At 40.6% G+C, this 141,767-nt stretch overlaps 11 protein-coding genes, 1 long non-coding RNA gene and 1 other non-coding gene across 22 annotated transcripts; 8 read left to right on the forward strand and 5 right to left on the reverse strand.

Moving 5' to 3' along the window:
* The first annotated feature begins 30,183 nt into the window (after window positions 1-30,183).
* On the forward strand, window positions 30,184-32,693 carry LOC4348886 (polyubiquitin). The gene is made up of 2 exons (XM_015757760.3): window positions 30,184-30,383; window positions 31,532-32,693. Exons 1-2 carry the CDS (start codon window positions 30,321-30,323, stop codon window positions 32,453-32,455), a joined length of 987 nt encoding a protein of 328 aa, XP_015613246.1. The 5' UTR covers window positions 30,184-30,320; the 3' UTR covers window positions 32,456-32,693.
* A 1,539-nt stretch (window positions 32,694-34,232) lies between these two features.
* On the forward strand, window positions 34,233-43,947 carry LOC4348888 (uncharacterized protein At1g03900). Of its 4 annotated transcripts, XM_015758732.3 has the most exons (15): window positions 34,233-34,982; window positions 36,025-36,306; window positions 40,284-40,516; window positions 40,817-40,991; window positions 41,074-41,157; window positions 41,244-41,485; window positions 41,566-41,791; window positions 41,929-42,008; window positions 42,091-42,175; window positions 42,348-42,479; window positions 42,610-42,723; window positions 42,806-42,853; window positions 43,096-43,180; window positions 43,405-43,458; window positions 43,562-43,947. In XM_015758732.3, the coding sequence occupies exons 1-15, from the start codon at window positions 34,470-34,472 to the stop codon at window positions 43,681-43,683; spliced, it is 2,475 nt and encodes an 824-aa protein (XP_015614218.1). In that variant the 5' UTR covers window positions 34,233-34,469; the 3' UTR covers window positions 43,684-43,947. The 4 variants fall into 4 exon arrangements, with proteins under 4 accessions (XP_015614218.1, XP_015614217.1, XP_015614212.1 ...); XM_015758726.3 differs by lacking the exons at window positions 34,233-34,982; window positions 36,025-36,306 and adding an exon at window positions 38,903-39,174 and having other exon boundaries at window positions 40,324-40,516; XM_015758727.3 differs by lacking the exons at window positions 34,233-34,982; window positions 36,025-36,306 and adding an exon at window positions 39,957-40,100 and having other exon boundaries at window positions 40,207-40,516.
* LOC4348889 (uncharacterized) lies at window positions 41,629-51,906 on the reverse strand. The gene is made up of 5 exons (XR_001540662.3): window positions 51,469-51,906; window positions 50,952-51,046; window positions 50,221-50,370; window positions 43,078-43,771; window positions 41,629-41,766 (listed from the first exon to the last, which is right to left on the reverse strand). It is a non-coding gene; the product is annotated as an uncharacterized lncRNA (long non-coding RNA).
* Window positions 46,901-52,225, forward strand: LOC4348890 (uncharacterized). Of its 3 annotated transcripts, none has more exons than XM_015758733.3 (15): window positions 46,901-47,174; window positions 47,250-47,535; window positions 47,632-47,672; window positions 47,858-47,927; window positions 48,021-48,169; window positions 48,623-48,718; window positions 49,164-49,234; window positions 49,760-49,821; window positions 49,994-50,057; window positions 50,146-50,230; window positions 50,314-50,440; window positions 50,551-50,627; window positions 50,777-50,837; window positions 50,924-51,057; window positions 51,491-52,225. In XM_015758733.3, exons 2-15 carry the CDS (start codon window positions 47,460-47,462, stop codon window positions 51,803-51,805), a joined length of 1,428 nt encoding a protein of 475 aa, XP_015614219.1. In that variant the 5' UTR covers window positions 46,901-47,174; window positions 47,250-47,459; the 3' UTR covers window positions 51,806-52,225. The 3 variants fall into 3 exon arrangements, with proteins under 3 accessions (XP_015614219.1, XP_015614221.1, XP_015614220.1); XM_015758735.3 differs by having other exon boundaries at window positions 46,919-47,174; window positions 47,302-47,535; XM_015758734.3 differs by having other exon boundaries at window positions 46,952-47,178.
* Window positions 52,226-54,350: 2,125 nt separating this feature from the next.
* LOC4348891 (vacuolar protein sorting-associated protein 2 homolog 3) lies at window positions 54,351-57,731 on the reverse strand. The gene is made up of 11 exons (XM_015758736.3): window positions 57,623-57,731; window positions 57,375-57,419; window positions 56,758-56,792; window positions 56,437-56,487; window positions 56,238-56,342; window positions 56,077-56,148; window positions 55,743-55,814; window positions 55,544-55,624; window positions 55,375-55,410; window positions 55,229-55,284; window positions 54,351-54,744 (listed from the first exon to the last, which is right to left on the reverse strand). Exons 1-11 carry the CDS (start codon window positions 57,654-57,656, stop codon window positions 54,693-54,695), a joined length of 639 nt encoding a protein of 212 aa, XP_015614222.1. The 5' UTR covers window positions 57,657-57,731; the 3' UTR covers window positions 54,351-54,692.
* Window positions 57,732-59,485: 1,754 nt separating this feature from the next.
* On the reverse strand, window positions 59,486-63,549 carry LOC4348892 (uncharacterized). The gene is made up of 3 exons (XM_015758359.3): window positions 63,408-63,549; window positions 59,930-61,081; window positions 59,486-59,836 (listed from the first exon to the last, which is right to left on the reverse strand). Exons 1-3 carry the CDS (start codon window positions 63,411-63,413, stop codon window positions 59,675-59,677), a joined length of 1,320 nt encoding a protein of 439 aa, XP_015613845.2. The 5' UTR covers window positions 63,414-63,549; the 3' UTR covers window positions 59,486-59,674.
* On the forward strand, window positions 63,521-71,369 carry LOC4348893 (probable serine/threonine protein phosphatase 2A regulatory subunit B''delta). The gene is made up of 13 exons (XM_015759125.3): window positions 63,521-63,992; window positions 66,429-66,677; window positions 66,788-66,890; window positions 66,975-67,074; window positions 67,986-68,091; window positions 68,234-68,324; window positions 68,635-68,776; window positions 69,054-69,201; window positions 69,281-69,390; window positions 69,815-69,971; window positions 70,123-70,248; window positions 70,330-70,475; window positions 70,718-71,369. Exons 1-12 carry the CDS (start codon window positions 63,840-63,842, stop codon window positions 70,468-70,470), a joined length of 1,626 nt encoding a protein of 541 aa, XP_015614611.1. The 5' UTR covers window positions 63,521-63,839; the 3' UTR covers window positions 70,471-70,475; window positions 70,718-71,369.
* A 3,257-nt stretch (window positions 71,370-74,626) lies between these two features.
* LOC4348894 (GDSL esterase/lipase At5g62930) lies at window positions 74,627-79,750 on the forward strand. The gene is made up of 7 exons (XM_015759420.3): window positions 74,627-74,794; window positions 74,877-74,992; window positions 75,702-75,779; window positions 75,868-76,008; window positions 77,274-77,350; window positions 77,710-77,874; window positions 79,300-79,750. The coding sequence occupies exons 1-7, from the start codon at window positions 74,716-74,718 to the stop codon at window positions 79,454-79,456; spliced, it is 813 nt and encodes a 270-aa protein (XP_015614906.1). The 5' UTR covers window positions 74,627-74,715; the 3' UTR covers window positions 79,457-79,750.
* A 1,035-nt stretch (window positions 79,751-80,785) lies between these two features.
* On the forward strand, window positions 80,786-80,859 carry TRNAI-AAU (transfer RNA isoleucine (anticodon AAU)). Its single transcript has one exon. It is a non-coding gene; the product is annotated as a tRNA-Ile (tRNA).
* Window positions 80,860-80,968: 109 nt separating this feature from the next.
* LOC4348896 (pentatricopeptide repeat-containing protein At1g08610) lies at window positions 80,969-84,604 on the reverse strand. Its single transcript, XM_015757225.3, has 3 exons — window positions 84,525-84,604; window positions 82,386-84,448; window positions 80,969-81,458 (listed from the first exon to the last, which is right to left on the reverse strand). The coding sequence occupies exon 2, from the start codon at window positions 84,283-84,285 to the stop codon at window positions 82,486-82,488; it is 1,800 nt and encodes a 599-aa protein (XP_015612711.1). The 5' UTR covers window positions 84,286-84,448; window positions 84,525-84,604; the 3' UTR covers window positions 80,969-81,458; window positions 82,386-82,485.
* Window positions 84,605-86,138: 1,534 nt separating this feature from the next.
* LOC4348897 (uncharacterized) lies at window positions 86,139-101,046 on the forward strand. Of its 4 annotated transcripts, XM_015758626.3 has the most exons (32): window positions 86,139-86,462; window positions 87,478-87,565; window positions 88,366-88,474; window positions 88,559-88,657; window positions 89,272-89,314; window positions 89,936-90,007; window positions 90,086-90,181; window positions 90,295-90,528; window positions 90,600-90,783; window positions 90,933-91,044; window positions 91,133-91,219; window positions 91,389-91,527; window positions 92,314-92,404; window positions 92,507-92,569; window positions 92,731-92,840; window positions 92,995-93,099; window positions 93,668-93,741; window positions 94,065-94,140; window positions 94,472-94,708; window positions 95,105-95,176; window positions 95,768-95,839; window positions 95,926-95,990; window positions 96,070-96,172; window positions 96,235-96,366; window positions 96,455-96,598; window positions 97,559-97,666; window positions 97,749-97,799; window positions 98,812-98,889; window positions 98,970-99,083; window positions 99,630-99,826; window positions 99,929-99,998; window positions 100,326-101,046. In XM_015758626.3, exons 1-32 carry the CDS (start codon window positions 86,376-86,378, stop codon window positions 100,512-100,514), a joined length of 3,501 nt encoding a protein of 1,166 aa, XP_015614112.1. In that variant the 5' UTR covers window positions 86,139-86,375; the 3' UTR covers window positions 100,515-101,046. The 4 variants fall into 4 exon arrangements, with proteins under 4 accessions (XP_015614112.1, XP_015614113.1, XP_066160997.1 ...); XM_015758627.3 differs by lacking the exon at window positions 97,749-97,799; XM_026020573.2 differs by lacking the exon at window positions 86,139-86,462 and having other exon boundaries at window positions 87,466-87,565.
* A 1,042-nt stretch (window positions 101,047-102,088) lies between these two features.
* Window positions 102,089-107,552, forward strand: LOC4348898 (probable methyltransferase PMT3). Of its 2 annotated transcripts, none has more exons than XM_015758632.2 (8): window positions 102,089-102,257; window positions 103,153-103,497; window positions 103,587-103,751; window positions 103,991-104,173; window positions 104,293-104,887; window positions 105,549-105,661; window positions 105,792-106,012; window positions 106,799-107,552. In XM_015758632.2, the coding sequence occupies exons 2-8, from the start codon at window positions 103,246-103,248 to the stop codon at window positions 107,121-107,123; spliced, it is 1,854 nt and encodes a 617-aa protein (XP_015614118.1). In that variant the 5' UTR covers window positions 102,089-102,257; window positions 103,153-103,245; the 3' UTR covers window positions 107,124-107,552. The 2 variants fall into 2 exon arrangements, with proteins under 2 accessions (XP_015614118.1, XP_015614117.1); XM_015758631.3 differs by lacking the exon at window positions 102,089-102,257 and adding an exon at window positions 102,915-103,071.
* A 287-nt stretch (window positions 107,553-107,839) lies between these two features.
* LOC4348899 (pentatricopeptide repeat-containing protein At3g12770) lies at window positions 107,840-111,569 on the reverse strand. Its single transcript, XM_026020574.2, has one exon. The coding sequence runs from the start codon at window positions 111,524-111,526 to the stop codon at window positions 108,791-108,793; it is 2,736 nt and encodes a 911-aa protein (XP_025876359.1). The 5' UTR covers window positions 111,527-111,569; the 3' UTR covers window positions 107,840-108,790.
* Window positions 111,570-141,767: the final 30,198 nt, after the last annotated feature.

Genomic DNA, 141,767 nt, shown 5'->3' on the forward strand with positions numbered 1-141,767 from the left:
AATCTGGATACATATATATTTATTCGTAGCACTAGAATGTATCACATTGATATTAGCTTGATTTTTTATGATACGGAGGGAGTACTCACACAAGTCTTGTATGTCGGTTGAATGCACGCACTGACGCACTGAACTAGGGCACTAAGATCGGAACAACCTTTTGTTGGGAGCATTGTAACACATAAATCAGGCAGGGGTCTTTTACCTGTATAAAAATTAAAAGAGTAAATTTCAGAAAACTGTAATTTTAGTGACAGCAGTATATAACGTAAAAGTTACAGTTTTATGATAATTTACCACGCTATTGTTGTAGCAAACTGAAATATATCGTTAATGTTGCAGTAAACTAATAGTTTTATCACTAAATTGCAGTTTTCTGATATTTACTCAAATTAAAAAGAAGTATATATCATGTTGCTATATAGAGTGAAGCTTTACTTCTTACTAGCTATTAATATATATATATATATATATATATATATATATATATATATATATATATATATCCATAAGTTAAAACTGGTTAGATCCATACAATTGAGGGTACGTTACAAGGATTATTGAGAATAAAACATTGGACCTAGTAATTACTCATGCAAAGCGTATGGAATACATTGCAACACTGGGATGTGAGGAGATCTGCAGTAGTAGAGGTATAAGGGTGAACAAGGGTAAGACATGCATGCCACCATCTAAAATAGATGGCATGTTGAAATTTCAATATGTAGACGAAAGGAAAAGAGAGAAAAGAATGTTGTTGTGTTAGTTAGTTAATTAATTAACACGGTTCTAATAGACTGCGTACTACCATCTATATTATAATTTTACATTATCTATATATTGTACTTATTTAAATCTATTTGAAATAAGGTACATGGGTAATGGGTTGTCTATATGTTATATATATGGATGTGATGTACAAATAGTTTATAGATACAAGTCATCTATGTTCCTGTACTAACTAGTGAAAAATGAACAATATCATTTTCCATTGATAACAAGTCAAAATATAGATTTAGTTAGTATTTAAAACTTACTTGACTGTTTGTGTCACTTAGATCCCTATACTTTCGAACTTGACCTTTGAAGGCAAAATTAAGTTCAATTTTTAGAATTACTATTTTTTGTCAAAAGAAATTCAGGTGGATAACTTGTGATTCGTAGACCGTGCGATGTGCTTTAAGATCCATGCCAGTAGAAAGTAAAAATGTTTTCCTCACAAGCGGAGCGGAGGATCGAACCCGTGCTAGAGAGTTTTATCTCATATGTGCGTAAGTTACATACATCATAATTATATTATAGTTATATTTGAAAGTTTTTTTTACCAAAAATATAGAGTTATATAGGTTCTCCTTTTAATGTTTTAAAAAAGGAAAAGTAATTTTACGATAATAATTTATAATAATCAATACGATATTGTTATTCTTTATATGAAGCTGGCTAGCTTGCTGCGGTTAGTTGGATGCAGATCGATGAGTCGCTGCACTATTAATTTCGTCTACTGTAGCTTGATGGAGAGCCTTTGTTGAGAATATAGGCATATAATGATTTAATATATTCCATAAATAAATCATGACATTACAGATGTATACTAGCATTAACGTATCATTAGATCTACACATGTAAACTAAGCAATAAAACATGAACAGATCAAATATGCACAACATGTCGAACACGTACCGAGGTGTCGGAAAGACCTGCTCTCCCGATCGCCGGTGCACGCTGGCGAGTGGGATGGAGTAGTCCACGAGCGACGGCGCAACACAGAGGAGGAGGCAAACCCTAGATTGATTTCGTGTATTTTGCGTGAAGACAGCGGCTCGGTTTATATAGAGATAGGTCGTTTGATCAGGGCGCCCACACAATCTCCACTCCGCGTAACGAATTTTCCTGCAGCACAACAAAACTGCAAAAAGAGGCTGCATTGCACACGCGCCGCCTGCCCTGCCCTGCCAGGCCAGGCGAGCGCGCGCATGTTCCCCCTCTTCTCTCCACCACACATGCTTCAAGTGGCTAGGAAGGCATCCTCCCTTTTAAGGAGGTCCCCCTCTCCTAGAATAAGCAAGGTGGTACTAAACTCCACATGCATGCTATCCCATGAGGTGGGCTTTTGTGATTTTCCAAAGAATTAATCTTCGAATGGGCCTTAGCCCATCTATTAATTCCAACAATCCCCCACCAAATCTCAAAATCCCACTAAGATTTGCCTTTTCCAATGTACTGTTTATATACCAGCGGTTCGATGGAGACCGATCAAGGTTGAACATCTACCTAGAACTCCAAGCTACACTTACTCACAACTTGAACAATGGACTACGCCTTGAATTGTAGGTCTTGTGCAAGCAAGTTTCACTCAGAGTCTTATCTGGTACTAGACCGTCTGTAGACTACCCCTCGGGTGGAGCGTATAAGTTATACTCCTAGGTCTTTAGTAAGCTTCCTAGAAGATTCACACAAAATCTTCATAGACTGCGACCAACAGTCAAGCTTACAAAGTTGAGTTCTTTCAAGAATGCTCTGCAGGTCAGCATCTTCGCTAATTAAAGCCAACAGAACTTATTAAAGCATAGCCAACCTGCTTTGCAGCTCACGAGAGTACATGCATCTCCACTTAGAGAGGGTATAGATTGGTACTCTTCTCTAGTTTACTAATGGTTTGTTCTTCCCAGGTTCTAATTCACGGGATCTCCGATCACATAGACTGGGTTACCATCATAGTATAACTCACATGGGTCTCAAACCCATCTCCTTCGATGCATTATCTATCACATTTCGTGATAGTCCCTTCATGAAAGGATCTGTCAGGTTTCTAGCTGTTTGGATGTAATCCAACGTTATAACTCCGGAGTTTCTCAATTTCCTGACAGACTTTAATCGTTTTTTCACATGTCTAGACGATTTCATATTATCCTTAGAACTATTCACTTTGACAATTACCGTTTGATTTTCACAGTTCATAAGGATACCGGCACCGGTTTTTTAACAATAGGCAGATCCATTAATAGATCACGCAGCCATTCTGCCTCAACAGTAGCAGTATCCAGTGCCGTTAGTTCTGCTTCCATGGTTGACCTCGTCAAAATAGTCTGTTTGCAAGACCTCCACGAAACAGCACCACCACCCAGTGTGAAGACATATCCACTAGTGGCTTTGATCTCATCCACATCAGTGATCCAATTAGAATCACTATATCCCTCCAGTACCGCAGGATACCCAGAATAGTGAAGCCCCAATTCCATAGTACCTTTCAGATAGCGCATTACTCGCTCAAGCGCACACCAGTGATCATCTCCCGGATTAGAGGTAAACCAGCTCAACTTGCTCACAGCAAAGGAGATATCAGACCTAGTTGCACTAGCCAGGTACATCAGCGAGCCAATGATTTGGGAGTATTCCAGTTGATTCCTAGCAATTCTCTTGTTCTTGCGAAGCAACAAGCTAGGATCATAAGGTGTTGGAGAAGGCTTACTATCAATGTAGCCAAAGCGATTCAAGATCTTTTCCACATAATGGGACTGCAAGAGTGTAATCCCATTCTCACCTCTAATTAGCTTAATGTTTAAGATAACATCAGCTACTCCCAAATCCTTCATATCAAAATTTTGAGACAAGAATGATTTAACCTCATTTATCACCTCAAGGTTTGTCTCAAATATCAGTATGTCATCAACATACAAGCACAGAATAACTCCCTCACCCCCACCATGGCGATAGTACACACATTTATCTGCCTCATTGACTGCAAAGCCTGCAGATGTCAATGTTTTGTCAAATTACTCATGCCATTGCTTAGGAGCTTGTTTCAGACCATACAAAGACTTCAACAATTTGCACACTTTACCTTCTTGACCTTCAACTACAAACCCATCAGGTTGATCCGTATAGATCTCCTCATCCAGCTCTCCATTAAGAAAAGTTGTCTTAACGTCCATTTGATGAACGAGAAGACCATGTGAGGCTGCTAGGGAAAGTAGCACACGAATTGTAGTCAATCTAGCAATAGGTGAGTAAGTGTCAAAGAAATCTTCGCCTTCTTTCTGAGTATAGCCCTAAGCAACAAGACGAGCCTTGTACTTTTCAGTAGTACCGTCAGGCCTGAGCTTCTTCTTGAACACCCACTTGCACCCCACACATTTACACCTATAGGGTCGCTCTGTCACCTCCCAAGTCCCGTTAGCGACAATGGAATCCATTTCACTACGGACAGCCTCCTTCCAGTAGTCTGCATCAGGAGATGCGTATGCTTCTGAAATTGACTTAGGAGTGTCATCCACGAGGTACACAATGAAATCGTCACCAAAAGACTTAGCCGTCATTTGACTTTTGCTCCTTCGAGGAACTTCACTGTCATCCTCCTCAGTAACATGTTCATGTGCATGTTCAGTTTGTTTTGGTGGTGTGATTGAACTGAGAATTATTTCAGAGGGTTGGCTAGAACTACTATGTGTATCCTTCATTAGGAAAAAGCTCTCAAAGAAGGTAGCATCACGAGACTCCAAAATTGTACCAACATGCATGTCAGGTACCTTAGATTTAACTATTAAAAATCTATAGGCAATGCTATGGTTAGCATATCCCAGAAAAATACAATCCACAGTCTTAGGTCCATGTTTGCGCTTCTTCGTTATTGGTACATTGACTTTCGCCAAGCACCCCCATGTGCGCAAGTAAGAAAGTGATGGTTTTCTCCCAATCCATATCTCATATGGTGTTTTGTCCTTATTTCTGTTAGGAACTCTGTTTAACACATGATTCGAGGTCAACAATGCCTCCCCCACCATGCCTTAGGTAATCCCGTGGTGTCCAACATGACATTCACCAAGTCGGTCAGTGTGCGGTTCTTCCTTTCAGCAATCCCATTAGACTCGGGAGAATAGGGAGGCGTCCTCTCATGTATAATGCCATGTTCCTCACAGAATAAGTCAAACTCGTTTGAGAAAAACTCTCCACCACGATCAGACCTAAGTCTTTTTATCTTTCTGTCAAGTTGATTTTCAACTTCTGCTTTATAAATTTTAAAATAGTCTAGAGCCTCGTCTTTCGTTTTCAACAAGTACACATAGTAAAATCTAGTAGCATCATCAATCAACGTCATGAAATATCGTTTTCCACCCTTCATCAACACCCATTCATTTCACAGAGATCTGAGTGTAGGAGTTCTAGAGGTGCTAAGTTTCTCTCCTCAGCAGCCTTGTGAGGCTTGCGAGGTTGCTTTGATTGCACACAACTATGGCACTTAGAACCTTTGACAATGGAAAACTTAGGAATTAAACATATGCTGGAAAGTCGAGACATCAAGCCAAAATTAATATGACATAAACGTGAGTGCCATACATTAGCCTCATCATCCACACTGCCATATGGTTCACAGACTTATTGCAGAAATCAGAAAGGGAAAAGCGGAACAGGCCTCCGCACTCATAACCTTTACCAATAAAATATCCATGTTTAGAAACGACTACTTTATTAGACTCAAAAACCAACTTAAATCCGTCTCTAGTAAGACGGGAGCCACTAACAAGATTCCTGTCGATAGAAGGGACATGCTGCACGTTCTTCAGCTGCACGATCTTTCCCGAAGTAAACTTCAGATCTACCATGCCAACACCATGAACAGAAGCATGTGACCCATTCCCCATTAGGACGGTGGAACCCCGTGAGACCTGATAAGAAGAAAACAATGAGATGTTAGTACAAACATGTACATTGGCCCCTGTATCAACCCACCAATTAGTAGACTGATTAACTGAAAAAACAGTAGGTAAATTACCATACCCGCTTCCATCTCCAGTGTTGCCAATGGTCACATTAGCAGACTTAGAGGTCTGTCCTGCAGGTGGACACTTCCTGGCCAGATGGCCAGGTTGACACACAAAGCAAGTCCTCTCATCCTGATTAGGATTGTTGTTGTTGTTCTTCTTCTTGAAGTTGGTGGTCTGCTGAGCTTTGTATTTCCCCTTGCTCTTGTTCTGGGCCGTGTGCACAACATTGGCAGTGGACTGCCCACCATCGCCCTTAAACGCGACATCTTTTTCCCGAGCTTTCTCCTCAACATCAAGAGACGCTATCAACCCCTCAACGGAGTATTCCTGTCTCTTGTGTTTGAGTGCAGTACCGAAACCTCTCCAAGATGGAGGTAGTTTTGCAATAATGCACCCGTCCACAAATTTGTCGGGTAAGACACACTTAAGGAGTTCGAATTCCTTAGCCATGGTTTGTATCTCATGAGCCTGTTCAACTACAGAACGGTTGTCAGCCATCTTGTAGTCATGAAACTGCTCCATGATATACAGATCATTGCTAGCATCAGTAGCACCGAATTTAGTATTCAGTGCATCCCACAACTCCTTAGCGTCGGTCATATGCATATACACCTCGACCAGACGATCGCCAAGCACGCTAAGAATGCATCCCACAAAGAGAGTAGTGGCCTCATCGAATTCTTTTTGCTGGTCAGCATTAAGAACGCCCATAGGCTTGCCAGTACTCACCCAGAAGAATTTCATAGCTGTCAGCCATAGAGTGACCTTGATCTGCCATCTCTTAAAGTGCACACCGGTAAATTTATCCGGCTCAGTGCATCAGCAAAACCAGCCATAGTAAAATCACAGTGCCTATAATAAGGTTTTTGGATTGTTGAGAATGTAGGCATATAATGATTTAATATATTCCATAAATAAATCATGACATTACAGATGTATACTAGCATTAACGCATCATTAGATCTACACATGTAAACTAAGCAGTAAAACATGAATAGATCAAATATGCGCAACATGTCGATCACGTACCGAGGTGGCAGAAAGACCGGTTGCTCGGCACGAACTACTCGCGGTTGCGAGCGTCGACGAAGGTGAGCCGTCACGGACGAACAGGGAGAGAGGTGGCGGAAAGACCGGTTGCTCGGCAGGAACTACTCGCGGTTGCGAGCATCGATGAAGGTGAGCCGTCGCGGACGAACAGGGAGCGAGGTGGCAGAAAGACCGGTTGCTCGGCAGGAACTACTCGCGGTTGCGAGTTGCGAGCGTCGACGAAGGCGAGCCGTCGTGGACGAACAGGGAGCAGTCGCGCGAAGCGCTTCCCAAAAACCTTATTGCCGCCTTCGACGTGCCAGGCGAGGCGAGCGAGCGCGCGTGTTCCCCCTCTTCTCTCCACCACACATGCTTCAAGTGGCTAGAAGGGCATCCTCCCTTTTAAGGAGGTCCCCTCTCCTAGAATAAGCAAGGTGGTACTAAACTCCACATGCATGCCATCCCATGAGGTGGGCTTTTGTGATTTTTCAAAGAATTAATCTTCAAATGGGCCTTAGCCCATCTATTAATTCCAACAGCCTTGAGAGGGTCTTAAGTTGCTTGGTTACGGGCCTTACGGCCAAAGAACTGTCACCGATCGAGTCTAGCTGCCTACTCCATCGACTTTAAAATAAATCAATCTAATTAAGATTAGATAAGGGTGTGTTTAGTTCACGAAAGGAAAATTTTGGGATGCCACATCGGATGTTTAACCGGATGTCGGAAGAGGTTTTCGAACACGAATGAAAAAACTAATTTCATAACTCGCCTGAAAACCGCGAGACGAATCTTTTGAGGCTAATTAAGCCGTCAATAGCATATGTTGGTTACTGTAGCACTTATATCTAATTATGGACTAATTAGACTCAAAAGATTCATCTCACGATTTTCATGTAAATTGTGCAATTAGTTTTTATTTTTATCTATATTTAATACTTCATACATGTGTCTAAAGATTCGATACGATATTTTTGGGGAAAAAAATTTAAAACTAAATCAGGTCTAAGTTATTTTCTAATACAACAAATTTAAGCCATTGTCCTTCTCCTCGGCCTTGTTACATCATCATCATGTGGTGATATGATGTATATGGTTCACGTTTTCAACGAAAAACGGTCGATTGAAAGCTTTGAAAATTTCAAGTTTTTCACTTGGATAATATTTCGAACGCAAACTCCGAGTAAAACTTCGAAATGTTTTCAAGAACAAAAACTTGAAAAAGGTATATCTGGCCAAAACTTGATCATCAAAATCATATATACCACGCGAATCGGAGTCAAGATAGCGCTCAATCAAAAAGGTAAACCTATGATCCCGCCGGCCGTCGGTGTCGAGATCAGCTACCGTGCCGTGCTATCTCCTCTCGGCCGATGGATCGATCGATCGAAGCCGATGCTGCCTGCAGGCTACAAGAGCAAGTTTAATAGTATAGTCAACTACTAGCTCTAATTTATCTATAGCCAATCTAATAGCTCATTCATACAATAGTTAGATACTACACTATTAATACTTGGTCCCACCTATCATACACACACTACGTCTTAGAGTCCGTGCTACAGCTGGCTACTATTAGAATAATTGGGCAAGGCCCAAGATTATCCTATTAAATCTCAAAGGCCCATAATAAGTGTTAAGGATAATAATACCACCTCAAGATTTAAGCGAGGAATATCTCAACCTAAATAGGGAGTTATTGGAGGCTCCCTGTTGACTGGTTGAGGTGGGGGTCGGAAAGCCACGCGCGCGCGCGCTGGGCCGGGCCGGGCCGAGGGCGTGGGCGAGGCGTGGCTTGGCTGGCTGGCGGGCATGCGTGCGTCATGTCGCTATTCTTTTGCAACCACGAACCCACGTTCCTATGACTGCCTCTCTCCTGATAGATAAGGAGGCCGCGAGTCCGATCAGAATGATCGGCTTGCTTCTTTCCCGGTGTTAGTTCCTCCTCTTCCGCGCCTGTGCTGCTCTCGCTTCTGATCGCTTGTGCGCACGAGAGATTGGAAGGAGCAGGGCCTCCGGAACCACACCTTCGCCTGAGATCTGCACCGGGTAGGCGGGTGATCAGGTTTTTGGGGAGTGCTTCCCGCACGACTGCTCGTCCTCGTCCACCATGTCTGCGCCTGGAGCTGCCGCCGGCGCCGCTGCTGCTGCTGGAGGAGATGGCGCACCTGGAGCTGGAGCCGGAGCCGGTGCCGGGAACGTCAACACCAATGGAGGCAATTCTGCCTCACAATCCAGTAGAGGGCCATTCTCGGGGTATATCCTTCCTCCTGCTCCTGTTGTTAGCGCTATTAATCTTGTTAGTCGCAACTTGCTATGTTCCTGTTCCTGATGTTCATGATGCCTATAGCATACTAGTTATGTTACATGTTCCTGTTCCTGATGTTCATGCCTTTAGCATACTACTGGTTATGTTATATGTTGTCACTAGATCATCCTACACTGTTCATGCCATGATTATTGTCTTAACGTTTTGGATTAAAATATGCCAATATATGACCATATTTCCAACAATCCAAAAACCTGATAAGTCATTTTCGGTAGTTGGCTTTGATGCTGCACTGAAACCACATGCTTTTGATGGTTCTAACTATAAGAGATGTAAAGCACGTGCACTATTGTGGTTGACAGCGATGCAATGCTTCTATGTTTCACGGGGCAAACGAAGTGAACCACCTCTTTCTCCTGAGGAAGAGGCTAAGTTCGAGGCTTCGGATTGCCTGTTCTGTGGAGCATTGATCAGTGTACTCGCTGACAACATAGTGGACGTGTACATGCACATGCCTTCCGAGAAGGACATGTGGGATGCACTTGAGGCCAAGTTCGGAGTTTCTGACGCCGGCAGTGAGCTGTATGTCATGGAGCAGTTCTATGACTACAAGATAGTCGATGACCGTTCTGTAGTAGAACAAGCTCATGAGATTCAGATGCTGGCTAAGGAACTTGAGAACAACAACTGTGAGTTGCCGGACAAGTTTGTGGCGGGTGGCATTATTGCCAAACTGCCACCTTCTTGATCGGACTTTGCCACTTCTCTAAAGCACAAGAGACAAGAGTTCAGTGTTTCTGATCTCATTGGCTCTTTGGGTGTTGAGGAGAAGGCGAGGGCAAAGGACGTCCGGGGCAAAAAGGTTGAGGGAGGTTCTAGTGCTAATATGGTACAGAGGAAGAACCCTCATGCATCCCACAACAACAAGAAAGTCAAGCCTGATGTCAAACCCAAGGCTGCAACCAACTGTAAGAAGAAAGGCAAGGGAAAGGCAAAGGGAGACTGCTTTGTGTGTGGCAAGTCTGGGCATTGGGCCAAGGACTGTCCTGAGTGCAAAGACAGGAAGTCTGCCAACATGGTCATTAGCGAGGGCGGAGGAACATCGGGGTACGGTAAAATATTACCTACAGTTCTCTCTGTTTTTCACCCACCTGATTGGTGGGTGGATACTGGTGCTAATATTCATGTATGTGCTGACATTTCTCTGTTTTCTTCTTATCAGGTCGAGAGAGGTTCCTCCTTGTTGATGGGAAACGGGTCGCTTGCGGCTGTTCATGGTGTTGGTACGGTCAATCTGAAGTTTACTTCGGGAAAGACCGTGCAGCTGAAGAACGTGCAGCATGTCCCTTCAATAAAGAAGAATCTTGTTAGCGGCTCTCTATTGTGTAGAGAAGGTTTTAGACTTATGTTTGAGTCCAATAAATGTGTCGTATCTAAATATGAGACTTTTGTTGGAAAAGGTTATGACAGCGGAGGCTTGTTCCGCTTTTTTTTGAATGACATGTGTAATAATCATAATGTTGTGAACCATATTAGCGAGAATGATGAGTCTAATGTGTGGCATTCGCGACTCTGTCATGTGAATTTCGGTTGTATGACGCGCTTAGCTAACATTAGTTTAATTCCAAAATTCACTTTGGTCAAAGGTTCCAAGTGCCATACTTGTGTTCAATCGAAACAACCTCGCAAGACTCACAAGGCATCTGAGGCGAGGAATTTGGCACCTCTAGAATTTGTTCATTCCGATTTGTGCGAAATGAACGGCGTGTTGACTAAAGGTGGAAAGAAATATTTCATGACACTGATAGATGATTGCACTAGATTTTGTTATGTGTATGTATTGAAAACAAAGGATGAAACATTGCATTACTTTAAGATCTATAAAGCTGAGGTAGAAAACCAACTTGAAAGGAAAATCAAACGGTTGAGGTTTGATAGAGGTGGGGAGTATTTTTCCAATAAGTTTGCATCCTTTTGCGAAGAGTTTGGAATTATTCATGAGAGGACGCCTCCCTATTCACCCCAATCAAATGGGGTGGCCGAAAGAAAGAACCGTACTCTAACTAAGATGGTGAATGCCATGTTAGGCACTGCGGGGCTTTCCAAGGAATGGTGGGGTGAGGCAGTTTTGACTGTGTGTCATGTCCTGAACAAAATTCCAATGAAGCATAAGGAAGTAACACCATTCGAGGAATGGGAAAGGAAGAAATCAAATCTCTCATACCTACGAACATGGGGCTGTTTGGCTAAGGTAAATGTACCTATAGCCAAAAAGCGAAAACTTGGACCAAATACTGTTGATTGTGTGTTCCTTGGTTATGCTATTCACAGTGTGGGTTATAGATTCTTAATAGTAAACTCTGGAGTACCTGACATGCATGTTGGTACAATTATTGAGTCCAGAGATGCTACATTCTTCGAGAATGAATTTCCCATGAAACATACACCTAGCACCTCTAGTCAAGAAACTGTCATGTCCCATGAGTACTTTGCACCGATAGAACACGATGATCAAACGCCTGAGGAAAATCCTAATGAGGACAACATTATAGATACTCGCAAGAGTAAGAGACAAAGGGTTGCAAAATCCTTTGGAGATGACTACATTGTATACCTCGTGGATGACACCCTAAGAACCATAGAAGAGGCATATTCATCTCCTGACGCTGACTACTGGAAGGAAGCAGTACACAGTGAAATGGACTCGATTATGTCTAATGGTACTTGGGAAGTCGTTGAGCGTCCATATGGGTGCAAGCCCGTAGGATGCAAATGGGTTTTCAAGAAAAAGCTTAGGCCTATGGTACAATTGAAAAGTACAAGGTAAGGCTTGTGGCCAAGGGTTATACCCAAAAGGAAGGCGATGACTTTTTTGACACATACTCACCAGTTGCTCGCTTGACCACGATTCGAGTACTACTTGCTCTGGCAGCCTCTCATGATCTTCTCATCCATCAGATGGACGTTAAGACAGCTTTCCTAAACGAAGAGCTGGAGGAGGAGATCTATATGGATCAACCAGACGGGTATGTACTAGAAGGTCAGGAGGGAATGGTGTGTAAACTGTTGAAATCCTTGTATGGCCTCAAGCAAGCACCTAAGCAATGGCATGAGAAGTTTGACACTACGCTTACATCTGCAGGCTTTGTTGTGAATGAAGCTGACAAATGTGTGTACTATCGCTATGGTGGGGGAGAAGGAGTAATCTTGTGCTTATATGTCGATGACATATTGATCTTTGGAACCAGCTTCAATGTGATTGAGGAGGTCAAGGACTATCTGTTCAAGAGTTTTGAAATGAAGGATTTGGGAGAGGCTGATGTTATTCTTAACATCAAACTACAAAGAGGAGATGAGGGTGGGATTACACTTGTGCAATCCCACTATGTGGACAAGGTTTTGAGTCGCTTTGGATATAGTGACTGCAAGCCAGCTCCTACTCCTTATGATCCCAACGTGCTATTGAGAAAAAGCCGAAGAATAGCAAGGGATCAACTGAGATACTCTCAAATCATTGGTTCATTGATGTACTTGGCTAGTGCAACGAGGCCTGACATCTCATTTGCTGTAAGCAAGCTGAGCCGGTTTGTCTCAAATCCGGGAGATGATCATTGGCAGGCTCTGGAAAGAGTAATGCGCTATCTAAAGGGCACTATGAGCTATGGAATTCACTATACCGGGTATCTAAAAGTACTAGAAGGGTATAGTGACTCAAACTGGATATCTGATGCTGATGAGATAAAAGCCACAAGTGGATATGTGTTCACACTTGGAGGTGGCGTTGTTTCCTGGAAGTCTTGCAAGCAGACCATCTTAACGAGGTCAACAATAGAAGCAGAACTTATAGCACTAGATACTGCGATAGTTGAGGCCGAGTGGCTTCGTGAACTCCTGATAGATTTGCCGGTGGTTGAAAAACCAGTGCCAGCTATCCTAATGAACTGTGATAATCAAACAGTGATTATTAAAGTGAACAATTCAAAGGACAATATGAAGTCATCTAGGCATATCAAGAGAAGACTGAAATCTGTCAGAAAGCAAAAAAAACTCCGGAGTGATAGCATTGGACTATGTCCAAACGGCTAAAAATCTGGCAGATCAGTTTACCAAGGGGCTACTACGTAATGTGATAGACAATGCATCGAGGGAAATGGGCTTGATACCCACCTAAGGTTGCACAATAGTAGAAACCTGTCCATTGTGATCGGAGATCCCGTGAATTTGGATGGCGAAACAAACTATTGTGTGACTGAGAGAAGAGACCCTTGAAAAGGGCTCATTTTCATGATGTACTTCTCTTCTTTCCTGCATGGTAGGATGGCTCATGCCTTAATGTGATCCGAGTGGCTTTTCCAAGCAGAGATGTTGACCTGCAGAACATCTCAGAAGGAACACACCTATATGAGTTTGACTGCTAGTCACAGTATATGAGGTTTGGGCGATCTCTAGATACTCATAAAAGGCCTGGAGTTTGACTTATATGCTCCAAACAGAGGGGATGCGAACGGCAGCCCAGTACCAGTCAAGGGTCTGAGTGAAACCTGATCACACAAAACTGACAATTTAAGGCATAGTCCATTGTTCAGTTGTGGTCTGATGTAGCTCATTTCCTAGGTGGAAGTTCAACTTAACAGTCTCCACCAAAACCCTGGTATATCAAACAGGCACAACCTTGAGAACATTTCTTATGAGCCTTGAAATTTGGTGGGGATTGTTAGAATAATTGGGCAAGGCCCAAGATTATCCTATTAAATCTCAAAGGCCCATAATAAGTGTTAAGGATAATAATACCACCTCAGGATTTAAGCGAGGAATATCTCAACCTAAATAGGGAGTTATTGGAGGCTCCCTGTTGACTGGTTGAGGTGGGGGTCGGAAAGCCGCGCGCGCGCGCGCCGGGCCGGGCGAGGCGTGGCTTGGCTGGCGGGCGTGCGTGCGTCACGTCGCTATTCTTTTGCAACCACGAACCCACGTTCCCACGACTGCCTCTCTCCTGATAGATAAGGAGGCCGCGAGTCCGATCAGAATGATCGGCTTGCTTCTTTCCCGGTGTTAGTTCCTTCTCTTCCGCGCCTGTGCTGCTCTCGCCTCCTCGCTTCTGATCGCTTGCGTGCACGAGAGATTGGAAGGAGCAGGGCCTCCGGAACCACACCTTCACCTGAGATCTGCACCGGGTAGGCGGGTGATCAGGTTTTTAGGGAGTGCTTCCCGCATGACTGCTTGTCCTCGTCCACCATGTTTGCGCCTAGAGCTGCCGCCGGCGCCGCTGCTGCTGGAGGAGATGGCGCACCTGGAGCTGGAGCCGGAGATGGCGCGCCTGGAGCTGGACCCGGTGCTGGGAACGTCAACTCCAACGGAGACAATTCTGCCTCACAATCCAGCGGAGGGCCATTCACGGGGTATATCCTTCTCCTGCTTCTGTTGTTAGCGCTATTAATCCTGTTAGTCGCAACTTGCTATGTTCCTGTTCCTGATGTTCATTATGCCTATAACATACTGGTTATGTTACATGTTCCTGTTCCTGATGTTCATGCCTTTAGCATACTACTGATTATGTTATATGTTGTCACTAGATCATCCTACATCTGTATCTGTATAGCCCGCTGCCCTTCTCTCTTCTTATCTATTTTCTTAAAATATATTTGCAGCTGGTTTATAGACTGCTATTGTACCTGCTCCAAGGCTACGATACGCGGCACGCTGCACGCACGAGCACGGCACGCGCGCGTGCGGCCGGAGGGATCGCCGCGAATCCGCGGAGATTTTGGGGGCTAATCATTAAGCTGCACGCACGCACGCATATTGCGCGCTCGGCTCATGCGCACGCGCGTGCGTGCGTGCGCCGTGTGCGTGCTTGCGTTGCGTCGATCGGTTCAGGAAACGACGGTTACCTGTACCTTTCTCCCGGAGCTAGCTAACTAATGGAGTGATGCATATGGTTGATTCAACGTGTACCTAAGCTTTTCTTTCACTGCTCCCGTTCTTTTCCTCGACAAGTGTTATATAAAAATTAAGATTTCCATGACACGTTTTTTAAAATATTAAACGGTGTGTTTTATGTGAAAACTTTCTATATGAAAGTTGCTCTAAAATACCATATCAATCTATTTTTTAAGTTTGTAATAATTAAAACTCAATCAATCATACGTTAACACCACCTCGTTTTGTGTAAAAAAAATTAATCTTCGTCTTCATCTTCAAAAGAAAAGAACACCATCTAGGTTTTTTTTTGTGAGCTTTTACTCTCTGGGATGATGCTTTTGGTTTCCTGGCAAAGAGGCAAGATATTTTTTTCTTTTTCTTTCCGTGACTTCTTCTTTCGAACAAAGGCACTAATTCTTAAAGATTTTTATAGAAAAAAGGAGTAATTTACATATATTTTTGGTAAAAAATATGCATTCTAAGAAAGCTGCGAGTGTAGTCCAAGAGAGATTTTATAATGCCTACTGAAGACAAGGTTTAGAGGGTGGGTCTTTCTTTCACTATTATTCTTAGCACCAATATACAACGAGTAGCCTCCCTCTTATATAATTATATTTTATACTACGACTGTCCCAGTATAAATACGACATAATACATATGTGACATATCCTATAACGAATCTAGACAAGTAGTTGTCCAGATTAGTAGTCCTATAATAGGTTACATATATACTATGTGTATTTATGTTGGGACATAGTAAGAATTATATGAAAGGTTAGGTGATAACCCATTAAGTGTACTTGGGTCTGAGAGGAGAGGAAAAGAGAAATACGTAAAACGTGGTGAGTCATTGGCGTATGATTAATTGAGTATAAACTATTAAAAATGGATTAATATGATTTTTTAAAACAACTTTCGTATAAATATTTTTTACAAAAATACACCGTTTAGTAGTTCGGAAAGCTTACGTGTGAAAAACGAAACAAACTTTCTCACAATCTTCTGTTGCCGAACGCAGCCGGCTAGAGTACTTATGGGTAAGCCCAAAGATTTCTCAACACTCCTTGATACTTATCACGAAAGAGCAGCTGAAAAATTATGAAGAAAAATTACATAGCATACACATAGTATGTCGCATTGATTGTCTCATTAATAATCTTAACAACGAACTGTATGAAAAACTTGTTAAGGAAAAAAATAGTACAATCCATCTAATTCTCACTTGCTTTTGCAGAATCGGTTTGGGTACTGGATCTTTCGGACCTTCACACAGCGTTTTGCAGATGCAAAACAGTGGTAGTAGAAAGGACAAATTCCATTTTCCATGCCCATGATCTTGATTATGCATCAAGGACTTCTGCCGTATTCTCGACGTGAACACATATGTAGTATGTGTCCGGACAACTATGGCGGCATACATATATACTCACAAAATATACTACTCTCTCCCATTAAAAAGTCAATCCTAACTATAAATTTGGATACACATGTATTCAGGTTCGTTAGAAGAATTGTATTTTTTATGAGATATAGGGAGTACGAGTCTACGCAGTACACTGTACACCGTAAATGTACGGACTGACGTGCATGCGTGTACGTACCGATGTACGAAAGAAGTACGTTCGCATCGAGTGGTCAGAGTCATGTGTGGCTGGCTGGCTTCAAGGTTGTGTAAAGTTTGGTTGAAATTAGAATGATTTGATAAAAAAATTAAAAGTTGGAAGAAAAAAATTTGAACCTAAACTCGGCCTTGGCCATTCGCTACGTTACCGTAGGACACCGGCCTATGAACAGGTACATCTGATCATGACACCTGAGCGGACCGTCTGTTTTATTTTTCTTGTTCTTGCTAGATATCAAGAACCACGTACTCCTTCCATTCTATAATATAAAAAATTTTAGTGAGATATAACACATCCTAATACTATGAATCTGCACAGGCTTTATATCATAGGATAGAGAAAGTACTTCCTCCGTCCCAAAAAAGACAAACTCTGGTTTCCATGTCCAACGTTTGACCGTCCGTCTTATTTGAAAAAATTATGAAAAAAATTTAAAAGACAAGTCACGCATAAAATATTAATCATATTTTATCATCTAACAACAATGAAAATACGAATTATAAAAAAAAATTCATATAAGACGGATAGTCAAAGTTGGACACGGAAACCCAGGATTTGCCTTTTTATAGACTGAGGGAGTATAGTAGAGAGAAGTGAGATGGGATAGCACAAATTGCTTCCTCTATTTCTTAATATATGATATTTTTGGCTTTTTCAGATACGTTTAATCATTCGTATTATTTAAAAAATATATATAATTATTATTTATTTTATTGTGACTTAATATATCGTCACATATCCTTTAAGTATGACTTAAAATGTTTTATATGTGAAAAAAATAAATAAGAAAAAATATTAAATATTTGTAAAAAAAACAATGGCGTCACACATATTAAGAAACGGAGGTAGCATATCCGAACAGTGCGTTATTTATTATTTTGCAATGCGCATTGTTGACCTTTACTTCCAGACAACCAAAATTTTTATAAGACCGATTTTTTGGCTGAATGAATGGCCACCCACTACTACCAGAAAGATTTTCGCATGCGGCAAAACCTGTTTCCGCGTACGGGTGGACGGCCCGCACGTACCCAGGGGTCTACAAAAATCGCGATTTTTGCGTGTAGGTGACACACCCGCACGTAAAAAATCTGATTTTCACGTGCGGGTTGGTTATGTCGTCCGCACGTAAAAATTAAAAATAAATAAAATAAAATCCAAAAATACGAAACCCTAACCCTAGCCGTCGTCGCCATTGCCGCCTTCCTCGTGGTCGCCGTCGCCGTCACCACTCGCTCGCGTATCTGCCGCCCCCATGCCTCCCCACCACCGCCGACGCCACCCTCCCCTCTGGCCGCACCACCCACCGTCGTCGCCGCTCTACGGAGGCCCACCGTCGTCGTCCCCGCAGTCGCCGGCTGAAGACGCCCCTCCCCTCTGCCGGATCTGCAAGGGGGGGAGGGGAGCCGAAGGGAGAGGGAGGGGAGGGGCCGCGCGCGGAGAGGGCGGCTGGCCGCCAGATCCGTGCGGGGACAGCCGCCGCCCGCCGTATCTCGTGTCTCCACCACCGGAGGGGGCCGTCGTGCCCTCGAGAGGAGAGGCCGAGAGAGAGAGGAGAGAGGAGTGGGAGGGGAGTAAAAAAGAGGAGTATTTTCACGTCAGGGTGAGTTAAGAGGCCCGCATGCGAAAATATCCTTATTTTCGCGTGTGGACGTTTTAAAGTGTCCGTTTGGAAAACTTGAATTTTGCGTATGGGTTTTTTAAGGAGTCGTATGTGAAAATTATGGTCGATTTTTTAAGACGCGGAGACTTATGACCTGTCTACAATCTATTAGGGTGCTTGTCCAATTCTGTACTAGTGACCCCTGCTGTCCGTTTTGTTTTCTTGCTAGGAGCAATTAACGAAGAATCACGTATAACAGAGAGAAGCGAGAGTTTGAGAAGCCCAAATTAACCCAAACAGCTCGGTGTTCAATTTTTAGATGACAAAATATTTCAAGAGACCAAAAGGCCGAACCGAATTTCTCGCTCTTGCGGCGAATGTCCACCCCTACCGTGTCAGTTTTGTTTTCTTGCTAGGAGTGACTAAGAATCACATACAGTATGTACGGCAGTGAGGTGAGAGTTTGTGAATCACAAACTAACCTGTGTGGTAGCTTGGAAGAGTTTATACCAATTTTGAATTTTTTAGATTTTAGATTTCTTTTTTTACTTTTGCTTTTAGCAATCATGAAACAATGAAAGCGATGACAACCCAACACCTAAAATTAATCCTAATTCCTAAGCTAAATTCTAAAATCCTAAAGCTCCTTTTGATGTAGATTATTGAACAGATTATCTATTTTGATTATAGAGATAAATTCAATATTTTGAGAAGTCTTAAAATCAACGGTCTAAGTAATACAATAAAAAATGTTTTTTGAAAACTACTTTTTTCAAAGCGTGGAAAACATATATAATCCGGTAAATAAGGTGAAAAAGAACTTGGCCTTAAGATTATTTTCCCCATTTAATTTCCGTGGTCCTTCACTACCATGCATGTAGGGACAAGCATGTAGCAATGGACAATGGCCAAAGGGCACAGTGGTCGTCAACAATGTGTAGTCATTCAACGACGTGATGAACTCGTTTAATCGCCGCAAAGCTATCTTTAGATATGTACTACTCCAGTACCCTTCTCAACTCCTACCGAAGAACAGTACCCTATCTCTAAATATGCCTCTGCCGTTCAATTAGGGTGTATTTAGTTCACGTCAAAATTAAAATTAAAAGTTTGGTTGAAATTAAAATGATGTGATGAAAAAGTTAAAAGTTTGTGTGTAGAAAAGTTTTGATGTGATGGGAAAGTTGGAAGTTTCGAGAAAAAATTTGGAAACTCGGCCTTACTTGAGCATATGCTGCATCTGGCTCACAGTGAAAAAACGATTCCAAAACCGTGTCCCAAATTAAACATAGGAGAGAATGATTCCATATGCACATGTAAAATGAGCTGTAATGTCTTACTATTGGACTTCAATGGTCGAGAGAATTTTTACCGGGATTGTCTACTTGGCTATAGAATAAATTAAAATATTTGAAAAACTGAACTTAATAAACAGATTACATAAATGATCTAAGCAATACACCGTTCGAAGCGTAGAGTAAATAATTAATTAGTTTCAAGAAAATACGGTGAACAATGAAAAGGAATGACGATGCTTACAGCAGCATACAGTATGAATTTTTATAAAATTTTATCTATTTATTTGGTCGCGGTACAATTGAAAAAGGAGGGCAGGGGCAGCACACAGTATGCCAAGAGCGGAACCACGGCGAAGTGAGCAGTACAATGGTGCTCCCATATTGAAGAGAGGAATCAATTGCATGCATTCTCGAATTGAAAGCTCCTTTCATTGATATTGGCTAGCTGCTCGCTGCACCTGCCCCTGCACGGCTCACCCAGGGCTGCTCCTGATTCACGGTCCGTTTGATATAGATTATTGATCGGATTATGGTGTATTATTTACTTTATTATACTCCTAGGGATAAATTAAATAATTTGAAAAATAAACTTAATGAATAGTTTAAAGCAAGTCATGATGTTGTTTTCAGCTACTTTACTAGGCACTAAACTCCCAAATTACTTTGGTGGATTATTTGTTCCATATCTTAAGGGAAAAAAATCTCAAAAAGGCTTTCTTCAACTGCGTTACTTACAGATCCCTCCAAACTACTCTCTCCATATATTATATTTTAATATATGGCACCGTTGACTTTTTGACCAATGTTTGACCATTCGTTTTATTTGAATTTTTTGTGCAAATATAAAAATATTTATGTCATGCTTAAAGAACATTTGATGATGAATCCAATCACAATAAAATAAATGATAATTACATAAATTTTTGAATAAAATGAATGGTCAAACATTGAATAAAAATCATCGGCGTCATATATTAAAACATGGAGGTAGTAATTATTAAGTTTATTCGCTAAAATATTTAGTTATATTTAGAATCGAGTACGTAGATAATCTAGAATAATAATTTGGTCCATAATCTATTTCAAACTAGGCTTAAGTGGTCTAAACAATTTAGCACACGAGGTAATTTTTTCAGTTTTTGAAATCACACTGGTTTTCATGGTTAATTACCACACGGTAAACTCGCGGTTAGCTGTAACAGTGATAGAGCCGGATAGTGGTAATAGTTCCGAAAACGGTAAGAAAAACCCAGTAAGGCAGTAGAAAAAAAAATTTGAAAAAAAAAGAAGAAAAAACGCATTTTTACCACGGCCTTTTATGCTTCGAATCCGGCACATGCTCTGCCGGCTGCTTAGCTGCCGCTCTGCAGCCGGCCGATCGGCCGAGTTTAATGCGCCGATCGATCCACGGCGAGTCAGCGATCGACGACGACGACTGTCATCACCAACTGTGTACTGGATGCATGCATATGCACTGGACAGGGTCAGGGAAGACGGACGTACGGCGTCCGGCGTCCGGCGGCGGGGCGGTGCAGTGGTGGCCGGTTTCGGACAGGAGGACGGTTCAGAGATTCAGAAACTGTGTGCGCTGCCGCCGCTGATATCTGTGGGGAGCAAATGCATCGCGTGCGCAAATGCATACTGCATGTATGCAGGGGTAAGAGAGAGAGATCATGAGACGCTGTGGCCGCGGACGCGAGGTGGATTCAGCGCGGTGGACCATGTAGGGGATCGGAGGAATCGATTGGGCGAGGTGAACTTGATGTGTAATATTCGAACTACGAACACATGTTGTGCTAAGTGTATTTATTTTGAGATGGATGGTGTACAATGATATTCCAGTACGCTGTTATGAGATATATATTTTAATATGGGTGAAAGATTTGGCTGGAAAAATACGTTGAGATTGTGCATGTAAAGTTGCAGGATGTAGTTTTTTTTTTCTTTTCTTTTTTTTTTTGCTTTGTCTTCCATTAGCTTTGAAAAAATTACTCTTTAAGACTAAAGATTTTACAATATGAAAAACACATAATCGAGATAGTACCTGATAGTGTAGTAATAATGGGTGTGTGATTTTTAATCTTAAAATCATGTGTTTAATTCTCCACACACACTGGTTTTACGTATTATAAAAAGAGAAAATTCAAGAAATACCATCAACAAATATCCGATTTTAAGAAATGTCATCGACAAATATGAGTTCCATCGTTGTTTGGGTTCCGTTAGCAATCTTCGTTAAGTCTTATAGGATGAACATTGCATTTAACAACGAGGGATGGATGGAACCCTAATTGTGACGATATTTCTAAGACAAAGTCACTTGTACGATGACATTTCTTGGAATTGGGTGCTTGTCAATGCCATTTGTTAAATTTTCTCTTGTAAAAACCATAGTTGAACGCCGAGTTAACTAGTCTAGTTTTTAATAAATTGTTGATGCATTTTTCTTACAGTCACCATCCTTTCTTCCTGTTGGAGGCATGCCATGAGTACCTTCGACCAAGTTTGCCGAAATCTAGTTGGGCTCGGGCGAAGCGCCAGCCAAAGACCAAGGCCTTCGACGTGGGTGAATCCATCAGGCGAAGCATGGGGGATTCGCCAGCGGCCTAGGCGCCTTCGCCACCAAGCCAAAGGAGCTAAGGGGCCTAAGTGAGCCGTTCGCCACCTAAGGGCCCGTAATAGAGTCCAGCAAGGGGCCCAGGGTACAATAGACTCTGGTTATCCTCCTAAATGTCTCTAACATAAGGGTATATAAATTGCCCCCTAAGGGCATGTAATGGGGGATCCCAAAACAATTCCACAAACTAATACACATTGCTTTACATTCTACTGTGTGAACCACATTCTTCGATGTAGCGGTTGTCAATCGACAACACTTCCTTAAAAAAACCCCTCTCTCCTCGGAAAAAAGGCTAAAAAAACCCCAACAACCTAAACCTGCTTAAAAGATCAGCAAAAAAGATCCATGTCATTGGAAATATGCCATGTACAAAAGAGATCCACAAGCACCTACAGAGTGGAGGAGGTGGTGGAGAAAGATAGAGATGAGAGAATAGAGCCGAGGGGGGAGGAAGAAGATATAGCTGACATGTGGGACCCACGTGAGGGTTGAAGGCAAGGGCATTTTGGTCCATACGAAAATACAGTAAAAAAGGATTCAAAACAAGTTTGAGGCGTACAAAATGGCATGGATCCAATTTCACATGTATTGTAGTGGCATGGTTCTACATAGGTGAACAGTAGTGATATTTTTATGATATGACATATTTCCAATAACATATGGATCAGATTTAACCAAAAAGAAATTTGATCATATAGATTCCGTTGGATACACGGGCATATAAAGAGTTTTAGAGAAAATACCAATGTAGTCTTATTTTTCCCTGTTGCACACTTAGATTTGAACTATATTTATTTTCATTAACCATTCCAATTAATTGACCTCATGTCCCTTCTGCACCATGAGGCTAATATTTTGTTCTGGGCTTCTGTACTGTAGGCCAAGTCATGACCTATTAGGCTTTAAGAATATGTTCATTTTAGGTCCCTTAACTTGACAGCGAGTTTGATTTTCGTTCTTGAAAAGAATACTAGATACAACTGGACACTCAACTGTCAAAATCGGTGCAATATAGATCATATGATAGTATGATAGTATAGTAGGTGATTTGTCTAACGTGGTAATTTGATCCGAGTCAATAGTACTGAGTCAACATGGGTCCCAAATGTCAGGGTCTCTTCACCCCTCTCTCTCCCTCCTATTCCCATCTCACCTCCCACATTCCTGTTGTTGGAGGACTTGGAGCCAGAGGAGGCTGATTGTGCAGTCGAGGGCGGTGGCGGCGAAGCGGTTGGGACAACGGGCAGCGGAGGGCGACAGTAGAAAAGTTATTTTTGAAAAAAAAATATAGAAAAACCGCATTTTTACTACAGCCTTTTATACTTGGTAAATTTTGCTACAGGACATCGCAATTGTGTGGTTTTAGCTCAGGGACACCGCGAAAGTGAAGTTTTGGGGGAAGACATCCCATAATTGTAAATATTTGCCGATGGACACCGCGCCTTTTAAAGTAATCTTGCCGTGCTGACGTGGCGGACGGGAGGCCATTTTTTGATGCAGTTGGACCTAAATGCCCCGGCGCCTTATCTCCTTAATGTCGGGCGGTCTGGCCCCACATGTCATCCTCAATGTCCTCTCTCATCTACAAGGAGAAGGCCTAGAACAAGGCAGGCGGCGGCCGGAGCTGGGCAGCCAGCTGACGGCGGCTGAAGCTGGCCACAAAGTTGAACAGAGCAGTAGCTCAGCGGGGAGCAGCAGTAGAGCAACAGCGCGCGCGCCCTGGATCCCACGGAGTAGGAGGCGGTCAAGCTGTCGCCGCCGGCCTGCATCCGCAACCGCATGCCCTCCTCCCCCGACCTCCTCGTCTCGGGCGCCGACGTCGATGCCAAGAACATGCGCCGCTACTCCGCACTACCGAGTGCCCACCCCGACACGCTCGCTGACCGCCTCCACCGCTACCGCGGCGTGCTACTCGTCATCCTCACCCCGCTTGCCCTCATCTCCCTCGTGTTCCTCCTCATGCCGCGTTCGCCCGCCTCGTCCACCGCCGGCGCCGGCAGGAGGTGGGGCCCCGTGGACGCCAACAAGTGCGCCGTCATATTTGACGCCGAGATCTCCAGGAGCCACGTCCACGTCTTCCGCTTCGATGCCAACCTGGATCTGCTCGCCTTGATGAGGAAGGGGAAGGTGACCGCCCCCCATCTTTCCCTCTCTTTCCAATCCTGTCCGACGTCTCCCACGTGCATGCGTGCCCGAGCGGGATGCGGCAGGCGCGCGACGGCGCGGGCCGAGGCGACGGCGGCGGCCTGAAGGTGGCCTAGCAGCGTTGAGTGGATGGGGAGAAAAGCCCGCGCAGCGAGAAGGTTCCGGGGCAGCGGCGGGCAGAGGAGGCGGAGGTGGAGGCACTGGGTGGTCGTGGAGGCAGCGCCCGTGCGGGCCGGCTTGGCCGCGCGCGGGGGCGGCGCTCGCAACGTGGTGGTGGCCCTAAGCAAGACAAAGACAGCGGGTGGTGGCGAAGCGGCAGTGGCGCGCGACGGCAGTGGCCGAGCGTGGCGACGGCTTGGCTCGACGGTGAAGAGGGGAGAGAGGTAGCTGGCGGCGGTGGGGGAGTGGCCTGACGGGAGGGCCTTTTTTTGCTAACGTGGTGCAGGGGTATTTACGTCCGACCGCATCAAAAAAGGCCTCCCGTCCACCACGTCAGCACAACAAGTATCCTTTAGACGGCGCAGTGTCCATCGGCAAATATCCACGATTATGGGATGTATTCCCCTAAAACTTCACTTTCGCGGTGTCTCTGAGCAAAAATCACCCAATTGCGATGCCCTGTAGCAGAAGTTTGCCTTTATACTTTGAATCCGGCACATGCTCTGCCGGTTGCCTAGCTGCTGCTCTGCAGCCGGGCGATCGGCCGAGTTTAATGGATCGATCCACGGCGAGTCAGCGACGACGACGACGACGACTGTCACCACCAACTGTGTACTGGATGCATGCATATGGGTCAGGGAAGACGTACGTACGGCCTCCGGCGTCCGGCGGCGAGGCGGTGCGGTGGTGGCCGGTTTCGGACAGGAGGACGGTTCAGAGATTCAGAAACTGTGTGCGCTGCCGCCGCTGATATCTGTGGGGTGCAAATGCATCGCGTGCGCAAATGCATACCGCTGTGGCCGCGGATGCGAGGTGGATTCAGGCGCAGTGGACCACGTACGTAGGGGATCCGAGGAATCAATTGGTGGGATAGGGAAGGATGCGTCCATGAGATTGGGCGAGATGAACTTTGATTGTGTGACCAAACCAATCATGCCACTAGGATTGTACTGGCTCTACTGTTTAGTTTTGGAGGTTTCTTTTTTTCGAAGTGTTCGTACCGCTTTACTTTAAAGTTAACAATACTCTTTCCGTTTCAAAATAAATATACCCAGTATTATACTAAATGGTCAAATAGGCCGTTTGACCCGGCACGATCCGGGCACAATTGGGTCCAGGCCCAAGATCAGTCAGCCCGGTACGGTTCAACCTACACACTAGGTCGGGCTGTGCCCACTCACTTGATGCACCAACGGCCCAATAAGATTTGCGTCATGCCGGACCAGCCTGAAGGTACGAAAGCCCACCGTGCTCCTTATTGGGAGAGTCTATTTTTTTCTCCCTCATCTCTTTGGGCCATCTCTAGTATGGTTGAATAAGTTTATTTTGTATCCCTCATCTTTTTGGGCCGAGCCATCAGGCCCCGGACATTTTGGCCTAGGTATAGTATATGATATATTCTACTACGAATCTAGGCATCATGCTGTGCTAGGTAAGGGGTACATGATTTTCCAGTACGTTGTTGCGGGGTATTAGTTTGATATGGGTGAACGATTTGGCTGGAAAGATACATTGTGATTGTGCATATAAAGTTGTAGGATGTAGTTTTTTTAAAAAATCTTCCATCAACTTTGAAAAAAAGCATTCTTTAATATTAGAGATTTTACAGTGTGAAAACCATATTGTTGAGGTGCACTTAATAGTGTAGTGGTAATGGATGTGTGGTTTCAACCTTAAGATAATGTGTTCAATTCTTCACACGCTGGTTTTACGTATTGTAAAAAGAGAAAATTCAAGAAATGCCATTAACAAATATCCAATTATAAGAAATGTCATCAACAAGTGTGAGTTCTATCGTCGTTAGGGTTCTGTTAGCAGCTCTCCATTAAGTGCTATAGGATGAACAATTCAATTAACGGCGAGTGATGTACGGAACCGTAACAGCGATGGTATTTATAAAACAAAGTCACTTGTGCAAAGACATTTCATAAAACTCACACTTATCAATAACATTTCTTATAATTGGACGCTTGTCAATGTCATTTTTTTGATTTTTCTCTTGTAAAAACCATAGTTGAACGCCAAGTTAACTAGTCTACTTTTTAATAAATTATTGATGTATTTTTCTTACAGTCATCATCCTTTTTACCATAAAAAACGGTTCTCTCTCCTTGGAAACAAATGCTCAAAAAAACCTAACAACCTAACCCTGCTTAAAAGATCGACAAAAAAAGATCCATGTCATTAGAAATAAGCCATGTACAGAAAAGATCCACGAACACCTGCAAAGTCTAGGAGGTAGTTTGTCAGTGTCAAGAATAAAACATACCTCCTACACAGATTCATGGAATATGCCAATACCGTATACCCGATTATATACAAGAACGTATCCTTTAATTAAGGAAATATGGCGGATGAAGAAGTAAATTATCTTCTCGGGACATAAGTGTTAGAGCCCTCTTTAGGTAAGATAAGATCTCCTTGGACCCGTATCTTGTTTTTATCTCTCTGAGTTCTAGGGTGTGTTTAGTTCCACGTTAAAATTGGAAGTTTGACTAAAATTGAAAATTTAAAAGAAAAAAGTTGAAAATTTATATGTGTAGAAAAGTTTTGATGTGATGGAAAAGTTGAAAATTTATATGTGTAGAAAAGTTTTGATGTGATGGAAAAGTTGAAAGTTTGAAGAAAAAGTTAAAAACTAAACCATGCCCTACTTTAAGAGGAAGATGATCTACATTATAACTACAAGGCTCCCTATATATATACTTATATATACTTATCACGGCAGCCATGCATCATTAGCAAACTGATAATGGTTTCTTAGATACACATACACATATACATCTAACACCATCTCACAACTAGCTATCGAGGGTGACGTAGATGATGCAGAACTAATTCAGGGGATCAGGCGATCAGCACAAGTGTGATGTTGTATGTTGTATGATATTTTTTTCCTTATCAATGTAGGAGTATTTGCGTACAAATGATGTATCAATTTTCTTTGTTTTAGAGGGTGGGGGTGGGGGGAATAGAGAGAATAGAGAGGATGGTGGAGAAAGAAGATAAACTGACATGTGAGACTCATGTGAGGGTTGAGGGTAATGGTATTTTGGTTCATACAGAAATACGGTAGAAAAACGATTCAAATAAAAACATGTTTGAGGCATACAAAATGACATTCATCCAATTTCATATGTATTGTAGTGGCATGGTTCTACTTAGGTGAATAGTAGTGGTATTTTTATGATATGGCACATTTCCAATGACATGGATTAAATTTAACCGAAAAGAAATTCCGTTGCATGCACGGGCATGTAAAGAATTTTAGAGAAAATACCGATGCAGTCTTATTTTTCCCTGTTGCACACTTAGATTTTTGACTATATTTATTTTCATTAACCTTTCTAATTAGGCAAAATTTGCTACAGGACACTCAAAAATTGTATAATTGGCTGAGGGACACCGCAAAAACGTGACACTGCTGATAGACAGTACAAAAGTTGTGTAATTGGCTGTAAGACACCGGAGGCATTATTTTATAATTTTTAGGCTGAAAGAGGGGATAGAAATTTCGAAATGACGAGAATGCCCCCTCTACTCATTTCCTTCTTCGCGATGCAGCTGCGGGAGAGGATGGCGAGGACAAGCTGGGAGAGCTTGACTTTGACGGCCGCGGGAGTTGCAGCCACGGGAGAGGATCTCGGCGATGCGGCGACAGTTCTCCTCCCCGGCGCCAACGATATTCCCGACCAGCGAAGGGACGTCGACATCGTCCGTGGCGGCGAAGCTGCAGAGGAAGAGAGGCAGCGGGTGGGTGCGCATGGGGAGGCAGCCAAGGAGCGGCATGGGCGGAGCTGGTCAGAGGATGGCTAGCTTAATGTCCCCACTGCGGAATCCAGCCTCGGCGAAGACGCGGCTAATGACGAGGTCATTGAGGATGGAGATGGGGGCCTTGTCAGTGGAGGTAGAGACAGAGGGAAGCCTGTTGAGGGAGACGGCGGCGCTACGGGCACAAGCCGAGGGCGTCGTGGAGGAAGGGAGGCATGGGCGGGGCGAGGAGGGAGGAGATGAGATGGTCTGTGTGTGGACGCGACTGCAGCGTCGAGGGTGGGGACGGAGGCCAGCGAGAGGCGCTGCCTCGCGGCGGCCACCGGAGCAGGCATCGCTAACTGTCTCGCTGGATTGATCGGATTTTGGAATGGATGCAGCGGCGTCGGTTGGCGTCAAGCGCTGGTGACAGGTGGACGACGACACTGTGCACGGGCCCACATGTCGGCTGCATTAAGAAGAAAGGAGTAGAGGCCCAGATGGGGGCATTCTCGCCATTTCGAAATTTCTCTCCCCTCATTCAGTCCGGAAATTATAAAATAATGCCTCCAGTGTCCTATAGCCAATTACACAATTTTTGTAGTGTCCATTAGCAGTGTCACATTTTTACAGTGTCTCTCAGCCAATTACACGATTTTTGAGTGTCCTGTAGCAAATTTTGCCTTATAATTAATTGCACCGGGTGCACCATGAGGCTAATATTTTGTTCTGGGCTTCTGTACTGTAGGCCGAGTCATCCTCATCACCTATTAGGCTTTATGCTTGTAAAGCCCAGGTGTGTATGTATTCATTCTAGGAAGGAATAAGATCATCTAAGGTCCCTTAACTTGCCAACGAATCCGATTTTCGTCATTCAATCGGAAAATTAGATACAACGGGTCCCTCAACTATTAAAATCGGTGCAGATGAGGTCCTTCAGCGGTTTAGATGGCGGTTTTGGCTGACGTGGCACATATGTGGCTAATTTGACTCGGTTTTCATCAGACGTAGCGCTTATGTGGCAATTTGATTCGGAAAAATGATAAAACCTGTGGGACCCACATGGGCCCCACATGTCATCCTCACTCCCCTCCTCTTCTTCCTCCTCTCTCCCCGTCTCCCCTCTCTTTATCTTGTAGGCGGCCGTTGGGAAAGAAGCTGCGCGTGGGCGCCGGCCGGAGGGAGGAGAGGAGCTGTGCGCGTGCTACGCCTGCCACTGCCTTCGCAACTCGCGGATCTTCCTCCACAAGCCTCGTCGCGCTTGAGCTCCGCCCGCCACGGCCACGCGCCAGTAGCTGCAGCGTTGTCTCCTCTGCTACCGCCGCCGCTGGTTTCCCCTCGGCGAAGGCAGGCCTCACGGGCGGAGGAGCGTGGCCACCACCACCACGGCCCCCCTCCATCCGTGGAGTTTAGATCGTCATCATGGCCGCTCCCCTCATGCCGCAGCCGCGAAGGGACCTCGTCCCTTCCGCCGCCGACGCCAATGGACACCACCGCCCCACGCGGCGGCACCGGGCGGTAGTGTTAGGATGGTGTTTTCAACTGAAGCATTGACCCAAGAAAAAATTCACGTTGAAAACACCATCCTAGCTCCTTTTATTTCAACTGAAGCCTACTGTGAAAACTACCAAATCATCCTATCCTATCCACTCAATTTTGGCACCAATATCAAATCACAAAAAATCACAATCGACTTTGATATAAATAATTCAATAAAATATAAAAGGTAAGGTGATATATATAAAACTAAAGCACAAATCATAAAATTTTCCTCATTGAAATCCGGATAGGGTACAAAATTGTGATTGATTTCATGTAAATAAGATGTTCAGATTATAGCTAAAATAAATCTTAGGTGGCAATGCCAAAATTTTGGTAACAAGATTTCTTATCTATTTATAAAAAATTGGTAAGAAACTAAATAGATGCATATCAATCCCAATTTCTTAAAAAAAAAGAAAGGCTAAAAGTAATAATAAATTTACCGATCTGCCCTTGCTTGCGGCTTTTACCCTTCCGCGAACCGCGGCGGTGAGAGAGGAAGACGTGGTGGAGTGAGAACTGAGAAGGCGGGGGAGAAGAGCAGCGCCGCCGCCGCCGCCGAGCTCTCCGGCGACGCCAAGTCGAATCGGAGCCCGACGCGGCGGATGAAGCGCCGGCCCGCCATGGACTCCCACAACGAGCAGCCGCCGCCGCCGAAGAGCTTAAAGGTTCGCGATCCTCCAAACCCCCTCCCTCCCTCCCGGCTTCGCATCGCTCGCTGGCCTTCGTTAGGTTGTACGCGCGCGCGCGCGCGTGGTTGGTTTGGTTGGTTCTTCGTCGGAATGCGAGTGGAGGAGTGGGTTAGCGAGGTCGGCTCCGATGGGCGCGCGGGAGGGCCCGTCCGTAGTTTCTGGCTACTGGCTAGGGCTCCGATGAGGCGAGGAGTGAAAGGCGCGGGTGTGTGTACGGTGAATTTTGGATGATCCGTGCGAACCTGGTGGTGTGGTTTCTGTGCTGAAGTATTGATGATTCTTACTACTACTATCTCACATTTGGGTTAAATTTGGGGGTTTCTTTAGTCATTTAGTGCCGGTAGTAATCCAAATCCGCTAGGGTAGTTGGAAATGGAGGTTATTGGAAAGCGTTTGAACAAATATTCGTGTAGTATGAACAAATCATCTTGTGGTCCATTGCCTTGGACCATGGGGATCAGGGCAAATGTGATTCGGTTGTTCAGGAACTTCAGATGCTACAAGTGGGTGGCGGGCTGGATGTTTCGCGGCGCAGAATAGTTATGTGTGAGTTTTAGGACTCCTATATTCAATATCTAATGTTGGAGGTTTGGTTCTTGGTATCCTTAAGTTAATAGCCAATGTGGTCCTTGTCCCTTTGCACACTTGTCCACTTTGGTCACTTTATAATACTATACTAGGGCCTTGTTTAGTTCCAAACTTTTTCTTCAAACTTCCAACTTTTCCATCACATCAAAACTTTCCTACACACATAAACTTCCAACTTTTCCATCACATCGTTTCAATTTCAACCAAACTTCCAATTTTAGCGTAAACTAAACACACCCTAGTACTTCCTATGTGCCATCAGCTGATTAGCATTACTGTAACATTGCAATACTTCCTGGGGCACACCTGGGATCATAATTACATTGATTGCTGGGATATCAAGAAGTAAAGTAGCGAATCAAAGTCCCTTTCTTGGTAAATCTGTATATACTAATGCCCCCTTTGATTCAAATCCATTTGATTGCTGCCTGGTATGATGTTCTCTTCCATTGTAAACTATGTGCAATTCCAACGAGAGAATAGCTGGGTTATATTTCTAGCAGCTTAATGAGTCAGTAAATCCAATATTTGTGCAGATCTATGTGAAGATGATGAAGACGTTCACCCTCAATGTGAATAGTACTGATACAGTCGATCAGATCAAATCCAAACTCAGTGCTATTGAGGGGATTGACAAGAGCAAGCAAGAGATGTTCTTTGCTGGGATGCACTTGAAGAATGAGGATAAGCTTGCTGATTATAACATCATGACCAACTCTTCTGTTGACCTCTATGTCACTGATGCTATTCAAATATCTGTAAGGATTCCCTCTGTTGGAAAGACCACCAAGCTCAATATGAGGAAATCGAATAGTATTGCTGACATCAAGGCGGAGATTGAACAGGAGGAAGGAATTCTTATGAACGAACAAATCCTGATGTATGCCGGTCAACAGCTTGAGGACAACCAGTTGTTAAGTCAGTGCGATTTGAGGAATGATCAGACATTTCATGTTTTGGTTTGCCCAAATGACAAGCTTCATGTCTTTATCAATGTTAGAGGAGAGAAAACTATAGGCCTTGAAACTAAACGCTGGTACACCGTTGCTGATGTCAAGTTGATGATTGAGAATTTGGAGGGCTTGCCTGCATGCAGCCAGATACTCACACGGATGCAATCTGGTGTTGGTGTGGCGCTCACAGATGGTCGGATGCTACAGGATCAGCATGTCAAAAACAATGATACTCTCTTGCTGCAGCAGAATGTTCAGTTCTTCGTCAAGTCATGGGAGGGTAAGACCTTAACTATGGTTTTGAAAACGTCCGACACGGGTAAGCAAATCAAGGATAGAATTGCAGAGAAGTTGCGGATCAAAGAAAGTCTGTACTATCTCTGTCACAAGGGACGTGTTCTGTTAACTGAGGATACTCTTCTGGATCATGAGGTCGAGAGTAACTCCACAGTTTACATCCGCCTTCGGAATTCAGCGGTGGTGAAACCAAATGCAAAGAAGCGCTAGGTAGCTACTTCTATGAACTATCAACTTCCTTAAGGCAAGAGACAAAACATAGTTGCTTAGACGTTAGACCCTCGTATGGTTAGTTTTTGGTGTTACTAATCCTAGTTCTCTAGCAGTGAACTGGAGGTTTCAGGTTCCTGACTTGTGATGCCTATCTATTAGTAATACTTTTGCTGTAAAAACTTTTGCTTGAACTGAAGGGGAGACACAGAAAGAACTGTGCATATTTCCATCTTGATCTACTGTTTTGTGAAACAGGTCCTAAGCTGGAGTGATGAACTATGATGCTAGGTTAACATGTGTCAAACTTGTGATTATTTCACATGGCATAGGGACAGTACTGTCCATGACTGAAAATGTGTATTGTCAGCCTCCATAGCTATTTACCAAACCTGTCCACTGCAAATTAAGCTAATCTTGATGACCAATGATGAACATCAAAAGGGCCATATCCCTTAATTATTCAGGTGATCCAATGGCTCAACATGTCTTCACCAGCACACCGAACCTCAATTTTGTATTTTGTCCTTTTTGTTGAAACTGCACAATTCCTGATGTGATTTGGTCAAAAGTTGCATACTTAATTGGTAAGCCAAACATGTGTGGCCATCGTGCAGAAACTCGGTGCTGGTCTAAAGGGAGGATCCAAGTACGCTCCATGATGGAGAGAGGCAAGGGTAGGACCGGTTAAGAAGATAGAAATGGAGTTTTGGCTTGATGTCCTTGAACTTCTTAATTTTTTCATGATTCATCCTGAACTTGTTTTTTTCATGCCCTTGTACTTCTAATATTTGTTAGGATATTTTATAGCATTCCTCTTTGAAGTTTGAACCCATAAATCTTGTCTTTATTGGTTTTCTAAGCTTGTTTTGCATGATATTGTTACGGTACTCGGGTTAAATTTAGGTTTCCCCCTAAAATTTTCATGAACTTCTTTATTTCTCAAGGAAAGTTGCAAGAAAGCATAATAATTTGTTGTGAAGTATTAACGATTCAAAAGCCAAGACTAGAAAATAGAGTACAGTTTAAAAACTAAAATTAACTTTCAAATTAAGGTTTAAAATTCAAGTTTTGGTTATGACAGATAAGCCACCAAATGATAAGATCATGAGAGATGTAAATCAAAGTGGTACCTAAAATTGAAGGGAAAAAAAGTAAGAGCATAGCCATCATTAGACAACAAACTACCAGCGAAATTTCAACCAATTGACAGACCGCATTTGGTACAGCGTCAATTTCATCCCACTCACTTTGTTTCATATTATAAATCATTTGACTTTTTTCATATTCAAAATTTTTTCAAGTTTGATCAAGTTTATAGAAAAAATATAATATTATTTTCAACCAAAACAAACATATTATCAAAAATATATGTAAATTTAGATCTAATGAAACTAATTTGCTATTTTAGATGTTGTTTTTAGATAGATGCTATTTTAGATGTTGCTAAATTTTTCTATAAATTTAATCAAACTTAACAAATTTTAACTAAAAAATAAAATCAAAAATAAAATCAAACGACCTATAATATAAAACGGATAGAGTACCTTCCATTCTTTTATAACAAGCTAAGAACAGAACCAAAATATCCCCAAGGTGAAAAGAGCAAACGTCGCCTTCAATAAACCAAACCAACTAAAAATCGTCACTAAAACTGCCCCAAGCCCCAACCACAGGGGCAAAACCGTAAATTTATCACATCCTGGTTTGCGCTGTGCGCCCATCCATCCTCCCTCGTCTCTTACTACCTTCCACGCTTCCATCCCACGTCTTCTCCACTTTTCTTCCATCCATCCATCCATCCATTTGATTCAAGAACCCCAATCCAAACCCCCCTCAACTCGCCCCAAAATCCCTAACTCCCGAAGAAATCGCCGAGAAATATCTCTCATCTTGCCGCCGGATCGAGCCCGATTCCCTGCACCGAGAGAGAGGTGAGGCGATCCGGATCTATCTGATCTCCTCGTTCGTCGCCATTGTTGCAAGTGAAGTGAAGTGGGAGCAGGGATCATCCATGGCGGGGGTGGGGGTGGAGGAGGAGGAGGCGTTCGAGCACACGCTGCTGGTGGTGCGGGAGGTGTCGGTGTACAAGATCCCGCCGCGGACGACGAGCGGCGGGTACAAGTGCGGTGAGTGGCTGCAGTCCGACAGGATCTGGTCGGGGCGGCTCCGCGTGGTGTCGTGCGGCGACCGCTGCGAGATCCGCCTCGAGGACCCGGCCTCCGGCGACCTCTTCGCCGCCTGCTTCGTCCTCCCAGGCCAGCGCGAGGCCGCCGTCGAGACCGTGCTCGACTCCTCCCGATACTTCGTGCTCCGGATCGAGGATGGCAGGGGGAAGCACGCCTTCGTCGGGCTCGGGTTCGGCGAGCGGAACGAGGCGTTCGACTTCAACGTCGCGCTGTCGGATCACGAGAAGTACGTCAAGAGGGAGCACGAGAAGGAGGCGGCCGACGGCGGCGCCGGCGGCGGCGAGGAGAACGACGACGGGCAGATTGACATCCACCCGGCGGTCAATCGCCGGCTCAAGGTGAAAATAATGGACTAGTTTTTTATTTTTTATTTTTAAGAATATAGTCTGATTGATCATGCAGCGAAGTCTAGTGCTCATTTTGTGATTGTGGTTAAGAGTTCAGAAAATGGGTTAGAAATGTTGTCCTGTTTAGGTTGGTTAAATTAAATACATTCATTTAGTAAGTGTTAGTGTGTATTTAGGTTGACCCAAAAGAAGAGAAATGCATCATGAGTGTTGTGTTTAGCATGCCGTTTGGCAAATAGGATATGTCATTTGCTATCGAGTTAGTAAGTAGAGGACTCCAATCAAAGGTTACGCATCAAGATTTCTAAGAAGTGAAAGCCGAACATAGGTTCGGAATATATTGAATTATGTAGCCCAATGTACTCTTAATATTTAGTGGATCAGATCAGATATCTAGGCAAGGATAAACCGATAAACGTCCAATCAAATAACCAAAAAAATTGGGAAGTTAATTTTTTGACTTGGCACATTGGTTACTTATATTATGTTCTGAATGCCATGATCACAGTAGTAACTTTTACTATGTTACGAATCGCACGGTCACACTAAGGAAATAAGTGAACACTCATCTGGTGGTGATTAGTAATTTGCATCTGGGACGCCTGTGTGAACAAAAGGTGACTTCATGTGATTTCACTGAACTTTTAGTTAGTCCATATTGTTGCATTTGGTGTAGTGCTCAAGATTCAACATGCAAGTGATTGACTGATTGTTGTTGTCCATTTTGTAGTTTTTGCTATGCACTAAGAAATTTTGGATGAGTACAATGTGATGTGCACCATATCTTGATATCAAGGCCCAGCACTGTTTGAGAGTTTACGTAGAAATATGATATGACTAGATGTTTATAATGGTGCTAAATTCCCCCCCCCCCCCCTTTCCCAATGTTATGTTAAAATTGTGTGAGAACTTCTTATAGTTCATCTTCAAGAGACTAAATTGTAAACAAGGGAGTATTTTTTACTTGCTTGGAGAAATTGGAATAGTTACTGCTGTTAAAATTGACCTTTTAATGGTGTTCTTGGTGTTTTAGGAAGGTGAAACCATCAGGATAAATGTAAAAAATAAGCCATCAACTGGAAGTGGTATGCTTTCATCAGCTGGTTTATCTGGAGGGGCCAGTGCAAAACCCAAGGCAAGCATGCTCCTTGCGCCGCCACCGGGTTCAGCTGGGAAGCTTCGATCTCCTCTTCCACCTCCACCAAATGACCCTGCTGCCGCAAGGATGAATTCTGGCTCTAATGCTGGAATCAGGGCTCCAAAAGAACCCGCCAAGAGAAATAGCGACGCCTTTTCAGATCTTTCTGCTATGAAGGTAACAATTATATTTTGTGCATTTTATACTAAGACAGCCTTCTCATTTTTGCATTATGATGGGGATTAGAAGAAACACCTTCCCTGCTTTCCTTTTTCCGCCCAAATATAGCTGCGCAATGCTTAATTTTTTAACCTAATTTTCATTCTTAGTGATGAAGGAACCAGTTTTCAGATTCAAGTTCCAAGTAAATATAGTTGTAAATGCATTTTCTGCATTCTCTTGTCGGGTAGTAGTTGTTATAGATCCTTTATTGTCACTTGTCAATAAGACTGATAACTAGAAAAACCTAGGAGATCTGACATTTTTATTTTACTAGATTGTTCACGTGATTTGCCCAATTTTTGTAGTCTTAAACTTTGGGGACTTTGTAATCATACTTGGTTCCTTCAATACTTGGTTTCTTCAAGTTCATGTTCTAATATTTAAATCATTTGTCGTGTGCAGCAAAACCTACCGTCATCGACAGAGTCGGCGCAAACAAAAAGCACAGGTGCTGGTTGGGCAGCATTTTGACAATGAGTCTGCCATCTGCTGTTGATAACCTTTTCTCAGGAAAAGGAAAAGAAAATTGTGTAACTGAAAAAAAAGAAATCCCTTGGAGGAAGCCTGTATCCGCTCGAATCACATGGTGATAATGACTTGCTAGCATCCACTTGGTACTCGAAAAAATAAAAGATTTACAGGATGATGTTGTTATTCATCGTGCGATGCCACATGGATTCCTGGAGCTTTGGAAGTCTGAAAAATATGAGTATGGCTTTCCTTGTTTGTCATATTTGTGTTGTCAGATTTTTCGCATATGAAACAAGAATCATACTGACCTCATTGTGTTGTACCCTTAAAGATTTGAGAACACTGTTATGAATGCGGCAGCTTATGTCACTGATGCCAAATTTTCTGTAAAACACGAGCACTGCATTCTTGTCTTTGTGCATTAATCAAAAGGTTTTGAGTTGTACTCCTATCTACTCCCTCACAAGTGTCCAGAATTGCTCTGACGAAAAGTTCAGTAACATAAGGCCTCGTCGTTTGATTTATACTTGTGCCTATAAGCTAAAATTTAGATTTTAGAACTTAATTTTGAATTTGAATTTATGGTTCTTTTTATCATAGTTTATTTATAATATTTGCTTGCGAAGGACAAATGATATTTGCTAATAAGCGATTTGGAAAAAGTATATAAATAAGCGAAACAATGAGTCCTGAAATCTGTGGGTTTTTTTACCATCATGGTAAAGTTGCAAGTTAATTTACCCACATATCACGTAAAATGAGATGGTAATAACGTGTGATTAATTGAGTTTTAATTATTACAAACTTGAAAAATGGATTAATATGATATTTTAGAGCAACTTTCATATAGAAAGTTTTCGCACGAAACGTATCGTGTAGCAGTTCGAAAAGTGTTCCACGAGAATCTAAAATTTCATCCAAACGAACGCAGTAAGGGTGTGTTTAGTTCTTGAAAAAATTAGAAGTTTAAAGAAAGTTGGGAGTTTGGAAAAAAAAAGTTGGAAGTTTACGTATATAGAAAAGTTTTTGATGTGATATAATGTGATGGAAAGTTGGGAACAGAGGAAAACTAGACATGGCCTTAAGGGGTGTGTTAGCAGTACCTATTTATTTGGCTCATAAGTGAATGCAGGGGCAGCTGAGCGAGGAAAATAATAAGAAACTGAGGGGTTCTTTTGGAATAACTCTACTCAATCTGGCTTATCCAACGGCTAGAGATCTTGGCATTTTGCAGGAAGATCCAGTTTTGGATCGCTAGATCGAAGCTGAAAAGGCTAAAAAAAAAGGGTCGTTGTTTTAGGCCTTTTTTTTAAGTTCGTGAAAAGAAAATTTTTAGTGTCACATCGGATATTTGACGGAATGTCAGAAGGGGTTTTTGGACATGAATAAAAAAACTAATTTCATAACTCGCCTGGAAACCACGGCATGAATCTTTTGAGCCTAATTAATCTGTCATTAGCACATATGGGTTACTGTAGCACTTATGACTAATCATCTATTAATTAGGCTAAAAAATTCGTCTCACGATTTCCCCCTAATTATGCAATTAGTTTTTATTTTTATCTATATTTAATGCTCCTGGTTTATTTTCCAATTTTTTTTCCAAAAAGTCACATTGAATCTTTGAACACATGCATGGAGCATTAAATATAAATAAAAACAAAAATTAATTGCACAGTTTACATGGAAATCGCGAGACGAGTCTTTTGAGTTTAATTGGTCCATGATTAGCCATAAGTGCTACCGTTACCCACACGTGCTAATGACAGCTTAATTAGGCTCAAAAGATTCATCTCGTTGTTTCTAAACGAGTTATGAAATTAGTTTTTTCATTTATATCCAAAAACCATTTCCAATATTCGGTCAAACATCCGATGTGACACTCAAAAATTTACTTTTCCTTGAACTAAACACACCATTATCTCCAACCTCCCCGATCGGTATTATCTTATTTTATTGGGGATCGGAGTTAGAAATCTTGCATTTTAGCCCTTACACTTACCTCCATTGCAGCCATTCTAAGTTTGTGCATTTTAGCCCCCCTCTAAATGTGGGGTAATTTACAACTTAGCCCCTAGGCTACCGGTGCTCTCTTTTCTCTCCGCCGCGCCGGCGAACTCGCGGCGGCTCTCCCCTTCCCCTCCGGCTCGACGGCGGGGGGCTCGCCGTCGTACCTCACCTCCAATCCATCTCCTCCGCCTCCGGCATGCATCGACTCCGTGGCCGCATGGGCTCGCGGCCGGCCGGCGTCATCCGCACCAGAGAGGATGGCGGCGGCGGCTCCTCCTCCGTGCCCACCGGCGGCGATGGCGGCTTCTCCGGCGATGCCATCCGCGGCCGCGAGGGGGTCAGGTATACTCGGTTTCTCTGAAACTTGCTCGCAATCTCGCATTGCTGCAGTTTTGCTGGGCTGAAAGGCAATGCTGTTCCTGTCCAATTTCTAGCTGCAGTTTTATTTTGGTGTTATTGCTGAATTTTGATAAACTTAGGCATATCGAACATTTTTTATTTTTAATTTTAAAAATACTAGCCAAATGTCCGTGCGTAGCAACGGATTATTGAAAATAGCAAAATTAGCTATTAGGTCTTTGTTGAACAAATATATTTTTGATTGGTTGAAACACAAGCTTTCATCTTAAAAAAAATGACATGCTTCGACTCCCCCATATCCTAATATCATGGTCCACATGTCAATTATGGTGGTGGTCAACACTATTATCTTTTAATAGTAGTATAGAAACATTTTCAAAAAATAAAGTTTAGAAGGATTTGTTTTTAAAATTAAAAATTAAAAATTAAAAAGGTTCAAAAAAATAAAAAAAAACTTTTTTTGGTTCATGAGCTGCAATTCTGCACCGAGTTCCTGACCAATCTGTAGTGCAGAGGCCTAGTGCATGTTTCTGCGACACCATCCTGCAGTTAAATTGATGAGTATAAAAATACTCCATATATAGCTCATTGTAACAGGTTGAGCATAAAAAAAATGCAATGGCCTCTGCAGTGTCTGCACATGTGCTGCACCATGATTGAATAGTGGCAACAAACTTGGGTGTATGTTGGTTAACAATCAAGGTTCACTACTCCGAGAAGCCTGGTTGCGTGCCTAACAGCAGAGGCCAGAAATGCAATACATTTCCATTATCGAAAAGATGGCTCCGAGAAGCATTTCATTAGCTGAAAGATAGACCTGTCCAGATTGATTTACAAGGGGAGTGACCGCTGCAAATGCATGCGTGGAGATGGTGTTCTCCTCTTCTCAAGTAGCCACTCATTTTAGGGTACATTTTTAGCCTATGTCTATTTGTAGCATCCTCCTCTTCTCTTCCACCACCTTTTCTTGTCTACCTAAAAACACTTCAACCAAAATTCTCTTGACTGTTTCAGGAGAGAAGAAAATTTTGGATATAGTTTGTAAATAGAACTGTAGACATCATTGTATAAGGGTTATACATTTTTTGAAGCAATTGAGTTTTCTCCTCTCCTTGGTGGCAATGGATTCAGCGAGGAGTTGGTTCACCAAGCTCCAAACCAGAGAGAAATCCATTGGGAAGAAGAAAGAATTGCCTCCCAATGGCAAGGAAGGGACCGACGAGGCGCCATCGAGCGCTACCAAGCAGAGGGTTGCTGCGGCGAAGCAGTACATTGAGAAGCATTACAAGGAACAGATGAAAAATTTGCAGGACAGGAAAGAAAGGTATGGAGGATCAGCAGCATTTTCCAGCTTCCTGTTTTTATCTGTTAAAATCATGTTCCAAGCATTTGATCCGATTGTAGTGTTGCACTTTTGTTTCACACAACCTCAAGATTGCCTATGAGAAAAGCCAAATTGACCACAACTAATAATATGATCAGTTTCCTCCTGCAAGAATAAGGGATGATGTATTCTTAGGACAGTTTATTCATCTAAATTATGTAGCTTTTTCTAACTAATGCTTACGATCTTTCTCATGCTATTGTTGATCCTGTTTTAACCATGTAAATTTGGTTTTTACAGAAGGTGTAGTCTAGAAAAGAAACTAGCAGATGCTAACGTCTCCGAGGAGGAGCAGCACAACATAGTTAAGCAATTTGAGAAGAAAGAGACAGAGTATATGCGTATGCAGAGGCACAAAATGAGTGTTGATGATTTTGATCTTTTGACAATGATAGGGAAAGGAGCATTTGGTGAGGTAAACTAAACTATTCATGCAAACATGGAAAAATCTCTTTTGTGATCCACTTTTCTAGTTGCTGCAATATTTTTTCCTCTAGGTTAGAGTCTGCAGAGAGAAGAACACAGGAAATGTTTATGCGATGAAGAAACTTAGGAAGTCAGAAATGCTTCGTCGTGGTCAGGTATGCCTAAATCCTTTCAATAATTTTGAGTGCATATTTACATCAATTGTTTGTTCTCTGAGTTCTATGTTTTTCATTTCACAAAGGTTGAGCATGTCAAAGCTGAAAGAAATCTTCTTGCTGAAGTGGATCACCATTGCATTGTTAAGCTATACTGTTCATTCCAAGACAGTGAATATCTGTACCTCATAATGGAATACCTCCCTGGAGGCGACATGATGACATTGCTAATGAGGAAAGATACATTGACTGAGGATGAGGCCAGGTTCTATGTTGGTGAAACAGTTCTTGCAATAGAAGCAATCCACAGGCACAACTACATCCACAGGTGTGTATATTTGTAGCTTCATATCAGCTTCTTCTTACCGCTGTTGAGATGTTCTGATGAACTTAGCACATGATTTTCAGAGATATCAAGCCTGATAATCTTTTATTAGATAGACATGGTCACTTAAGACTGTCAGATTTTGGATTATGCAAACCACTAGATTATTCCAACTTCCCAGACCTGAATGAGAAGGATGTTACGTCTACAAAACCACAGTCAACAAATGGTGATGGGAGACAGCAATCTATGCCCAAACGCACGCAGCAAGAACAGCTGGAGCACTGGCAAAAGAACAGAAGAACTTTGGTTAGTAGCTAGCAAATGTGCCAACAATCATTAGAAACTTCTTCAGAATTCACCTGTTATTCCTTGTGTCATTATCTATTTCTCAATGCATTCAGAATTTTCGTTTCCATGTTTTGACTGGCAGTTAATGATTTCAGGCATACTCCACTGTCGGTACACCGGACTACATTGCTCCAGAAGTTCTTCTAAAAAAGGGTTATGGAATGGAGTGTGATTGGTAAGCATCGTTTACATAAATATCTCGTGCCATGGACCTCTTGAGTTTGCAGTAAAGAAATTGAATAATTTCAACTATCTAGGTGGTCACTTGGAGCAATCATGTATGAAATGCTAGTGGGCTATCCCCCATTCTATTCTGATGAGCCTATGACAACTTGCAGAAAGGTGATATATATTTTTCAGACTTGCAGCTATGAATATATAATTTCTTGACCCTCATTTCCACTAATTCCACATTTCAGTAGTCTGTAAACACCTTTTCCATTATTTAAGAAAAAATAAATCGTGTTTGTTCCTGACATTTTTTTTAATTTATTGTGCCCATATGGGCACACAGATAGTGAATTGGCGAACACATTTGAAATTTCCTGAAGAAGCAAGGCTAATGACAGATGCAAAAGATCTTATAAGCAAACTCTTATGCAATGTTGACCAACGTCTTGGCACAAAAGGGGCCGAGGAAATAAAGGTTGTTGTGTGTTCTTTAATATAGTGTTTTACATTCCTTAAAGCAATTTTTTGCTTCCTTGTCCAAGGAAATATTAGATATGCTAATGAATTTCGTTAATAGTATTTTGCATGTATATGTTTGGTTTTAGGAGCACTCCTGGTTTAGTGGAGTAGAATGGGACAAATTATATGAAATAGAAGCAGCATATCAACCTCAAGTCACTGATGAGTTAGATACTCAGAATTTTGAGAAGTTTGAAGAGGTTAGGGGTCGTTTCTTTTGGCCTAAAGGAATTCAGTTTCAATAAGTTGGTATAAATGTTATTCCTATGGTGTGTTTTGCAGTCTTCAGACAATATTCAATGTTCAGCAAAGGCGGGACCTTGGAGAAAGGTAACTCTGTTTTTAGATAGTACATGTTCTCAAGAATTTTTTCCCAAAAGAAAAAAAAATGCTCTATTGCTAAAGTACCAAAAGTGAAGATAATCTGGAAGCAAACTCATTTTCTAACCAGTTTTGCAAAACCATACACAATTGATCAATTATTAGTCATTAGCTTTGGAAAATACAGTATATGCAAAGAATTTCCACCTTTTAGAAGAAACATGATGACTTACCCATTGTGTCTTTTGCAGATGCTGTCTTCAAAGGATTTGAATTTTGTGGGCTACACGTACAAGAACTTCGAACTTGTGAATGATCCTGAAGTACTTGGAATGGGTACTCTACTCCCCATCTTCTCAATAAGTAACCATGTTTCTTTCTCGAGAATATCATAGTACCAGTGCAAACCTAATGACATAGAGCATGTCTCTTCCAGAACTGCATTATGTTTCTTCCATCCTATTTGGAGCTATAATTCTATACAAGGCCAACTATTTGAGGCACATGATTGAGTTGCAATATATGTTCTAGTCTTTAATACTCTTTTACTTTCTACACAGCTGAGTTGAAGAAGAAGGAGAAGGCTAAGAGACCAAGCGCCAAATCCCTCTTTGGTATTCCCTCAAGAGCCTTGGCAGTGTTGTGTTCTTCTTCAATTAGAAGGCACATTTGATTTGATATCTTCTCCTCTTTTTTTTCTTTCTGTTGATGCCATAGATTCTTCACCCGACGCAGAGGAGCAACCAGCACCAGCACCAGCACCAGCTGAAAACGACGAAGGAAGTACCAGGAGTACAGAGCCTGACATGCCAAGAAGCCTGAGCGCACCGTCGACATAGAGGCTTTGCTCTGAGCCCAAACACATATGTTACCAACACGTAGCAACTGGCATTCACTTCGTCAACATAGGGGCTTTGCTCTGAATCCCTGCAATTTTTTGACGCATCACTCCATGTATGTAGAGAAAATGAAGGCGAAGCTTAGATCCAAAGAGTAATAATGCTCTAATGGATCGATGTCAATAACTGAATTCAAATGTATGTATAGCGATGTAAGAGACTAGCAACAGTGTATAATATTGCTAAGAGTGATTATATGGTCCATGATGAGGAGGCGACAGGTGGTATTGCCAATTTTTTAGTGTTAGTGCCTCAACACTAGATAGGTATCAAAAGTTACAAAAGTATACACTAAAATTAAATTTTAGAGTAAATTACATCCATGGTACACTAATTTAATTTGGTATGTGAGTATAATTTAATAGAAGAACTTGAGAAGTAAATATTACGGTGCAACAAGTTGATAGGTTGGTGCGATTTATTACATAAACTACAAGTGAACATACAGGTGTAAGGTGAATACGATTTTAGGATAATAACTTAAAAAGTGGCCAAACAACTTAATTATTTTGAACATCTTTTGCTATACATATTCAGTTTTTAAATACTAATTTTGTCGATATACTAGCAAAGATTTGTATAAGCATACTTCAATGTATTCATTCTAGTAAATAAAAGTCACTTAAATTTTAATATCTAAAAAAATATGTATTTTGGTTGAGGCTTCAGATGGTGAAGAAAAAAAATCCAAGACGGTAGTGCAAACTGGACGAGCAACAAAATTTTTTAGATTAAATTTAATATAATAAGGTAATATTCGCAGGATTGCTATGTGATGGCATATCGATATCATAGAAAAATTCACCTATCAGTCGTTAACCAAAATAATGCATACTCATATCTTCTCAAGTTCTTGTACCGGAATGCACCCACTTGTCAAGTTGTTGCACTCAAACGTTTTTAATTCTTAAGTTCTTATACTAGATTGCACACATTGATAGTTGTATCATGAGTGCAATTTACTCATTTCTTTAAAAAAGAAGAGAGTTTCAAGCATCTGAATTTTTTTAAAATGTAATCGTATTTGTCATCCCTTAAATGATAATCCAATTATTCTCATTGTTCCTCTATTTCTTATTTAAACAAAGTCCCTTCTTTAGATAAAAGGTTGAAAAAAACAAAATTACAGAACATAAACTTTTAAAATTTACAGATTACATGCAAAAATTCAAACTTAGATAAAAAAAATAAAGTAAAATCATACATAGCAAGAAAACAGCAATTAAATTGAACTGAAATTACACATTGCGTCGCACTATAATTTTATTAGGATTAGCAAATTTTCGGGCACTTGAAATCCAGCAAATCCCATAAAAAAGATCTCATGTTGCAATCTTTCCTACCTTGACGAAGAGAGGCATCACATGAACTGGCGTGTGTATACTAATGACACTTTTAATAATTCATCTATATGGATTTAGACCCAGTGATGCTAATTAAGTATTCCAAATTGCAAATTGTACTCTGGTGCTTTTCTTGGCCACAAGATGTGCTAGCACTTGAAGAGTTATTCCAAAACCAAACAATGTATTGGAACAAAGGATAATTCGTTGGCCGATCCTACCTGCCAAGCTAATCATTAATCAACAAGTCGTTCAAAAAAAAATCATTAATCAACACATTCTATGCATAAAAACCCTTCTGCTTTTTTTTTCTCATTCAACCAACAAGCCCAGGTCCAAGTTTAGAACGTATTAATCTATCTGAATGATTGGATATGTAAATTATGTAGGCAAAGGGGAATTGCTCGTATGGATTAATTAAGTACTATTACAAAGCTATAAAGCTAACAAATACTCCCTCCGTCCCAAAATATAACAACTTTAATCACTTACAATTTGCCTCAAAATATAACTTCACCAAGATTCTCTTCCCAACCAATCACAATTATCCATCATTCACTTTTCTCATCTACTTCCACTTCTCAACCAATCACAATCTTTACATATTTAATTTTACCTACTTTCTTAATAAATGTGTCCAACACTCTAAAACTTCTTATATCGTGGGACAGAGGTAGTAGATTATTAGAGAAAGTTATTGCATGATCAACGCTGATACAAAATGTTTTCAAAGAAACCATGCTTTTTGGATGCGTGTCACGAATAAGCCATACCTCCAAACACACCTTTAAGAGCAAGGATAATAGTGAGCTATAAGCCAACCATAAACTTATTATGTGAAAAAGAAAGATAAAGAAAAAAATGAAGCGCTAACTCTTATGCAAAAGCTAGCTCTACATATGCCCTAAATATATGTATTAAGTTCATAGTGAGAGAAAGAGAGGGAAAAAATAGAACTAACCTTAACTAGTAACCTACTCCCTCTGTCCCACTCGCTAAGACGCGGTCAAATTTCGCATAGTCTTCAAAACTAATCTTTTACTTTAAATTTCTCACATACTACAATGTTCATAGCAACAAAATCGCAATCATATGAAAATAAATATAAATAATAATCCAATGACATTATCTTTATCCCAAGAAAAATAATTTATAATAAACTATTTATTGGTCAAATATTTAAATAGTTAAATTTTAAAATATGTGCGCATCTTAATGAATAGGACAGAAGGAGCATTATACATGTTAGCTCTAATACGAGCTTACCGTTATAGCCAGTACTCACTCCGTTTCTAAATATTAAGAATCTAAGATATCGGATGAGGCATTTCCTGTCCAGATTCATAGCAAGAAATTTTTTATCCTACCATATATTCTTATATTTTGGAACTGAAACAGATGGATTCTTATACTCCCTCCATCTACTTTTGATAGTCATATTTCATCTTGACACACAGACCAAGGATAAGTGATTCTACTTATCATCCATTTATATATGCTACTAGTTATTCCTCGTAAACAAACGATTCATTAATATTTACATTTCTCGATGCCCATGTAGCTAATCTTGTGTGGAAGAATGGAGAGACACGCATTAAATACAAGAAAGCTATTAAGATGATAAGTTGTTAGATTGAAATATGCCTATCAAAAATAAATTTTTCAGATTTGAAAATATGACTATCAAAAGTAGATGGAGGGAGTATTTTGGAACGGATGGAGCACTAGTTTAGCTCGATCTTATTAACCGGTTTCCTCGGGGACCTAAGACTAAAAAAAAACTTCCACCACGCCCACCAACCACCATGCCTCCCTTCCCTTCCCTTCCCCCTTGGAACCACCAACGCATGCGAACGCCCCCGCGCGCGCGCGCCCCTCCCTCCCCACCATTCCTTCTCGCCGCTCCCTCCGCAACCCACCCACCCTTCCTCCTCCCTTCCCCGGTTGCAGGCGCGGCGTCGATGCGATCCTGCCGCGGCATCGCATCCGCTGCGTAGCTCGGCGGCCGGGGGGTGGCGCGACTTCTTCCTCTTTCTCTTTTGCTTTCCTGGCTTAGCTCCGATCCTGCGCTGATTCGATCATCCTCCGGTAGGTTCTGTATCTTGTAGAGGAAGATGATGATTTGGGATTTTTTTTGTTTTTTTTTCATGTTGATTTTTGCAGATTTCGGTGGCTTTTTTTTTTGCCTGGTGTTTCTGCTCGACCATGCTGGCAGGTTCTTCATCTAAGAGGGTGATGCTGCTTCAGCAATTGGCAGCTAGCTAACTCTTTAGACCAAAAGAAGAATTCTGTGGTTATATGCAACAGAGAAGCGCATTCTTGCTTTGATATTCGCCGTTTTACCGGGTCGGCAGCGATCAGGGTGTGGTGACCATGGAGCAAGTGGTCGGAGGGAAGTATAAGCTCGGGAGGAAGATTGGGAGTGGGTCATTTGGGGAGCTATATCTCGGTATGTTTCATGCATGCATGTAGCTAGCTCATGAGGAAAGCAGTTTTCAAAATTTGTGATTTTTATGCTTTTCTCTCTGCCTTTTTGTTGTTGTAGGTGTTAATATACATAATGGGGAGGAAGTGGGAATAAAGCTGGTATGTCCTGATAAAATTTATTATAATTTATTTACGGGTTGCATTTGTTATGGCATTTCCCTTGCCTAGATATCCTTTTTTTCTTTTCTTTTCTTTTTTTGAAGTTATGTATAGGTTAGAGTTGAAATGTTTGCTAAAAATATCGGTTTCTTTTTTATTCCCCCTCTATCTCTGATTTGTGCCAGGAATCTGTGAGATCAAAACATCCACAGCTGCATTACGAATCCAAAGTTTATATGCAAATGCAAGGCGGAAGTAAGACGATTGTTTTTATTATGTGTTCTGTTTACAAATGAAATTATACCAGTTAGTCCCTAAGTTTGCTGAATTCCTTGTCAACAACTACAGATGGTATCCCACATATGAAGTGGTACGGTGTCGCTGGGGAGCACAATGTTATGGTGATTGATCTTCTTGGCCCAAGTTTGGAGGACTTGTTCAACAGCTGCAACAGGAAATTCTCTCTCAAAACCGTCCTTATGCTTGCTGATCAAATAGTAAGTTCACCAGGCTCTAACTATGAATGAATACAAGATGCTGCAGTGCTGGGTGCTCCTAGAGTTAGTTAGGAAGAAAATCCACCTATGGAGTTTGATCACAACTTTCTTTTTTTTCTCTCCAAATCCTGTCTGGAACTTGTTCGCATATTCTTACCCATAACCCATGCAACAAAAATGTTCGAGATAATGATCATGCAAAATACACAAACTCCACCAAAGGCTAACGTGAGGAGATCGTGATCCTGAACATGATTAGGATGATTATCTAATTCTCTTCAGAAAAATGCAAAGTTAAGTCAGGCCTTTAAGAACAAGGGAGGACATTTAAATATGTGAAGCGAGAAAATTATTGATAAGCTTATCAGGCATCCATTTGTCAGGTTTAGATACTTTTCAAATATCTGACTTTTATGTTTGCCAGGTTTGCGTTGTTGACCCTTTTCTTTTTAGATAAACCGAGTGGAATACATGCATTCCAAGGGATTTATTCACCGTGATATCAAGCCAGACAATTTCCTTATCGGCTTAGGCCGGAAAGCGAACCAGGTTTGCATTATAGAGAAGTTTTTTCCAGTTACCATCTGAATATTGGCAGTGTATTTTCATACCAGGTTTTCCTTATTATTACCTCCATCTACTTTTGATAGTCATATTTTATCTTAGCACACAGACCAAGGATAAGTGATTCTACTTATCATCCATTTAAATATGCTACTAGTCATTCCTCGTAAATAAGCAATTTATTAATATTTACATTTCTCGATGCCCATGTAGCCAATCTTGTGTGGAAGAATGGAGAATCGCGCATTAAATTCAAGAAAGCCATTAAGATGATAAATTGTTGGATTGAAATATGAGTATCAAAAATAAATTTTTCAGATTTGGAAATATGACTATCAAAAGTAGATGGAGGGAGTATTACGAATAATTACCCAAAGCTTCTTATTCATAAATTAGTGTTACATTAAAAATGTACTCTTTTTATTTGTAGGTGTACATAATTGATTATGGGCTTGCTAAGAAATACAAGGATCTCCAGACCCATAAACACATTCCCTACAGGTGAACCATCATATTATTGTAGTCTAGAAATTAGAGCTGATGTTGGTTTTTTGTTGTGCTAAGTGGATGTGCTGTCAAATTTACATTGCATTTCCAGAATTAAGTAGTGCAAATTTCTGTGTATTGTCTTACATTAAAGTGCATCTGAATATTGTCTTTTTTATATAAATAGTTCCTAGTGGTATACTATGCCATGGGATGAGCAGTTGAGCACAGAGAGGGTCTGCAACTCTGCATGAATATTAATATATTATACAGGATTATATTTCACAAATATATAAACAATATTTTCTTTATATTTTCACATTCAAACTTCAGACACTATCCGTAATGGTTATTTTGTATGGTTGCATCCATTTTTCTTCTAGAATAACTGTGGTACCAAAGCTTACAAGTTTTCTAGTGGTATATTGTGCAGCACTGCATTCAAATCTGAATATTATGTCCAGGATATGTCTTCTTGTGTCAATGGATTTAAGTTGGGCCCTGATGTTTGATTTTTTTTTTTTTGGTTACTCTATACAGGGAGAACAAGAATCTGACAGGAACGGCACGTTATGCTAGTGTGAATACTCATCTTGGAATAGGTGAGCACAATAAGCAAGGCCAATATAGTTATGTTTATTCCCAAATTATGATAAAATAAAAAAAATACATTCTTATAATCCTTATTGTAAAATGAATGCACCTAATCTATTTTTAAAGTAAGCAAAAACACATTGTCTACATATACATGTACGATGTATTAATGTCTTGCAGAGCAAAGCAGGAGAGATGATCTGGAGTCTGTTGGCTATCTTCTCCTATATTTTTTAAGAGGAAGGTTAGGCTTGATATGATTCTTTGTACTTTACTATCTTGCCTATAATCTTTGAATAGTGCAACTGCTTATGCTTTTTTATTGTTCTCAGTCTTCCATGGCAGGGTCTTAAAGCTGGTACAAAGAAACAAAAATATGACAGAATCAGTGAAAAGAAAATGCTCACCCCAGCAGAGGTACTGATGCTTGCCATCACGAAGTTCGTCATTCTATTATTGGCAACTCCTAGATGCATATGCACTAAAATTGTTTTCACCAGGTTCTGTGCAAATCTTATCCATCAGAGTTCACCTCATATTTCCACTACTGTCGTTCCCTGCGATTCGAAGATAAACCAGATTACTCTTATTTGAAGAAACTCTTTCGGGATGTATTTACTCGTGAAGGTGCGCAAGTTTTTTCTTCTTTAAGCTCTGTTTTTCTTTTACTGTTTTTACCAACTGGACATCTTTTATGACTTGATGGAGGTCTAACTATAAACTATAAGTAACTGTAGGATACCAACTTGATTACATATTTGACTGGACTACAAGCAAAAATCCTCAGATGGGTTCTACCAATAAGCTTATTCAAGTAGGTGACATTTAACTTTCACTGTTATGCTTTTTTAGTAAAAGCTGGGCGTAAATTACCTCTGATCTAAAAAAAACATTTAACTTTCACCCTTTTGTGTTGTTCTGTCTAATTTTCGCTGAATTACAACTATCTTTTCTGACATCCAGCAACAAAGTGGAAGAATGATTGGAATTGGACCCTCTGTTGACCGACCAGACAAAACTTCAGGTCTATTTTCTTCTACTGAATTGCATCTGTTCCCTATCATATGAAATTACTGATTCATTTCCATACTGACTAACTTCTATTGCCAGTGGGACAAGAGATCCGGGATAGATTTACCGGTGCTGTTGAGGCCTTCGCCAGAAGAAACCCGGGTTCCGGTCGCCTCGGAGACAATTCCAGGCACAAAAGCCTCGCGGATTCCTTTGGTTCATCTACAGAAGCTGTATGTGTTAGCATTTCATCATGATAGACACTGCACATGATTTCAATCTACTATGGACATTCTCACTCTCACATTTCATGGTATCAGCCAAGAAATTGCTTTCACCGGACAAATCTCTTGTCAATTTTATTCTGATTGCATTCCATCTAACAGCCTCATCCTTTTGCTTATACTTATGATTATCCGCCAAAATTTAAATTTTCAACCTTAAATTTGGAGTTGTTTTGGGGGGTAAAAATACGTATATAAAAGTTTTTTACACAAATTATTTTTCGTTTACAAATATGTCGTTTGGCTTATTCCCCCAATAAGATTCCAAACTAGTATTGTTTGGCTTTAACCAAATTCAGTCATCCAGACATGAAACTGTAAATGCAAATGCTGAATTAGATTTCTGGAATGGGAACTTACCACTTTGTTTCGTGTGAATCAGGTTGTTGATTCGGAGAGAACACGAACCATATCCAGGAACAGGAGCTCGGCGAAGATGCCCACCGCCGCCGCCGCCGCCACCCCGTCTAGCCGGGGGACATCCTCGAAAGGCGACGGCGGCGAGCAGAACCGGGCCGGCCGGTGGGTGTCGAGCGGCAGCGGCAGCAACCGCCCGTCCCCCGCCGCCGCCCAGCGGCACCACCACCACCACCACCACTCGGCCGCCGCGGACGACAGGTCGCCGCCGGCAGCGAAGGGGGGCACCGCTATCCGGTGCTTCGAGCGCCTCTCGATCGGCGGCGAGAGGAGGAAGTGAAGTGAGCCTCCGCCGCCCACCGCCGCCTCGCGGGATTGTTCGATGTTACTCGCATGAAAACGCCGCGCGTCTCACTCACCGCTGAACCTTTCGTCTTCCCTGAGATTTTTTCCATTTCCATGTGTGTGCTATGAACACCGTGTGCATGTGCATCGCCGCCGGCGGCCGGCGGGGAGGGGATGGGCGGCGCCGCCGCCGCCGCCGCCGCCGCTCCGGGGTTTGGGGCGGCGCTCGTGAGCCGTTGGATCGGCGGTGTGCGGCCCGGATCAAGTGTTGGTCACTTTTACGGGTGGGCCCTCGTAGTATATCGTATTATCGTTTGAGCCCGTTGGGAGATGGATTTTTAGGTGAGTACTGTATATAGTCGAACTCAACCATGCCAAATACTAAAAATGAAAGATTTTGGGAATGTCAACAAAATTAGCACCAATTTGGTTAATTGGTTTGGAACAGAAATTTAGCACTACCAAAATTCATCTCTTCTATGCATATTTGAACTTTTGCAATCGTTGAAAAAAAAAAGCAACAAGCTAAATTTCAACTTTGGCCTTGTGTAGTTTCCAAAACTTTTTCCAAAAACGTCACATCGAATCTTTGGACACATGCATAGAGTATTAAATATAGTTAAATTAAAAAAACTAATTGCACAGTTTGTATGGAAATCGCGAGACGAATCTTTTGAGCCTAATTTGTCCATGATTAGCTATAAAGTGCTACAGTAACCATGCTAATGACGGATTAATCAGGCTTAATAAATTTGTCTCGCGGTTTCAAGGTGAGTTATGAAATTAGTTTTTTCATTAGTGTCCAAAAACCCCTTCCGACATCCGATCAAACATCCGATATGACACCCAAAAGTTTTCTTTTCGCGAACTAAACACGCCCTTTGCCAAAACTTTTGGCATGGCCAAATCTTATAAAAAAAAGAATTGGCAAGGCTACAATTAGTAACACCCTGCTATCGATTGAGCCTGTTTTAGAAGCTAGACGCAGTTGACAATTCACTATGGTTGGATGGTTTAAGATTAGAGTGACTATGGGATAAAACTACATTTTGATTAATATGAATTGGTTGGCGGAAACCTTGTATAATATTACTATTTGAACATGTCTCAGGAAATTGTTCTTTGCAATTAGGGATAAAAGAACAGTGATAGAAACTCCCAATTGAGCCAGCATTGTTCTATAAAAGTGATACCATTTACAATCGTTTTCTTTTCAAGCAATATATAAAGTTTGGTTTTTCTAATTTTTTCGAGAACACTCCCATCAAGCAACCGATGGGGAGATAAAATATCGGGTGTTTTCTCCACCATTTCTTATCCATTCTCTCGTCCCTTACTCTTTCTCTCTCTCCTTTCTCTCTCTGCACCTTTCCTCTTCTCTGTGAGTAGGCAATGAACTGGCATTCACAAGCAGCTCATCACTCATGGGTTGGCAGAAGAGCAAAGCCATGGTGGTGGCAGTGGCAAGGGCGTGGCCAAGCTCTGTGAGGCGATGGCCATGCAAACATGGCCGAGCTCAGCGCAGCGTGGTGTCGGCGACAATGTTGTAGAGCAGCCACAGAAGCAGGTGGTAGCGATTGTAGCGTATTTTTTTAGCCATGGTGTCATCTTTGTAGCTACACGCATGGCGTCATCCCGATGTCGATGTGGTGGTAACCACCGAAGAGGAGTTAGAGGTAGATCTGGATTTTTTTTCTCAAATATTTGATGTTTTAGCTCATGTATCTTGATGTTTCATTAGTTAGATTGGAATGTTGTCGTGGGATTTGCGATGGTGTTTCTTTTTCCCAATATATTCGGATATGTTTGATGTTTCAATATATTTTCATACACTGTAGCAATAATATTTTATTACGTGATTTGATTGTGTTTCATCATTTTCAGTATTGAAACATTTTTTATTATATACTTAAAAATATGTAATGGTGAAACAATTCTTAATTTTTAGAAAAAAAAAATCAAATGTAATCGCCCCGTATTTTTTTCTAGCACCATATTATAGTCAACACTAAATACTAAGTTGGTTAATATAAAAACTCGCGGCCAACCAAGAATCATTACTGAAAACAGTTTTCCTCCCTATTTGCAAATTGCAATCGCACCTTTGCCATCTCTTTGGTTGTGTTTAGATCTAAAGTTTAGATCCAAACTTCAGTCCTTTTCCATCACATCAACATGTCATACACACATAACTTTTTCAGTCACATCATCTCCAGTTTCAACTAAAATCTAAACTTTACGCTGAACTAACCACGGTCTAAACCCAAACATTGCTTACGCCATGCGAGCACGCACACGCTGACGCGTTTATTGTTGTTTTTGCACGAGGACAGGTCAAACGTCACAGGTAGTAAAGCGAAAAAGGTGCTGTTTCTCACGCACGCTCCTATTCTTTCAGTTTAGACAGTTGGGCCCTCATAGCTTTCCAAGTCTCACAGATTGGTCCCTGAGTAGTGAGTAGGATGAATGTACCCAAATGGTGCTGAATTTGCGAATCATGTCTGCATCGACGCATTGTTCCAATGTACAGAAGCTTGCACTGAATCAAAAACACGAGCTGATATATCAGACGTCCACCAAAAACAAAATTACAACCACACAAGCACGTATGTCCTACTCTCTAAGCCGACAAATGAAGCTCTCCATGCAGAACTGAGCTAACACTAACAGTGCCACAAGTTTATAGAGAAGCCGTTTTTTTTTTACTCACTGAATTTTCGGGCTTGTCAGGTTGATACACATCCATCTTCACATAGTTGAAGTATCAACCATCCGATATTTACAGGTGCAAATGTACTATTTTGTTTCGTATCACGAATTTGAAATGTAGGTACAGAGCAGGTCTTTGTGTAAAATGTTGGGTTACAGAGAAGTTCCCTCTTCTATGGATTTTTCAGAGCAGCCAGCCTCTTCTCGAGTTCGTCCAATTCTGAACTGTACACGAGGAAATCATAGAGTCAACAAAGTGGAAAATCATGAATAAATAGGCGAATAGATATGCAGGTGTCTGGGAAGCAATGATTCTACACTCGGTTCAGATATATCTGAAAGCTACTAATACATAATGGTTGGTGATGACTTCGTTGTATCAGCTTATAACGAATCACATTAGAATACCATGAATACAATCAAGAGACACATGTTCTAAAATTCGAAAACTAGCACACACGCTGATTTGATGATAACTAGAGTTTTCTAAGTCTGTCGCGACACATAGCTATTGATTTTTATACGATCTATTAATTCTTTTTACCAATGGCAAACAAAAAATCAGTAGGGATCTAACTAGTCATAGCAGTATAGAGTGGGAAAATACAGTAACTCTAAGTCCTTATAAAGGGGAAAAGGAAAGACAAAGTTAAGCAAACAAACAAGATGGCAAACAAACAAGATGGTCAAAATCCTGGATCCAGCGTACCTTTCATCAGCTTGAACCTTCTTTCCAGTAATCCTTCCTTTAGGAGCTGAGGATAACTGTGAAGAGGAAAAGGATAAGAAAAAACTAAAACTACCTAAAAAAGAAAAGAAAACAGACTAAAGAACTGAGATAGTAACTTCAACTACCTGTGAGGCAATATCAACACCAATCTCATCCAGGACCTAAAAAACATAGACAAGAAATGATGAAAAATCAAATTCAAGGCATAGGGCTTATGGAAGGGGAAAAAGACGGAAGGGTAGCATTTCAAAAAGATTCTAGCAATTTGGTCTGGAAATAGGAATTGAAAATGACCTGATTTGCAAGGTCTTCAGTTTCTTCCTCAGCTTGATCATCGTCTAAGATATTGTCAATGGAGTCAGACATCATCTCATTCTGCTCAAAGAATAAAGAAAGTCAATGCATAACTTTCTACATACAGGTGCTATCACCGTTTAATTTTGTCTTACAACAAACAACCAAAGCTGTTAAGAACATAGAAAGTTAAGAGTACCGTCATATCCATTTGTGCTGACTGTTTTTGGAATTCTTGCATCACCTTCATCTGTTTGGCTGGATCCATTTGCTGCAAATAAAAACAAAATGAGATGAAAAAGTCATACTCATTAGAAGACATGTATTAAAGTCATATCAGGCAACCCAGGTTAAATTCAGAAGTATCGAGCAGCACAGGTCAAAATTCAATTGCACTGAAAAGAAGTTAATAACATATGGAGGACACAAGAGAAAGATTAATATTAAGTTGGTTCTTGTATAAACTCCATACTTGAATATTCAAGTTTGTGCTATAATGATGTCCGATGCACATAATCTTGGTGTGTTATTACCTTGTTCAAAGCTCCCATTGCTTTGCTTGCACTTTGCATGCCAGCAGCCACTGAAGTGTTGGCATGCATTGCCTATGGACAAAATTCAACATAAAAGATAAAAAATGTTAACCCCGTTATGTTGGAACGAAAGAAGCAAAAAGGGGAAACAAACATTTCACCTGTGTATGTGTTGCAATGCCCCTAATCTGAGCTCTGCTACCTTGTAAATTAGAAATTTGCTGTCTTAGCCTGATCAGCTGGCGGGCCAGAATTCTGGTTGCTGCCTATAAAAGAGATGGAAATCACAAAAAGATATGAGCCACCGTATGATCTGAGACCAAAATTATTGTGCTGAAACTGAAACATAAGAACAAAGACCTCATTGCCAGTTTTTGCAGTCCTTTTGATTTCAGCAACTAGCCTCTTTTCCTGTTGATTGAAAAAAAAATAAACTAGTGATGCTACTGATTCAATTTTCATCCTAAAAATTCCATGTTAAGATTGACAATGATAAGACATATTATTGACAGTGAATTGATTAAGCATACATCTCAGCTTATAAAAACTTGGTTTCGTTTCAATGCAAAACAAATTCTCAGATGAATCTGAACACACAAGACTATTTACAAACTAGCAAATATTCTAGGCATTTTTTCTCATTAGTTAGACAACTTAAGGGGTGTGGCTACAGATGCATACCTCTAGCTGCAACGTTCCAATATCTCTCTCAATACCTTCAGATGAAATGCCAACAAATTAGATTCTCCAGAAACGAGAATATGCAGGAGGAACTGTCCATATTTAATTTCAAGGAGAGCAAGTAGTTCAAGGCAGCCTCCTCAACCATCAAATCCTCGTGGTTGATAACTAGCCCTAGATTAGATTTCCCTATACCAACTTATTCACGTTTCATGCATGTTTCAGTTTAAGTTTGGTAACAATAACATCAACTCCTCAAAATCTCAAAACATTTTCCAGCAAACATCCCAAATCAACAACACAGCTTACTTAAAGCAATATGCTATCCCCACAGAAAAGCTGCATTTAACCCTTATAGCGACGATCAGAAATAAATGGATGCAGCGAGCCAGCTTTTGATTCAACACGCACTAGAAGCAAAACTGCAGCTAGCCTAGCATATGTAGATCGATATGTTCCAAAACACCAATTGAATCAAAAGCAAAACTGCAGCTAGCCTAGCATATGTAGATCGATATGTGCCAGAGAAGTAATCGATATGTAAAGCAAAAACACGATTACTTCTCTGGCACAACAACGAGTGTGCTGGAAAAAAAGGAATCGATCAAACCAATCACCTCTGGTAGCATTCGTCAGCTCACGTTTGCTGCTCCGGATCGCCTCTGCACAGTCAAAAAAAAACCGCCCAAAATTAGAGCTCGGAGCACATCGACCACACCGATCGGAATAGAAACAACCCCCTAGGGATCCCCCCGAAGCGAGGCGGATCAATCCGAATTCGAGCTAAGCGCCGCGAATTCGATCGAATTTTTTGGTCGTCGGGGATCGAGTTGGGGGGTGGGGAGGAACGAGACGATCGTCGCACCTCGCGGCGTGGGCTTCTTCGCGAAGGGGTTCATCTCCGCCGCGGCGCCGGCGGTGTGCTTGCTCGTCGCCGGGGAGGGAGCGGAGGAGATGGCGGTGGGGGAAGCCGCGTTGGGGGGGGGGGGGGGGGTGGAGTTTAGTTTATTGGATTTTCTCCCCAACTTTTTTTTCCTGGTAGTTGCGCGGAAGGGCTAAAGCTAACCGCCGCGGGGGCAAAAGCCTTTCGTTCTTTTGCTTAACCGCGGACCGCGCGAGGGATCAGGGATGCACTAAAAGAGAGGTTGAATGGTCAACTGGGTCATAACTAAAGTCAGTCAATTATAATATTTTTGGGATTTTAGGATTGGAAAAGTCTATACGTACTAATTTTTTCTTACTAAATTTTTACTAACACTGACATGTCATGCTACGAGTCCATCTAGATTTTTTATTTTATAACTTCTATCTGGTTAAATCAAACGGTTGAGATGATTGTTAGTACAAATTTAGTAAGAAAAAATTAGTACGTGTAACAGTGCTCTTTAGGATTTATGCTATGCGTATCTGACGTTTTTTCTAATGTCATGTCATATCAGACGGTGACGAGACTTAATATAGATATTGAGGTGGCGTTCGTTTGTTGATAAAGATGAAGATTTTTACACAAAATAAGGTGGTATTAACGTATGATTGATTGAGTTTTAATTATTATAAACTTGAAAAATAGATTAATATGATATTTTAGAGCAACTTTCATATAGAAAGTTTTCGCACAAAACACATCATTTAGCAGTTTGAAAAGCGTGCCACGGAAATCTTAATCTTCATCCAACTCTTGTTGGAGAAAAGAACGGGACCTGAGAGATATAGGGGGTGTTTAGATCCAGGGTGTAAAGTTTTGGCGTGTCACATCAGGTATTATACAAAATGTCGCATAGGGTGTCCGGGCACTAATAAAAAACTAATTACACAATCCGTCAGTAAACCATGAGACGAATTTATTAAGCCTAATTAATCCGCCATTAGCAAACGTTTACTGTAGCACCACATTGTCAAATCATTGAGCAATTAGGCTTAAAAGATTCGTCTCGCAAATTAGTCGCAATATGTACAATCAATTTTTTTCCTATATTTAATACTTCATGCATGTGATCAAACGTTCGATGTGACAGGGTGAAAAATTTTAGAGTGGGATCTAAACTGGACCATATGAGAACAATATATATAGGCGTGGTTTAGATTCCACCCTAAAATTTTTCACCCTGTCACATTAAACGTTTGAACACCTATATGAAGTATCGAATACAAACTAAAAAAATAATTAATTGTACATATTGAGACTAATTTGCGGGACGAATCTTTTAAGCCTAATTGCTCCATGATTTGACAACATTGTCATTTTAACAAAATTCTGGCATTGCTAAAACTTAGTAAGGTTTATTTTGGCTACAATCTGAACAGTCCCTTACTAATATGCAGATATATCGTTTACTACGTAATGACATGTACTCGAGACCTATTTGGATATGTGAGTATAGCTACAATATCTTTGATAATAGTAGAGAAACTAAATTAAAATGGCCATCAATTGGTCTGATTGACGCACACCGATTTCCTTTTGTTTATCAAAAAGCCATGCAGGTAGTATTTGAAACAGATTATTTACCAGCTCATTGCGATAGAAATTATTGGAAAACGAAGCGCTGCTGGAGATGGTGTGATCTGTCTCTAAAACGCAACCATTCTTTTTTTTACTTCGGTTTGAACCACCAGGATTCACTAAATCAGGCATCCAAAAACATTCCTTATTTTTTTTTCTTAAAATCACCACAAACCACCAAGATTTGAAGTTCGAACTAAACAAACCCTATGAAACATGAGAAACTTTCATCTCAGAAATAAGAAACACTGATGAAACTGTTCAGTTCAACCGAATCTGAAGTTTTCACAGAACAGAGACACTAGCAGAGAACTAGACGAGAGAACCAAAGAAGAGCATATCACATCAGAAATGGAGCGATGAGATCACGCCATCTGTCGGCCAAGTGCAATCGACGGCGAGGATGTGGCAGTGTCAATGGCAGTGGTCGAAGCAGAACTCCTCCCGGGCGCCGCACGAGCAGGTCACGCTCACCACCACCTCGCCGCCGGCGCAGGCCACCGCCGCCGCCGCCGCCGCCGCGGTGGTGGCGCCCTCTCCGCCGCCCATCCTGGAGGACGCTCGCGCCTCCCGCTCCTGGAGATGGGCAAGAGAACGGCGACGTGTGGAGCAATCAAGATTCAAGAACAGGGGGGATAGAAAGAGGAGATCGGTGCAGACGATTCGAACCTGGTTGGTCGCCTTCGCCGGCGAGGTGAGGAACGTGCAGCACGTGGTGGCCGCCGACGAGGACAGGGTGGCGCCACGGGAGGGCTCGCCGGTGGCCGGGGCTAGTACCGTCTTGGTGACCTTCTGCGGCGGCGGCGGCAGGGTGATCTGCAGCTGCTCGTCGCGCGGCGGCTGCGGGCTCGTACGGCCCTCGGCTGCGGCGTGGGCGAGGCGGCGTGACCAGAGGGTGCTGCTCCGGGACTTCCGCGCCGGCGACGACGAGATGGTGTACGGCGGCGCGACGAGACCACCATCGCCGATAATCTGAGATGGCTCCTTAGCCGCCGCAGACGCTGGGGAACCAGCCGGCCCGGACACCAGATTCGGAGGAGCCGAGAACGGGGCACCGCTGCGGGTGGTGTCGCCGGCGGTGCGCTCTGGCTCCGGCGAACGGAAGAACGCGAATCCGCCCCCATCGTTGGCGCTCCTGGTCGCCGGCCTCGGGGAAGCCAAGAACGCGGAGGCGCCAATGCCGTTGGACTTGGAGCCCATGGGGGTGAGCGACGACGACGGATCAGGGGGCAAGAACCCGGATCCCGCGCCGCCGCAGCTGGCGGTGGATCCCATGGGCGTCAACGGCTGCTGCTGCTTCGGCGACGCGGCCAAGAACGCGAACGCGAACGCGGCGCCGCTCCCGCTGGACACCGATGGCGGCGCCAACACCCTCTCCGCCATAGCGGAGAACGACGAACCCCCACCGCCTCCGCCTCCGCCTCCGCTCCCGCCGGTCCTCGTCGACCGATCACCCCCCGACGAGAGAGCCCCCGGGGAGGCGCTCCCCGGCGCGGGCGCGGTCGGCGTGGAGGCGAAGGGCGGGAGCTCCAGCAGCATCCTCTTGCGCGGGGAGAAGGGCGGGAAGAGGCAGCGGCGCTTGCGGCCGACGGCGCAGGGGTCGGAGAAGGCGACCGGCGACTGGTCGGCGCCGTCGACGCGGAGCTCGGCGAGGTGGTGCGCCTGCGGCGTGCGGAAGAGGGAGAGGGAGGCGGCGGCCACCTCCATGGCTAGCTGGGTGCTCTCTTGGCTCGCGCTCGCGGCTGCCTCCTCCTCAGGTTGTTGGGTTAGTTGTTGTTGCGGCTCTCTTGGCTCGCTTTTTGTAGCTTTGAGGTGACGATTCTGGATCACGGGCAGCCGTCGGATCAGTAAAGATCGGCTCCGATTCGATGCTAGAACAATTCGTTTCTTTTGAACAATGTTATCGGGTGTAGCATTTCTGGCTTGTTTCTTTTCCTTTCAACTTTACTCTTGGAAGTAAAAGAAGTTGTGAAATGTGAATATCTCATTGAAGGCATGTTTTCTCAAATAGTCGGGAATAGGAAACATGTTGATTCATGAATGAAAGTAGAAATATAAAGTTTTAGCGTAAAAAGTTGCGAGAAGTATTTTAGAGTATGTTTAAGCTCAATTGTCTTGTTCAGTCGTTAAATCATACATGTGTGTACGATGTAGTTTGTTTGATAAGTATTTTAATGCTTGTTTAGTTCCAGTTGTATTGATTTAATTGCTTGTTTGTCAAAGAACGCGAAATGTACTTTTGCTCTATGCTACTACCCAATCTTCTCGTCATAAGATTCGGATACACCGTGCAACTCGACGAACTAGATGAATAACACATTATCTGTGCAACATGGCTTTCACCTTGAATTCGCACAACCACACGTTATATTGATCATCTCATCTAAAAAATATTCGTAGCAAATAGTGTTGTTGTTCTTCTCGAAGGATTTGTGCCGCCATCACCATACTAGAGTTAGGGATTGTGAGTTGTTATCATAGATAATTCTTACTTTACTTTTCAGGAAATTGAGAGAGCAATAGATTCATTTTATTTTTCCGTGTTCGAGAAGATCAACCTATATATAGTGTGTTTTTTTGCGAATTCATATCGAATGTTGTGTGTTGCATGTGAAAAATGTTGTTCATTCAATTTGCCAGGATTTCATAGTGTATTCGGATCCTACATTAAAAAAACCGGATGCCCTGTATTGTAAATGAATGGTCGGGTTCACTTGTTGAGCAACAAACCACACAATGAAATGTGATACATTTGCGCTTGGTTACTCTAGTTTATCACTCCAACATGAAAACTACGACTAATTTTATGGCATTAGCTTTTTTTTAACAGTAAGTATATTTTATATGTTACATTTGGTCGGTTATCTATATCTATACTATTATAAAAATTGAAGATATTTCCGTGGTCCGTCATTCGTGTTTGAGTCGGTTATAAAAATTGAAGATGTTTCCGTGGTTCGTCATCCGTATTTAAGTCGGTTTCAATTTTATGTTTTGGTTTTAATCTATATCTATTCTCTATCTCTATCTCTATCTCTACTATTATAAAAACTGAAGATGTGTTTGCCGGTATTTTGGTACGTCATCCGTGTATGAGTCGGTTTTTAAGCTCATTTGCTTTTGGAAATATACATCCGCATTTGAGTCAGTTTTTAAGGTTGTTCACTTTTGGTAATACAGAAGGAATCATATAAAAATTTTGGTTTAAAAAACTCGCATGCTAACTTGAGACGATCGGACTCCTAACTACAGCTCATGATTTTCTAAAAATATATATATCCAAGTGAACTCCCACAGTGAATTTCATCTTAACTAAACTATATAACAATAATAAGATTAAAATAGATTTCACTCGTTGCAACGCACGGGCATTTTTCCTAGTAAAGTTTAATTTGTAAACGTGCAATACCACGTGTTGTATTGGTCCACTAACTTAGATCAGACATAATCATTCCCCTTTTTACTCTTCATACCATCCATACTTATCTCATGACTCCAACGGCATAATTTTAAAAACTGTACAGAGCAAGAAAAATACGGACAACACACGTGAGCATCTCATAAAACAACTTCCAAATTAGGCTAGCAAATCTGTTGGTGCCATCCATCCGTTGCAACGCACGGGCATTTTTTCTAGTAAAGTTTAATTTGTAAACGTGCAATACCACATGTTGTATTGGTCTACTAACTTAGATCAAACATAATCATTCCTTTTTTTACTCTTCATACCATCCATATTTATCTCAGAACTCCAACGGCATAATTTTAAAAACTGAACAGAGCAAGAAAAATACGGCCAACACACGTGACCATCTCATAAAAACTTCCAAATTAGGCCAGCAAATCCGTTGGCGCCATCCATCGCCAAACCCACCCGAATAATTCATATCTATTTCATTTAAACCCTCAAACCTCAATGTAATAGCAGCAAACATAAACAAAACAATACTACTTATAACTTATAATGTTTATATTCTTTGACGACGAGATCTATAATAGTTTTCGTTTCGAATCGAACGAAACTTAGGATTTGAAACTTAAACCAAGAACTTATAACTTAATGTTTAGATTCTTTGATGACGAGATCTATAATAGTTTTAGTTTCAAATCGAATTTGAAACTTAAACCAAGAGATCCAGGGGGTTACCTGCATTTTGAGAGCCTCTCTCCTCTCATGGGTTGCATTAGCAAAAGCCTAAACCAAACCGAAAGTGCCATCCAAAAGACGATTTTATTTTGCCCTCCGCTTGCTATATCGACGCCCACCATCTCCACCACCATCGCTCCGCTTCTCCTCTCCCATCTCTCGCTTCGCTCCGCTTGCCTAGGGTTTCGCCTCCCGCCGGCAGCCGCGCCCCCGCCGCCCTCGCCTCAGATCCCGCCGCCGGCGACCCCCCCACGATCCTCCTCCCCCGCCGCCCGCCGATCCCGTCGAGCTCCGGTTCGGTGTTTGCTCCCCTACTCCGCCGCCGCGACGCCTCGGGCTTGCAGAGTCTGGGCGGGCGCCGCGGGGGGAGTGCAGATCTAGGGTTTGGGGGCTCTGGCTGGTGCATGAGAAGGGCACTGGAGTACGGACGGCATGGAGGTGGAGGCGGCGAGGAGGGACGCGGCCACGCTGGACCCGGAGCTGCTGCAGCTGCCGGAGCTCTCGCCTGGCGCGCTCCGGGAGAACCCCGCCCTTGCTGAGGCGCTCTACTCGCAGTGGCTCGCGCTCCCCGAGACATCCAAGCTGGTAGCGGCCTCATGCCCCCTCACTCCTCCCCCCATCTCGTTGCTGGTCTGTTGCTTTGGATTTCGTTCGTAGATTGGCGTGGCTCGTGCGTGGATTTTTGCGTGGCCTGTGTGATCTCGTGCTGGAACTCGTGAGAGGTGTCGTTTGGAGTGCTTCGCTTGGTGCCTCTTCTCTTTTTCTTTTTCGTCTGTAGTGGTTTAGACTGTCGTGATCGTATTATGCTTGCGAGCATGAGTTGGGGATGCAGTATACCGGGGGTTTTGGTAGATCAAACGGCTTGGTTCGGTGAATTTTATCTAGTAATTATATAAGTTGCTTGCCCTGTAGGCTGTAGCTCGTTTAGATGGTCCGGATTATCCTTGTTTCCATATAACCTTGCATGTTTGTGATCTCCTGTTTGGAACCTGCCAAGATGCAGTTAGGTGGCATGAATACTGAAAGTTTTACTTTGCTTGTTTCTTAATTGCTGTAGCGTGAGGTCTTGACCAGTACGGAATATGTAGTTTAGTGACTTCGCAAGTCGAAAACTCGAAATGGCAGTTGCTAGCTAATTATTTGGTCTATCTATTGATTTAAGCCAAAAGAATCTTGGCACAAATCAAGATGATGTGTTAGTCCAGGAGTCGTACTATCTAGTTTTGGGTTGTTTGAACTTCGAACCAGCTCACTGTGGCCTTATGAGCTATCTTTGCTGTTGATAAATACGTGATAATCAAGGAGATGGTATGTTTCTGCGATAAGTGAGTGTTGTGTTGGTCTGCAGTTTAGCAGAATGTTGAATTCTAAGAAGCGTATGTACAGAGTTTCTTCATTGAGTTCGATTTTGCAGCTGTATGATCTGCTAAAAATACTAGCTTACACTATCTGTTTTTTCTTTCTTGGCGTACTTTGGATGGTACCTGTGATTGTAAGTTAGTATATTGTTTTCACCAATCAGTTTGCTTTTGCAGTAGTATGCTGTGTTAAAAAAAACTAGCTTAAACGATCAGTATATTCTTTCTATAAGTTGTATATTGTTCCAAAAAAAAAACTAGCTTACACTACCAGTTTCTTCTTTCTTGGTTTACTTTTAATGGTACCTATAAGCTGTAACTGTTATATCTTTGTTCGTTGCAATCTGTGTGTGCCTTGGTTGATGACTGATATGAATGCCCTGGATTTTTGAGTGAGAGGAGCTGTCATATCTATTGATTGGCTATCTTTTAGTGTCCCGTCGGTTGCTAAATTTATCTGCACTTGTATAGATATTTTGCCTTAATGATTTTTCAAGGGAACATATGCAACAACAGATTGTACAGGTCAAACCGTGTGATAATGACAATACATATATTTTACCTAACAGCATTTCCAGAAGTAAATGTTGTTGGCACATTGATTACCAGCAACTTACTCTGTTTTGAATTCTTAAATTCTATTTGCCCGCAAGATAAGTCCATGATAAAAAATGTGGATGTTCATTTGCAGATAGAACAGTGGTAGTAACATTGTTAAGAAGATGCATGGTAATGTGGCACCTTAGGAAAAATAACTCGTGTTGACAGTATCATGCATGATTGCAATCTGAGTAGGATTATCATTTATCAATGGCTCAATGTGTAGCCAGTTTATACCACTGTGGTATTACTGGCCTTTCCTAACTATGCTAATGTTTCTTCTTGTTTTGCTTCACTTTGTTATGTGGAATGGCTTCTTTCAAGTACTTTTTTTATGTTATCTTATATATGAGTCTCTTCCTTTTTGCACAGCTGTGCTTGGTATGTTTTCAATGTTCATGCTGTACTATTCATAGTGTTACTGGGACAAGCGAGCTGGTTTTCTTTTTAACTGTATCTGACTAGGTACGGTACATATCTATGGGAGTCCAAGTTGCAGCTGATCCGTGCTACCATATATATATATTTCTACTGCTTTACCAACTATTTTGTGTTATTTGATAAAAATATATATAATAATTAAATTTAAAATTATATACATTAGACGAATCCTTGAATCCTTTTTCTTAAAGCTTGCTGAATGGGCAGTAGAATTTAAGTCGGATTTTGGCACCTATGTCACTGGTAACACAGAGTCATACACATTCTTAAGCAACGGACATCCATTTTTGAAGTACAATGTTTGGATTTCTTTGTGATTATTCATTATTAGCATTGTGCATAGCATAAAAATGGGTGGACATACTGAATTATTGATGAAGCTATGCATGAGGATGTCACAGGGACATGGAATTCTGAAATGTTGGATTCCAGGTTATACAAAACATAGTTTCATATGTTCATAGCAATATATTTCCATATTTTGGAAAGTAAAATTGTATCTGATTCTTTTGGTGAAGAATCATGATAATTTGTTTATTTAGAACACATGATTAATTTGTACAATGTGATTATGGGCAATGCATCATCCTTACAAAATTTATTGTTCATGCCTGGCTGCCAGGTGAACTCTTTGATTGAAGATGCAAAAGCTGGTGCTACATTGAATGTTACTGGGAGCTCTGCTAGCACAAATGCTGCTTCAAGTGGTTCTTTGCCATCAATGTTTCCGGCTGGTAGTGCTCCTCCCCTTTCTCCTAGAAGCACTTCTGGCTCCCCCCGTGTTATGAGGCGAGGATCTGGAGCTGGACCATCATCCTTGGGATCTCCACTAAAAGTAGTTAGTGAACCAGTGAGGGAGGTTATACCCCAGGTACTTCTTATCTATTTTTGCAGTTAGTATTATTGTTGCGTTATTTCTGTTTGTCATCATTCGACCATATATTTATTTCTAATACTTCTTTGCATGCTATATGTTTTCAGTTTTACTTCAAATATGGGCGCCCTGCTCCAAAAGATTTGAAGGAGCAATGCTTATCTAGAATAGATCACCTCTTTTTTGCAGGGGAGGGACTCCAGATTCAAGGTGATTGCTTTGAGGATTTCATTTCTTGATTTTACGCATTAAAAATACATTTCTAAGTTTGAATATTATATTTCTCCATATCAGAATTTAGATCAGTCACAAAAGATATATGCAAACTTCCATCGTTCTTCTCCAGTGTTCTTTTCAAGAAGATCGATGCTGCAGGCTCTGGAACTGTCACAAGGTATATTGTTCATTTCAATATCTGTGTCGATGCAATATAATGGCATCATTGGCATGTGCTAGAAGTTTATGGACCTTAGCTGTTAATCTGTTATCATGTTTGGAAGACACGATCAATATTTTGTAGATGGACTGTTATGTTATAGCATAATTGTTCATTCCACAGGCTGTTCAAATTCTATACACTGCTTCATGGTGAAGCAATATCTGTGTTGATTTTGTTCTATTTACGTGGTTCTTTGTACTTGGAACTCAATCTGTTATACCTAGAAGTAAGGTATTCTTGGTTGGATCCTTCATTGCACAATTGGCTTTCTGAATCTGTTAGCTCGTGCTACTTTTCACTTGTCCTGGCTTTTGCCAGGAAATACAACATTCCAGACTATTTTAAGATATTATAAATACCAGTTTTGATAACCATCCTTATGTGTTATTCTATGGGCATGATATTTGATCCTTCATTAGTAACTCTTAATTTTTATGCCACTAGAATGTGCTTTGGCACCATGTGTTTCTTATGTACCTCATTATATTTGCTTTGTAATTGTTTTTGTAACTGGACTAGATTATCATATACCCTTAGCTTTAACGGTTGAATTTATTGATAACTACACATGAAGTGTTTCATATGTATTATTAAACAAATTTTGAACAATTTCATTTGTTTTTCTGGCTCATGCAGTCTAGCGGTGTTATGATAACTAGAGTTCTGATGTAAAATATCCCAGTTCACAAGTTTATCTCAGCCCCACTGCGCTGTTGAAGTCCTGAAACTTGAATTTAAGTGTACTTCCCATACATGTAGATGATTCCCCTTTGATGCATGTAGATGATTCCCCTTTGATCTTCATACTAAAATCTAATGTTTTCAGATTTGACATGGGTAAAGTATGAATTTATTTATATATTCAGGGATGCGTTTGTTGATTACTGGATCAATGATAACAAGATTACAATGGACACAGCTAGCCAAATCTTTGAAATATTAAGAAAGCCGGATTACAATTATCTCACTCAGGTATGTAATTCTTGTGCTGGTTCTTTGTACCCTCACACCAGTATATTCGACTACAATTGGCAAAGATGTTCTTATATGTTGCTCATTTTCTTTGATGGGATCACTAGTTTGTAATTTCATTGATTTTGTGTAATTCCCACAGGAGGACTTTAAGCCTGTCTTAAAAGAACTTCTGGCAACTCACCCTGGATTAGAGTTCTTGCAAGGCACCCCTGAGTTTCAGGAGAGATATGGTACTTTCTGCCATCCAGTAGCAATGTTGTTGTGTATCTCTCGTTCATTTTGGTGACAATCAAAATACTGATTTTCTTCTCATATAGTGATGTATGACACTGAATTTTTTTAGTAGTGTATGGTGAATGTTGATATGTAAAAATATAGGCATGTGTGTGTTCTAACTAGAGATTGCCATAGTAAAAAACAACTAGCTATTGATTATTTTATGAGGATTCTACGATTGGACCTGGTCAATGACTATTGGTAGTGATTTGCTGGATGCCTGCATCTCATTCATCTGCTAATCGTTTATTATGTAATTTTCAGCTGAGACTGTAATATACAGAATCTTTTATTCCATAAATAGAGCTGGAAATGGCCATCTTACCCTCAGAGAGCTAAAACGTGGGAATTTAATTGCTGCGATGCAGCAGCTGGATGAGGAAGAGGATATCAATAAAGTGTTGAGGTAATTAACATATTTGATTGTTAATGTATCTGCGATATCCATTCTTGCATGCATTTGCAATATATCTTAGCAGAATGGTGGCACTGATTATAATAATATTAATAATTGTGATTTAATTCCTTACATGTATTTTTGTTGTTACCTGTAATAATCTATTACTGGGTCCTGGGGATCCTCACGAATTACTTGGATTCAAGTTATATTATTTATGTGCGAATCAAACAAGATTTTTTACATTTTTTTTCCAAATGTGTTAATTTTCTGATGCCTAATGCAGATACTTCTCATACGAGCACTTTTATGTGATATACTGCAAATTTTGGGAGTTGGACACAGATCATGATTTTTTGATTGATAAAGAGAACCTTATCAGATATGGAAATCATTCATTAACCTACCGAATCGTTGATAGAATCTTCTCACAGGTTAGTATGTTCTATTCTGCATACAGAACTGAGATGCTGCCTTAGTTGGCCTAAATGTTGTTTCCTATATGTTACTTAGGTCCCAAGAAAATTCACAAGCATGACAGAAGGAAAGATGGGTTATGAAGATTTTGTTTACTTTATTTTGTCTGAGGAAGACAAATCATCCGAGCCTAGCCTTGAATACTGGTAAGTATGTTCTATTAGCGTAGATAATTGTCCTTGGTAGGCACTCGTAGTTTTTATCTTCTATATGCATTTGTATATTCTGTCTCACTTAGCTTGATTAAGCTATCACTATCACTGTTTAATTTCGAGTGCAAATGTGTGGTGGAACCAGCTATTGTCCTGTTTTATGTCCAGGCATTGAAGACTACAGTGAACTCAAAGATTTTTATTTTTACAGCACACTTTGTTTTGCAGAATTTTAAGTAACAAACAAATTTCCAAATAAGATATTTTTGGATACAACTTATGCATCTACTTTTAACTGGTATGGGGCTAGCAAGGAGCTTGCCTATTGAGTTTTGCCTTACAGTGGCTTTAATATTGTAGTATATTTTACAACTAATTATGTTACTGTATTCATTGAACATATGAACCAATTTTACAGGTTTAAGTGTATTGACCTTGATGGAAATGGCATTTTAACCACCACTGAAATGCAATTTTTCTATGAGGAGCAATTGCACCGGATGGAGTGCATGGCACAAGAACCTGTGCTTTTTGAGGACATATTATGCCAGATGATTGATATGATTGGACCAGAGGTAGCATCTTGGACAGAATTATTGATGCATTTTAGGCCTGTTTGGAACAGTGGAATGTCAGCATGTTGAGGAATTGCACCATTTAATGCAAAATTCCTGTGTTCCAAACAAGTCCTTAAACTGAATTTGATAAATCTTTTCTTTTCCACAGAACGAGTGCTACTTTACACTACGGGACTTAAAACGGTGTAAACTCTCAGGGAATATATTCAACATCCTATTCAATCTCAACAAATTTATGGCATTTGAAACTCGTGATCCATTCCTCATTCGCCAGGTGATCACAACTTCTTGCCATAAAGCAGTGAATTCACTGTTAATCATCTAAATAACAAGTTGGATCATCTTTTTATTTCAGGAACGTGAAAATCCAACTTTAACCGAGTGGGATCGGTTCGCACATAGAGAGTATATTAGATTGTCCATGGAAGAAGATGGTGAAGATGCTTCAAATGGAAGTGGTGATGTGTGGGATGAATCGCTTGAAGCTCCATTTTGAAATATGTGAGTGTTCCTCTCTGCTGTTGTTTGTAAATGGAACCATTTATCTATATAATAACTTAATACCAAAATTTGTCAGAATTTAGATTTTTGATTCTGATCTTTAAAGAAAAGAAAGTTTAAACCTTACTGTATGTGGTTAATATGCCAAATCAGAGATTTGATTTTTTTTTAAATAAACGTAGCAATATTTTTGTTGGCCTTTTGAAACCGTTGTTTCATGTTTGCATCTTATCTTTTAACAGCTCTTGCTGGCTGAATCTTGTGGGACATGGATGGAATTGGTTTGGAGGTCAAAGAAATGTAAAGTTGTTCGCTAGCCTGTGGAGACCATTGCAGGCTTGAGGAAGTTTCAGTAACACCAAAGACTTCTTACAGGATTTACTGTGCAGGTCTGATTCGATAGTATCGGTTGTCCAGTTGTGCAAAACATTTTTGCTTGGCAGGAGAAACGAGGAAGTTGATGTGGGCGTCCTGCCTTGTCAAGGCAACAACCTCAACAGTCTCAAGTGATGCTATAGTGGGGGACCTTTCATGGTCAACATGTTTCTGTGTTCTTATTGGTGCTTTAGGGGGGGATGTCGGTTTATTCAATTGCTGTGCTCAAATTTTGGAGCTGAACTGTTATTGTTTGGCTGCCATTTTCTTTGTTATTTTGTGGAAGTGCGAGCAAGCAATTCCATCATTAACTTTGATCATGGTATGTAGCTTTCTGGTTCTGCTTTCTGTTCAGTATGGTGTTTTGTAGCTGTTGCCGTCACTGGGTACATTTTGGGAGGTAAGGTAAAAAGACCTCAGGATATGGATATCTGTTGTCATTACCCATTTGTAACATTAACAAGAAACGGTGGATGGGTGCATAAGAAATTTAAATGAGGATGTAGGTTCCATCATCAACCCAGTTTCTGCCTTGAGTTGAGACTTCAGGGGATGCTTTAGTTTTCCCACACTGGCGTTTTAAGTTTGTGCCATTATTTGCAATGCCTTCTTGCTGAAATTTGATTTCCCTCATGTCCAATGCATCTAAATCAGTAGGGACTGATCATCCCCCTTATCCGGTATGCTGAAACCTTTAGCATATTGCCTAATTCACCCGTGTCATTTTTGTTTGTCATGCTTGGTAGATATGCCGATTTGTGGGACTGTAATTCAACTTTGCATATGTTAAGGTACTCTGATTGTTCAATCTGGGGGTACACATTCTTCAGCGCTGTGATGTTGCCACTACTGTACATAGACTGGATCACAGGGCACCAGTGAACGGTTGTCCTACCACATAGAGATACTCGGTAATGTGCAAGTAGGAAGTATATGATAAAGTTATTTGCGTAGAAATTATGTAATACTACCTCAATTGTGATAAAGACGTCATGGAGGTACTCATGTGTGGTACTCCAGAATTGCCTAAAGTAATAAAACTACAGTATACAGGCTTCCTCTGTGATGCCGGTGGGTCTTCATGGGAATGTTTTGAAACATACTCCCTCCGTCCCAGAATATAACAACCTAGGATGGGATGTGATCCAGATATATTGTCTTAGGATAGGTCTTATTCCATCCTAGGTTGCTATATTATGGGACAAAGGGAGTAGCTTATAGTGGCATTCGCCGGAACAAGGATTCCTTAACCCAAATTAACATGAACATGTAAAACATTCCAACATGGTAACTTGACATTTCAGAAAGCTAAATTAGTTACAGACCCTCGACATCCTGTTTGCATGATGTAGGGCGGCCTTGGTAATCCAATTCTGCGCCTAAGCTTTACTGTGATAGCCCTGAATTTCAGTCTTATCTTATCCATTATATCTTGGACTTGTTCATCTTCTGATTGGATAACGGATAGCATCTTACTATTTCCTTTGAAATTTCTATGGAATGAATAATTTTAAAGTGATTTTGAAGTAAAGTTAGTAAGAGCTCTAATATTTTAGAAAGTTTGTTTTTAGTTTCTCATCATATTCTTGTGTGTTTTTTTCATGGTCTATTCAAACTATTGTTCCTTTTTTTTTGTTTTGTAATCCTTTGTTTTGCAATTTTATTTCAATTAAATTCCGTGTTTTTATATTTTTTTACTGATTTTTCAATGTTTTAAGGAGCACTAAGATTATCGATAGGTTCAAGAAAATCAATAACATCATTAGGTTTCTGATCTATAGTACGAAAAAGAACTACTACATCCGTCCCATAAAAATTGTATTTATAGCTAATTTAGGATAAAATAGTAGGATTGGAAAATGACCACAATAACCTTATTTAATGAATCCACTGCATGCACACGTTCCATATATACAAATGATTAAAAGGAAGTTTGAGAGAATTAACCCATATAATTAGCATACTTAATAAAATTACAAGCATTAGCAGCCTAAATTATGTGGGATGGAAGGAAACTTATACAGATGAATCAATTGGTTGGGCCCCACATGGCTAGAAATACAATTTTTGTGGAACAAAGCCTTGGAGCTAGAAATGTAATTTTTATGGAACGGAGGGAGTAAAAGAGGTTGTGGTAAGCGGCTCCAAATATGGATTCCAAGAAAAATGCTTCATAGGTTAAGAAAAAGGTTAATTGGACTCATGCCATAAATATGTCACTACTGTTCGCGTAATTGGAACCATACCATTGCTACTTGTTTGTAATCTGGTGCCACTAACATACCCCTCCATTTCAGGTTATAAGACTTTCTAGCATTGTCCACATTCATATAGATGTTAATAAATCTAGGCGCACATATATGTCTAGATTCATTAACATATATATGAATGTGGGTAATGTTCGAAAGTCTTATAATATGAAACGGAGGTAGTACGCATTTTGCATGTATTGGACAAAATTGCTCTCATCTTCTGTCCACTCTATCTCTTATCTCATCTTTCCCTTTCTCTATCCCGTCAATGCCGGTGACACATCCTTGCTGCTCTTCGACTGGGTCGACCCGTCCGCCTCCACGCACCACCGCAGGAGCTCGAGACGGCGGAGAGCACCGAGCAAGTCCACCCACACTTCTTCACCCACGGCCTCTCTCCCCTCGGTCCTCACTGCTTCGGCATTGTCATCGTCGTCATCGTCGCCCAGGACTCCTCACGACGAGGAGAGGCCACCGGATATGGGCCAAAGAGGAAAGGTGACTGGATCTAGGCTGAAGAGGAGAGTCAACCAGATATGGGACTCGTTGTTGCCGTCTCCATCATGCGCCACCGCCCAAGCCTCCTTCCCCGACTCCGCCTTCTCGGGCAAAGAATGCCAAGGAGGGAGGAGGCGGCGACGGTGGCGGTCATGTCCATCATCAGCCACGCTTGCGGTCGCCACCATCTCGCCATCACCGCTCTCTCAGGTTGTGGAAGAGAGAAAAAGGAAAAAGGGGGAGAAGAAGAGAGAAAAAGAATAATTTGGTCCATTTTTTTTAAAAAAAAATGCATCCAAGAGGTAAACAGTGGCATATCTCAAATATGTGTAAAATTATAATGGCGCGGTTCTAAATACTTTAATAGTAGTAGTGTATTTCAAAATCAACATATTTTGTGACATGAATCCAATTAACCAAAAAAGAATTTGAGTAAGAAAATGCATACCTACCTAAATGCAACCATGCAAAAGTATTAATTTTAAAAAAAGAGTGGAAACTGCAAACATAATTTCTGATGTGTTATGACTTATGAGGCCTTTCTTTAATGGTAGAATGGCCGAATTGCTGAATAACTTTGTTAAAAGAATACATTAAATATTAGTATATAAAGTTAATAATGAATTTAAAATAATCTTTTTTTAAAGTTCATAACAAGTTTCAGCAATGCACTGTTTTACATTTTGAGATATGTACAGTACATTTTTGTATAATAACAATTTTTTTTAAAAGTAGTTCTTCTGTTTCATATTATAATAAGTAATTTGACTTTTTCCTTAATCAAACTTCTTTAAGTTTGACCAAATTTTATAAAAAATAGTAGTATTGTCAATACAAAACAAATATATTATCAAAATATATACATTATTAAATTTAATAAAACTAATTTAATATGTTGTTAATTTTTTTTATAAATTTGGTCAAATATAAAAAAAAATTGATTAAGAAAATGGTAAAACGAGAAACGGAGGGAGGGAGTACTGTTCGATGGTTTCTTCCATTCTTGCTACAGAAAAATAAGTTCTTGCCGGCCCAACTCAACACCCGCTGCTCGATCCCGATCAGCCACGCTTCCTCTTCCGCCGCCGCCGCCGAAGAGGGGGACTCGATAGACCATGACGACACCCGGATCCTGCCCCTCGTCCACATCCGCCGCCCACTCTCCCGTCTGCCTCGCCCCCTCCGCCGCCGCAGGCACGTAGCTAAGCTGCTATACAAAGCCCGCCTCTCTGTCACCCACTCACTGATCTCCTCCTCCTTTTTTTTTTTGGCGCAGGGGAATCCCAAGAGATGGTGCGGCCGCGCATGGTGCTGTTCGGCGACTCCATCACGGAGCAGTCCTTCCGCCCCGGCGGCTGGGGCGCCGCCCTCGCCGACACCTACTCCCGCAAGGTGGAGTAGTACATGATATGTTTCCTCTCTTTAGTTTTTTTTTTTGGGGTGCATTTGCAAATTTGCAATCGGTTTTTTCAATTTTGCAAGGATACCACTCGAATGACAGTTCTAGTAGTATTTTTGCAATTTTCTAGTGGCAGTTTTGCAATAATAATTTAAAGCAGTGGTAAATTTGCAATTGTCTTTTTTTTTTTTTTGATTTGATCTTCTTTGTATGGAACGATAATATGCGCAGAGAACTGGGAATGTTTCGATCCCATTGTTTGATTTCTAAGGAATTGGGCCACTGACCAGTTTGAGATAGCTGAAAAATTGATCGATTGATGGATAATCTTATTTTTGTGATAGGTGTTTGAGGGTAGAAAGGAATGAATTATGAACTATGAAGTTGGAAAGTTGCTTTAGAAAAGTATTCCGAGAAAAATGCATATAGAACATTTTTTTTGCACGAAACGCAATGTTTAGGACCTTGGAAGCGTGCGAATGGAAATCTGAAATCCAGAATCAGAAAAGTTGCTTTAGGAAAGTATTCCAATAAATTATCCAGATTTTCGGATGCTTGGGAACATTTCTGCTTTGCTTAATCCTTCCAATCTCACATTTCTTTGTCAGTTCTATGACATTGTAGAAATGACTGACTTCTTTCTCCTCCTTGTATCATATGACATTGTAGAAATGACTAACTTCTTTCTCCTCCTTGTATCAGGCTGATGTAGTTGTTAGAGGCTACGGAGGGTACAACACAAGATGGGCTCTATTCTTGCTACATCAAATCTTTCCCCTGGTAAGGCAGTTAGTCATCTAGCTCCGGTGCTACCAATGGTATGTCCAAATACTCAGAGATTATTGCACCCATGCCCTGCTCTGCTCAGGTTGGAATAGTGCCTCCTCTTGCGACAACTGTATTCTTCGGTGCAAATGATGCAGCCCTTTTGGGACGAACAGGCGAGCGACAGCATGTTCCCGTTGCAGAGTATAAAGAAAATCTCAAAAAGATTGTTAATCATTTGAAGGCAAGTTCTTTTCATTGGTGCTCCTGCTCTTGATTACTTCAGTTTCCTGTGGTGTTTGTTTTCATCTGCTGGCAATGTTTTTCAATGTACAGAATGTAAATGTTAAATTCTGATGATCTGGAACTTACAATGCTGTAAGAAATTGGTATGCAAGTAAAAGTTTTGCTATCTTGATGATAGCCATGATGCCTTGTTCATGAGAAGTGAGATCACTAGTTTTATGTTGTCGAACAAATACATGTGTCTGGGTAGATTAGATAGCTTACTTCTGTTTGCAAAACAATGAGGATGAATTGGATTCTCAAGGTTCTTCTCCTCATGATGAGCTCTGAGAAAACAATTATGCTTTATCCCTGATGTGTCTTTTCCATAGATACATTGGCACTTCTATATTACCGTAGTGCTATAGCAAATTTGCCTTTCATTTGAAAGACCTGTTTTTTATTCATGAGTAATAACATTTATTTGTCAAGGACAAAGAAGGAAGAAAAGAGGATAAAGTGCTTACAAGTTCTAAGATGACTTACATTTAGGTCACAATTGAGAAGCCTCAAGCGACTTATCTTTTGAATTGGAGGTAGTAGTACATATTTTGTAAATGGCTAGCAAAGCTGAAGACATGGAACTTTTTGAATTTGGGTAGTAGTTTAAAAATGTAGCAAGGGGCTTACAAGCCAGAATTAACATTTATTCCTAAATAAGAATGTTTATGCTAGAAACATCAAGTGTAAGACTTACAACTTGTGATGTCCATTTGTTAAATTAGAATGTTTGGTTACAGTTTTCCATGTAGAAACAGGGCGAACTTTATATTTTGAAGCTTGAATTCAGGCAGTAAATAGTTTCACGTTAGTTAGAATCCTTTTCTGCTTATCAGATACTGCCTTTGCATATGAATCTCAGGATTGCCTACTTATGGTCATACATGGTTTGATCCCCAATTGTGAACGCTAGACAGGAAAAATATAATCAGCAATTACACATATCTCACTATTCATATAAAAAAGTTCCACCTAATAGTTTACCGTTTTAACTTGCTGACTTTTTGATAGTAGCCGCTAACACTATAGCTGTGTGAGCTTGGTTTCCAAGTCGTTATATAGTATATGTAAGGCCACTGTGAAGAACATTATCTAAATTAGGTTTGAATTCTGAGAGTAAAGTACTCTTAATGGTCAAATGAAAATTTACAATCATGGTTATATGTCTGAACTACCACATTTAAAAATGATTTTCTCAAAACTTTTATGCTAACCTCCTTGCAGGATTGTTCCAAGTCCATGTTAATTGTACTAATCACTCCGCCTCCTATTGATGAAGATGGAAGGGAAAGATTTGCACGGTTGACTTCATGCTCTTGGGGGCCTGTTTTTTCAAATGAATGATATTTTTTCCTTGACCCAAAAAAGAGATGCTTGTGTCTAAGATCCAGAAATATATCCCTGTTTTTACTCTATTGCTAATAATGTGACCGCAAGATCCATATTTTGCTTGACATTGTCCTGTACCTTCTTATTCAGAACTTTTTAGCAGTTCCTTAGCTGACAGTTACGTTTCAATCTGTTGGGAGTCTGGTCTGGAGTTACAACAACAACAAAACTTTTAATTATAACTTATGCGTCCATAAGTCCATTCTAGCTCTATGTATTTTATATATGTGTTACATTGGCTCTCTATTAATTGTTGCTATTTCCACCCAAGATCACTCTATGGAGAAGAAGCTAGGAAGCTCCCTGAAAGGACAAACGAAATGGCTGGTGTGTATGCAAGTCAGTGCATAGAGCTAGCCAGAGAAATGAATATACACTGCATTGATATTTGGTCAAAGATGCAAGAGACCGCAGGATGGCAGAAACTTTACTTGAGGTATTGTTTCATGTTCAGCTTTTTTTTTTCCTTTTTGTCATGCATAGCATCGATTGAGGTGAGTTGCCTATATTTGGACAGTAGGATTTGCTTTTACTAGCATATTTGACCATAGGTTGCTCACTTCTCGAATAAACATGACATACGTTCTGGCCTTAAATATATACAGAAAATAATTAACCGCAAATTCAATAAAAATGCATGCCTTATTTGCATTAGAAGTAATGTAAGAGTTACTCCATCTTTGAGTTGTGCTTTTGCGTTGGTTTTGCCCCCACTCTTTTTAGTTATTCCTGCTGTTGTGTTCGCTTCTTTTTGAGGTACTCTTGTTTGAGTGTGGTGTTTTGTTTGCTTCTTTTTGAGATATTTTTGTGTCTGAGTGTGATGCAATGAAGTTCATAGGAATTTCAGCACTCTTGTTCAGATAGAATCACCAGCTCCTAGCAGCAAAGTCCATCTCATTGGAAAATAGTCTTTTTATTCTCATTGCAAAGGAACATTTTCGTTTATGTGCTTCTAGTTCTTGGTTTTTGGTTTGTCTCTTATGCATGACTAAGATGCTATAAGGTGGATGGCGTCATGTTGAGCCTAGTTGCCCGGTTGATCCACTAGCTCACAAAATCAGTTTTTTTTTGCTATATATAGTAGTTAAGAACAAGTATAAGATCCTAGCCCATGATATGGATGAATGATTCTTGAGCCGGTCTTACTTGGGTCAAGCCATTATCTATTTGATGGTTATGATATTCTTCACTGGCTCAGTTGTTGGTTTGTTTTCTGCTAACAGTATTAGAGACATATGTTTTCTAAAATAATCACAATGCTCTTTCTTGGCCTTCCTAATGTAGAACCCTACCAAATGACCCGTGTACCACTGTGCTCCAGCTACATCGGTTAATCACTGTGGTGTTTTTTACCAAGGATAACTTGAGACCCTCTTTTTTTTGCACATCTAGCTTAATTTAAAGAGTCATTTGTGATGTCTCTGTTACTCTGAGTAAGCCATTATAACATGACTTCATAGCATAGTATATTAATGTGCATTTTCAATAGGATTTAGTATAATCTGGTTTCCTTAGACTGTAAATCTGAGGCTGTGGGCTTCCCCCTTCATTTATTGTCAGATTTGATCATTCAGTCATTGTTATGCACATAGTTTAATAGTCTGATGGCTTAAGTGTCTTCATATATTTCGAGTTTGGATAAGCATAGAAACTAACCCTGCAAGCTATTCTTTTATTGTATTTGGGAATATGCATTAAGGCAATTTTATTTTATCTTTACAATGAAAATACTTCTAAGAAACAATTTGGAAACCCTATTTATAAAAACAGAAGCTTCTATAAACCAAGCCATTATTTTACTAGTTATGTTTTAGGAAGTGGATAACCTGCTAATTATTGGAACTATTTGTTCTTCTCCTAGCGATGGACTGCACCTGACGCCAGAAGGAAATGCTGTTGTCCACAAGGAAGTTGTCCAAACGTTGAGAAGTGTGGGTCTGAAAGCAGAAGAAATGCCATATGATTTCCCTCACCATTCCAGAATTGATGGTAGTTGCCCAGAAAAAGCCTTCCAGTGAAGTGTGATGCCTTGAATAGCTTGTGGTGCGGTTCATCTGGAGATCTCTTTTCCTCTTTGAATTAGGAGAAAGATCAAATTAAAGACAATGTTTTACTGCTTCTATCATGAGCTTTTGGAGTGAGGAATTTAGCACCCATTTTTACTCTGGAAGAAATAAAGTTCTCTTCTTGAAACTGAGAAATTGATAGTGGTAGGAGATAGTAGTCCGTGGCCTGTAACCGTTCAGATTTCTACATGGGCACACGACCATACTGGGAATCAGAAAATTAGACCCCGTGGATTATCTGGATTCTGGATGGTTTCCAAGTTGTTTTGCCTGCTCCTGTGTGAAAATCCAGGCGTTTAGTGCTAATATGTTAGGCTTAAAGTATTTTTGATGATAAAAGCAAGTCATAATGTTTATTTTACACGAACAGTTAAATGCTATTTTTAAAAGTAAACATGACCATATATTTAAAAACGGATGTACTCCCTCCGTTACTACTAGATGTGTCACATCCGGTCACATCCGGTAGTAGATTTGTACTAGATTCGTTTTCGTTTTGTTTTTTATATGATGGAAGGAGTATTCATTAATAAGAAACCTATTCAGCCTTTTACCAAAGTTGCAGCTTACACGGGCCGGAAAATAAATTGATAGTGTGTCCTAGTGTCCTACCTCGTTTGAGTCCATTGTTGTGACTTGTAAATGTACGTGCCTATGCGGCATTTTCTTTTTCTTTTTTTTAAGATAGTGGAAATTTTACTGAACACAGCTGCTAATTACATTTAAGTGATTTTCTATTTTTTTAAGATAGTGGAAATTTTACTGAACACAGCTGCTAATTACATTTGAAGTGATGCAAACGTACTAAGACACTCCGGGCTTAGATTTTCTATACAATTATTATTGTTGTATTCCAGGATTAATATTGGAAAAAAATATTAGTCTTGGAATAGCCTATATAGGCTATACCTAATAAAGATGAACTTACTCCTACTTTAGAGAATGTTCGAGAGAAGATGATCATATAAGATTAAGAAGATAAATAAAATGAGATGAACTATAAAATAATTTTTGTATATATATATATTTTAAAAAGATATCGTTTAGTAGTTCAGGAAATATACGTGCCGAGAAAAAGGATTTTCCCTCTCAATCCACCGGTTACGAACAAAGGATTTTTTTTTTCTTTTTTAACCTAGCTCTATTGAATTGGAGCTTTTAAATCCAGCAGATTGGTGCCATAGTTGACGCCATTTTTCTGTAAGTGTAATGGATACCGAGGATGATTAACTGATATTATAGTATGAGATAACATTTCGATTATAAAACATTTCGCACGACGGCCTATTAGCTCAGCTGGTTAGAGCGTCGTGCTAATAACGCGAAGGTCGCAGGTTCGAGACCTGCATGGGCCATTTTTTTTTTAAAAAAAGAAATATTTTCAAGTGTCTTTTTTTTTCTTTTTTGCCTTTCAACCGTGCCACATAAACATTTAATCATCATCATTCAATTCAAACACACATATGCAACCAACAGCTTCACTTATATATATAAATAAATAAATAGAGAGATTACGAATTCAAGAATCAAGCTGCACCTAAACACATTAGGGGAACTCTACCGCTAATCCAGAATATGCTAATCTATCCTGCTTAACGACGATGTCGTAATGTGGTTACAAGGGCCATAATGCCATGCGAAGTGACATCCACAATGCCTCTTCCATTGAGATTTAATTTGTTTGTCGCAGTAGCGTAAGTAGTACTTCCTCCGTTTCATATTATAAGACTTTTTAGCATTGCCCATATTTATATATATGTTAATGAATATATATATATATATATATGTGTGCGCGCGCGCGCGCCTAGATTCATTAACATCTATATGAATGTGGGCAATGCTAGAAAGTTTTATAAACTGAAACGGAGGTAGTAGATTATAAGATAGGGTCACATTTCATTAGCAACAATGGGGTACAGTCTTGGTTAACCGGCTCACCCACTCGTCAGGATGCCTGCACAGCAAGAGACACATGGTTAGGCATCACGTGAACTTTGCACAAAGCATGCACCTCTTTTTCGAAGGAAGACAGTGAGAAGAAGGAAAAAAAAACACACACATTATCAGCAGTTTACATAGTAGAAATTTTTTAACTTGAAGTTCCACCAGCCTTTTTAATGTTTCGAGAATGCATCTCATATGCACTCTAGCTAAACTTTGAGATGATAATACTTTTATGACTATGGGGTGACGTTCACAGATAACTCAAATCATAATTACAAATGGAGCCATATATGGAAATAATCACATCCGTGGATGTATACAGGTACAGTGATAATTGTAATTTGCATGGTGATGAATTGAAACTTGGAAAAGGAGGTACACAAAGCAGGTACCTCCTTTTCCAAGGAAGACAGTGAGAAGAAAAAACACTATACACGTTATCAACAATTTACATAGTAGCATAATTTTTTAACTTGAAGTTTTACCAGCCCTTTTAATGTTTCGAGAACGTATCTCATCTACTCTAGCTAAGCTTTAAGACTATGGGGTGACGTTCAGAGGTAACTCAAACACAATCACATCCTTGGATGTATACAGGTGATAATTGCAATTTGCAGACTTAATAACAGTTGCAGTTTAGTAACATGCTGAACTCAAGATAGTTCAAAAGCATGTATCCTATATTTGAAGTAAACACTGCTTTGTCCCTGTGACTGTGAAAACACATACAGGTATAGTTCCCAATGCCCCAACAGTGAAAACAAAAGGAAGACGTGCACACTGAGTACATAAAATTGATGAAAATTTTGATTAAAGAAAGATTTGAAATTTAGACAATGTTTTAACAGGCGAACTGAACACATAAAAAGCAGTAACAATCTTATTTTAGGACTGCAAAACAGTCAATAGAATAGAAAAAGGTAGGGTCATATTGTACCTCTTCCAGGACACTATCTACAACTTCCAGAATTTATCTGCTGATTAGCTGAGAAGCTGCATGTTTCATGCTACTAAATAACAATCTTATACTCCAGCTACTAGCTGCTTAAAATAACTTCAGCATCTTCTTTAAGGATCTCACACTCAACTAACTTCTGGTGGAGCATCTGTGCCTCTTTATTCCAGCCTGATTTGGCAACTTTTGTGACTATGGATGAACACAATGAATTCCCGGGGATACTATTTTTTGATAACATTACTTTAGTTATTTCAGCAGCAGCTTCCACTTTACCATCTCTACATAATGCCTGGATCACCATGACAAAGGTAGTTGTTTTAACTTCAAAGCCTAGAGTGAGCATCTGATTTAAAAGGTCCAGGGCCTCATCAGCCATGTCTTTCTTACAAAAACCCATGACAAGTGAACCATATGTGATGTCATCGGGGCTGATCCCGTCACTAAGCATCTCATCAAACAGAACCATAGCTTTCTTAACTTCAGCCTTCTTTGCTAAAGCATCTATGAGGGTATTGTATGTGATGAGAACCAACTTGTATCCGTTTTCTCTGATGCAGCGAGCAATCCCAAGAGCTTCCTCAACCATACCCTTTTTGGAGATGGCATTCAGGAGTGTGTTGCAGGTCACAATATCAGGAGAACAATTGTTGATAACCATCCTCTCCAACACATCAATTGCCTGATCCAGATGCCCATACTTACAAAAGTAATTGATAAAAATATTGTAGGTTGTAACATCAGGATCACGATTCACCTGGTTCATGTCTTCAAGCAAATCGCATACTTCATCCCACCTTCTCATGTTGCAGAGGGCATGGAGTAAGATGCAGTAGGTTGTACCATTTGGTTCAAGCCCTTCAGCAGCAAGACGAGTTAAGATGAACTTTGCATCATTCAGCCTGCCAGCCTTGCATGATGCACTGATGAGAGCATTATAGGTGACGACATCTGGTTGACATCCTTCCAAAGAAAGTTCATCCAAGACTTCCAAGGCCTTCTGAGGGCCACAATTCTTGCAAACAAGATCAACAAGCAAGGTGCTTGTCATCTCATATGGTGGCCAACCTAACCTCAACTGTTCTTTCCAAAAGGAGATCGCCCTGTCATACATACGCTGATTGAACATGCACCTAATCAAAGTGTTAAAAGTGATGCCGCTCGGAGAGCAACCACTGAATCTCATGTCTTCCAGAACCTGCAGTGCTGAGCTCAGCTGCCCACCACGGCAAAGCTGCGCGATCAACATGTTGCAGCTGATGGTGTCCGGAACCCCACCCGAAAGCACCATAACCTCAAGAACATGCCTAGCTTTGTTTGCCTTGCCGGTTTTAACGAGCCCGCGGATTATCCTAACGCAGCACTTAGTCTCCGGAATCTGGCCATGGAGCACCATCTCATCAATCACACAGCAGGCCTGGATGAGCTTCCCGCTGTTACAGTACCTGCGAAGGTTGTCAGCATAGCACTTTCCTCCATGTTTTGAGAAACCTGCCACATCCATTCCCTCGGGGTTCTGGTCCAATGGCTTCCTCGGCTTAGCATGGATGGGTGATACATCCTTCTCAGAATCTGCGGCCGCCCTCCCAAAATCATCCTGCGGCCGTCGGTCTCGGTCTGGCTGCACAACTACAAGACTACCACCACCACCCTCACCCTTGAAGAAATCATCCCTAGGCCGTCGTCGGTCAGGCCGCATCACCACCAAATTACCCCCATTCTTCTGCTCGGTTCTGGTAGGATAATCCAGATACACGGCGTGCGCTGTAACCCGCGAAGACCGCATCGTAATCGAGGCGCTTACGGTGATCGGCGCAGAGCCATTCGACCACAGGCCACACCGGTGGCAGCGGCTGACGTCACCCGAACGCGCCATGTTCATCGAACCACCACCACCACCACCATTGACAGCACAATCTAACCACCCCCACTGCAGAAATTCCCCGCAGATAAAAAAAATCGCCTCACCTTCCTCCAAATTGCAGAGCCCTAAATTCCCAAATTCCCAACAACCCCGGTTCTTGACAGGATTCCACCACCACCCCCTGCACAGATCAGAGGGTGCAGCATCAGCAAGAAGACGAAGCTAGCCGCTAGCAGAGATGGAGAGAGAGGGTGTACCTGCGGAATGGAGGAGGACGCGGCCCTCTCCGCCACCGCTTCTCCCCCTAGCGGCGGCGAGGCGCGGCGAGGCGGAGGCTAGAGAGAGAGAGAGAGAGGGAGAGGGAGAGAGAGTGGAAGGGAGAGCGGCCACCCGCTCGCCAATAATATCGCCGGCGCCGCCGCTGGGCCGCCACCCCTCGCCGGAGATGGGCCTTTCTGGGCCGGGCTTAAGTGGGCCGTCATGAGTAGGCGGGCCGCATTTTAGGTGGGCCTCGTGGGGGCCGTGCGGCAGACGGGGAGGAGTTCTCTTTCCCGGCTTTTGAGTTGAGACGCACTCCAGCCTTTTCTTTTCTTTTGTTTTTCTTTTGTTTTTTTGTTGGGTTTTCTTCTGGCTCGACTTTTGTCCCTGGTAACATGGAAAGGTTGGGGCTTTGCTTTTCGCTTTTTTCATCTTTTTCCTGCCGTGTGTGTGCAAGTGCAACGACAGTTTTGAGAGAGTTTTTCTTCTTTTTTTTTGTGAGGAATTTTGGAGTATGGACTAATGGACATGCAATTCAATGCACGATGTTTCTTTTTTCACTTTTGAGGGAGTGAACAGGAGGCGAGTCAGATTTCGATGGAAAGTTCAAAATGACAGTTTGTTTTTCTTTTTACTGTGAAAGGAGAACAAAGCACAGTAACAATGGCACTACAAGCCAAACGACTAGGGTTTGTTTTAGCAGGTTGTTATTTGAGAGCCAAACTTTTTTTTTCATTGAGTTTGGTATAATTTGTATGGTATTTGTTTTCTCTCTCTTCTTGGTGTAGCCGCGACTGTGTTATCAATTGAAATCAAAGACATTATTATGGTAAGTGGTGAAATCGCCCGATTCACCTCTCCCTATTTTTCTTTCTTTTTTGCCATAAGACCATATATCAACTTCTAGCTTCCTACACAACCAGACAAACAATACAACTATTTTTCGCAAGTATGAGGGTGTTCTAGCCATTTTAAAAAATAATAACAACGTTACAAAATGACAATAATGAAATATCGTAAAATATACTATAAAATTGTTGTATAAAAAGGAAGATCACATCTTTTTATTTGTTAAATGTTTCTCAAAATTTTACATGTGGATGTAAATATCCAACAGTTTAGTATTTTCTTCGTCCATTAACATTTGCCATTATCGTACTGACTTTCGTACGAAGAGAGTATTTCACGATTAATAACTCCAATCCATATGAGATTCATGTAACTTATTTCCACCTTAAATAACAGATATTTTAATCCAAACAGTTATGATATAGTTATAATGTAAATGCACGCCGTAAATATAGCCTAAAGTTCTATATACAACAGACTACACTATTTCACGCCAATCATTAATATATACCGTTGGGAGCACTAAGTTTAAAATCCAAATGAATACCTGAGGAGCACTCCATCGGTCCCAAAATAAATTAACATATATTTCAAATATGACATAATATAATAGATCTGGATAGATCTATTATAATCATTGGTTTATTTTTAGGATGGATGGAGTATAAAAACAAAACTCATTTTATCTAAAATTCAATCGTTTAATCATTGTGGAAAAAAAAAAAGGAAAATAAATAAATCAGAAGGCAGAGAGCCAGCGAGGCAGCAACGTCGGCTCTCCATCGCCTCACCATTTTCACCTCCGCCCCCCAAAAAAACGGACGCAAACCCATCCATCGCCGCCGCCGCCGCCACCTCGCTCCCATCGCTGCCTCCTCCTCTGCTTCGTCGCCGCGGCGGCATCTCGCCGGCGGCGATCGGCGTGACCCCGAGCGCCCGCAACACGCCAGGCGCGATCGGAAGCGGAAGCGCCCCCCTCCGCCGCCGCCGCCGCAGCCACCATGCAGGGGTTCCCCGGCGGCGCCCCCGATCCGCAGCAGCTGCAGTCCACCATGCTGGCCATCGAGCAGGCCTGCTCCCTCATCCAGGTCGACCCCCCCCTCCACCCCATCCCCACGCTCTCCTCCCCCGCGCCCCGCTCTCGGCGTCGTCTCGCTCAATTCCCTTCCGCGGCGGCTAGTGCTTGTGCTTGTGCTTCTCGGGGGGGGGGGGGGGGGGGGGGGCGGCGCGGCGGAGTAGATTTGGTTGGTGCGCGCGTGGGCTTCTGCTCGTCCTGGTCTCGCTGTTACGGCTTTTTGGTGGCGCCATTCTATCCCCCCACCTTAATCATCGCACGTGGGCATGGTTTACTGTTCGTCTCGTGCGGCTACTGATCGGTGTGCATCTGTGTGGATTTGGTGAACGGGGATTCTGGTTGAGGTTTTAGCGAGGGATTTGGTGTTTATCGGGCTTTGTAACTTTGGATTGGTTGCTTAGGGTGATTTGGGTCAGTGAACTGGATGCTTAGCAGTGAGATTATGGCACTCCATTGAGCTTTACAGGGGCAAATCTCAACTTGCTGTTCATATTAAACTGTTTCAGGTTCTCATTTAGATTCATCTCAGTCTATCATTGATGTGTTGGGTTGAGAACTTTAGAATTTGCGTATATTGATTCAGCTGGTTTCACTTGCAATGATCTGTTATCTAATTCATATCTGATCAGTTCAATTGGTTGACGAGTTAGATTATTTTTTTGTATTCTAATAGAAATGCACTCTCTCTAGACTCTACTGACCCGAACTGTTGGTTCGGTTAGTATTTACTATTCTATAGAATTGTGTGCACCTTGGCCATGCTTTCTATTGCCGCTGGTCTCGGATCTACTTATTTTCCTTTTTCTTTAAGAGGTATTGTTTCCGTAGGCGCAAGAATGTGTTGTTTATTCCATGTTACTGACTAAATTATCTGAATCATGTCAAAATTGGTGGAAAGGGGGTGTTCTTGGTCCATTCCATATTTAGCTTAGTGTTGCACATGGACATACTTTAGTTATTGTTTCTTCATCCATTGACTGTAAAAACCACTTAGCAGCTAAGCATTGGATATTTGGATGATTTTGCAGATGCACATGAGTCCAGCTGATGCGGAAAAAGTTATAAGTTCACTGCATTCATCTCCAATGCCTTATCAAGCATGCAGATTTATTCTTGGTATGCTGTTACATAGCTGAAATGGATTCTCAATGGGGCCTTAACATATTCTCAATTTTGATGTAGAGTGCTGAGTATCGAGTAGGATTTAGGATGGCTGATTACGTAACCTTTTTATGGTGTAGTAATCTACCTTTTCTTTTTTTCCTCATCTTTTATGTATATATGTTCCTTTCAGACTGCAAATATTTGTTACCTCACACACACCTTTTTTTGGGGGGGTGGGGGGAGGGTGGGTAAGTTCCGAAACACTTATTTGTTTGTTCAGTCAAGAACTTAACCTTCTGCATTATTTTCATTACTCCAAGTGCAAATTCCACAACCACATCCCCTTTTGTTTCTGAAGTTGTCAGCACCTACTTTGAGAAAATACCTTCTTTTTTTTTATAAACCGCTACAGTTCAGCGTTATGGATAATTTCTGATGGTTGTACCCTGTGATACCTTAGTAATGTATTTTTGATTCCACAACTATAAAGCCCAAACAAGTCACCAACCATGTAAGTTGTGTCTCACCATGTTGGTTATGAAAGATATTAGATGGTTCCTAGTGTCCTATCAATGTGGAAACCGGCTGGAATATAACTTTATTTACATGCAAACGCACATCCTTAGATGGATGTCGTCAGTAATCTATATTTCAATTCTCTATGTGAACTAACCAATCTGTTCATTTCTCATCCAAATCTTAAAGCCTTGCCTAGTTAGATTCATAGAGGCATAAAGATGCGCACACACTGTTCTGCTATGTCAGGTTTAATTTGAGAAGAGGTGATTTTTTAACATTTTGTTGTCTCCCAGAGACATCCCACATGCCAAATGCGAGATTCCAAGCTGCTGGAGCAATTGGTGATGCAGCAATAAGGGAGTGGGGAATCCTTTCAGATGACAACAAAAAAAGCCTAATAGTGTGAGTTTTTGCGGGAATTTCATACTTGTTTAATATGAATCGTAGCATTTCAACGCCCTTGGTATAATTATTCTAACATTGTAGATATTGCTTGAACTATGTTATGGAGCATGCAAGTTCCCCGGAAGGTTATGTGCAAGCAAAAGTTTCTGCCGTGGCAGCTAGACTACTCAAAAGAGGCTGGTTAGTTTATAATTTCTGCTTTCTTTGCCCATGTATCTTTTGCCTGTCACTCTATTTCTCCTCATAGCTTCTATTTACGTAACATGCATATTTTTTATTGGTGTTTCTTCAAGTTAATTTTGGTCATAGAGGTATAAGAACCACCAGTGCGTGGTTGAATATTCATCTGCATTTTTTCATTCATCGAATTATAGGGGTAAGGTGTTATTTTGTGCATGTTTTGGTATGCACACTAATGTACACAATCTTTCCTATAAATGTCTTGATGCATTAGGTAGCTGATGAGTTATGTACTTAACTTACCCAGCACTAGCTCATACAGGACAGATATTTAGTATGGACTCATTCCTTTTGGGTGGCTAGTTGCACAGAATCATCAAGTGTAATTATTGCACAGATGAAGGTGGAGGAATCTTTCTCCAATCCAACATCCCTAGTTTATAGTGGCATATATTCAAAATTATGAATAGCTATTTCTTAACGGTACAACCGTTTGCTTTTAAATGAATTATCTGCTTCTTAGTGTGCTTCAAGGCAACCAGTTGGTCTAATATTTTGGCTTCTGAAGGTTTGGTATTCAGAAATAAGCTTTGATATGGAATACATATTTACAGGGTTGAGTTTTCAGACCAAGAAAAAGCTGCCATCTTCTTTGAGGTACAGACTGCTCTGAAAGTTAGACGACTCCAGACTGATAAGTGATGCTTTCCTTCAGTTATTTAGTCCTTAAAATCTCTATCGGCCTATTTGGCAGAGATCAACTCCTGGATTCTTGCGAAATATGGAGTTTGTAGACTAAAATAAAATGGTTCAAAATGTGAACAAGATAGCTCACCCAAACAATCTCAGTTTACCCCCAACTCCAGCTCCAAGAATTTTTGGACTAGATATACCCAGAGCTCTGCTAAACATGCCCTTTTAACAGAGCTATAGCTTTCACCCTCTTATATCAGCAATGCTGGACAATATTTTGTCCTATATGAAACAATAATATATCCAAGCTCTTATAATAGTAGCTTTTATAACTTTTAGTGGGTCAGCTAGATGGATGTGTCTGATTGTTTTTTCCCTTTTGTTATTTTGTGTAACATTTTCACCTTATGAGAAAGCATGGTGCCTTGAATATACCGCCACTAATCTTATGCTAGATAGAATATTTATTTGGTATTTCTACCTCATGTTTTTTTTAATCTTCCTTATCTGAGTTCAATTACAGTGCCAATCAATTTGTTTTTTGTGAAATACCTTGCTAAGTGTGCTGTTTGATATTCTTTTCAGATTGAGCAATGCGTACGAGGCATCCATGGACCTAATCGACAATTTGCTACCATCAATTTCTTAGAAGCCTTGGTATGCTAGTTCATGCAGTCTAACATCACCATTTCACTTCTCCAACTGATTGTGAACTAAACTTCATGTCTGAACTAGGTTTCGGAGTTTTCCCCTGGGACTGCTTCTGCTATGTGCCTGCCTAAGGAATTCCATGAGCAATGCCAATGGTCACTTGAAGTGAAGTTTCTGAAGGTGGTTAACTGGTTTCCCAAATAATTTGAAGTCCCATAAGAATCGCTCTTTCACATGATCATTGTAGTTTTGCTCTTCGATTGTCATCCTGATATGCCATTTCCTGTTTCAAGGACTTCTATTGCTGGGCACAAGCTGCTGTGTTCAATTCTGCAGACAGGATATTGAATGTAAATGCAAGTGTAGCAGAGGAGAAAGCATGCTCAGCAGCATTTCGCCTTATGTTCCAGATATTAAGCTGGAGTTTCAAGCACAATGTGGAGCATGCAAATTCAGAAGCTAAGATAAATTCTGGTTTGAGGAGTGATGCCATAAATCTGAAGAAATTTGAGCGTTCGCTGGTGAAGGTACAGTTATTTTAGCTATTAACATCTTTTACTGTGTTCATATGATAAATGGTTTACATTTTCTATTGTAGCCAGGGTCTGTGTGGAGTGATGTTCTAATATCAAGTGGGCATGTTCAGTGGGTTTTGAACTTTTATACTGCTGCCCGCCAGAAGTTCTCATATGATACGCTATGGGTTGATTCTCCTATTGCTACCTCCTGCAGACAGCTCATAGTGCAGCTATGCTCGTTGACAGGCTCTGTGTTTCCTAATGGTATATTCTCATTTTGAGTAGGCATTGTTTGCTTAGCCATAATTTACATATTTAGTGGTCATGAAAAGCTGCGTAATACTATATCAACCAGCAAATATATTGCCAAATGCACATTTGATCTTACCTAGCTGATTCCCCTCTATTGTCAGATAACGCAGATGGACAGATTCAATACCTTGTGCGCATATTATCTGCTGTTGTACATTGGATTGAACCTCCTGATGTCATTGCTGCATCAATTCGAAGTGGAGCAAGTGAAAGGTCCTTCAGGAACCGTGATTACAATCTTTCTTGAATCTGAGAAACGTTGGGAAATACTAATGAATACTATGATTTACTCATTTTGCAGTGAGTTTGTAGATGGATGCCATGCCCTTCTTTCAATGGCGTCTTTGACTACTTGTTCGCTTTTTGACAACCTCCTGAAGTCAACGAGGTTAGCTGACTGCCTTTTGTAATTTCTACTAGTAAAAACACAACGACAAAAAATAATGACTACTCACTACCGTGAGTACCTCCTGAATTCCGTGATCATTTATTCTTGCAATACCAGCTTGGACTTGGCATGCTGTTTCCTTGTTGCTCTAACATGAGCGCGCTTGCAGGAACTATGGCACAATCAACCTACTTTCTGCTTTGACATCCGAAGCTGTCAAGTCTTTTCTGGATAACCAGAATGAAGAAGAAACCTGGGGCTCGGAGTCTCTTGATATATTGTTAGAAACATGGAATGTTATTCTGGGGGTACTGTATCTCAGCTTTGTATCAAGTTTAATCTACAAATGTGTTTTCCTTTCTACATAGCTCTTTTTAACCCAGTTCTTATTTATTACTCCAGTTTAAGATATATGTTGGACGTATTTGTTGGATTTTTTTCTCTAAAATTTAAATAGTAATTATCCCATAGTAGTTATTTTCACATTTCCCCACTCCAGTGCTTGTTAGTTGGGATTATTGTGCAAATGAAGTACCGCTGCTCATTGTGCTCTCTTTTTCTTGGATTAGACGGGAATTTCGACTCTGCACGGGAATATCATTTTACCCTAAATCTCCCGTGCACTAAATTTTAACTACCTTTTTTTTATGAATTAGTGTCTTGACCTGAGCATCTGAGCTCTGATTTTCTGTCATGCGATGACTTAATATTGTCAGAACCAGTTGATTAACTGTTATATCCTTAACCATCACTTTCACATTGTTTTATGCATCCTTTATCTCCACAATTGCATTTCCTTCCTTTAAAAGAACATTATGTAGTGCCATGCACTATACAATTGCATGTTTTGGTTACATATATCATTATCATCAACAATGTGGGAACTCAGAACTCCCTTTCAAAAAGAAATGGAAGTATCATGATTATTGATGGCAATTTCCTGAGCAGTATTGAGTGATGAAGTGCTTTATTTTAGTTTTGCTTGCTCATAAAATGGTAGATAGAAAAACCAATTAATTATCAGTTGATTTGGATTGCATTGTGTTACCATTAATTACTGTAAAAAAATATTCATTTATGGTCCTTTTACACAGGATGTTGATTCCGAGAAAAGTCCTATGTCAGTTGATGGAGCAATTGCTGCTTCAAGTTTGTTTAAGATCATCGTGGAGTCACATTTGAAGGGTACAATCTGTTGTATTTCCATTTAGACTTACTCATGAAGATAGTTGTATTTGTTAACATCCGCACATAAAGTACATACTGACTAAGCTTTTCTTGAAATAGCTGCTGCTGATTCTGCATTCGAGGATACTGATGATGCCGAATACTTTCATGTTTCTGTTTCAAGTATGTTTAAATTCCTTGGAGACATTTAGGAACAAGTCTGGTACTCTGGTTGGATGAGGGGATTTGGATCCTAATGAGCAATCCCCTTCATCCAAACAACCCTCACTATTCTCTTTGGGTGGGTTCCTTCATTGGACTAAAAGAATACTTTCTTGTTCCAGAGCGTGATGAGCAGCTGGCCTTGTATGCTCAGATTGCACGTTCAGCTGCTGACACAACTATACCCTTTCTTGCACAATTGTTTTCAGAGCGATTTGCACGGCTGAGTCAGGTGTTGCTTTCATCTTCATCTTGTGATTTACTTCAGTTTTGAACTTATTTACAGCTTCCTGCTACACTATCTTTTCTACCATGTTATGAGTTATATTATTGTAGGATTTTTTTTTTAATATTTGTATGTAATCTTTAATATCTCTTCTTTGCAGAGAAATGGTGAAAATGATCCTACTCAGACTTTAGAAGAGTTGTACTGGCTGTTGCTGATAACCAGTCATGTCCTAACAGATTCAGGCGAAGGAGAAACACTGCTTGTAAATATTCCAAGCATATCTCTTTTACTAGTTCTCCTAAAATCTTACCATGACTTTTGAATATTTTTTTTATTTACAAGTAATAAAAATATAGCACACTACTTTAGCATATATTGCACTTCACATCAGCTTTTTCATATTTTATTATCATCAAATCCAATGTCAGAAGTTTAAAAATATATAATAACACACTACTTTAGCATATTTATGATTCAGTCACAAAAGAGTGTTGTTTTGGACATTTTACATGATCCCAAAAAATCCATCACTTATTTATGCTGTATTATGTTCATAAAGCATGCAAAAATTATAATATTATCATGAAAGTACCTTCTGAGACAAACTTGTGCATTATGTTATGTCCAGTCTAAATATTCATAATGATACCAACACACAAAGTTTTCAAGAACCCGCATACATTCCAAAACAACACTATATTGGCTGAAGAGAGTACTAAAATGTAAAATGCTGCACCGGAACCACGGAGGCACTGTGTTGTGAATTATTTGTGCTGAACTCACAACTCAAGTCATATGAGAATTTTCACTGTCAATTAAATGTTGAACAGATACCAGAAGCATTGCAGGTTGGATTCCCCTATGTAGTTGAAGTAGCACAGCATCCTGTAGTTGCACTCTCATGGTAAGTTTCTTGTCTAGTTGTCAAATTGCTTGGGAGAGTGACCGTTCTATAGAGCAATCACTATTGCTGATTTTGTGTCTACTTAATAGTGTGATCTTGCTACACTGTGCAGTTAGCAATTTTGACACCTGAAAATGCTTACTGTTATGAATAGTTACTGTAGCATATCTCTGAAAGCTTTTATTTGTTCTGGATGGTGAATGTAATACCAAAATTTTCAGCCGATTATTGACTTCTAGACATATAGTGTAGCACACTGCAAACCGTAGCTGGAATACTATATGGCAATACAAGTTGATCAGTTGATTCTCTTTGTTATGCAGGTCCATAATAAATTTTTCTCGACAGTGTCTAGATCCAGGAATCAGGGCAAGGTACTTCAGTCCGCGACTCATGGAGGTACAGTTTTTGCTGTTATGATTTATCTGTCAACTTTGTTGTCTTTACTTTGGAAATTTCTTTCTTTTCTTGTTTGATTGTTGAGCAGAATCCTACCAGTATTCTGACATGCAGGGATCTTTGGATTGGGTAGTTCCCTCCGCTAAGGTCTCAAGGCCTTGAGGATTTATTTTTTCTTTTCATATTGACTTCATTGTCACTTTAGGGGATATTTTCTTGATTATTATACCATGGACACTGAATTATTCCCCTTACTCTTTTATCATTGTATTCTTTGGAGTCTTCTTTTATACTTTTCTGGCTTCCATAATTTCTTTGTATCTCCTGGCAGGCTGTGATTTGGTTCTTGGCCAGATGGGTCGCAACCTATTTAGTACCACTTGATGTGAGTAGGGGGCAAGTAAACAGAGCAGAAATTGACAGTGTGGATAAACACATGCTCCAACATTCTAGAAAAATGCTAAACAGTTTTGCTTGGGAGAATAACCAAGGAGAGCGTGTTCTTGATTTTGTTGTTCTTATTTCAATGGTAGCACTTACTACATATCAGGGAGAAATTGAGCTGCAGGTAACTTTTGCTTGCACTGGTCATTCTGTAATTCTGCAAAAAATATGTTGTGCACACTGCGTATGTGTTTTGCAGTGACTAGTGTTTAGCAATAGCCATTCTGTGCAAAAATAAGTTACTTTCTCTAGTAAAAATTTTAGAGTTCTTTTTATTATTATCACCTTTGACCTTTAGTTGTTATCACCAAGATGCCCTTAAAGAAAATGAAAACTTTGATACATAAGTACATGACGAATACTTTCTTGGTAAAATATCTGAGATTTGACCACACTCTTCCTGCAGTAACAATATTTTTTTATTGAAGGGAGTTTATTGGTGTACGCATGCCAGAAGTATCTCTCTGCCTGTCCATTCAGGAGTCTATGTCTTATCTTTTGCTTTGATTTCTGTTGCCAGACACTTACATGCCAGAAGCTACTTGCTACAGTTGTTCGACGGAAGCACACATGTACTTATGTTGTTCAGTTGGTAAGTTTCACTAATTAACCTATCCATTTTACTTTATGCATACTAAAATAATTAATAGCATTTCTATCATGTATGGTATATAATCACTTTTTTCACTTTAAAACTCATTTGTGCTGTGCATATCATAGATTCTTATCCTGGTCTGCAGCGCAGCATATTTTTCCTGTTCATAGTACTAGAAGTTAAGATACTAATGAAATAGTTACTGGTCATGATCCGGTACCTTGAATTTCATCCAATGTAACTTTCTTCTTGCTCTTCTTTATTCACTTGGTCATTGTGTACTTGCCTGACAATGTTTGATGTTTCTGAATTCTTAACAAATAACACTACAGTAGCACACTGAACCAAATTGCTTTGTTTGCTTGGTCCATCACACATCCAGCCAGAACAAACAAAAGTTCCTGCAAAAAATAAAATAAAATCTGTAATGGAGATTGATACTGTTGACAAATCTAACAAGTTCTAGGGAAATATTCATGTTATGAAACAAATTGTGATTTTCCTGTCATCATCAATATCTCTTGTTCTGTTCTACTTTTATTTCATTGTGTTCTATAATCTTTCTGTTACTGTATGTAACCTTTTTAGGACTCGTGGCGTGATCTTACAAGAGCTTTTGCAAGTGGACGTTCTTTATTTTCATTAACTGGACGCTTACAGGTAAGTGATTTGAAATGTATATGTCATGCTGGACTACCTCAATTTTTCATATCATGAACTTATGCTTTTGCTGTCCCTTTTCCCAGAGATCTCTAGCAGAAACACTTGCCTGTGCAGCTTCCTGCATCAAAGATCCTGAAGCATCTGTGCAGTAAGCCTAGTCAACTGTTGGCTGTTATTCTAAGAAAAACTACAGAGTGTTTAACTGGCCTTTATTGGTTTCAACAAAGGTATTTGAGGGACCTCATGGGACCGGTTGCTGGATGCCTAGTAGAGAATGCTAACAGGAGTGATCTCAAATCTGTGGCACAGCAAGCAGATGTTGTTTATATGGTAAGTCCTCATGTCCTTTGCTTTTTGCTCTCTGAGACAAGTATAACTGGAAAAAGCTATAGGTCTGTTGTCTATTGGAACGACTAAGAGGAGCTGCTAGAGCTACCCAGCCTCGCACTCAAAAGGTTCTATTTGAGATGGGTCACACTGTGATGAACTCGCTCTTGACTCTTCTGGAGGTGTACAAAAATCAGGCAAGTGACCCATTTTTTTGTCAACTATTCTATGATGCGTGTACAAGTGAACTTTGAAAGATCATGCAATAATGTTCATTTTCTTCAGTCTGCAGTCATATACATGATACTCAAGTTCGTCGTTGATTTTGTTGATGGTCAAGCTGTGTTTTTGGATGCTAAGGAAACATCAGTTTTGGTGAGCTTTTGCCTGAAACTACTCCAAATATACTCCTCTCATAATATTGGAAAGGTATGGACAGGAATTCTTATTATCACACTATTTTTTTTCAGTACACTTTTCCTCCACAACTATGGCACTGAATGACTTCTTCTCTCAGACATTCTGAGTGCAAATTTTTGTTCACACGCCTGTGTGCATTTGCTTGTCTCATCTGCATGGTGCATGAGTACAATATGTTGTTGGCTTTATGTGAATAGGAGCTTTTGGTTGTATTTGTGAAAGCAGTAGTTAGAGCACCATTATTACAGGGAATCATATAAGATTGAAATTTGAGGATCTACCCATCCTGTGACACTGACATGTCGGCCCATCTAAGGTCACTGGCATGTGGGCCAGGACCCAGGAGGGCTCAATTTCAATCTAAAGGGAGGGTATATGGTCAAATTTCATACAATATAATGTTGCAAGTTCAAAGTTCTAGTAGTATGGCAGAGGAGTTTGTATCTACATTATCATCACAGTACGTACTTTATGAATTCAGAGCATTTTGTAGCTAAAAGTAATCATGCAGAAGACCAACTGAGCATGCTGGTAAAACAAGTTTTGGTGGTCCTGTTCAACGTTAATTGTAATTTTCCTTTCTTTTTGTTGATGCTTTCCGTACCTCAGTTACAACCTCTTTCTATGCCAAAACACTTCCGTCTGGTGCTTCTGTTTCTTTACAGAGATGGCTATCTACTTATGATTTTTCTGTTCATTAAAATCATCTAATTTGACACAAGCAGTTTCTGGGAACAAACTACCTTGATAGTTGTGCTGTGGGTATAAATAGTGACCATAATGAAGGTTTAGATATTCAACAAATGTGGGAACTTTGGTTGATGTGATATAGGCAAAAGTATATATCGCTTCTGTTTTTCACTTTGCAGTTTATGTTTCAGAGTAATTTACCCAACTATACAATTATGATTTGCAATTATTGCATACAATGTTCTATTTCACCTGACCCTTTTGTACCTATTTTGCTAGGTAATGCTCTCACTTTCTTCAAGTTTGCGCAGTGAGTCACAAGCTGAAAAATATAAGGATCTACGTGCTTTGCTTCGTCTTCTGACTAATATATGCTCAAAGGATTTGGTAAGAATCTTACGTTTACACCTTGTGGTGTGTTCTGTCCAAAGGTTCCCACTTAACTAAGAGGCACCTGCGACGAATGCAGGTTGGTTTCCTATCTGATAGTAGCATTGAAGGTTCACAAGATATTGCTGAGGTATTCTGCTGATGTACACCCCCCACCCCCCACCCACCCACCCACCCACACACAGACAAGGATTTCCAGTTTCTGCGATCCTGGCTGTTGCTATTTCTTGAGTAGGCATCAGACAGCAAGCTCCAGAAACATAAATCTGCCATCGTAGCCAACTCTTCTGTGATGATCTGACATAAACATAAAACATCAAGGACAACAAACCAATTAAGACCAATTGGGTCCTTAAGTTCTTACATTTTCACATATCAAAATAATTAAGATGACCAATATAGTTATAAGTTCTTACATTAGCACATACAGAAACACAAAAGTTGATTTAGATTTAATTAGCGTAGAGTTTTGGAGTGTGTGTATATATATATACATATATATATATACATATATATATATACATATATATATATATACATATATATATATATACATATATATATAGGTAAATAGGTAAATTAACTGGTGCTACATGGAGTATGGGCTCCAAGATTCAAATTGAGTATATACCCAATTTGAATGAGTATGAAATTTTTTTAAATGTTTAGATATGAACATTAACTTCTTTACTAACAAGTTCAAACAAGTTTGAACTGAGTTTGAACTTTTTTTTTGTTAGATTTTGGTTCTAGGTATATAACATCCAAACATATAATTCGTTAGGTATGTAATAATGAATTGTGAAATAAAGTTGAGTTTGAGTTGTTTTGTTGTTAGGTATTTGTATGAATCAAATTCATATACCTAGGTATATACTCACAATTTGAAAATTTTTAAAAATTTGAGAGAATTTGTGTGTTTTATACCTTGGAGCCCGGGCACCATGGAGTCCCATATAGACACACACACACACACATACATACATGCAAAATGAACAACAACAAAAAAAATCTACAAGAGCTTTCCCCATCAAAGGAGAAATGACATTTTGTCATCCATTTCTTTAACTAGTACATTCTCAAGAACTAACCATGGTTACTAATTGGTTTGAAACTTGATAACTGAACTGTTACTTTCACAGGTCATCTATGTTGGAGTTGATATTGTGACTCCCTTGATATCTTTGGACCTTCTGAAGTACCCTAAACTCAGTCGTGATGTAAGTTGTTTTCAGCATTTTTTTTTGGTAATAGAATACAATGGCAATCAATGCTAACAGGTGTTCTGGTCTCTTTACAGTATTTTGCTCTTATCTCTCATTTGCTGGAAGTGTACCCGGAGAAGGTTGCTAACTTAAATAAGGTTGCCTTTGCAAGAATTATTGGAAGTCTTGAGTTTGGCCTGCGTAATCAGGCAAGAGCATTTTCTGTAGACCATTTATTGCTCTTTTTTGCGTTGTCATTTGATTGCATCATATTAGTTTTAGGCTAGTCAAGTTTCAGCCCTACTTTGGTTAAAGTTTCAGCAGTATGGCTTGTAGTACTTGTGGCGTAGTTTCTGTAGATTGAATTGGGGCTATTAAAGAGTCGAGTCTGAAGCTTTAGTTGACAAATGACTGTTGGATTATACTCCTTACTACTTTGCTATGAGTTGCTTTGCTTGAGTTTCTGTGTGTTTGCTATGAATGATCGATTCTATGATCAATAACACAAGGTGGCTTGACAAAGTACTTTTGCCTCATAAATTAAATGTAATTGTGTGTTCGAGAAAAAAAAATGTAGTTGGTATTTTGCTACCCTGATGTTTTTGCATTTCAATATTGAGCTTCTCTTGTATTTTATAAATCCGATGTGTTATATATACTCAACATTGCAGCTGTTGTCTATTTCGTATTATATTGTACTCCAGTACGTATTATGTTCGACTGATATTGCTTTTTTTTTTCTGTCTATCTTGCAGGATTGCGACATTGTCGACAGGTGCCTTACAGCAATAAATGCTCTCGCTTCTTACCATTTCAAAGAGAGACTTGGAGGTAGGGGAGGACTTAGCTCACAGCTTATGGAATCAGAAGGATCAAATGGCAAACTTCAGGAAAGCATATCAAGTCACTTTTTGAGGCTGCTTCTGCAATTGCTTCTGTTCGAAGATTTCAGGTGAGCTCTGACATTCAGTAGATCAATTGTGCTAAATAATTTCTTTGATTGCTCCAGTTCTATGTAAAGTATACGTCTGAGACATCACGACACTCTTTGCAGAATGGAACTAGCAGGTTCTGCTGCAGATGCTTTGCTTCCTTTGATTTTATGTGAACAACCGTTATATCAGGTTCTCTCCGTCTCTTTCTGTTTGTCTGTATCTGAAAATAGGAACACATGATGCATAGTATGGAGTATTTTTAATGTCATCAACAATAACATATGGTTTTTGCAAGCTGCAGTACATTTGAGTGTTTTCAAATGAGAAGGTCCCCCCAGGAAAAGGATAGATTGATCGATAATAAAATCAGATTATAAATGAATAATTGAATACCCATAACATTTTTCCACTTTGTAATAGAATCATATAGTTGTAGGATCAACTGATGAAGTGTAAAACCAAGGCCTAATCGTGTGATTTTGCTATGCTTTCTCATCCTGCCATTCTTCTGTGCAGAGGCTGCTGCAGGAGTTAGTTGAGAAACAACAGAATCCAACAGTGAAATCAAGGCTGGGAATGGCATTTCATAACCTCACAAGCTCCAACAATCTCTCCAACTCGCTCGACCGCCCAAATAGGCAGAGATTCAGGAAAAACCTCCGCACTTTCTTGGGCGATGTCTCGGGCTTCATGCAGATAAAATAGACGTGACAACATGATACCAGTGTTCACTGATCGGTCACTGAAACCACAGAAGATCTACCCCCCGTTGTGCCAGGAGCGCATGTGTGAATGATGCGATGCGAGTCGTGAGCAAGAATGTTTGACATCACAAGGAACACTCTCTCCAGTCGATGACAAAAGGGTTGCTTCTCCAGGAAGGACAGGGATATCTTTTGTGTGTGTCACAGGAATATCTCCACATTTGTCACGCTGGTGACAACCGGATGCCATGTCCACACACAATGAGACGTCATGTAAATGGTTTTCGTTTCGGTTAAACATGCTAGGGCACCATACACATCAAGGTAGTAGTAGGGATTTTGTTGCGACATGTCACCCACATTTTTGCTCAGCCTATGATCAGTGTAGGAATTAAAGATAGGAGTCGCTTTAGCCTTTAGCATCCACTTGCTGGTGTCAACTGTACCCATCATACTGTACTTAAACCATTATCCTCTCTCTGCATTGGTGAGAGAGAGAGAGAGCACACAAAGCTTCAGGTTTCTTGCTGTAATGATGTGAGATCATCTAGGATTCCGAAGTAGCCTTTGGCTAAACACGGCGCAGCTGAAATGATGAGCCCTATCACTGCTGAAAGATCTGCATCCTTGTGAACCAAAATTGGTTTGTCTTTATGAATGCGCCTTAACTCCTTGGATCTAATCGTGCCAAAGAAAACTGGGCGGGCCCACGTGTCCCTGTCTCTGGGCGGCATTGGCATATGGGGGACTTTTACGTCTCCGTGGGAATCTATGGACTTCACCGTCGACCATCACACTGCTGCGTGTCGGTGGCTGCAAGCATGACATACAATTTATCAGATCCAATTTTAGGATTATTCTAAAATTAGAATTTTAAAACTTAATTTTAAGTTGGTTTTGATTGTAGTTTATTTTCCAGTAAGTCGTTAAAAACACTTATAAAAGCATTATTCATAAATTATTTTGCCAATAATAAAACAGTACGGTTTATAATCATCTGTAACTGTGATGCTCATGTAGTACTTTCAATAGCATCTAAAACCAAATGCACAAATTTCAAAAAGATTTCATGTAGTACTTTCAATAGCATCTAATCTAAAACCAAAAGTACAAAAAGAAAAGAAAGAGGAGAGAAGAATTTGATTAGATGGAATACTATCATGGAAAAAAAAAACAGAGAAACGAAGGGAAGAGAAGGGCCGATCACGTGAAAGAGCAGATTTGGGTACACATATGCAACAGCCAACAGGAACGCGGTGTTGCACAGTGCAAACCATTAACCAGCGGCATTATTATTATTCATTTATTTATTAATCAATCGATTAATTAATTTATGTCCCCCCGAATGCGCCGACGCCGACAGAGATCTCCGGCAAATACCCCCCAACAAAGCTCCCTCCCTAATCTAGGATTCCACATTCCGTGACAGCGCCGCCGTGCCCGCGTCGGCTTTAAGCGCTTAACTTAATCAAGAAAAAACCGAGTTAACTTAATTACCACGCGTATCTTAATTACACTGCGCGTATATCTCCCTTGCCTCCTCTCTCTCTCTCTCTCTCTCTCTCTCTCTTCTTCGCTGGCTCGCGCAAATCGAGGCCTTCCGCTCGAGCTCGCGTCGCGCGGCCTCGGCCTCGCCTCACTCCCCCTCCCCCTCTCCCACGCGCCGCCCGCCGCCGTGACCGGAGGCGAGCGAGCGCGCGCCCGCCGCCGCCGCTCCCCGCCGCCACTGGATCCGCCACCCACGGTGCGTCCCCCCCCTCTCTCTCTCTCTGTGTTCAACTCGCGGAAGCTGGAAGCATTCTGCGGCCTCTCTCTCTCTTCCCGCCGCCGGCCGGGAACGCGCTCGCCGCGGCGGCGGGGTCGATCTGGGGGGCGGTGGGGGTCGGAGGGCGCGTTTGTGGGTTATTGGTTCGTTTTTTGTTTGTTTGTTTGTTTGTTAGGATTTGGTTTGGTTTAGTGCAAGTTCATCAGGTTTTTTTTTTTTTGGAGATTCTAATCTGCTATATACTGGCCTCGCGCCGGACGCACTCACTCACTCTGCACTCCACTCGCACTCGCGGGCAAGGTGCCAGTCGCTATCGCGCATTTGAATTGCGTCAACTGAAATCCAACCTTTAATTTTTTCTTCATCTCCTCGCTTATGTTTGGCCGCCTAATCCAATTTGGTAAGCTTATTATACTACTACTAGTAGTAGGAGACTAGGAGTATGTGCTACTGAACCAAATTCCCAAGTCCGCTTCGTTGAATGGAGGAGCAGCAGATCGGAATCTGCGAGTAAAATAGCCCGGAAAAGAAGAGTCCGCTTTATTTTAAAGTTGGTCTCTCCTCTTTGTGATCTGTCCCCCACTTCACTCCTCCTCCTGCCGCTATTTCTTTACTTCCTCTGGGCACAGAAACTTCGCATACTTGGACTGGAAGTTTTGATCCGGGAGTGGTCCGGTTCATTTCCATCTTACACAAGTCTTTTGAGGGGCGTTTATATTTCGCCTGCAATTTTTTCCATTCTCGGGGGAGACTGCAATCTTGGTTTCCTGTCTCACTTGCTTGTCTAATTCTGGTCTGGTTTTCTACTTCTTGGATTGTGTTAAGCCTTTCTGCTATGCTTTGGTGTGACATCCGATTTTCTTGAATTCTGCAGATCCTTTCAGCCGAGGAAGCAAGAATTTCGGCTGGTCCTATATGAATCCTCGGTCCCTTGTATACTAGAGGGCAGTAGGAGTTTGGATCCAAGATGAGGGGCAGAAGCGATGGGGGGCAGAGCAAGAGGCCCATCTTGCTGCTCTGCGTGATGGTCGTGTGCCTCTGCCTCCTCTTCTTGTATTTCTCTGGCTCCAATGGGCAGGCTGGGAGTGCCGCATTAGAGTACGGGACCAAGTTCTCGCGCTCACTCGGGTGGGGAAGTGATGGGGACGGTGACGACGGCTCGGAGGAGTCCATATTTGGCACCGGTGATGCAGATGATGTTGAGCTCAAGAGCTTTCCTGTAAGTTATCAATGAGTGGGTAGTATTTGTTTGTTTATTTTCTGTATTTCTTATGTTAATCCTGGAGTTCTTATTTTGTTGGTGTGAAGGTGTGTGATGACCGGCATTCTGAGCTGATCCCCTGCTTGGATAGGAACTTGATATATCAGATGAGGATGAAACTGGATTTAAACCTGATGGAACACTACGAGAGGCATTGCCCTCCTCCTGAAAGGCGCTTGAACTGCCTGATTCCCCCACCACATGGCTATAAGGTCCCAAGATGATCCTATCTATTTTCTCAAAATTTTGTCTTATTTAGATCCTACTTTGATTGACTTATGTGCACAGACCGATCATTTATACCTATACTTTTGAGATGAGCTGTTTAAGTTTGTGCTTTGCTTTACGTGATCTGTTCCGTCCAATCTATGCCTTTCAAAAAAAATGTTTTCAAGTGCTAATGTCCTATCCTTACTACACCTCATTGGACTCATAAAAATTGACTTTGCAGGTTCCCATAAAATGGCCAAAAAGTCGTGATATTGTGTGGAAAGCAAATATTCCGCACACTCACCTTGCACATGAGAAGTCAGACCAGAATTGGATGATTGATGCAGGTGAGAAAATCAAATTTCCAGGTGGTGGAACACATTTCCATCATGGAGCTGACAAATATATAGCAAACATAGCAAATGTAAGTTTGTTCTTTAGAATCTTTCACCAATAATTTCTTATCACAAACATGATACATATTTAAATGTTGGGCTTTTTCAAACTTCATTATTGTGATTCATCTTTTCTACTATCTGGCAGATGCTAAAGTTCAAAGATAACAATATTAACAATGAGGGAATGCTTCGTACAGTTCTTGATGTTGGTTGTGGAGTTGCTAGTTTTGGAGGATATCTTCTTTCATCTAATGTGATAGCTATGTCTTTGGCACCCAATGATGTACATCAGAACCAGATTCAGTTTGCTCTTGAAAGAGGGATCCCTGCATATCTTGGTGTTTTGGGAACAAAAAGACTTCCATACCCAAGTAGATCATTCGAATTAGCCCATTGTTCTCGTTGTAGGATTGACTGGCTTCAAAGAGATGGGATTCTTCTGCTTGAACTGGACAGATTACTCAGACCTGGAGGTTATTTTGCTTATTCATCTCCTGAGGCATATGCACAGGACGAGGAAGATCGCAGAATCTGGAAAAAAATGAGTTCCCTTGTAGAGAGGATGTGCTGGAAAATTGCAGAGAAGAGAAACCAGACAGTCATCTGGGTCAAGCCTCTAAACAATGACTGCTACAGGAGCCGAGCACCTGGTACAAATCCACCTCTATGCAAAAGGGGTGATGATCCAGACTCAGTATGGGGAGTGCAAATGGAAGCTTGCATTACGCCATATCCAGAACGTAAGTTATTATGCCGGGCCATCACAATTTTGACCTTTTATTGCTTACATACTGGCTGGATATCCAATAGAGTCAACTTGCATCCAATTATTTCTTCATTTCCTCATACTTGGGTAATACGGCTTGTGAATTGTTCTTTGGTTTGTATTCCACTGCATTCTTGACTGAGCATGTAGTGGTACAGGTTTACTCTTACCATTAGAATCTGAGTGAAGCAGATTGTATTCCTGGTATTGGATACTGTCAAGGTTCTTATGCACTTGGATAGGACTCAATATAATGTGGTTCCCAGTAATTCTATGTGATATAAATTCACATCCTGTTGCCCTGATGATTTGGTTAACATCATGGGAGTAGAGAATGGTTATAGCCATTTAATATTTAAATAATGTTTCCTTCTGTTTCTTTTTTATTGTTGAATTGTAAAATACTGTTTTCCTCATCTATCTTTCTGGTTAATTTAGGATAAAAATATAAGCATAGCCAAGTAGTTTGCATTAATACTTAGCCTCATGAGATTTTGCTTACATTGGATTCTAGGGTGTAAAATTGTTTTGCTTCTGTTCTTTCTTTATCATGGTTAATAAACAGGGCTAACAGCAAGCCACAAAATATTTTAGGTCAAAGCAAAATAACCAAGATTTTTTTTTTTGGTTCTCAGAAATGCACAAAGATGGGGGAACTGGACTGGCTCCTTGGCCTGCTCGATTAACAACTCCACCTCCCCGTCTTGCTGATTTGTATGTCACTGCTGACACATTTGAAAAAGATACAGTAAGTTGATCATACTATCTTTATACATATGCTACTATTTATTGTGTGGATAATTTCAGAGTTAACCATGCTTGAATGTTATGTGTTTAGTAACTGAGTGCATATCGCTAATCAAAAACTTGCTGTGCAGGAAATGTGGCAACAAAGAGTAGATAACTACTGGAGATTGTTAAAACCAAAGATAAAACCAGACACTATTAGAAACATCATGGATATGAAAGCAAACTTTGGGTCATTTGCAGCTGCTCTCAAGGAAAAGGATGTATGGGTCATGAATGTTGTTCCACATGATGGACCAAGCACTCTCAAGATAATCTATGACAGAGGGCTTATAGGTTCTACTCATGACTGGTATGTGTCATTTTATATAAAGAAAATTGTGCTTGGCATATCAGTAGTTGAGCATTATGCTAGTTTGTTAGGTTAAGGCAACTCAGTAGCTCTCTGCCACTTTTCATGCTTATACTATCATTGTCGTTGTAGCTACGAAAGCAGTATGCCAGTATGCTATACTGTCTTGTCAGATTCAGTTTTTCCATGTTGCAATCAGCTTCTGACCCTCTTACCATTCTGCTATAAAGAGAATTTGACAAAACTATTGGTATTATGAAAACTTTTTTAAGTTCCACGATTGGAAAGTTTACTAGAACTATTCTGCCTCCTGCCCTGTTAATCCATCTCAGAAGTGATAAGTTTCTTTATTAAAAAGAATTCAGTTTGGTTGTTAGCTGTTGTATTTTTTAGTTTTGATCAGTACGGCTAAATATTTTACTACTGTTAATGGTCATCCAACAATGGTGGTTAATGCTAGTCTTTTTCCTTTAGAATCTAGAAAAGGTTAGACTGATCCTTTAATGTTGCGGTTGCATTTGTTGTGTTGGTGTACATTCTTAAGTTTACTCATTCGACCCTAATCCTCTAGCCTGGAGTCCTTACGGTTTCAAGAAATGTAGTATAATGGAGAATATTTTGTTGAATTACACTTGTGATCCATCTTTCTGGACAGAGTGAAATTTTTGTGCGACTCTTTGTAAATGTTACTACTGATTGTTTGTGTTTGGATAGTTATCAACTTGTCATGATTATACTAAGGATATGTCCTCTGTAATTTTACTCAAATCTAATTTGTATATGCAGGTGTGAAGCATTCTCAACCTATCCTCGAACATATGATCTTCTCCATGCATGGACAGTCTTCTCTGACCTTGACAAGAGAGGTTGCAGCGCAGAAGATCTCCTGCTTGAAATGGACCGCATCGTTAGGCCTAGTGGATTTATCATCGTGAGAGACAAGGACACTGTCATCGAATTCATCAAGAAATACCTCAACGCACTTCACTGGGAAGCAGTAACAACTGTAGATGCCGAGTCAAGTCCAGAATCTGAGGAGAATGAAATGATCTTCATAATCCGGAAGAAATTGTGGCAACCAGGAGGCTCACAGGACCCCAACCCCAAGTAGTCTCTTCTTTTGAGTCCCTTTCGCACTGTGAGCATCTGCAGCTCAGAAGCCAAGAAGCGAGGCTCGGCTGCTCCCTCAGATACGATTCAATGTCGAAACCGCTCCTGAAATAGATTCCAGTTCGTGATTCCTAGTCTACCCACGTGAAGATAGATAATTTATCAGCATATGGCAAATGTCTAGCAGGCTAAGCGAAGGCCTATTTTTTGTTTCTACAGATACTGCAATTGTTAATTGATGTTTGTTCTCTAGTCTTGTTAGGAAATAAAGATAATTCTTTTTGTCGTGAGCTTCATCTAGGTATTTCATGTCCATCTGAAGTCTTCTGTAGCGAGTGATCAGATTTGGTTACGGTAAGAAACTTAAATTGTAAACAGATTTTGGTTATGAGCATAGCCAGGGGCCTCAAGGCTGCAACGTTCCACTGCATCTGGATTCTTGGATTGTGGAAGATACCACTAGCAGTCTAGCACTGTCCTGCCATGTCTGTGTGGGCATGCACAGATTTGTGTCCGAAGGAGAATTGGTTTCAACATTACATTTTCTTTTTCTCTCATCTGCTCTGCTTACTGCCTATTAGCAAACAATTGTACAGTACCAGGTAGAAAGCAAAACATAGGAGCTGAGACATGATAAGAATTTCATTTGTTCATTGCTACTTTGGTAGAGGATGGTTTTTTAACCCCCCCCCCCCCCCCCCCAAAAAAAAAAACATGTTAATGATGAAGTATACTTTAGAATGTTGAAGTTGAAGTACAACCGTATATCAGACACAGATGCATACATGACAATCACGAGGTTAGGTTACCTGTAATCATACCCGGGGTTACCAGCTGCCTGAAAATCATTAGCTGAAGAGCATTACTGATCTCACCATATCCACGTATAATCCATGCGCATGTTTTATAGGATATGTGCATAATTCATATCACTTTTCTTGAAATGGCGTCAGCACAAGCTGCCACATCCAGACCAACCTTTTCTTCCGATTAATTCTGACCAGAGGTGCACCTTCTCCATCTGATCTTTGCAAGAACTCAGAGCTCCCAGTTTCCCATGAAGCACATCGATCATGGTATATATAAGAGATCATGGAGTGCTTCAAGAAGGTTATGGGAAAGAACTTAACTTGGTTGCTGTACAGTCTCTTGTAACCATCATAAGATATTTGGGGTTGGCTTCCTGCTGCCATCTGAGTCAGGCTTGGACTCATAAGATAGTATATATTGGTTGGCGAATGGTGGTTAGCGATGCGGCAAAATTTTCGGAACAACTACAAGGACGCCATTGACAGCCTTGTGCTGCTTGTTTGTTGGATGGTTTGGAAGAAAAGAAATGCGCGTGTGTTTCAGAACCAGCGGCGCTCAGCCGGTTTCCTGTTTGGTTCAATCAAAGAGGAAGTGACGATTTGGAAGGAAGCTGGGGTTTTCAGAAATATAGGAGAGTAGTCTCTTAGTGTAATCTTTTGCTTTTGGTAAGTTGCTCCGGTGACAACTTCCATTACTTCGACAGCTTCTTGTTGAAGTTATAACTTTGTATATTTGTATATATTCTTCAATCTTAAGTAAATTTGGTTGGCATTTCTTGGCCGGCCCGGCAATATTTGGGTAGATAAATGCAGTTTTGACCATACAAGAAGAGTACTTTTGTGTCAAACTGACTTCAATTTACCACATATCTCCACAGCTGCATGCTCCATTCTGAAAATGGTGATAGGTGCAACCATCTGAAACAAATATTTCCCGGTTCATATCCCTCGAGATGAACTTGATTGATGAATGGCATTCCATGCACATCCTAAAATTCTTTGAGATACGGATCAGATCATGAACACGCACGGAAATTAGCCCGTAACATAATGCAATCCTCTCGGTGTGTTGGCATGACAATGGATCAGCTTCGGCATTAGAATAGGGCTCAATATCCTGAGGAGGATACCCTGACTGTTCCATCCTATCAGATAAGTCATTCCATGTACTCAAAATCTTTTCGAATGCAGGATGCGAGGAATCTCCAGCCTCAAATGTGTGTACATCTGTACCAAGATACAAGCGGCTACATTGTCTCTCTACATTTAACCCCTGTTCTGTCATGGCAACCCTCAAAGCCTCAGTGGACTCCCACAAGCCATTGTCGGCATATATATTGGACAGCGACATGTAATTTGAAGTATTGTTTGGCTCAAGCTCAAAAAGCGCTTTCGCAGCCTTCTCACCGATCTCCAGATTTGAGTGCAGCTTACAAGCTTTCAGAAGGATAGACCATAGGCATCCATCTGGTTCAAGTTGCATCTTCTGGATAAGTTCTAGTGACTCCTCCAGTAAGCCAGCCATTCCCATGATGTCAACCATGCAGGTATAGTGTTTTAAGGTTGGTTGTATGCCGTATACATCTTCCATACTGTAGAAATATCTGCGAGCTTCCTCCATGGAACCTTCTTGCTTACAAGCTGAAAGAAGTATAATGAAAGTCACAGGATCTGGTTGAATTCCAGATTGTTCAATATACTTGAACAATTTTTTAACCTCTCCAGGTATCCTATGTAGCAAGTATGCACTCATTATTGCATTCCATGTTGCTATGTCCTTTTCATCAGTGCATTCGAAAACCAATCTAGCATCCTCAATCTTACCACATTTCCCGTACATATCAATCAAAGCACTTGCAAGAGCAGTTGGATAACCATCTGGCCAGTTCTTCCTAATGTAACCATGCAATTCTCTCCCATGCTGCAATGCCATAGTCATACCAGAAGACAAAAGAGCAATCTGTAATGTAACTAAGTTGGGAAGTAAATTGGATTTGATCATTTCATGGAACAGTTTCAAAGCAATTTCTGGCTTCCTATTTTGCCTGTAGGATGCTAGTATACTGTTCCATGTGACAACATTCTTGTTACTGATTCTCCGGAAGACTTTATCAGCGGTGCCCACATCACCAGTCTTACCATAAAGGTCAACCAGTTTGCTAGAAACAAATATGTTTGATATCAAACCACTCCGAAAAGCATAACAGTGTACTTCCTTCCCAAGACGATCTAACCTGAGATCTGTCAAAAGGGAGAGGACACTAGTAATGGTTGTACCATTTGGTTGAATTGAATTGCCAGGTAATGCCCAGCCTTTTGCTTCTCCATCACTCGAGACCTGCATGTATCGGAAAGCTTCCAATGCATCTGCATGACGGCCATGGTGATGCAAACCGGATATTAACGCATTCATCGATACCACATTAGGTTTCAAGCCAATTTCAACCATGTTTGACAGCAGGGTATATGCTTGTTCTTTCTGACCTGCTCTAGCATATGCAGCAATGAAGCTATTATATGTGATAGTATCAGGCTGCAATCCATTCTCCTTCATCAAGCGAAAAGCCTCCCAAGCCTCATTCATCCTCTCCTCATTGATATATGACCGAATCAATTCATTCCACACAGTGGCATTCTTCTCCTCAATGGCTGCAAACACGCTTCTCGCATAACCAAATTCTCCACACTCGGAGTACATTCCAATCAACGAAGAGCCAATGTAAACATTTAACTTGATTCCGCATCGTATAACATAAGAATGCAGCTGCTTTCCAATGCCCAGTGCCATCAAGCCAGTGCAAGCAGGGAGTATGCTAGCCACAGTCACTGCATCAGGACTCTCGCTCTCGCACATCTCGCAAAAAATGTTCAAAGCCTCGTCATACCTCGCATTCTGCACACAGCCTGAGATGATGCAGTTCCAAGAATTGACCCCTGGCTTGACGCCTCTAAGCCTCATTTCGTCAAACAGGTGCAGCGCAGCTCGAAGGTCACCATTCCTTGCGAACCCGGACACCAGCGTGTTCCACGAAATCACATCCGGCCGAACGCCGCTCTCTTGCATCGTCTCGAACAGCTCGAAGGCCTCTCCCAGCTCCCCGGCGTCGGCGTACGCGCCGACGAGGGCGGTCCACGCCACCACGTCGCGCTCGGGGAGGCCCGCGAACGCCGCGCGCGCGGCGGCGACGTCCCCGAGCGCGGCGTACATGGCGACGAGCGCGTTCCCGACGACGGCGTCGCCCGCGAACGCGGGGCCGCCCTTGGCGGCGAGCGCGTGCGCCGCGGCGGCCAGGCGCCCCTCCCGCGCCCCCGCGCAGGCGCGGAGCACCTGCGGGAGGAGGAACCTGTCGGGCGCGGCCCCCGCGGCGCGCATCGCCGCGAACGCCTCGCACGCCGCGCCCCACCGCCGCGCGCGCACGCAGGCGCCGATCTCCCGCGCGTAGGCCGCCGCGTTCGCGCCGACCGCCGGGGCGCCACGCCTCGGGCTGGCCTCCCCGTCGAGCAGGTGGTGGCGCGCGCGGGGCTGGAGCGAGCACCGCGGCGACAAGGCGCGCGGCGGCGACGGCGGCAGTAGCAGCGGCAGCATGGTCGCCATTTTTCTATGGCTGCTTAGCTCATTTACAATTTTCTTTTCTTTTATTTTCTTTCTTTTTTTTTGAGATAATTTTCCTTACCAAATCTGTCCGTGTGAACAGTTGAACCGTGGCAAACAGGCCTCGTGGGCCGAAAAATAATTTTACGGGCCCAGTTAAAATGGGCCTGCAAGTTAACCGTTAGAACTTTACGACCCAACTAAGTGGACCATCACTTTAGTGCAGTCCCATCCCGGCCCAACTATAACCGGGCCGGGCATGTGAGCGGCTTATCTTTGCGGCCTACGTAAGTCTGAATTCTGTTCCGGCCCAACTAAAGTCGGTCCGGCACGTAAGTGATCGAGCTAGATCACTTTAGTCTCTGGCTGGTTAGTCGGTCCAAATCAGATTCCGGCCCAGTAGTAACTGGGCCGGAGTTTGGGTCCATTTTAAATGGGCCAGATGATTGGTCGAGTTAGAACAGCCCGTAGCCCACGCCTCTCTTCTCCGCCGTCGTCGGCGAGAGCTCAGCTCGGACGAGGAGACCGCTCGCCGCCGGCCGCCGGCCGCCGCGCAATCGAAGCTGATTTCTCTACTCATCGCTAATTACGTGCTTAACCCGACAGGAGGAATGCATATACTCCTAATCAAGGATAGAATTAAGAAAATTGCAAAGAAAAACAAAATTAAAGGAGAGAACTATAAGATGAGGCTACAATGGAGTACTCCCTTTGTCAAATTTTTTTTCTAATTCTAAAGATGAATCTACATAATTTCTTAAACGATCTAATTCTAAAGATAAATTTGAATATATTGGCAACCTCATCGTTTCGTTTATTCATATACTTGTCCTAATTGTTTATAAGAAAAAAATATAGATACATGTGTCGTTAATTAACGATTTAGAAGTAAATATTGTAAAATAAACCACTCCCTCTGTCCAAAAATATAACAATTTTTAGCCATCAGGATTTGTCAAAAAATATAACAACTTCTCCACCAACATTCTCTTCCTAACCAATCACAACCCTGCACCTTTCACTTTTATCACCTACCTGCACTACTCATCCAATCACAACCCTTCACAACTCATAACTACCTACTTTCTTAATAACCGTGTCCAACTCTAAAACTTCTTATATTTTAGGACGGAGGGAGTATGATTTAGTAAATAAAAAAATCAACTTTAAAATTACATTTAAAAATATTTTATAAGCATAAGCAAAATAATGAAAACTTGAACTTTTTTAAGCTACGAATCAAAACAATAATTTATGTTAAGCTTTATAGCTAAAAGTTGGTTTTTCTATAACAGAAGAGGATAGGCCGTCAGGGCAAACACAGCACACATGTGGTAGTACAGTGTAAGCCTAATTAAGGAAGCACAGTAGTATTTGTACATATTGTGGTGCGTATTATTTAGAACTAATTTTTTGTACGTACTGGATCCCTGTCGAGTACTCGAGTAGTACACAGCTTGTATGATGAGTGCATGCCCTACCACAGTATAGATTTTCCCGTGTGGTCGAATCGGATTTTCGCGGGCGGAGCTTCGGCCCGTCTGGAACAAATCATCTGTAAAAATTGCTATTTTTACGTACGGGTGGCGCACCCACATGTGAAAATTGGATTTTCGCGTGCGGGTGCTTATGTCATCCAAAAATAAAAAATCGAAAAAAAAACAAAATTGAAAATTACAAAACCCTAGCCGTCGCTGTCACCGTGGCTGGATCCGTCGCCTGTGTCGTCACCCGCTCCCGTCCTCGTTGCCAAATCTGTGCCGCCGCTGGATCTGCGCGGGGGGTGGCCGCCACCGCCGTCGCGCGCCACCTCATCGTCATCGCCATCGCCGTGGCCGGATCCACCGCCCGCTCCCGTCGCCGTTTCCAGATCCGTGCGGCGGAGGTCTGCCGCCGTTGGATCCGTGCGGGGGGGAGGGGGGTGGCCGCCGCTGCCGTCGCGCGCCACCTCGTCATCGTCGCTGTTGTCGCCGTAGAGGAGGAAGGCCAGGGAGGGCGGCGGCCGCCAGATCGGGACGGGGGAGGGTGGCGGCGGCCAGATCGGCCCGGCGCCTCCTCATCGGCCCGCGCCCCCGCTCGCAGTGAGAGAGAGGAAGAGAAAGAAAAAGAGGGGGAGAGGAAGAGAGAAATGAGAGAGAGAGGGGGGATGTGAGAAAGAGAAGAGGAGAGGATAGGTTGAAATATGGATAAGGATGAAAATTTTGAAGTGGTGGGAGGGAAAAAATTAGAGAGGGGGGAGAGTTTTCGCGTAAGGTCCACTTAAGAGGCCCGCACGCGAAAATCAATTTTTTCGTGCGGTCTTCTTAAGTTGACCGCACGGGATAAATGAGGATTATCCCGTGTAGTCGGATTAAGATGCTCGCACGGGAATCAACCTAGTGCCGGACCCCCTATTTTCCCGTGCGGTTCCACTTACGGACCGCATGGAAACAAAAGGGGTGTCGAGAAAAATCTATCCTGTAGTAGTGATGCGATCCAACGCGTAAATTAATTAAGGACTGTTCATATTATAGCCAAATAAACCTTATCAAATTTTTGCAATTTGGCAATATTGTCAAGTTTTGGCCGAATTTCTTATATATCTTCCAAACTTGAGTAAAAAAAACTAAATGGATGTATATCTTTGACAATTTTACCAAAAATTGGTATGATTTGAAATGACATCAATCTGAACAACCCTTAAGCTTCGTACGTACTTCCCCCGCACCAAAAATAAATTTATCTTTTATCCATCGCACACAAACTAATAAAAACATAAAAAAAACTATATAATACGTATACTTTATTAAATCCCAATACAATTTTATTTCGTTTTTTATCAACTCACAATACACTTATACTACTCTACTTTCTCAAACTCCAATTCAATAATTATATAAAAATGAATTTATTATAGAGTATTACTCGAGGCCTCCGTGTCATCTCGATCGATAGATCATCGTCTTTGATGATCGATCAGTTCCTGTGTACTGAATGTATCTCTCAATGGACAGTGTGATCACTATTGCATTACTGGAAATTAAACCTGACCAGATTAATTGCCGCTTGATTATTTGCTTTCTGTTAGTAGTATATGTAGCACGGGGCAACAATACAAGCCCTGTGCTACCTTCGGACCTATCTCGATTCATTTTTCACTCAGCTCATACTATATTTGATTATTTGCTTTCTGTTAGTAGTATATGTAGCATGTTTGGAGTGACGTGTCTATCTCCAAATCTTGTTTTTTTTAATAAAAAACAAAAAGATAATACTTTTCACTTTACCAAATCCTAATAAAATTGTTCTTTACTTTATTTTTTAGTGTATTTGTTTCTTACTTTCACGAATTCTAACAAAAAATTATTTAAAATAGAAATATGATAGATTAATTTTTTGTACGAATATTGGAGTACTCGGCTAACTGCATATGCAGACGGCTGTCTCTGGCGTGGGATGATACATACACCTGAGTTGTCGCTGGTAGAATCATTCTCCATCCCATAAATCTAGGGGTTGTTCGGTTGTTTAGATTTTTGGGTGTCACATCGGGTATTATATATATATAGGGTGTTGTATGGAGTTCGGGCACTAATAAAAAATAATAATTACATACGACAAATTTATTAAGCCTAATTAATCTGTCATTAGCAAATGTTTACTGTAGCACCATATTCTCAAATCATATAGCAATTAGGTTTAAAAGATTCGTCTCGCAAATTAGTCGCAATCTGTGCAATTAGTTATTTTTTTAGCCTATATTTAATACTTCATGAAGGTGTTCAAACGTTCGATGTGATAAGGTGTAAAATTTTTGTATGGGAACTAAACAGGACCCTAATGTATGCATTGTACTTCCTAATGTCTCAAAATGTTGGGACCTACTCCCTCCGTCTTATTTTAAGTGCAATTTTCGGTTTCTATATTCAATTTTTGACAGTCCATTTTATTTGAAAAATTTTATAAAAGATGTTAATAAAAAAGTCCGACATAAGGTAATATTCATGTTTTATCATCTAATAACAATAAAAATACTAATCATAATTTTTTTTTAAATAAGACAGACAGGTAAATATTATGTACTGAAACCCACAACTGCACTTAAATTAGGACATAGGGAGTACTCCTCTATCTCATAAAAAGCTAATCTACAAATGTGATGAGATGTTTTCTAGAACAATGAATCTGGGACAAAGGCTTATCCAGATTCATTGGAATAGAAAATATTCCACCTCATTCTAGGTTAGCTTTTTATGGGACGGAGAGAATAGGCATGTCTAGATTCGTCGTTCTAAAATAAATTATATCTCATCTTAAATAATAATATTCTAAATCGGAGGTACTACTACCAGTATATGCTCCATCTGTCAAAAAAAAAAAAGGCCAACCTTGATATAGATGGGACATTACCTAGGACAACGACGGCGCCAGCCACTCTGGCGAAAAAAAATCATTTCTAGGATAAGTTTTTTTAAAGGTCTATTTGTAAATAAGTTTTTCAAAAGAACCAAAATGTGAAAAATGCTCGCTCTGCCACTGCCTTTGCCTGCCAAGATTTATCAGAGCTAGCAGCTAGCTGTACATGTGTGTATTCGTCAGAGTGTACGAGTATATATATATATTTTCATCTGATAAAATCATGTATGCCAGCCGGCTATTTATCAACCATTTATAATTCTACGTATACTTAATTACATATTCCCTCTTCTTTTTTTTACCTCTTTTGAGTAGCCGAATGACTAAGTATATATAATTTGTAGTAACAATTAGAGGGCACAAACAAATGAATTTACTCCTCCGTTATAGTAATAGCTTTAGTCTTTAAAATTTATTCGAAACAATTTATCCACCTATATTCTCATCTTCTTAATCAATCGCAACATTCCTTAAAAAAGAACACAACAACTACAAACTTTTGATTCCATATATATATATGATGATCGAACTGGTCGATCGACATCGTACGTCATGCATGCATATACTCTTGTACTACAACTTTTCATCACGCCGGTCTCTGCATGCCCGTGAGTGAGCATACCAATTGTACGTACATCGATCTCCAAGCCAGTTGGCCACTGGCCAAACAGATCCAAATTAACATAGAATCTGCATGAATATATGCAAACACACGACAACTCATAGAATCTGCATGAATATATGCAAACACACGACAACTTGAATATATATAAACATGTACTTGTGATTTGCTGTTAATTTACTGATCACGCGGATCGATCCAGTTCATTCTTCTTTTGAACGAGAAAGCTGTCTCTCTACTCAAGACAAAATGCGAAGTCTAATTGAGATTATACAATTGATATGAACCTGTACATTGCCAATTAACATGTACTACTTCCTCCCAAAATATAAGAAACATACTCCCTCTGTTTCAGAATAAGTTCATTTTTCACATTCCACACATATCAATGTAAAACTAAAAGACTATAATACTCCTATTTTGTGAAATCCCAATGCAATTATTTCTCACTTTATCTACTCCCAATACAATTATTTCTCACTTTTATAAATTTGGATGCAATGATTACTCAAAATTAAATGAATTTATTATAAGACAGAAAGAATAGTACTGGATGAGATATACATTCTAGCTATAATACTATAAATCTGGATAGACATACATGTCTCATTTTATATATAGAATTTCTAGTCGACAAGCTGAATTAGCTACTAGTACCGCAAGTTGAACCAGCAGCCAGCATGAAACAGCTAGCAGCTGGCTAGGTAGAGATCGTTATCGGATGATCGACATACATAGATCCTGCTCCCTGATGTCCGTTGTCTTTTTCTGCAATACGCGTGCCCAGATGCAATGGAGATTTGTACCAATTGTACTTATGACTGTTCTCCCAGATGGTGATGAATGTACAGGTTAATGCACCTAGCTGCTAGCAGGTATAGACATGCTCTTTGTCTTGGCCAGCTTGGATACCTTCCTGAAAATCTAGCTAGCTAGCAATAAGCCCCTTGTATGTATCTACTTAATTTCAACTGTTCAAGGCAGCGTCCTTGTATGTATCTACTCTCACCTGTTACGTCAGTGTGGCGCCTACTAAAAGTACCACGTACAGTTCAGTACCATATACTGATGAGAGATGAGCTAGTCTCACCAGCTTGCTGTACTATATATTATTATTAATTGCTTACACCTCGTTTTCAATATTGGTATGGTATTTTAAATGTGACTTTAATTTGACCACCAATTATATGACTAAGGCTGTGTTTAGTTCGTGTGTCAATTTTTTTTAAGTATACGGACATATATTTGAATTATTAAACGTAGACTAATAACAAAACAAATTACAGATTCCGCCTATAAACTGCGAGACAAATCTATTATGCCTAATTAATCCATCATTAGCAAATGTGTACTGTAGCACAACATTGTCAAATCATGGCGTAATCAGGCTCAAAAGATTCGTCTCATGATTTACATGCAAATTGTGCAATTGGTTTTTTTTCATCCACATTTAATGCTCCATATATGTGTCCAAACATTTGATGTGACAAAAAAGTTGAAAATTTAAAGAAAAATTTTGAATCTAAACACAGCCTAATATTTTCTATGGGAGTCCCTTTGATTTGGAGGAAAAATATAGGAATTTTGGATGATTTCAATCTTGTAGGAAAATTTTTTTATGAAGTCTTTTGAAACAAATGATTGAATACTATATTATCATTTGAAATTCCTATGTTATAGACAATCCTATAGAGATTTTGAAGGAAAATTAGCGAGAACTCCAACCTCTTGGAAATCTCTCATTGAGTCTATTTCTCTCATCCGAGTCCTGTGTTTTTCCCGCAATCCAATCAAACAATCATTCCTGTATTTTTCCTATATCTTGTAATACTCTGTTTTGCACTTACATTCTTATTAGAATCCCACATTTTCCCTATTCCTCTATTTTTTTTATTCCTGCAATTCAAAGGGGCCTTGAAACTGAATCAAATTATCAACGCTACTTAATTTGAAACGGAGGATTTTAAAAACACAAGAATAGGAAAACCATATGATTGAAATGTCATGTATGTAGATGAATCCTACAGGAATTCAAAACAAAGGAATTTAAAAGATGATATGTTTGGATGTCTCATGAAAATATCAAAGGAATTTGAAGTAGATGAGAGATGAAGCGAGAAGATGCGTTGAGCTTCTCAAAGGAAAAATAAAATGAGGTTTAAGCTCATATGTAAATTTTCTGTACAATGGAATTGGTCTATGGGAAAGCAATCCAAAGGAATATATCAACTTCAGAATTCTATGTTCCAAACAACCAACACTACTACAGAAACCCTAATAGGAGACGGCTCATGTGCGCCAGTTCATTTAAATTGGCACCTATTAACCGTTTTCCACCTCCACGGGGTGAAAAAAAACCCAACACCTTTAAGCACCTATATATAGGTGCCGGTTCTAGATAAAAATTGATACATATACCTATTTTTTCTAAATAACCGGTACCTACAATATATTATATGTGTTAGTTTATAAAAGACTGACACCCATAATTATAGTTATCGGTCTGTTTAAAAAACCGACACCTATAATAATAATAAAGAATTGGCAGAGCCGACCGAGCAAATGACATCCTTATCTACTAGTGCCCCCTCGTCTCTCCCATCCATGCCCCCCTCCTTCTTCGCCCCTCTCCCTTCTTCCTCCCCTCTCCATCTGCTCTTCTCCTCCTCCACCCCAATCACCGTGGGCAAGACCGATGCCTCCTCCATCTTCGGCTTCTCATCCACCTCTCATCTGTCATTCATCTGTCGCTTCCGCTTGGAATCACCGAAATCCATGAGTTCGGTAGGCGCCAGATCTGGGGTGGACATGCGATGACCATGTAGGCGTGCGCTCCGCACTCGGGGATGGCCAGATCCATCGCCGCGAGCAGATCCACCGCCGTGAGCTCAAGGGTGGGTTGATCCGCTGATGCACGCTCAGGGGTGGCCCGGATCCGCCACCGTGACCACTGGGGCAACCTGCTTGACGATGGCAACAACGGTGACAATGGCGCTCACTGTGTGTTCTGTTATGTGTGATTTTGTTGATTTTGATCATCTCTCTCTGCGTGTGTACTCTGCGGAAAGTGTTGGATGTTGATTTTGTTTTTCAATGTTGATTATGTGATTGTGTTCTTGGGTGATGGGGATGATGGTGATCTTAGCTGCTCTATTCGAGCCGATGCATCAAGTTGTTGCTTTTTTTTTTGGCATTCTTGCAACCTTAAAGATGTCGGTTCCTAAACCAACAACTTTAATTATTCCTCAAAGGTGCTACCTACGGGGTGTCTGTTGGGATTTCCAACCAGAACCAATCGCCTTTTCTATAGTAGTGCAAGTTAGGAAAATTTCTATGAGAATCCTTCAATCCAAAGGAGCCCTAGCTTAAAAGTTTATCTAAATAAATCTACATAACATGGATATATGTGTAAAAGAAAACAATATATGATCCTTCAGAAGAGGCAATGCTAGGGTAATTTCTTGTGTAAATTTTAGTACTCCCTGGTACCTTCTCCGAGGTAAAATATTAATTAGGAGCTAGGTGGCATCTCACGACACATGCCCAAAAACCATAAAATTACTCAAAAGATCGAAAATATCCAATCTCATTGGATGCGTTAGCTGCTTCCTAGCTACGAAAATTCCATGGGAATCCATCGTACAAAATGGGACCTTGTTGGATGTGTAAAGATCGAAAGCTAGGTTTTTTTTGTAACCTTCTGTCAATCAATTAATGGAATTAATTCGATCGGTCATCCGTTTGCTCCAAAACTTACGCGTACACAGAAACAAACAAGCGAGCATTCAAGCTCGATCTAGAAGATTTTGCAGTCTAGCTTGCAGATCAATGCAATGCCAATGCAGTAATCCACGACATGATGAATATACCTGAATTATTGCTGGCTATATTTATTTGTCCTAGCTAGAAAAAAATTCCAGATTTTAATCCGAATTAGAGGCACGGGAAGATTGGTAGGCTACGTAACTGCCATTCTCCTAGTATATTGCAGCAGGTTTTGTCGGCCAAAAAGGATAACATCTCTCTTACCTACCAATCTATCTATCTATCTATCTATATATCTATACCTATCTATCTATCTATCTATTTACCTATACCTATACTAATTGAACACTTTCTACGAGTTCCCACGTTAGCTAGAAAAATCTGACCATTGATTAAGTAATTGATATTATAGTCACCGTAGATTGTAAATCCAATCCACGTATAACTTTGTGGGCCACCTTTAAATAAATCTATTTTACACACCACTTCGTGAAGGAGGAGATGAGAGAAATATTACGCGACAGATATTACGCGATAGTAAAATACTTTCAGTTAACTTTATTGATTATTGATTAATCCTCATATATGTTCAATCCGTATCCATGAGTCATGCTGATTGCCTAGCTAGCTTTTGATATGTATGAAGGATTAACTTGAGGACGGCTTGATTCAACCCAATATTAAACAAGGAGGTTAGTCTGTGCCTTTTGGGGTAAATCCATACTATTAAATAAACTATGCGCTAACTTCACCAAGATAGATCGATGCATGCGAATCCAAATTAAATCGGAATGTGGAGATCAGGTTAGCTATATTGAATGTTATTATAGTGCACCGACTGTTCTTTTTTAAAGTTTTGATTTTAGTATAGTGACGTCCCCTCGGAGCTAAAATCTACTATGCTTTCCAAGGCTATGTTTGCATTCGCTCAAAGGACTAGGCACAGGTATGCTAATGATATTTTTGTTTCTAACAACGAGTACTTGAGCATAGACAGGTAAAATTTTTTTCTGGTGTCTCTTTGGCTACAGGTGAGTTACCCGAGACTAAACTATCTATTTGTTATTAACTAGGCTCTAAAAGTTTAGAGCTAAAATAAAGTCGATACCATGTACAATATAAAAACAACTGAAATCCAGCCAAAAAAAAAATAATGAACTACAATTGAATAGGTTAAAATAACAGTAATAAATGTTGGGTACGGTACAACTCATCTATTGCAATTTATAAATTCATAATGTAATTATTATAAGTTTAAATACCCATAATTAATGAATTTAAAAACAGTAAAGTTGGACTCAATTATGAGTACAACTCTATACTTATCAATTCTAATTCTGAATGCCATAATTCTTAAAACATGGTATAATTGAGACAACATATTTTCAAGTATTAATTTTGAAATTAGAGCTATTAATCTAACCAATTGTTTAGTTCTTAAAAACTTATAAAGTACCATAAACCAACCACGAACTCTTTAGTTTTTTTTGTTCTTTTTCTAGAATTTAATTTTATAATTTCATAATTAAGAAATATGTTCCTATCTAATAACCTAAACTAAGTAATTTTTAGAGATTAATAACAGCAAGTAACAATCGATGTGAAGTGTCTTTTGAACCAAATAATTCTAATTTATAAGATATCCGTTCAAATTAATATTTATGACATGTTATAATAAATAGACCGTGCAACGCACGGGTTGACGGCTAGTTTTATTTAATTTTATATGAAAGCAAGAATATATAAAAGTCCAAAATAATATATAATAGTACTTAATTGCTACTAAGTAGCTTTTTAGATAATGTGCTACTTGGTAGCTAGCTTAACAATGAGTTATTTAGGGATATAGACAAAAGTAGCGATGTCTAAAACGTAATAACCCTACATATACACTACTACAAAAATCATCTTTTATGGCGGCCATTTTGGGTTTTCGCTGGCGGAAATCGCAGCCGCCACAAACCAAAGGCCAGTGAAGATCACGATCTTCGCTAGCGGTTTTCGACCGCCAGCGATAATTCATTTTTGCTGGCGGTCGTCTTAAACCAGCCGCCAGCAAAGATCCATTTTCGCTGGTGGTTGGCTTAATTCGACCTCCAGCGAAAATGAATTATGGCTGGTGGGTTACAGTGTGCCAGCCGCTAGTGTTAATCCTGGCCAAATTTAAAAAAAAAATGACGAACAGAGCGAGACCGCTCAGTCCGCCCTCCGTCAACACTCCAACATTCAAAATTTTCACAGAAATTTATCTAAGCATTCAAAAATCCATAAAAATTTACATGAACAATTTACAATCAACAATTTCCATTCACTCAAGCATTCAAGCATCACAAAAATCAACACATTAACAAAAATTTGAAGTCCGCTGCCGAGCCCTGCCGGCCTCCACCGCCTCCGCCGCTGTAGAGCGCCGCTGCAACCTCCACCGCGGCCCGCGCGCCAGATCTGAGAGAGGGAGAGGGGGTGGTGGCAGCGGGGGAAGGGGAGGAGGGAGGAAGACCTAGATCCGCCAAAATTAATATTTTGTAGTAGTGATATATGTAGCCGGTGAGGACAAAATTAAAGCAAAAGAAAATACCATACATATAGCTGGGCATTGGGAGCTGGAGTAGGATTCCACTCCCCCCTCCGTTTCAGAATGTAATTACAAAGTCAAACATATTTACTTATAACTTTATAAGTAAGATTGTTTGTTTTTTTACAAAGTCAAACACTTTTAAGTTTGATCAAATTTATAGATAAATATAATAACATCTCTACAATACCAAATTAATATCATTAAATCCATTATTGAATATATTTTTACAATATATCGATCTGTTTGGTATTGAAAATGTATTTTTTTGATAAACTTGATTGACTATTTTGAAACGCGCTAATTTAATTAAGTTGACGATGAACACTTCAGATATTTTATTACTTCCTTATAGTATTAATTAATTAATTAATTAATTGGCTAAGCATGTGAACTTTTGTGACGCCGCCCTGTCTAATTCTCATCAGCTCGATCACCACTTGCGTTATGCGACAATATAATGCAAGCTGCAACTGGGTTTTCAGACAAATTCCGTGATCGATCGTCGATCTATCGATATGTCCCGTGAGTGGTGACAGGGAGATGCAAATGTGTTTAGTGATCGCTAGTACATGTTTTGGATCACTAGCTAGCTTACTTGCAGCTGCCTCATGCTGTCATGCGTGTCTGGTTGTCTCATATTGTGATTAATTACAAAATAATATGTGTAGGGGAAGCTACGTTAATCTCAGGCTTGCATTAATTAATTAACTAATTAATTAAACCGGCCGCTTATCACCATCAGCACAGACAGTTTTTTTTTCCTTTTCTAATGGAAGATGATTATATTAACCATCAGCCTCTGCATCAGCCGACAGTTACTTGTCTGGTTCAATTGGCAAAGAAAAATATGCCTTTCTGTTCTTCTTTTCATTTCAAATTAGGACACTGTCAATCAATTTCGGTTTACTGCCGCAGAGATAGAGAGATTTCGTTCACATTTCTAGGACAGGATGAGACGACCGATGAAACCTTCTAGCAGATTCAAATGGAAAGGTGGGGATATACCATGCATTCAGTAACAAGATCTCTCTGTTTTACTCCCTCCGTCCCATTTTAAATGCAGCCATATTTTTCCGTGCTTAACTTTAATCATCCGTCTTATTTAAAAAAATTTAAAACATAAGTCACGCATAAAGTATTATTCATGTTTTATCATCTCATAACTACAAAAATACTAATTATAAAAAAATTAAATAAGACGGACAATCAAAGATGGACACGAAAACTCATGGTTGCACTTAAAATAGGACGGATGGAGTAGTATTAAAGTAGATTAAATCATGTTAATATAGCTTAACTAGATCTGACAAAAACTTTTCAGCTTCTTTATAGTATTTGTGTTCTTACATACTCTGCTTGCTAGTATGATTTAACATTGATAATACATGAGGAATATACTGTATAACACTCTTGCTCCTTTTTTTTCAATAATGAAATTGAATTCAGCCTACATCAATGAACACAATCTTGGTCCTTTATGAATGAACGATGAAGAGAAAATATCGGTATATGTACCATGAATACAAGCTTTGCGTTGGATCATGAAACCTGCCAAACGATGTTACATTATACTCTGTGAAAGGAAGCAATGCAAAACGTGAACGCGTTATTAAAAAGACAAATTAGTTAATTCTGCAAATCTGTAAATATTTATTGGCAAAAGGCCATGTTAAACTGCATGTTAAGCTCTATCGGTTTGCTACATTTCTGCCACCCTAAAAACACAAGAAATTTTAGTCGAATTCAATTCACTCGCATCTTGAATTTCGCATTGAGATTCAAGCTAGCGACTCTGGCAATGTAGATTTGTTTTATTTATCATGTGACAACCTAGTGACGGAGGTGACTTTATTAGAAGATAGAATTCATTATATGTCATTGATTTTGTCTCGTTCTACAATATGTCATCGACTTTTGTTTAACTTATACAATTTACCATCGTCGTCCAGTTAGCCTCTGTTAGTGTTGTACAATTTTATCCAATGACCAAAATACCCCTAGGATAAAAACTTCTAAAATTTGGATAAAAATTCTGAAACATCATATTATAAACATAGTAAACATCCAAAACTTAGCCAAAAACTTAAAATCTAATATTTCATAATTTTTATCCAAATTCTTAAAATATGCTCAGGTCAATCATAAGCATTGTGAAGATAAATAAACAGGGGTTTTTATTCACGGCCTAAGTCTAAAAATATTAAACCAGTTAACCCTTTGATGATAATCTCTCTGTCTTAAAATATAAAGGGTTTTGGATGGATGTGACACATTCTAAGACTGTGAATCTGAACCGATTGTCTCAATTTATAGATGGGTTGAATGGATGGAACATATTTTAGCACTATAAATCTGGACAGAGAATGGATGAAGTACTTCTAGAGAAAACATTAAAAAATAAAGTTTAGAAAAATCAAACATTTTGCGATGCTCTCTCGCGACAATCATGCAACTTCAAGAGTTCCAGTTCCCGAGACAGGAGAAGAAGAACAAGACTTTTCTTTTAATAAAAAAACACATAAACGGGCTTAAAAGAAGCAAAATAAAATTTAAAACAATCATATATCGGCGTAAAAGATTAAAAAGAGGAGATGCTAAATTCTATATGCCTGAGAATTTACAATTTTTTTAGTCACCTAAATTTGTACACTATACTAAGCTTAAAACTATATTAATACTATGTAGTGTGTAAGTTTCATTCACTGTAGCAGCTATATTGTCACTGTCTATAGCTTTATGTTATTTTTATCCGAGCTTTACTACTTTTATATGTCATTTATAAATTTTTGTATATACAATTTTTTTTTATGTTTAGATTAGAGTAATTCATTTTTTTAGAGAAGGATCTTTTTACCCAGTCTTTACATCCAACCAGATATATACAGTCTTTTTAATTAGGAATTTAGCCCATCAAATAGAGAACTTAGCCTTAAGTAAATCAATCTGAAATTCGCTCCTATAGAATATTTGATATCAGGGTCTTGGGGTGTTCATGTTAGTATAGTTCATTGTTTAACCTTTAAATAAGAACTAACCTTGGTTTTTGAATAATCAATAGTGGGAGTGACGTGAACCATTGAATAATCAATAGGGTGAGAAAGTGACTAAAATTTCAGTCACAGGAAACCTAGATAATCATGGATGGATCCAGGTTTGTGTCAGGCCCAGACCAGCCCACTGTATATTAAGCCGAAGAGATAATTATCAGCCCTGGGCTTTGATACTCAGCCTCAGGCTCTGAGTCCGCCCCTTTATAATATATTAAAAGAAAAATGACATATATTTAACAATTAAAACATACATAACTTTTAATCAACAAGAAAAGAACTACAGTTCAAATTCAAAAAGAAAAAAGAACTACTACAAGTTACATCAAAATAAAATCTCAACAAAACGGTATTTTGAAAATGTATTTTTTTAGTTGTAGAATTCAGAAAATAAACTAGAAGCTAAACTTAATCTCTCTATATCTCAAAAGCTGATTATCAACCAACTGTTTCTCAGAATTTTAAATTTCTCAAACATGCCCTTAATTTGGTGCAGTCTTCTTGGTTGGATTTCGCGTTAAAGTTGGGTCTTTTTAATGAAAGTCTCAAATCTTTCTTCCCTCTCTCTCCATATTAATCACAATGCCATATTATTGTCGGTGAATTTAATGGGATATATTCCAATTAATTAGGATGGGGACTGAGAATACTCTTAGAAATGGAGAACATATATGTCAATAACGGTAATGATATACTCTACTGTACTTGTCACAGTAGGCTGATTTTCTACATCAATGAACGTAACGGGGGGATTTAAATCCCAATTTTCAATGCATTAATGTCAACGTAGTACTTTCGCTGATAATAAAATTACTTGAGTACTCCAATTAAAAGGTTCGCTTCCAAACTCGGAGAAATTATTGTGTGTTCATGGTCACGCTTGGAAAGGTACATGTAGGTAGTAGCCGATATATATATATATAAGAATTTAATCACTCCGCTTCTTTAGTTAGTTAGGCTGCTTTCTTATATAATTTCCTATAACCTGGAATTCAGTTTGTGTCACGCAAGCGTAAATACACATGGTTGTGTCGAAAAATAAAAATCAAACAGTATCAATCAAGTTTGCTTAGCACACTCTAACTAGGTGTCAAGCTTAATTAGTATATATTATATATGTGGCAAGTATTCTGTCCATAGCACCAAACTCATTCCTCGACATCTAAGCTAGTTTTTCTGTCTTCTTCAGCATCGTACTTGTACGTCATTTATGCACTTGCGTGACACAAACGAGTTTCAGAGCAGAAAATAAGCGGATAAGAACATGTGTGCGTCTTTCATGTAATCGAATGGAAAAATATATAAGCGGTTACACTACCAGGGAACGGAAGTCTACCGTGTGCCTAAACAACTCGGTAACAGGGCTAAAACTCACGGTAACGTCGTTCCTGTAAGCAAACTCTCGGGAAGGTGTACTCGGCAGCCTTTCACCTTTACCGTGTCACTCTACCCGTGAGAAACTGCTTGCGAACTCAGGATGTGCTGAAAGCTTACCGTGTGAAAACACCCTGCCGGTAACTTTCCAGTTAACGGCATGTCATGCACGGAACGGAGTGAAACGGGGTGGTTGGAACTCACGGGAAGAAATCCATAAAACACGGGAACATGAAACACCTTACCGAGAGTTTTTAGTGACCCGGGAATGTTGAAATTCTTCCCGTGAGATTTAGCACACGGTGACATTTGAGATGAATACACGGTAAGATTATGTAGCTCATTGTACAGGGTTTCACACATTCATGATTGTACTGCACTGATACAGTAGGCAGGCAACTAACATGTATGCATATATATATCATCCAAACATGACAGACAAGCATCACATATGGAACCACACAAATGTCAGGTGAACATTAGCTGTATATTATCCCAGTATTAATTTTTGAATACAATGATACAAAAACACAATATCAATGGTTGTCTGAAGTGGCTATAATGCAATAGTAACAAGGTGAGTCTCAGTTCTTGCAACCTCTCCCAGGGAGGCAATAGAGAAATGTTAGAGGCTAGTGAGTAACCAACTCCAAATTTGTGTATTGACAGCACCAATCAACTGCAATCCTTTGCAATGATCCAATTGTATGCTTGAAATTTTACGAAAGTAAGATGACTGCCAAATATTATTACAGCACGCAACCAGTTTATGAAAGGTTAATTCTTGTGCATAGTTGACAAAGGAAATATTCATTTGGGGAGGCACAGGATATAAAAAATTGGCATTATAGTCTCCATAAAAAAAAAGAACAATGTACCTTAGAAATATTCGTCAAATAAGATATCCCTACTAGTGGAAACTTCATCATCTTCAGCAGATGAGGAAGTGCAATAAGATTCATTATCCTCGTCATCATCATCTTCATCTTGAATAGATGATCCATTGAGAAGCTTCAAGTCCTTGTCATTGCAAATATCTTCAGTATCCCTGCTGATGGCAACTTGCTCAGGATCATTGTTGAGTTCTTGACCAAGATCGATTACAAAACTACCAGACAGACCATCTTCTTGGAAATAGTGGACAACATTGCTATTAGGAACAGAATTGTAATCTTGATCATTGGGTACTTGTAGTCTACCAATTGGCTGCACCTTATACACAACCCACCAATTAGTGAGGTCTTGCACAGATTTACATGGGTACGGCATGTAATACACCTGTGTCGCTTGATGAGACAAAACAAATGGTTCGAATTTTGGAAGGATTGACGCATGAGCAACCTCAACCAGACCATATCTTGGTGTATACCTCACTTTGCTTGGGTCAAACCAATGGCAATTGAAGAGCACAAGTGTGAGAGGTTTTCTGCCATCAAAGCTGATTTCTACTATTTCTTTGATGTAACCATAATACTCAGTTGTGTCACTATTTTCTCCCTGTCCTATAGTCACCAAACCACTATTATTGTAGTTGCATTTGGCCTCTCATGTTCATATTTGTGTGTTCGGAATCGATACCCATTCACATCATACATATTATATTGCAAGACTCGAGTGTGGCATCCTTTAGCTACTTGTCTCAAATCATCACTCATAGTTTCGTCTAACATACTCTAGCAGTGAAATGAAAGGAAATAATGTGTCAATAAATTGTGGCATAATGTTCTATTATGGCAATATTGAAGGTTATGTTATAGAAAAACATAAGTATTATTAGGTTATTGACACAAATGCAATTAACAGGTGTTAAACTGCAAACTAATGAAAACAAAAAGAAAATGGAAGAAGGCACTATTGATTATTAAGGTATCGAATTTCAAAACTGAAGTTATCAAGTTATTAATTGGCTAGGTTCTTTTTGTTAGTAGAAATTGGCAATGATTTTATTCTGTCCAGATTTCCGACCTAACAGATGATCAATTGAGAAGTGTCTCCATATTAATGACATGTACATACATGTTCAGTACTATTTTCATAATGCTTGTAAAAAAATTAACTCGGATTGTACTATGAAAAAGGCAGATGCATACTAGGAACTTGCACTAATCCAAATGTGCTTTACTATTGTAGGACCAAAGAAGTCACCAAATTTAGAGTTTTAGCAGTAATACTTTATTGGTTTGATGGGGATTACCTAGGTTGCAGGAACATTCATGAAAGAACTTAATGTTCAACAGTTTGGAAAGTATGTATACACATGCAAGATATTACATCGAACTAAGCTAGATAGATTTCCTAATCTGATCTGAAAGGATATGCATAGCTAAGCGTATAATATAAGTAAAGTCTGGGCTAAAGAAATTACTTGTTGATAGAACCAAGATACGAAATTAGGACGATCTCTCCCAGCACCATTCCGTAAGATATTCTCTTGTTGTTGCCTTGTTGGGACACCTCGCCTAGTCCATTCCTCATCTATGAATTTCCTGCAAGATAAAAATGCACACAATGATTTAAAGTAAAATTATATGCAGCTATGAACTAGAAGTAACTCATATCAATTTCATAGTTCATACCCAATGTAGTCATCCACTTCAGTAAGGTTTGTAAGCACATACAACATGGCAGCATTCCACTCTTCACGAGTTCGGTGTCGAGGGACTCCACGGCTAGTAGAATCCCCCCTAATAGAGAATAGATTTAGGGAACAATCAATAGACTGAGTAGCAACATTGTATCGAGGAACAGGATTGTGAATTGTCTGCACTTGATCAGCAAAGTATATGGATGTGAAGTTTGAGATTTCATCTAGTATGTAAGCCTCTGCTATGGATGCTTCAACACGTGCTCGGTTTCTAACCTTGCTCTTAAGATACTTTTGGCCTCTTTCAATGGGGTAATTCCATCTAAATTGCACAGGTTCACCCATGCTAGCTTCATATGGTAAGTGTATCATTAAGTGTTGCATTGGATTAAAAAATCCAGGTGGAAAGATCTTTTCTAATTTGCAAACCAAAACAATTACTTGAGACTGCATGTTTGCCATCTCTATAGGATCAAACTGTTTTGCGCAAAGTTTGCGATAAAAGAAGCTCACCTCTGCTAACACTTCCCACACATGAGTTGGCAAGTATCCACGGAACATGACTGGAAAGATACGTTCCATCATTATGTGGTAATCATGGCTTTTTAACCCATTGATCCGCATGGTTTTCAAATTCACTCCTCTCCTTAGGTTCGACCCATAGCCATCAGGGAATTTCAATGTTTGAAACCATTCTAATACTTCCTTCTTCTGAGCTCTATTCAAGCAAAAGTCAGCTCTTGGCTTTACCCACTGACTAGATGCATGTTTTTGGACGAGGTTCAATTCAGGTCTGTTACAAAGTGCTGCTTGATCAAGGCGAGCCTTGACATTGTCCTTCGTTTGGTCTGGAATGTCAAAGCAAGTATTGAAAATTGCCTCAACGACATTCTTTTCATTGTGCATGACATCGATGTTATGAGGAAGTACTAGTTTGTGAAAGTACGGGAGTCTCCACAAACTAGATATATGTGTCCAATGGTGATCCTTGCCATAGCCTACAAACTTATCTCCATTAGCAGCAAGGACAAGGTTATCTAACCGGGCACGGATCTCTTGACCTGAGAGACGAAGAGGTGGTTCATTGCTAACTGTAGTGTTTGATAGAAAAGAATTTGAATCACTTCTAAAGCTATGATCAATTGGGAGGAACTGGCGATGACAATCAAAGAATGAGTACTTTCCACCAAACTTCAACCTTTTTCCTTGGAGTGCCTCCATACATGTTGGGCATGGCATCTTTCCATGCACACACCAACCGGAAAATATACCATATGCTGGAAGGTCATGGATAGAATAAAGAAATGAGACTCGCATGATGAAATTCGTCTTGGTGGCACGATCATATGTCAACACACCTTGCTGCCAAGCATGTATAAGTTCATCAACTAAGGGTTCCATGAATACACTAATGTGTTTGCCAGGATAATTTGGCCTAGGAATTATCAAGGTAAGGAACATGTTGTGCTGGCGCATGCAAACACCAGGTGGAAGGTTTAAAGGAATGACAAACATAGGCCAGCAAGTGTACGAAGAAGAACCCATACCAAATGGACAGAACCCATCTGTTGCTATTGCTATTCTAACATTGCGGGCTTCCATTGAAAGCCTGTGAAGTCCCTATCAAATTTCTTCCAGGCCTCACCATCAGCTGGGTGTACAATCTTGTCAGTATGGTACCGATGACCATTCTTGTGCCATGTCATTTGCTTGGCCTGCGATTCAGACATGTACAGCCGCTGAATTCTTGGGATGAATGGAAGATAACGAAGTACCTTCTTGGCAACAGTTAATTGTTTCTTGTGACCATTACTGTCTTCAACCTCCACATACCTACTCTCTCCACAATTATCACAGTGTGTCTTCTGCGTATTCTCTTTCCTAAAGAGCATGCAATTTTTAGGGCATGCATCTATCTTCTCATATGGCATGTTCAATGCACTAAGAACTTTCTTTGCCTCATACAAGTTTGCTGGTAGTTTGTGCCCTTGTGGGAGGAGAGCACATATCACATTTAAAAGTGCATCAAATCCAGCAATTGATATAGCATATTGAGACTTGACAGCTAGTAGTCGTGTGATAGCATCAAGTTGTGATACCTGTGTGTGTTCGTGGAGAGGTTGAGTTGCTGCAGACAGCATTTGAAAAAAAGCTTGCGCTGTAGGCTCTGGATCTTCCTCCTCAACTGAGACATAAGCATCATGGACATCATCTATCATCTCATCCATCCGATCAATCTCTGCCACCCTATCTTCATCTTCAGTGCTTTGGCATATATCGCTTTGACGTGCAGGATATGTCTCACCATGATACACCCACACAGTATATGCTGGCCTGAAACCAAATTTGCAAAGGTGTTTCATTATCATATCTCTTGTTTGAGGACGTGTGTTGTTGCAGTAGTTACATGGACACAACACACCAGCACGTCCTGTCTCCCTGCTGAATGCCTTGTCAAGAAATTATGTAGTCTTCGATATCCACTCAGCGGTAACCTCGCCACGCTTTCGACGGCCCTTGTACATCCAACTGCGATCAGTTTCCATTGTACCTAGTTATGACAAAGTGACAGAATAAATTTATGTTAGGAAATGTCCTTCTATTCATGAAAGGTTCAAGAATAAGAAAGGCCTAGTTTAGTTTGTATGACTGAGAAATAAAATATCAAACATTAGTTCAGATCATCAATCACACAAACTTTCACATGGCATAATAACCTAGTTCTGCAATCCCTTAGTACAACCGCAACCTGACTAGTAAATTCTAGAACTGGTCACTAATCAAAAAGATGATGAAACTTGAAGGCCGAATGAGGATTCCGGGAGCAAGACAATAGCACCTGAGACGAATCAGTCCTAGGGAGGGTTGCTGGAAGAGCAGCCAATCCTCTGCCGTGCGTGGCGACTGGTGGCGCCGGCACGGTGGTGCGCATGCGGGGTGGGGTCTCGTACTCGACCGACAGCAAATGGATGGGCGCGGGGCAACGTCGTGGGCTTGGATGGGGTGCGCGGTGGCGGCGGCCTGGACTGGCTGCGGCACGGCGGTTTCGCCTTGACGGGACGTGGCGCGGCGGCGGCGGCCTGGACTGGACGCGGCGCGGCGGTGGTGGCCTTGGACGGGACGCGGCGCGGCGGCGGCGGCCTTGGACGGCGGCGCGATGTGGTGGGTTGATTGGGATGAGAGGTGGACAGAGAGATTGGGGATTTTGGTGACCTAGCCACACCCACCAGATTTTTGGCGACCTTGCCGCGCGCTTGCGAGAATTTTGCCGCGATGTATTTCTGACATGTGGACCACGAGCGTTACTGTATTGTTTTCTAACCAAAACACACGATAAGATTAGGAATGCAAACTACCCTGTTCGTCCTTTTTTCTCAACAAATCTGTATTTGGTGTGGAATTCTAAACTAAATATATTTGCCTTTGATAAACCAAAATTTTGAACTAAATTTCGAACTGAACTATTTACGTGTGGATTGCAAACTGAAATTTTGTACTAAATTTCGTTTGGTCCCAATACAATGTGAAATAGCTAAAAAAAATACTCACTACGTTTTATATTACTCGTCTTGACTTTTTTGTTGGTCAATTTTTTTAAACTAGCAAAATGAACATGCTTTCATCTAAATTCCATGATTTTCGCTTCCACTCATATTCTAAAGAAGAGGAACGGACGTAGTCGGGAATGTGAACGTCGCCATTGTTTCATGTCAAAAATGCCTTGCCGTCGGCCGCCGACGGCCGACTGCCCTCCGCGCGCAGCAGCCGGCGGCGGCGGAGCAGTCGGTGAACACCATCCGGTTCCTCGCCGTGGACGCCGTGGACGCAAGCTCTGCCCTCGCCGCGCAACCCATCTCCCTCGCCGCGGCACCCCGTCCACCTGTCTGACGCCCGTCACGTCCTCGCCTTCACCACCCGGCGCACCGTAAGGACCGCGTCACGCAGGACGACCCGTGTGACAATGAGAAAAACATGAGGTGATTAAAAAAAGTAGTTAAGTTTTGAATAAGATTATAAAAAACATAGCAACATTTTTTTTTACATAAAACCAACATATTATCAAACAAATTTGTTTTTGTAGATGTAGCTAAATTTTTCTACAAACTTATTCAACACCTAAAAAATTTTGACTACAAAATAGTCAAAGCGAGATATAATATGAATCGGAGGGAGTGCATGTTATTAAAATTAGTTAACAATTCCTTTGATTCTGTTATGATTTGTAGAACTTTTGAACTAAATTTTGATTGATCCTTGCATTAAGTGCCTTTGCTAAACAAAAACTATTTCCTTTTTAACTTCGTTAAGAATTAAACTTTGGTTTGTTGTATATAATAAGAATTTATTTCTTCAATTAATTTAATCAAATTTATTCAAATTTATAATTTTGATTAAAAGTGTTGTTCAGAGGTCTATCTCAGAATTTATTTGCGTACATTTCAAGAGAAAACTTTCGTTTATCTTTAATTTTTCTAAAAGCTATCTAAATATTCAAACCTGTTTTTCTTAGGAAATGTTCAGCTTTATGTCTTAAAATGTTTTTAAACAATGAACATTTCTAACTTTCAACTAAAAAAGATATCAGCTTGTTGTCATGCTGTTGAGATTGGGACTCCTATTTAAAAAAATTTCGTATGGCATTAATTTGAAAGCATTCATAATATATAAACATCGTTGAGTGATAATTTGGTTGACAATGAACAAACACAATTAGTTTGTTACTAATTTGTGCGACCCTTCCATAAGTTGCCAGACATTCACTCCAAAATATGAAATAATATCAGTCATCAGTTTTGCTGAACGCGTGAGTTATATCTGGACAGTGGCCACTGCCACACCACATAAGTTCCAAGTTGATAAGTTCCACTGAATGCCAACATTTCCAACCAAAAGTACCAAACTTCCAGTTCACAAACTCCAGAGCACAGTAACATCTATGACCAAAAGTACCTAAGGCAACATGCACACCGAAATAGCTACTAGAGTCCGAATATGGACTCAGGTTCATGCAACCCCTTAGGAAAGTAAATGTATATAACTAAGAACAAAAGACTAAAGGCAACAGCCACAACCAACAGCTACTCAGGTTCATGGCCATGACCATCTAGGTCAGTTTAATTACAAAACACATCCACATGTTCCAGGCATGTAGAACTAGTCCATTCTTTCCAGCAGTAGCAAAGTCATAATTATCTTCAGATTGCGCTCGCTGCGTCAAGCTGAACCATCTAAATTGCACCAGAAACAATAGCAACCCCTCCATGGTCAGCACAGAATGAGTTTCCATTCAGAGCCGAAGATACGGACAAAGCCTGTTTTATGTTACAAACAAAATGGTTAATATTAGTCCTCATAAGTTATATGGGGAACAATTACTTCATGCACACCTGCACTACCATGTATCAAATACTTACTGGGTTAGTCAACATGACAGGCAAGGGAGGAGGACCTGAGGCTGAAGGTAAGTCAATGTTCAGCTTAAGTTGTATAGCGTGCAATCCATTTCACATGTACACTAGTTAGTGCGACCATCACAGAATTCAAGCCCTCAAATAATGAAAACACTACTAGATGGATCCCATAACCACTTACTCTTAAAGCAACTTCAAAGAACGATGATTTCTGTTCAAACGCTATCTTTTCCAACTCCCTTTCCTTGCGCTCCAGCTCCCTCTCCTTTCTATCCTGCTCCTTCTCCCGTGCCCTCTCTTCACACTCACGCTCCTTCTCCTGCTCCCGCTCCTGCCGCTCCCTCTCCTTCTCACGCTCCCTTTCTTCACGCTCTCGTTCCCTTGCCTCGCGCTCCTCTTGTAGTTGCCGCTCAAGGTCTTCAATTTGGTTTGTGTTGTCAGGATTTGTTCACAGTCTTCTGCGAGGACGTGGATCATCAAGTGAACTGTCACCAAAGATTGCTGATGAGTCAATGAGCCCATCACCGATCATGAATCGACCATGTTTCTTTCCACCACCAGCCATGTGCACAGCCATTGGATCAATGGGAGAATTGCGCCAATCACTTCCTGCTCCATGCAGCTGAACATAAGCTTCATTATAGGCCTCCTACAGTCAGATCAAATAGTGTATTAGTACTCATGCACAAATGATAAACTACCACTAAATATTCAGCACTTACAAGCTTCCCAGTTACATGCGTGTTACATCTGAATCGTCCATCCTCTCCAAATTCCCCCCTTCCTTCTGTGTAGGCCTCCATTTGAGACACTATCCGCCTTTTCTTCTTCTCCTAAAACAGAACATGGGTACCATATATATTATACCCATATATATTATACCATGATCTGCTGTGCATGATCTGCTACATGTTTCAACATAGATGCACATAACAAATTTTTTTGGAAACGACTCAAGTTAGCACTGCCTTGGCGGTGAGATGGCCATGTCATTTTCTCCCTCCGTATCCTATGAGCATGTGAGCTAGCCTGCCATTCAGGATTACACCACTTCAATCGTATCAACTCCCGCCACTCATTTTTTGCCTTTAGGAACCACCATGGTTCTACCTATAGGAGAAGCACAGATTTATTAATTACTAATATGATCAGTAGATGACAACAAATTATCAATGAACAACCATAGCACCTGTAGGTACTCTTCTTCTGTTAGATATGTCCTGCAAGCAATATCCCGAGAAGTTTCTACCTTTAAGATGTTCCTTTGGTAATTGAGCACAGCCAGGATACGAGTTTCATAAATCAGGTGCGAAAAAAGGCGCTTGATACAATTGCGGACAACCTTTCTAGCAGCTTGTTCCGTTCCCTCTGCCCACCTGAAGTAAAGCTGCAACTACAAAAAGTTAGCCTGTTTGACATTGAAAAGTGTGGTATTAAGATACTTTACTATTGTACAGTACAAATTGGCCGTAAACTATGAAAACTGAAGACACAATAAAATGCATAGTGTACTTCATATTGGAGAAGGTAATGCTCTAAAACAAACCCAGAAATCTTCCTCAACACGATGGAGACGGCTTGGCAAGCGATTCAGTACAGCGCTTTCTGGATCGTCCGGTGCAATCCTGTAATGTTTCCAACTCCATGCTGGCTCATCTCTTCCTTTAAACTTGACAATGCCAGGGAAAAAATGCTTAATAAGCACGGTCAGGATGCCAGTGGGGACCCGAATGTTGCCCCCAAAATCATTAGCTTGCCATTGCCTGTGCAAATCAATGAACAAATAGATCAAGCCTTCATATTTCGACTAATGAAACATACCAAAATTACCCTATTTACCTATCTCTTTTTGGAGTCAGCACAGGTTTGTCCTCATCTCGGGTAGGTCGCGGTGGCATCCGTGTGGGACCACGAAAAAACATTTCCTCGTCTGTTTCTTCGTCAGCCAATATCTCATCCAAATCAGAAGAATTATCAGGTTATTGGGAACCTGAGGACCTTGTTCTACATCTCGGCAAGGTAGCAGCGCTCACAGCCTGATCTGAAGGATTGGAATCCTCCCTGCAGCCCAAGCTCAATCGCCGCATATTGCTACAAAATTAAGATATGCAGTATTATATTAAACAGGTCAAAAACTACATAGTCGCAACATGGTATAATAATGCCTATTATAAAATGTTGATACAAAGATGTAGTACACCATAGCATTGCAGATCATCACACAACATGGTGCTGTCATTCCAACCCGATTCAACCATTCAACAACGATCTAAACAAGTAGGGCTGTGGCAAACACTCACACTCACCATTATGTCTTCTGAAAAGAGGGCAAGTTTTTCCTAACCAATATGTATCCATCAACAAGTACACAAATATGAAAACACATTATTTTGACTGTGCAAGGACTCTCACCCACATCATTTTGTAGTCTAATATTGTTTTTATTTACAAAGCACAACAACTTATTCATATGGTACTTGTGGTATTACAAGAAATTAAAATGAGATACAGTTCCTAGAAATCATACACCGAACTATTTCTAGATCCTGGGAGAAAATGGATGGGTTTTCTAGAACCAAGACCCAACTTTACATACGATTCAAGAAAAAACTCAACATATACATACCACCAGCTGGATGGAAGATGAGGTGTGCTCAAGCTGTACAACGAAGGGGAGCCTAGCAGATGGACGTGGACATGCAAGGAGCGCGTACGGCCAGAAATGCACAGCGTTGCTCGGTGGCCGTGCGGCGGACTGACGCTGGGGTGCACAGCTATCCTACCATGTGCGAATAAGAGAGGGGAAAAATCAGAAAGGGGAAAAGTGGCGAGGAGAATGAGGCGGCAGGGGGTGGGGAAGTGAGGGGATCGATTAAAAGGGCTAGGGTTTTGTTGGTCTCTATTTTGGGCTGACATGTGGGCCTTCGGCTGTAACTCGCGCGGGATTCTCCTGTTACTCGCGCGGCAACGAAAATCAGGCGCGCCAGCCGGCCGCGCCAACGGAAATCTTGGCGCGCCATCCGCCTGCGCCAACGGCGATCCCGCGCGCCAGACCAATTATTCCGCGCACGTAACGGCAGAAACTGTGGGTCCCACGCTTTACCGTGTTTCTCAATTCGTCACACGGCATTTTTAGCCACTTCCCGAGTTTTTCCTTGTTCACACACGGTATACTTTAAATGTTATCGTGTTCCATATAACACTCTCGGTAACCAACTGAGGTACACGGTAGTCTCCCACTCTCTGGTAGTGTTAGCCGGGGGTTATTCATTGGCAGCTCAGTTTTCCGTCATTTATGATAATTTGCACGCTATGGAGTAGAGCCAAAAAATGTGCAAGCGCTTAATATTATATATATATATATATATATATATATATATATATATATATATATATATATATATATATATATATATATATATATAACAAGTTCTTATGTAAATTTTAAACTGTTGAATAGTTCCATATTGACTAGCTTTTGGTCTAAGAAAAAACGGGCCCTAATTTATATAGGCTTGGCTTTGCCCCTGCGCTACATGATTTTATCATATTACACCAATATTATGAGTATATAACTTTTTTGGGTGATAAAATTGGAATTAAGACCCTTAGCAGTTGGATAAATCCACGCATGTCATACGCTGGCCATTACACAAAAAAATATATTCTAAATACACATGAAAATTACTGTTTGGATTTATACCTTTGTTCTAAATAAATACTTACTTGACATAAACAAGATTCATGTTGATCTGAGTAAGAAATCAATTAAACCGAAAAAAGAGCATGCGTATGCCTTGTATGTAATCGAATAAATAAATAATGAAATTGAATGAACAAGCAGACGATGATTAGCTGCATGCTAATTAGGCAGTTCTTTACACTACCATACGACTAATAATTAATAATTAAGGTAGCAAATAAACACGAGGAGACTACGACATGAACAAACTTAATTTATTTCCCAATCAATAATCAATCAGCCTAGCCACCCGGCCTATCTATCCATTCTTCTCCATCAGCTAACCTCGCCAATCATGTACAGTACATACAATTGATATACTAGTAATTTACACCCGTTACATTTGCGTCTTCTGAAACCCCAATCAGGGGGCATGCAAGTACACAATGATGCAGATATACTCCTACTTATTGGCTTGGAGTATACATCAATCAATCAATTATATATATACTCCCTCCGTACTCGTAAAAGAAATCGTTTAGAACAATGTTTAAATCAAACCTTGAAAATATAAATCTTGAATAACTCTAAAGTTATTGAGTTTGAAAATGTAAAAATTATATGAATAGATTTATCTTAAAAAATACTTTTATTTTTTTATGTAAGAAAAAAAAAGAAAAATACTTTCATAAAAGTATACATATATCACTTTTCAATAAATATTTTTATAGAAATAATAAATCAGAGTTGTGTTTTGGAAACCGTGTCACTGTCGAAAACGACTTCCTTTACGAGTACAGATGGAGTATATAATTATAGTTCATTGATTAATTATTGTCGATTGGTCACGGCAGTGAGAGGCAGATAGCAGCTTAGCTTAGCTGCATTATCTTGAGACAGCAGTACCGCGCAAAATGCCAGGAGACACCTTTCAGAAAGGGCACCACTGCCTGCAGCAAGTCAGCAATGCACAGCTAGCTATAGCGGCAGCCATGACCGCGAGCGAGTGAGAGAGAGCTCGCCGTCGACGGCCTAGCTAGGCTCTCGCCGTCCGTCGTCTCTCGCGTCGCCATGGCCACAGGGGATCAATAATTTTGTGGGCACACGGCCGGAGAGGCGACGGCGATGGCGACGGTGAGGTCTGATTTTGGCACGGCGTTTCGTCGGTGGGGGCAGAGTGTGGTGGAGTGTGCTGTTGTGTGTGGTACAGCAGGCGAGATGCCAACGGATGATCAGCTTATTATAGCCTCCAGCTAGCGACCCATGGGTTGTGTATGTACTTGCTCCATCTCATAATATAAATGCACTATAAAATTTCTCATCCGATTCTATGGTGCTATATTATGGGACGGAAGGAGTAGGTGCCAAACAGCTAGCTAGATGTCTAGGTGCGATCAAATAATCCTTCGTTCTAAAATAAGTTCATTTTTCACCTATTTTATGCAGTGGCGAATCCAGGGTGTAAATTGAGGGGTGCTAGTGTAAAAAATATTAATATGATTAAAACAAATAAATATATATCAACTAAAGTATTTTCCAATGAAAACCATGATCAAAAGAACTTTCTCTATTTTAATTTGTGGCTATATTAAAATATTCCCAATACTTTCTCTATCTGTAAATATATTATTATGTATACTGAGGCAGCCTGCATCCTTGCCATCCGTAAATTTCTTTACTAATGACTAATTAGACTTGCTAATGATCAATTAGGTGGGGCTGGCGCACCAGCCAGCCCCAACGGTGGATCCGCCACTGATTTTATGCATATCAATAAAAAATCAAATAGATTAAAATACTCCCACTTTATCAAATTTCAATGCAATTATTCTCTACTTTATCTACTCCTAATGCATTTATCCTCTACTTACAAACTCTGGTGCAATGATTCTTGAAAAATAAACTTATTTTAGAACAAACGGAAGGAACGAAAAAACTTAGTCTTAGACAGAGGGAGTATATAATAGTGGCTTATTCCATTATATACAACATATTTTTTATAGGCTTACTCATCTATGTAGTTCTTTTAATCTTTTATATGATATAGGTCCAACACCTAGGTACCAGGCACTGGATCTTATTGAATACCGTATGGTAACAAGTATGACACATTATAGGAAGCAGGTCTGAAACCTATGGTTACTAGATTGCTAGGTCTGGTACTTATCGGTATCAAGTTTAGTATCCAGTATCATATCTCATTTGATACTGGTGTTTGAATCTCCTCAAGATGAAGATTAAGTATTTCACGTAAAATGAGGTGATAATAACGTGTGATTAATTGAGTTTTAATTATTACAAACTTGAAAATGGATTAATCTAATATTTTAGAACAACTTTCATATATAAAGTTTTTACACGAAACACACCGTTTAGTAATTTGAAAAGCGTGCCACGAGTATCCAAATTTTAATCCACTCCTTTAAGAAGAAACGAACGGGACCTCGATATATTATGGGTACCAGATCTAATACGTATGAGTATAACACTATATTACCTGTACATACAAAACAGAAGCAAATTTGATCACCAATATGCACGCATGGAGTAGGCATCATCAAAAAGTTACACAAAGTACCATGTTTGATTATATTCCATCCACCTATCGAAAGCTAAAGACATAAAAGCTAAAACATGGAGCAATCTTTAAGGCAGGGCCTAGCTGCAGCCCTATGGTGCAGTCCAGCAAGGCTTCTAGCAAACCTTGCTAGCATGGTCGTGGCTACCTCGTCGAAGAAGCGCTGACGCACAAAGGAAAGTGTCGACGAGTGATACTCGGAGACCGA

This window comes from Oryza sativa, chromosome 10 (assembly GCF_034140825.1).
Source record: "Oryza sativa Japonica Group chromosome 10, ASM3414082v1".
Lineage (NCBI taxonomy): Eukaryota > Viridiplantae > Streptophyta > Magnoliopsida > Poales > Poaceae > Oryza > Oryza sativa.

Excerpts from the sequence above, each read along its gene's own strand:
- LOC4348892 (XM_015758359.3), bottom strand. Across the intron at positions 59,837-59,929 it reads CGGCGAAGGCGACCAACCAG|GAGCGGGAGGCGCGAGCGTC; the intron begins GTTCGAATCGTC and ends GCCCATCTCCAG.
- LOC4348891 (XM_015758736.3), bottom strand. The coding sequence starts at position 57,656 with ATGAACCCCTTCGCGAAGAAGCCCACGCCGCGAG. Across the intron at positions 56,793-57,374 it reads GCTGACGAATGCTACCAGAG|GTATTGAGAGAGATATTGGA; the intron begins GTGATTGGTTTG and ends TTTCATCTGAAG. Across the intron at positions 55,815-56,076 it reads CAATGGGAGCTTTGAACAAG|CAAATGGATCCAGCCAAACA; the intron begins GTAATAACACAC and ends TTTTATTTGCAG.
- LOC4348899 (XM_026020574.2), bottom strand. The coding sequence starts at position 111,526 with ATGGCGACCATGCTGCCGCTGCTACTGCCGCCGTCGCCGCCGCGCGCC.
- LOC4348894 (XM_015759420.3), top strand. The coding sequence starts at position 74,716 with ATGACGACACCCGGATCCTGCCCCTCGTCCACATCCGCCGCCCACTCT. Across the intron at positions 77,351-77,709 it reads GGAAGGGAAAGATTTGCACG|ATCACTCTATGGAGAAGAAG; the intron begins GTTGACTTCATG and ends TTTCCACCCAAG. Across the intron at positions 77,875-79,299 it reads TGGCAGAAACTTTACTTGAG|CGATGGACTGCACCTGACGC; the intron begins GTATTGTTTCAT and ends TTCTTCTCCTAG.
- LOC4348890 (XM_015758733.3), top strand. The coding sequence starts at position 47,460 with ATGGAGCAAGTGGTCGGAGGGAAGTATAAGCTCGGGAGGAAGATTGGG. Across the intron at positions 47,536-47,631 it reads ATTTGGGGAGCTATATCTCG|GTGTTAATATACATAATGGG; the intron begins GTATGTTTCATG and ends TTGTTGTTGTAG. Across the intron at positions 48,719-49,163 it reads TAGGCCGGAAAGCGAACCAG|GTGTACATAATTGATTATGG; the intron begins GTTTGCATTATA and ends TTTTATTTGTAG.
- LOC4348898 (XM_015758632.2), top strand. The coding sequence starts at position 103,246 with ATGAGGGGCAGAAGCGATGGGGGGCAGAGCAAGAGGCCCATCTTGCTG. Across the intron at positions 103,498-103,586 it reads TTGAGCTCAAGAGCTTTCCT|GTGTGTGATGACCGGCATTC; the intron begins GTAAGTTATCAA and ends GTTGGTGTGAAG. Across the intron at positions 104,174-104,292 it reads ATATAGCAAACATAGCAAAT|ATGCTAAAGTTCAAAGATAA; the intron begins GTAAGTTTGTTC and ends ACTATCTGGCAG.
- LOC4348886 (XM_015757760.3), top strand. The coding sequence starts at position 30,321 with ATGAAGCGCCGGCCCGCCATGGACTCCCACAACGAGCAGCCGCCGCCG. Across the intron at positions 30,384-31,531 it reads CGCCGCCGAAGAGCTTAAAG|ATCTATGTGAAGATGATGAA; the intron begins GTTCGCGATCCT and ends ATATTTGTGCAG.
- LOC4348896 (XM_015757225.3), bottom strand. The coding sequence starts at position 84,285 with ATGAACATGGCGCGTTCGGGTGACGTCAGCCGCTGCCACCGGTGTGGC.
- LOC4348893 (XM_015759125.3), top strand. The coding sequence starts at position 63,840 with ATGGAGGTGGAGGCGGCGAGGAGGGACGCGGCCACGCTGGACCCGGAG. Across the intron at positions 68,092-68,233 it reads ATTACAATTATCTCACTCAG|GAGGACTTTAAGCCTGTCTT; the intron begins GTATGTAATTCT and ends TAATTCCCACAG. Across the intron at positions 69,391-69,814 it reads GAGCCTAGCCTTGAATACTG|GTTTAAGTGTATTGACCTTG; the intron begins GTAAGTATGTTC and ends CCAATTTTACAG.
- LOC4348888 (XM_015758732.3), top strand. The coding sequence starts at position 34,470 with ATGGCGGGGGTGGGGGTGGAGGAGGAGGAGGCGTTCGAGCACACGCTG. Across the intron at positions 36,307-40,283 it reads CAGATCTTTCTGCTATGAAG|CAATTGAGTTTTCTCCTCTC; the intron begins GTAACAATTATA and ends CATTTTTTGAAG. Across the intron at positions 41,486-41,565 it reads AGGCACAACTACATCCACAG|AGATATCAAGCCTGATAATC; the intron begins GTGTGTATATTT and ends CATGATTTTCAG.
- LOC4348897 (XM_015758626.3), top strand. The coding sequence starts at position 86,376 with ATGCAGGGGTTCCCCGGCGGCGCCCCCGATCCGCAGCAGCTGCAGTCC. Across the intron at positions 86,463-87,477 it reads AGGCCTGCTCCCTCATCCAG|ATGCACATGAGTCCAGCTGA; the intron begins GTCGACCCCCCC and ends ATGATTTTGCAG. Across the intron at positions 93,742-94,064 it reads CCTGTAGTTGCACTCTCATG|GTCCATAATAAATTTTTCTC; the intron begins GTAAGTTTCTTG and ends TTTGTTATGCAG.